The sequence below is a fragment of the Lissotriton vulgaris genome, chromosome 5 (genome assembly GCF_964263255.1).
Source record: "Lissotriton vulgaris chromosome 5, aLisVul1.2, whole genome shotgun sequence".
NCBI classification, from domain to species: Eukaryota; Metazoa; Chordata; class Amphibia; order Caudata; family Salamandridae; genus Lissotriton; species Lissotriton vulgaris.
This window is the reverse complement of record NC_141693.1, coordinates 61,437,186-61,581,364: the sequence shown is the minus strand read 5'-3', so window position 1 is coordinate 61,581,364 and position 144,179 is coordinate 61,437,186. Positions and strand designations below refer to the sequence as shown.

The following is a 144,179-nucleotide window of genomic DNA, read 5'->3' as shown; positions in this document are numbered from 1 at the left end:
TTTAAACAGAATCCGAAAAGGTATTGGCTATCCGGATCAATGGGGACACTAAAGAAGGCGTTCTTCAGATCAATTACAGTAAAGAACGTGGCTTCAGAATCAATTGCAGTCAATAAAGACGATATGTCTGGGACCACAGGATACTGTGGTACAATACATTTATTCAATTCGCGTAAATCGATAACTAATCGATAAACTGGAGGTGCACTCGGATCAGTGCGTTTAAGAATCGGAATGATAGGGGAATTACAGGTATTGGAGTCGGTTTCTACAACCACTCCTTGTACAATGAGCTCGTCAATGATTGTCAGTAAAGCCATTACAGCATCAGGCGGTAACTTGTATTGTCGGATTTGTGGTAAAACAACACCTTGCTTGAGTGTAACACGATATGGTGTAATGTGCATACAACCTACATCTGTGGGGCCTTGTGCCCATAACTGTGCAGGAACATTCTGTAACCTGGGATCAATATCTCTCAACACATAGTGACCTTTAAAGTCACGTAAAAATAATCTAACTCCTTCCGGAGAACAACATATGACTGCTCCTAGAGCCTTCAGTGTCTTGATACCTAACAAGTTTTCTGGACATGATTTCGTAAGCAATAAGTCTGTAGTTCGTGATAACGCACCAACTGCTAGAGGAACTGTTTTCGATACTTCATTAACAATAGGTTTTCCTGAAAAACCAAGGGAAACATTCTGTGAGCCTGAGAGGGGTGCCCTTGGAACCTCGTCGTGACTTATCGTTGTTCTGCTTGCCCCTGTATCAATCAAAAACTTTCTATCTTCCCCTAATACCTGACTATGTACATAAGGACCCTCTTGATCTACAGGAATCTCAATGAGAGGCAAGCCAACTTCCCTCTCTAGGCTGTTTCATGTGTATCGCTGATACTCGGGATAGTCAGTTTGTGCATACTGGTACATCTGCTGAGTTGCATGTTGTGTTGAGGCAATTGGCTGTGGCTGAGGTACCGCTACGGTCTGTACTGTCTGTTGTGGAGCATGCATAGGCTGTACATTCTGTGGTACGTGTTGCTGGACCTGATCCTGTCTAGGAGGACGCGGTCTCTCCTTAGTTTTGCCTGTTGCTATATTGTATTTTAAAACAGTGCATTCATTTATATAATGGCCTGGCTGTTTGCAGTAGTTGCATGTCCCTTTAACGGGAACTGCTGAATTATTGGACTGTGTCATGCTCTTTTTCTGACTGTCAGCTGGAACTGACTGAGCAACTAACATTTTCATTTTCGTGTCTTTCATACGTCTTTGTTCGTGATCATGTTCTTCCCTAATTCTGTTCTGGTGGTACTGTAACATTTGTAACATCTGGGAAGGCGTGTTTGCTTGCCATGTGCTCTCGACTTTTAATACACGATTCTTAACTTGAGGCAAGGAATTCTCAACTAGTTTCGTTACAAAAAGATGTGGGTATGACTCGCTACTTGGTTTCAGGCCACTATTAATAATAAAACATTTCTCAAATCTAGAATAAAAATCACTAGTGTCTTCATCGGGTTTCTGTTTGCAGGCTGAGATTGCACCCCAGTCTTCCTTTTTAGTTGACAATAATCTTGGCAAAACCTGTACTAACAATCCTGGTAATGCTTTAGTTTTGTCCCCAAGCCCTAGACCTGGGGTTCGAGTCGTTTCTTCATTCTCTAATGCAGCCCAATCTATCTTTTGCTCTCCCACCTCCCAGTCTTTTTCTTTGAGTTTCTCGTAAATACCGGCAGGCAGTAATACTTTCAATATTTTCATAATGTCGGGATAGGTATAGTCTCCCATAAGTAACATGTCTTTTATTTCACGGTGAAAACCTGCTGGATCTTTATCATGACTAGGTACTATTTTCTTCATTTCCAATAATTCCATTTTAGATAACGGTGTGTATACGAATACACGTCTAAGGGTGTCATCGGCATTCTGGACTGGATGTACTTCTCGTAAGGGATTCTGTCTGTCGAAGTAAAACATTTTCCTTTCTGGGGGTGGGGCTGAAACAAACTGTGGATTCAAGAAAGCACTATATCTGTGTCGCTGTTCTAGAATTACTTTAATTAAGTCGGTACCTAGACCTCTCCATTTATTCATGAGTAGTTCTATTAGTACATCAGATAAGGGACCTGGATCGGAACGTTGGCAATTATACAACAAAAGAAGGTGTTGTATCATGTACATACCAGCCAGTCGCTGTTCGTCTGGGGACAGATTCAAAAAGGTTCGCGCTACTGTATCATCATTATACATACTAGAATTATCAGCCCACTGTACTGCTGACCTGGCTAATTCTTGTTCATCCATAGAATTGAGTACATGGTACCCCATCCGATGTTGAAGTACTTTATCGGTAGCCTGAAATAGATGTTCAGGCGTTTTCGGATTTGACATAGCAGAGTGAAAAAGTCGCTTGCTTTCTGGGCGTAACGTTTTATCAAAGGATCTACCCTTACCTACATAGGCTATCGTGTCTTGACTTATTAGCTGCGATGTTTCTACTGTTTTCTCTGATTCATCCTCCTCCTGGGAGGAGGCTAGATCGTCTGATTCGAGTGGCTCATCTGTTTCTCGACGAGCATGTATATCTATGATTTCTTTACGGATCTTTCTAACCATAGTATGTATACTTTTCTCTCTATCATGTTTACCCTCAGCCATGTTCTGACTCCATCTGTTCAATCTATCCATCTCACTTTGTGGAAATCCTGCCTGATCTTGTTCTCTTATCAAACAATTAACCAAAAATCGCATAATTAAACCTTTGTTCTCAACTTTCTGACGTGACATGGCGTCACCAACACTCTCGGGTCCTTCTCCTGTTCTAATAAAGTGATACATTTTGTCTAGATGTTCTGGCATTTCTGGTAACATTATCAGATAATCTGTAACTCGTCTTAAGCGTAAGGACGCTAACAACATGGGTCCTGACGTACCAGGCACAGTGTCGTATCTACAATCTGTAAGCTGTTGTCTAAGCTGTTCTGCTGTGGCACCTTTAGGTGTCCGTGCCATTGCGAAATCTCTCATTGTCACTCGATGTAACTGCGGCGGGGTTCGAAAACCTCCTGATGCGCCTCCTGAGCCGGAGGCTTGACCATAACCTGGCTGCGTTGGGACCTGAACTAGGCCAATCCCAAAAGGATTAAGCGTATTTATAGGGGGTGCAGGATTCGGGACAGGAGGGACCTGCTGTTGCGGACCCGAGGGCTGCTGATTATGGGGTGCAGGTACATGTGGGACGGGTACATGGGCAGGTGCATGAGTATAAGCTGGAGCTGCATCATCCAAATAGGAAGAAAGAAAAATCTCTGCTGCGGTTTTGTGGCGTAATTTAGTCGGAACCAATGGAGAGGGCAGATTCTTCGGTACTTCCGGGGTCGCCTTGGGCAGGCCCTCGGCCCGAACTGGATACATGCCATTATTAAGCGTATTTAGTTGTCGGTCTACTTGTTCTGTTCGAACTCGTATACCTTCCTCGACTAATTCGTTTTCTCGAGTCTTTTCTGAATCTTCTCTATGTTTCTCTGCTTTTCTGAATTCTTTTTCTGTACGTCTATGTGATTCTTTACGCCATAATTCTATGGCGTCTTTCTGTGACTGTCGGGCTTTCTTTTTCAATAATGCTTCCTCTACTCTCATGATGCACTCGGCATCCCATGTTCCTGAAGCAGGCCATCTATATTTCTCTTCTAAGTGTTTGGTATAATCGACGCACAAGTCTAAGTACAGTATGGCATCTAAGCCATGCTTGTGGTACATAAAGTGCCCTGGAGTGTCCCTAGGTGGAACAGGCACTGCTTCTTTTAGAATCCCCTTTCTAGTTCCTATCTGTCGTAACTTACGGAACAGCGGCATTTTTGAACCTTGATACTTGATACTTACTCGAACTTTGAACACCATAAATACAATATACACAGTAATGCAGATCAAACAATCACTCATACCACAACATTAAAACACATTTAAACATTTCGAACAGAAAACCACATATTAACTAGTAACATTTACTTGATGTACTGCTAAACAGCACAGATACACTGCTAAACAGTGCAGACCGGGTCTGTGTACCCAAACCCGTCTTGACCGGGGCAAACTAATACACCCGTCTAGATGCGTCCCCAGCAACGGTACTCACCGGGAAGCACGGAACAGAAGGCCTCGGAAAACTCGACACTGGACTGGACCCTGGACCGGACTCGACTCGACTCGTGACGTAGGTACTTCGGAACTTCGGAACTGGTGGGCCTCAAGACACCTCGGACCTTGCACTCTCGGCTGGACTCGGGTCGGGATCCTCCGCTCTCCTCACCGCCTCGTCTGGGTGTCGATCGCAGTCTCAGTCACCTCCGTTGGCCTGAGGGAGATACAGGAAATCCTGCGGATGCGCATGAGTGTCCGTCCGGCTGTGGCAGGGGACTAGGCCTGCAACGCACCGCCGGCGCGTAAGGTGGGGGAGGGTCCCATCTGGGGTGCCAATTTATGTGGTAAATAAAATTACCTGGTACTTAATTTCTATGCGGTAAAGTTCAATAAAATAGCTCAATCAAAATAAGAGACACAGAGTCCGTGGCATCTGAGTTTTAAGGGGTTTTATTCCATAAAATGGAATTGGTCCGAACCAGGTAGCATTATCCATCACCACGAGGGTTCAGGAAGGGAATCATGGACATGTACAATGATTTATTAACAGTACACAGTATATATAGTATCATTACAGTGGTGATGGGTTCAGAAGGCGTAACAGCTGAAAGAAACAAGATAAGAAACATGTGCGTAACAATATGTAATCAGAAGGCGTGCACAAGGGTGTACACGGAGGTGGGTGCCAGAAACGTCACATAGAAGAAAAAACATTTCAGCATTTCAGTCATAGAAGTGACGCAAGTGGGTGGATCCCTAGAAGAATCCTGCAGTGTCAGCAGAAATATATGGCAGAGATGCGCGCGCAGCAGCATGACGTGTGACTGACGTGGAACTGGAGGGTGAAGGGGACTTGACATTTAGCGCTAGGATTAGAGACAGAAGTCTGGTGGGTCAGATCGACTTGTTCCTAAATCATATCTGGTATTTTGTGTTTGGAGAACTGTATGATCTAGAAGGAAAGGTCTCTCGGGCAGAGGCTATTCTATACTGACTGCTAATGCATGCATATGTGTCTACGTGTAATGCGAGGGGCCATGGGCCTACCATGGTAACAGGAGCTATGAATTACTTACATGGAGACAGAAAGGCCGGGCCCTTTACTCTGCAGCTGGGGGGATGTTTACCTAAACTACTGGACAAGAATGTATTTTCGAGGAGCGGAGCAGATAACTTGAAGGCTGAATACAGTTTTGGCAGGCAGGCAGGGCCGGGCACCACTTGCCGCGCAGGGAGTAAGTCAAAGTTCAGGGATGCAGATGCAGGTCCAGGCTGCAGCTTTCAGAGGCAGAAGTCAGGAAAAGGCTCGATGGCAGAAATCAGGGCCTTCGCCAGAGCCATGAAAACATGAAAGTGCACCATGTAAAGACGGTGGCACGGCATACTTAGGAACTGAATTATTGATTCATTCATGGCGGATCTGAAAGACGACATGTTAACGTTGGACGCAAATGTATTTGCGTCTTCATAGCGGGTTGTGGAGGGAACTTACATGCACTTTAAGTACGTACATGGAGCCGTTGGGGTATGTAGTAGGGGACATAATTGAGCATAAAAATTCATATTACCTCACTTTCCAAAAGTACATTTGGTTAGTCTGAAAACAGTTGTTTAAGCCTTTCTTTGGATTCAATGTAAATATTCCAAGGACTATCACCAGAAGGTCTAGGAAAAGGCGGTAAGTTGTCAAACAAAATATGTGCAGCTACTCCCAAATGATTGTAGAGAAGAGCGTTTGCCTTGCAGGAGAAAATTCTGTTCCATCAATTGCGATGAGGTAATTTTCAAAAATATGAATCCATTGTCTCCATTCTATTTCAGGTTTGCCTGGTTTTTAGGTTGAGGTAATATCCGGTCTGCCGAAGGCAGAACCGGAAGTACCGAGATTTAATGATTCTTAGTACGGACTATTTGTCCCGCCTCTGTTTTTGCCTCTCTCCCATTGGCTAGCTTCCTAAACGGAGGCCAGCCATTGAAAGAGAGAGCTGTCCCTCCAAATAGGCTCCGTCCTTTTCGGATTTGGAGGTGTGTTCGGTGTTCTTCTTTCCACTTTTAGGCCACGCCCATTCTGAGAACACCGAACACGGCCCCAATCCGAAAAATCTTGAACGTTGTGTCCGCCATTATTTGTTTTGTCTTCCCATGAGGATCGTCTCACTGTTCGTGACTCCCGCCCCCTCCCGCTGTTCGTGGCTCCCGCTGTCCCCCCTCCCGCCCCCTCCCACTGTTCGTGGCTCCCGCTGAAAACCCCCTCCCGCAGTTTGTGGCTCCCGCTGTCCCCCCTCGGTGTGCCCTCGACGGCTACGGCCGCCTCGTCTCCCTCGGTCCTCCAGTCATTCTGGCTGCCACCTTCTCCCGTTTCTCCGTAACTCGTGCTTTTCTTTCCCCCGTCTGTTGTTGTGGTCGGGTCTCCTCCCTCCGTATTTCAGCCTGCCGAAGCCGCCTCCCTCGCTTCGGTTGCTCTGTTTCCCCTGCAAGCCGCTTCCTCAGTGCGGCTGCCTCCGCCTCCCGCTGCCTCGGCCCGGCTGGTGCTGTTGCTCGTCCCCTCTCCCTGCTCTCGGCTCCCTCGGTGCTCCTGTGTCCGGCTGCTGCTCTGGTCTCCTCCCCCTGTCCTCTCCGGCTGGCGCTGTTCGCTCTCTTCCTCCTGCTCGGGCGGGCTCCCCTGATACTGCCGCTCGCTCCCTCTCCTCGGGCTGCGGTGGCTGCCTCCTCCTCCCCCCTGCTTGTCGGGCGCTTTCCTCCCCTGCAGCCCGCGCGGCGCGGCTGCTCCCCTCCCCCTGCTGCAGCAAGCGCTGCCGGAGCCTCCCTGTTCCGCTGCCTGCGTCCTCCGCCTGCGCTACTGCTTTCCTTCCCAGTACTGTGCAAGATTCCCCTTCTTAATTCTGTGCTAGACACCCGTAACTTTACCCCGCTACTGGTCTCCCCAGTTATGTACTGGATCACCCTTCGCAATACCGTGCTGGTTCTCGCTTGTTCTCAATCTAAATTTTCCCTTAGCTCTGTTACGGGGGAATCTCAATTCTCTTTACCTTCGGCGCCCACTCACATTTTTTTTTCCTTTAGCTGCCCTGGATGATCTATTCTTACTCATACTTGCACTGCTTTTACTAAACCTTTTAACCTTCGCGATGTTTCTCCCTTTTTACCTCCGGTGCTTGATATATCGTTCTCCCCTTTTTAACTCGGTTCTGCGAGGTCTCCGTTTATTTATCCTCTTGCTAGCTCCCCTTTTCTTTACCCCGCCCGGTTCCGGAGGATCTCCTCTGCCATAGCCTGGTGCTGGATCTGTCCTCGTTAGCCCGGTGCTGTAATTGCCACGCTCCCCCTTAGCCCTGTGCTGGATCGCCCTTCTCTTATTTACTTCGCTGTTGAATTCACCACTCTTCGTCAGCTCAGTGCCGGGTTTTCCTTCGCCTAGTTAGCACGGTGCTAGTTCGCCCATGTTTCTCCGTCGGGCGCTGGATCGCCCCTTTTCTCTCTGTGCTGGATCTCCTCGCTTCGGTCTTCGCTCGCCCTCCCTTCCCCCTTCCTGTGGCTGCTTTGTCTGCTCTCCAGCTCTGCGGGCTCACTGCTGCCCCGGGCGTGGACTGGGTCCAGTCCCCGCAGAGAGCGGCTCTTCCCCCGCCCCTCCATCCCGCTCTCTCTGCTCTGCCTCCCCCTCTCTTCCAATCAGCCAGCGGGCTCCAGCCTGCGCCGACCCCACAGCAGAGCAGCAGAGCCAGGCGGACGGGGAGGGATGGCTGTGCTGTTGCCTGCCTCAGAGCAGGGGGCACTGCTGTCTGTGCCTGCTCCTCACGATCTGGAGAGGAGACAAGCACGAAGGGTTTGCTGTTCGGATCAGGGAGCCAAACCTGGTGGTTGTCCTGGAATAGAGCGCCAGGCACAAGGGGGAGCTACCAGTGCTGCCTGCCTTAGACAGAGAAGGAGGGCTTCACACAATATTGCAGAACTCTGTGCCTGCCCACACCAATGACAAGCGAATCCCTCAGATGTCTTGCATAACATCAAGTATGGGCTGTTTGTTACTTGTCACTGTTGTCTGTCGTTGGCAGCGAGCTCCTACCAGCAGAAAGAGTCATGACCACTGGTGCCAGGACATCCCGTGCCACAGAACACCCGTAATCAAAGCCCTGTTTCTAATGCTTGCTTCTGGGCTCTCACAGACATTACTATTTCTACCCCCGCTATTTAACAGGATCCCACACATCAGTTGCCCGACCGTGCTAATCCTGACTGCACGAATAAAAGCCAGCACAGGTAAACACACCCCGTTCTCCTACTGTAACTTCTATATACTCGCAGGCTCGCCACCTCACCCAAACGTGCTCCCCCAAACAACGTGGCCTGCCACGGAAGGACATCAAACCTGGTTGCTGGTGGTCCCTACAGCTGCTTGGACCAGGTCCCGAGCTACAAATACCTCTCCCTAAATAATCTTGACTTCCCCTGCCATCCCGCAGGCAGACTAAACTCTGCCCCGCCGAGCTGGCATTCTCTGCTTTCCCCACAGCTTTTCTGGATGCCACCTTGTCCCGGCATTACACGATCCGCCTCTATGGCCTGGCACCGCTTCTCACACTTTCTCAGCGCGAGCAGGTAAAGGCCCCGCTCAGTCCCCTCTCCCTTGTTCACTTTTGCCCCTCCCCTCCCAGGTGTCCACCTGACAAACAAAAAAACTCGCACCGCCCGTGCCGGATCCTGCCATCCAGTGCCCGTATGTTGTAACACTTGCTAACTTAAGCTCGCCCAGCGCGTAGTTTGGGGAGGCGAGGTATATGAGAACAGGTCAGCGCCACCTGGTCTCACCCTCTTCTTGATAACCTGCCCCTAGATCGACACAATCTATTTCTAGCTCTGCTGCTATTTAAAAATGTCCATGTCTGCCCAATTTAAACTGACACTAGCAGTGAAGGAGGAGATGTGACGTTTGCCTCCCTCTTTCCACGTACACTTTATTTTTTTTATTAGATTTTTCTCCAACTCCACCTTTGTTGTCAGGGGCGTCATCTTCTGCTATCCAATCCCTGACTGGAATACGCCTGCTGAAACGGAAGATAGGCCCAATGAGATCTTAACAAGGTAAGGCAATTGGGTGCAATGCAGAAGTGTCTAATATGTCCTTCCCCGCCTTCAAATAAACAAGCTGAGAGATTCTCCAAATACCATGGCGTTTAATTTGGTTGCGAATTCTGTCTGTCTGCACCCCGCATCCAGCGTGGACGGGAAGTGGATAGGGACACGCTCCCTGTTCCTGTACGTATTTATTTTAAGGTCTGCTGTGTTCGTTCGGAGCACTTGGCACTTGTTTGCCGGTGCATAGATGTCACTGCATTATGTCTGCAGCGCATCCTAATACGTCCAAGCGGCTATTTATTCCTGTTCGGTACAACACACAATTGTTTTGTTGTCGTTGACTAGATACACATTCAAATTACGCCGATGTAGTGCTGCTGTCAAGCCTACAACAGGTCGTTCCTCTTTCCCTGATCAGTCCTTAGCAAATCTAGTCTCCACCCTCAGTAGCTTCTCATTAGGTAAAGTTATCGCTTGTGTGTGTTTCGGGTGAGGGGCTGTTAGCAGTGTGTGTGTGGTGTGTGTGTTTTGGCTGAGGGAGAGGACAAACATCCTGGGATCATTTACATTGCGACCGACATCGGTATACTAATTTGTCAATGATTTCTACTGTCACTGGAGAACAGACACCGGCACTGATAGCTTTGAGATGCAGTCTATGTATATGCACAAGTCCCATGCGCACTTCAGTATATATACATACATACAGTGACTGCCATTTTCACTTGGGCGCGCGGGCACAAACTCCATCCCTCTTAATCAGACACGTTATACGCCAGAGCTCGTAGCCAATACAGATCCGTTTTTCAAGATTCACCATTCGCAGACAATGTAGCACAAACCCTCTTTATCAAGCAAAGAATACACAAGCGGACATTGTATTGAGTATTTACTACTAGTGTTCTGCGGAATTCAAAGTCAGCAATGCCCCAAAAGGTTACTCCCTTCCATTTTTAGGTCGAGGTAATATCCGGTCTGCCGAAGGCAGAACCGGAAGTACCGAGATTTAATGATTCTTAGTATGGACTATTTGTCCCGCCTCTGTTTTTGCCTCTCTCCCATTGGCTGGCTTCCTAAACAGAGGCCAGCCATTGGAAGAGAGAGCTGTCCCTCCGAATAGGCTCCGTCCTTTTCGGATTTGGAGGTGTGTTCGGTGTTCTTCTTTCCACTTTTAGGCCACGCCCATTCTGAGAACACCGAACACGCCCCCAATCCGAATAATCTTGAACGTTGTGTCCGCCATTATTTGTTTTGTCTTCCCATGAGGATTGTCTCGCTGTTCGTGGCTCCCGCCCTCTCCTGCTGTTTGTGGCTCCCGCTGTCCCCCCTCCCGCCCCCTCCCGCTGTTCGTGGCTCCCGCTGTCCCCCCTCCCGCCCCCTCCCGCTGTTCGTGGCTCCCGCTGCCCCCCTCCCGCCCCCTCGATGCTGTTCATGGCTCCCGTTGTCCTCCATCCCGCCCCCTCCCGCTGTTCCCGCCCCCTCCCGCTGTTCATGTCTGTCCGTGTCCTCTGTGACTCTGGCTGCCTCGTGAGTTGCACTGTGGGGGCGGCGGCAGCAGCTGAAGGGGGAGGCTGAGACCCACATGAAGCATTCCAGGCCGGGGCTCAGGGACGGAAGCAAGCATGGACCACTACGACACCCAGACCAACGACTACATGCACCCGGAGGACGACTGGGACCGGGACCTCCTGCTGGACCCCGCCTGGGAGAAGCAGCAGCGGAAGGTGAGCTCAGGTGGGGGCTGCGGTGTGTGGGGCCGGGGAGTGCACTCACAGCTGGCCTCGCAGACCTCCGCCTTTCATCATTGCGCCTCTCGGGTAGGAGTGGGTCTATTTTCCACGTTGGCTGCGAGGGCGGGGTAGAGCGCTGCTAATGCAGAGAAAGTATTTCCTTTTTTGTCCCTTCCTTGTCCCCCGCAGGTCGGTGTGGCAAGAGCAGCAGTGAGTGAGTCAATCGCCGCTTCCTTTTCGCTGGTTGTGCGCTCTGGACAGCGTGTGGATTTTTTGTTTTTCTCAATAAGATTCCCTAGGAGTTACAGGAATGCCCGGACACAGGTCATGTAGCTCCAAGTACCATAGATCTTAAGCTGCTCTTTGCTGATGAGCGCCAACAGAGTCAAAACTAGTCTGGGTCTTTTGTGCTTCCATTCACATCAAACGAAGCCTACCTGTTCATGCTGGACAATTCCTACTAAAGAAAGGTGAAGGATGATTTGTACAGTCTGTCATTGTCTTTGGTGGTACAGGAAGCAAAAAGAAATATCCCTGAATGCAGTCCAGAGTAAATTCCACTATCTGATATTCATTGAAACATTTCATCCATCATTGTTTTTTTGCCTTTGTTTCTAATGACATTTGTAAACTTTTTCAGTGGATTTTATACTTTTCGTAATGACAGTTCATGTCACCTACCCAGAAGAAGAAACCCACGAGCACAGATGTGTGCTTTGCTTAGCCTCCATCCAACAAGAACAGGACACAGGACACCTACCATCACCCAGAAGCTATGCAACTATAATGTGCCTTTTGTCATTTGCAGCATCTGTGGGGACAGTGTACTGTCTTTCACTATATTCTGCACCCAAAACCTGTGTCCCAGAACCCACAGATCAGTAGGCTCTGAGCATAGGGTACATCCGATGGCAATGCTGTGTGCCCAGCACTTGGAGCTCCCACGTTTCAGCATAATCAGAGTTTCCTTTTTGTGTTTTTAAAGGCTTTGGAAAGGATCTAGAGAACCAGAATGGAGGCTGCTCCCTTTTAGAATCATAGGCCCCAGAGTTTTTTTTTTCTGGGATCACGGATCAGAATTGAAACTTTGGCTTTCGCAACATATTGAAAGGGTTTTAACAGTTGTTTAACCCAATGTTCTAGAATTAACATTTGGGCCTATTTCTGGATACAGAATATGGGCTTCGCCTATCCTCTATGGTGAAAAAAAAGTTTTATTAAAAATGTTTAAGCTAGAATCTGTTCCTCCATAATAACCCAGCATCATCCCTTAGGTCAGGGATGCACCTCCATTACCATTATTTTTTCCAACTTGTTCTGCCATTAAGGATTTGTGAATAGTCCCGAATCCCACAACTTGTTTTTGGTGGCCACAATACACTGGTTCAGTTACAGTAGCCAGTCAGATTGATCAGATAATTTGCAAATTTAAGATCAAAACATATGTAAAACTAACCAATCGAAGCCCAGCCACACAATCTATAATGGAAATACTCCAAAAATGTCTAAATTGACTTACACCAATTTAAAAAAGGGTTTATTCTTTGTTTAAAGTTCTACCAGGTTTGGTATAAATCTGTTCCGCAGTTTTTGTTTTAATAACGAGGAAAACATCCTAAGGAATCTGAAACGTAAAATATTACTTTTTTACTTCACCCCGAATAATTTAGCCCTCCTGTGATCGATCTATATGATATTTGAAATGAAGAAACCAAACTGGACATGTCAAGCAAAAGCAGAATTCCACGTCGAGTTATCAAAAGGCACCCAAGGTATATTTACAAAGCCATTTCCCATCAAAAATGCATCTTAATGTTTAATGTTAAATAAAAAGTCACTATCATAAACTCTGTAGCAACAATTATACATATGCATGTTTACATAAGGGTATGTAGAATATTTGACAACTTCACTCTCTCTTTCTAAATTACTAATTCACTCTCACAACCTCACTCTCAAATACACTAAGTCACTTACACTCTCTCTTTCACTACCTCACTATCTCACTACATCACTCTGTTTCTATCTTAATACCTCACAACATCACTAACACTCACTACTTCACTCTCTCTTTCAATACATCAATCTTTCTCTATCTCACTACCTCACAACATCACTCTCCATCACTACCTCAATTTCTATCTACCTCACTCTCTCACTACATCACTCACTCTCTATTTCAATACCTCTCTATCTCGCTACCTCACTCTCTCTCTGCTAATGCAATATGTCTAATGCAATATGTAACACATATGTAAACACTTAAGCTATTGACAATAGAAATGACAATAACATTTACTTAGGGATAAAAAAATAATAAGCAATGCCAATAGCTCTACCTATAATATTGCAGAGACCATTGCATTGTAAATGATTGTTGTAGAAAGGGAGCAGGGTGTAAAGCGCTGTCTGTAGAAGACAGAGGCCCACATGCATCAAGCACTTTTTCATTCGCAAACGGTGCGATTCCTTAAAATCGGCCGTTTGCGAATGCAAAAGTGCTTTTTGGGATGCATGAAGAAATTTTAGAATTCGTAACATGTTTGCGAATTCTAAAATTGCGGGTGCTTTTAAGAAGTCGCAGATGTGCGATTTCTTAAAAGCAATGCATCATTATTTTAAAAAGTGAAAATTCGCAAATAGGGTGCCAAATTTACCGAGTGGTTGAACCACTCGGTAAATTTGGAAAAAGGGTTTAAAATGTTGAAAATGCTTTTTTTTCAACATTCATGTTACGGACACACATGTCCTTAGGACATGTGTGTGTGCAACATGATGCGAAAAATACATTTCAGGGGTGCATGGGGGGGTCCTTTGGACCCCCCCCTGCACCCATGAAATTTTCTAAGTGCCACTCGCAATTTGCATTGACTCCTATGGGCCTTTTGGCCCATAGGAATCAATGGGAATTGAGAAAATTAACTTAAGAATTCGGTATTTCTTTGGGATTCGGTAAAAATTGCGATTTTTACCGAATCACAAAGAAATACCGAAAAAAATGATGCATAGCATTTTGCACTTCTTAATTTGCGATTCCTTATTTTTCGCAAATTAAGAAATGCAAAATGACACAATGATGCATGTGGGCCATAGTTCCTCCAAAATGAAATAAATATCTATATATGAGAGTCACTGGTTAAAATGTATAAAACTTATAAAACTTTGGCTAAAACAGAATTTCAAAGTATTATAATGTTCAAAAGGAGGTCTGTTCTGGCTGAAATTGAATCAAAAATACTTGTGGAATGGCAGAACGTAGAGATAAAGAGCCAGTGAGAGTCAAAACAGGAATGCTGAAGTGTAGAATGTTAAAACACCATAAATTGTCTTGAGAAGAATCTTGTAAAAATTCTGGAACTTGTACCTTTCCTCAACGGGAACGAGCGAGATACCACTCCATTCACTTTCACTTTCACTCTTGCCCTTGGGTCTTGGTATAACAGCTTTACCCATGAACAGAACTTCGGCCCAATGCCCAATCTGTATGAAGTTTTAAAAATATAGTGCCATTCGATGCTATTGAATGCCATTTGCACATCCAGGGAGAGAAGCACTGCATCTTCGGTGTATTCCGTTTTGGTCCAATGGAGCACTCGATATAATCTTCTCAAATTAAGTCTTGTGGCCCTAAGCGGCATAAACCCCGACTGGTCTGGTTGGACCAGAGTGGAGATAACTGTCTGTAGCCTAGTCTCTAAAGCCCTCGCCAACACCGTCGCCTCAATGTTTAGCAACAATATCTGTCTATAGGATCCACAGTCATTCTCAGGATTTCTTTCTTAGGTATTACCACTATCGTTGCTGTACGGATGTACTCGGGCAGTTCCCCTTTCTCTCTCGATTCCTGATACATATTTAGCAGATTCTGTGCTATTTTACTCGATACACTTTCATACATTTCCGCTGGCAGACCTTTGGGGCCCGCTGCCTTCCCTGATTGGAGATCCCCGAGGGCACCTGCAACCACTGTGAAATCCTGGTCGAGTGACTCCCTATCCCCCTCTCCCAGTGCCGGAAGATTGATGCGTAATCAGCAGCCGTTCGCTTGGTGGAAGAGGCATATAGCTCCTCATAGTGTGCCTACCGGGTGCAAGTCGCCCCCCCCCCTTTTCACCCATAAAAGACATGAGGCAGATTGTTGTCGTTCACCGCGTAGTCTTTTATTACATCTTTAAGCAGTGTCATTTCTTTAATGCTTTATTCATCTTGATTAAGGTAGATCTTTAGATCTTTAAATACTTCGCTTATCCACATCACAGGATTCATTATAAATCTCAAAGTTATAAATTGTCATTATATTTGCAACCCGCTTTCCAAGGGGCCTTCTTCTTTACCTTCGGGCTGTGCCAGCAGGCCCCAACCAAGATAGCCTGCTCTCCTTAAGTTGACCGCCCTCCGGTCAACAGAGCCGCAGGTAAATCAAATCTGCCACCACTTGTGACAACCATACCGGGGTATACCCGCTCCAATGATTATAAATCTACGCACCGGCCTCTTGGGGTAGGGCAGGAACAGCCAGGACCACCAGCAGGTCAGTCCCCGCTCCCGCCAGCCCAGAGCCCATCAATGAATGCTTGCCCTTTCCATGGGCAGCCAATCCATACCAAAGGAAGTCCACACCCTTTTCTTGGCTGGGACCCCGCCATTCTCCTCCTTGTTGCAGGGATGGGTGGGTGGGTAATTCTTCGCTGGTCTGCTGCCGCCGGAGCTGTTGGAAGAGGACAAAGAGGGTTAGTTCCGCCTCCCCCGAGGCTTTTGTACCCTCAGGGGAGGGAAGGTCGACCCTACCTCCTCTGATGACGTGTCTCCCTCCCCTATCCTATTACCTCAAGGCTGTCTCTGCCGGCTCCTGCCCCCTGGTCCCACTAAGAGCGCCACGCCCCTAGGTGCGGGTGGCGCTGTTCATAGTGTGCCTACCGGGTGCAAGTCGCCCCCCCCCTTTCACCCATAAAAGACATGAATAAGATTGTTGTCGTTCACCGCGTAGTCTTTTATTACAGCTTTAAGCAGTGTCATTTCTTTAATGCTTTATTCATCTTGATTAAGGTAGATCTTTAGATCTTTAAATACTTCGCTTATCCACATCACAGGATTCATTATAAATCTCAAAGTTATAAATTGTCATTATATTTGCAACCCGCTTTCCAAGGGGCCTTCTTCTTTACCTTCGGGCTGTGCCAGCAGGCCCCAACCAAGATAGCCTGCTCTCCTTAAGTTGACCGCCCTCCGGTCAACAGAGCCGCAGGTAAATCAAATCTGCCACCACTTGTGACAACCATACCGGGGTATACCCCCTCCAATGATTATAAATCTACGCACCGGCCTCTTGGGGTAGGGCAGGAACAGCCAGGACCACCAGCAGGTCAGTCCCCGCTCCCGCCAGCCCAGAGCCCATCAATGAATGCTTGCCCTTTCCATGGGCAGCCAATCCATACCAAAGGAAGTCCACACCCTTTTCTTGGCTGGGACCCCGCCACAGGGCGAGTAGCTTACTGGCGGGCTCGCCCTCCCCCCGCCCTACCCGCCTCAATTTCTGGGAGCCACTTCACACCACTCCCTGTTCATGTATGAAATCACGGCTGATGGCATGCAGGGGCCTCCCTTCGATAACGTCGAAGGTGGACAGTTAATAAAGTAACTTCAGGCTGGCTGCAACTTCTTGCAGTGACATGCCTTCCTTGCCAAGCTACCTGGCAGTACTGATCTTCCGATATAGACATAGATGATTGCAAACTTGGTCCACCTCCAGGAATTCCATGTTCTGGGAGGTAACTTTAATCCCTAGTCGAATATGATGCCCAAGGAAAGATGATGCTGGGAATGAATAATGTGACGCATAACCCGCGGCTGCGGAGCCTAATCTTGGCCAATGGGGTATTGCAGTAACTGCAACATCTGCCACTTAGTGACTGCGGGTGATCATCATAAAGGACCTCATATCTTATTAAGACTAAGGTAACGGAAATAACTGTGCTATGCAGCGCAGAGTATTTTTTAGAAATTTGTGTGCTCAGCGGAGCGAGGAGTGCAGAGAACTCTGCAAACTAAGTGAACGGAGCGAAGTTCACCACCCAGGTCTACTTTAGGATGCATTCCCTTATCATCTATTTTTTGTTTCCAGAGGAGTCAACTTTAATACCTTTCATATAAACTTCTACATCTAAGTATAGAATTCATGCAATAAATGCATGCTGTAATAAGATTTTCTTAAGTTAGGCTCGTTTGTTTATGCCGGAGGTGCCAACATTCTACCATGTTCGGCTTTTCCGATGAACTGGGATGGAAGCTAATACGTATTTTCGATTAATCCAGGCCTTCCGTCCATGACTGATGCTGCTTAACTAGGGCATAGATCACAGACAAGGAAGCCCAGTACTCCATTGTCTTCCTTAATTTGTAAACTCTTTAATATATTGAGTACCACTTAAGAAACATCACGTATCCAAATACTTACACATAAATGCGTAATCATCCTATTGTAGTGCCCGCACTCCCAGGGAGCAGAGTCGTAGGTAAAATAATCAATAACTGCCACCACCTGTGGCCTCAACGGCTACCCAGGTATGGGTAAGGAGTCCCGGACCACCAGCAGGTCAGCCCCAAATCTCCCGCCATCCCGGAGCCCTGATGACTTTTAATAAGATAGGCGTATACTGCCTGGGTGAAGTTATGTTGATGCAAACATTACATGCCTTTGACCATACTCAGGCATAAAACTCCTGCTTCTGAATTCGAAATTCTATTCTTTTGCCTCTATTACCATAGAAATTAATTGTTTCCATTTCAACATGCTGGCATATATGAAATATTGCATTCTGGCGCCTGACAGGAAGCCATAAGCCATGATTCCTTTGCAAACTCCACCCACGAATACCACCCTTACTCTGAAAATTTATGCATTTTGGGCAATCAGTTTCACATATATCTCCTTTTTTTAGAAACTACTCACGCCGTTAACTCAAAAAGGGGAACTGAAAAGACTGTAGAGCAGTCTCTGTTTCGCCAGTAGCTCTTTAAAAGCAGTTCTTTAGGGAACAGTTGCTCGACAGGGAGATTGGCAATTGTCTTCGAACTGTGTTTAATAGCAAATACAACCCTTTATTATTCCACCCTTTCATGTATTATGTTCCAAACAGGGCAATAGATGCCCCATGACTGTCATGTCCCTGCTACCTTTTGTCTTTGAATCTTGAAAGCAGGACCACAAGCGTAAGAAGGCAGGACCACAAATGTAAGAGGTTTTTAAATTCATGCTTACTTTCTGTAGTTTCTGCTCTGCCATTGTGCAAATGTCCCAATAAGGTGAAAGAAGAGGAACATCATATGTAGGAATGACGAAAATAGCAATGCAATGGCGGCCCGAATTATGCGGCAGAGTTAAACAAATTACGTACTAATAAAAGCACATTATGCAGGGTACTGTGGCTTGTTTCGTGGAAGAATTACATAACCCTTCTGCCCTTTTCAAGACCTACATATTCTGTCTGGCCCAATGTTTAACCCCATTAGTAGGAGCACGACCTGGGGGAGGGGGAGGGGGTAGGGGGGACCGGGACGAAGGAGAGCTGTGGGCGGGGGGGGGGGGGCGAAGGAGAGCTGTGGGCGGGGGGGGGGGGGGGGGGGGGGGGCGAAGGAGAGCTGCGGAGGGAGGGGGGACGAGCAGAGCAGCTCTGTAAATCACCCTGCACTGCAAGAATGCAGCGGCTCACGTGAGGGGAAGAGTCCATCAGATTTCTTGTAAAGCGCCACTCCTCACCCGTACGGGGCTCAAGGCGCTGGAGACCCTTACGGTTGGTTGCAAGAACAGTCTTCTCTCTCGGGCAGGATGGGTGTGGTGGAGGGTGACCCCTCTGAGGGCTACAGGGAGGGGGGAGCAACCGTATCAGAGCGGCAAGTGCCCACCTCCGAGATGGGGGCCAAGTCAAGGGCCGCTCGAGCAGACTGGAAACTAAGGCAGAAATGTAAAGCGCCTCAAAGGCGTGAGTGTGCACTTTAGTGCGCAACAGTGTGCATGCTGGGAGTTGTAGTTTCACACTCTCCGAAAGAAGTAGAGGCGCTAGTATCCTCGGAACACGAGCTCTAGCCGCTTTGGAGTGGGAGCCGGGCCATCCCCCGGTAGGCTGCCAGGGGTGGGTTTGCTGCTGGGTGGGGGCCGATTTTTTGTACAGTCAGTACATTAGTCACTAGCACTTGCTCACTAGTGAGCTGTCCTGTTCCTTCTCACTGTCTCCTCGCTCCGTGCGTGGGGGGAATCAATGCTTGCTAAATAATGTAGAAGCAGGAGCACGCTCAGCCTCTCACTTTAGGGGGGGGGGGGACGAGGCCTGCTCAGCCTCTCACCTTAGGGCGGTGGGGTGGGCGTGCGCGACCAGCTCAGCCTCTCACCTTAGGGCGGCGGGATGGGCGTGCGCGACCTGCTCAGCCTCTCACCTTAGGCCGGTGGGCGTGCGCGACCTGCTCAGCCTCTCACCTTAGGCCGGTGGGGGTGGGCATGCACGACCTGCTCAGGGGGGTGGGCGTTTACTTGCTATCGGCTGACGTCCAACATGCTGATTTACACTCTAAATTCATGATAATTTAATGTCATGGGACAGAACATTTATAGTTCCTTGCTTTCCTTCTCGAAGGTGTTCTTTTCAAGTGTATTCACTCACAATTCTAATTCGAACGGAATTAAGAATAAAACTCTTGGCTGCACTAATTTTGTTAAATGACCTTTCAGGACTGGGAACGAGGTGCTTTGAAGAGTTGTCCTAAACTCCCCAGCGTGACAAAGGTGTTTTACTGGCAGCTGAGATGGAGCTGTGTGACTCGGCTGCCATCGAAAACAGGACAAGGAAAAGAACGACGCTCGAGCTGCGGGCGGGCGGAGGGAGGGAGGGGGGGGACCGGGACGAAGGAGAGCTGCGGGCGGAGGGAGGGGGTGGGAGAGGGACCGGGACGAAGAAGGGTACATCTGAGCTTGCTTTCCCTCTGGAGTCAGATACAGAGGTGGGCTAGTGAGAGGGTCTGTTGGATTTGCTGGGGGAGGGGGGAGCGGGACTGGGACGAAGGAGAGCTGCGGGCGGAGGGAGGGGGGGGAGGTACCGGGACGAAGGAGAGCTGCGGAGGGGGGGAGGTACCGGGACGAAGGAGAGCTGCGGAGGGGGGGGGGGAGGGGCGAGACGAAGGAGAGCTGCGGAGGGAGGGGGGACGAGCAGAGCAGCTCTGTAAATCACCACCGTCTTTCTCCGAGGCAAAGCAGAAATGCCTCGGAGAAAGCATGGTCATTTTCGCATTTGGGGGCGTGTGTTTTGCTGTTCTGAGTGACGGGCAACGTCACTGTCTAAAGAACAGCAAAACTTACGCCCCCAAATCCGAAAAGGACGGGGCTACATCGGAGTGATGGATCTCTCCTCCAATGGCTGGCCTCCATTTAGGAAGCCAGCCAATGGAGGTGAGAGGACGAGGGAGGCGGGTTTAAACTGCCACACTAAGAGACAATAATTCTCGGACATCCGGTCTGCCGACCGGATATTACCGAGACCTAAAAAGGACTGAGGAATCATCAGAGAGCATTGCCTGTCTGTGAAGCATCGGGTTTTGGAGGGCTGATGGAGCACTCTTCGACCAACAATTGTCAACGCTAATTTCCATCTATGTACATCTATGTTCGACTGCCCTTTGCCGACCCTACAAAACTTATTCAACTTCCCTGAAAACTCTATAGCCCACTCAGCACAAACCTCCTGTGAATCGGAATCGGGTCTTTAGCTCCCGAGTCTGCGCCTTAATCCGCTGCGCTGCACTAAATCGGAGCCACAACCCGTGCAAAGGCTCAACAAAGATACTTAGCCACGGCGATATTTTGAAGTATAAATTGTAAAAAATAATGTGGCACAATGAAAGGAAACGATAATTGCAAAAACGCTAGGGAAAGAAAACGATAGCTGTGAAAAAGCGCACATGCATTGTTCACAAATAACATAAGGCACCCGCACTGTTTAAAACTTAATTGCAAATGTCCTTGCCTTCAATACCTGGCCGGAAATGACCGGTTACTCACCGGTAATATACATTACTCCGAGTCGTAGCCCTCCCCGTCCCAGTCCTTACTAATGAGCATAGCTCCTCCCACCAGAAACTCCCAAGCAACTAAAAACCCATCCCTTCCCTCCAGGCCACACCCACACCCGAAGGCATATAACCATGTGACCCGCCCATCCACATCCTGTACTACCAAGCACAAGAAGCCGAACAGGGAGGGAGGGATGGGAACCAGGACTGGGACGGGGAGGGCTACGACTCGGAGTAATGAATATTACCGGTGAGTAACCGGTCATTACCTCCTCGTCAGCCCTCCCCGTCCCAGTCCTTACTAATGAGCAGATACCAAAGCAAGAATCGGCTTCACATAGCAGAAAAACAGACTCAAGCCGCACAAGCAGAAAGTCACACAACCCGAGCAGAACGCAAGCCAGCGTTCCCAAACCCAGGAGACACAGTCCCACATATCACTCAACGACAACAGGACATAACAGCACGAGGAGAACACCCAGCAGCATCCACACAGAACACGGCCAGGGAGCCCCAACCCGGAAGCAAGCCCAACGAGCAGCTACCCCAGAGGCGAGGAACCTCGAACCGACCCAGGCGTCAACACACCACAAGCCCAACAGCAGGCCGCACAGCCAACACCGCCACTGACGGAGAGCAGCCACAGAAGGCCCCAGAACACGACCAGCCAGCCTAAAGGCAACAAAAAGGGAACAACCAGGTAGTCAAGGCCCCCCAACCCCACGATCCCGCTAAAGCAGGGACTCGAAAGTACATGAAAAAATAAAAACAGGTACATCAGGGGAACAAACGGCCGCCCAGCAGGCCGTTTCACACTCACCCGAAAGGAGGCACCGGTCCAGCACCTCCCCACAACGAAGTTGCCAGGAAATGAATTCCGCAGAAAAAACAAACAGGATGTGGATGGGCGGGTCACATGGTTATATGCCTTCGGGTGTGGGTGTGGCCTGGAGGGAAGGGATGGGTTTTTAGTTGCTTGGGAGTTTCTGGTGGGAGGAGCTATGCTCATTAGTAAGGACTGGGACGGGGAGGGCTGACGAGGAGGTAATGCCCGATTACCATACCATACCCCTTGTGCACGAACCATGCGGCGTCCGCCATTGTCTGCCACGCTGAGGATTTGCCAGCGCTCCCTGCTTACATCATAGGTTAGGCTTCCGCTCCGGATCTTGGAAAAAATCTCTGCGACTGCGTTCCTTCAATGGCGCTTTCCCTCGAGAAAAGGAAAATTGGAAGCATTGTTAGGCTGGAATCTCGGACTACCGCGACATGTAGCCCTACTTGAGCTCGGTGAGCACTCAACCTTGCTCGGCACAGACATCTCTTACACTCACCCTAGATGACTACGCTGCGAGGCCCTCTCCTTTCCTCCACGTGCAGTAAACCAGCCGCTGTTGTAATTCTTCGCTGGTCTGCTGCCGCCGGAGCTGTTGGAAGAGGACAAAGAGGGTTAGTTCCGCCTCCCCCGAGGCTTTTGTACCCTCGGGGGAGGGAAGGTCGACCCTACCTCCTCTGATGACGTGTCTCCCTCCCCTATCCTATTACCTCAAGGCTGTCTCTGCCGGCTCCTGCCCCCTGGTCCCACTAAGAGCGCCACGCCCCTAGGTGCGGGTGGCGCTGTTCATTATACTGTGCGAACACCTCTGCTATCGCCTCTCCCGTCTGATGTGTTGTCCCCTTTAGAGTATTTATCTCAAGGACCCAACTCCGTTCCGTGTCTCTTTCTTTTAACCATGCAATTATTTTGTTCGCTTTTTCGCCTATGTCTGCTGAGTCGCCAGTGCCTGTGCTCTTGCTTTTTGCTCCTCTAGATTTCTCAGTTCCTTTTGCTTGTGTTATAGGCAACGCTTTAAGGACTCGTCCGAGTCTCTCCCTTCCCAAACTTGATTATCCAATTGCCTCACCTCTTTCCCAAGCTCTACCGTCTCTCTAATCTGTTCTTTTTTGATAATACTTATTTGTGCTTGGATTTATCCCCTTATCACAGGTTTGTATGCCTCCCATAGGGTGGATACCCTCTCGACTGACCCTTCATTTTCTTGAAAATATTGCTCTGTTCGCTGCTGCACTTTTGTTGTGCATTCTTTGTTTTTGAAGTACCATGGCTCCAGTCCTGGGGCCAGGGCATGATTTTTAGCAGGAGCCTGTATCTTCACTTCTATTGGGGAATGGTCCAAAATACCTCTTCCTCGTTGGGACGTATTATGAAATTGTCCCACCTGACTTTTCATTGTGAACAAGTAATCTATTCTAGAATGGCTGTTGTATCTGGCTGAAGTGTGTGTATATTGACGTCTTATTGGGTTGTGTGTACACCACAGGTCTATCATTCCCATCGCTGTTATGAATCTTTCCAAGGATTCCCCTCCCTCCACCCTCGCTTTATTTGCCTACCCTCCCATGCACCTGTTAGGGCCACATATCTGCCTTAGTCATCACACCAGCTCCTACCTGGGATAAAGGGGATTGACAAAGGGGAAAGACAAGCTAATGGCAAGCATAATTATATAGAGTTATATCAGGACATTGTACAATAGATCAAACGACATAGTGTTTTGATTATTATCAAAAAAGATTTTTTTATTTTTTTAATATTATTTTATCATTTTATTCCTGTCTTCTTTTGAGTATCAAGCATACATAATTCTGTATGTTTTGTTATTGCAGTGTATCAACAACATCTAGTCATAGTGCATCAACAACACATAAGACATAATCACATACATTTAAAACAAACATGAGGCTAATAACGATTAATACAATAGTGTTTTCTTTTATATTTCCAATAAAATCCAATTCAACATGGACATAAAGGAGGGTGACGGTAGATAGGTCTACACGCGTTTCGGCAGATTGCCTTCCTCAGGACACCGTTTCAACTTCACTGCATTGGACACACAATAAGACATAATACGTTGATTGCATGCACTTATGCCAATTTGTCTTAACATTTTTAATGTCCTGTGATACATTTATAAATATATTTACAATAAAGTTGACTAGATTCTTAGAGATTCAATAGTGTTAGTTAGGGGATCTATGAGAGGTTAAAAACCGTACATTAAGGTACAGGGGCAGCCAAGTTCATGAGAAAGGAGAGATCCAGATATGGAATTTGAAAGGTGATTTTATGATAAGGCCAAAAGAGAGCTAACAGAGAGGGTGAAAAAGGTGAAGGGCTCCCCCCTATATATTTTGATAGTTTGCAGTTCTCCTGGTATCTGCTAACACCCAATTATAAAGAGGCTCTCTAGTTGGATATATACCTCCTCACATATCGTGGTCATTTGGTTGCCTAAAATAGTGCCATATTGGCATGCATAGATGAGGATGGTAAAGCGTTAAAAGGAATAGTATTGTAGTTACCTATTTAATGTAATTGGTCAGAAGAATCAAACCATTTTCCATGTTTATAGTTGATATAGTGGAGAAGTGTGGCTCACCGGTTAGAGGAGGCAGACCCAGAAGCAGAGGTCGGCCCGGGACCAGGGTTCAATTCCCGACGCGGCAGGGTTTGGAGCCCAAATGTCCACGGACCTGATAATTCTCGCTTCGGTGCCTACTTGAATCAGGGGTTCACGCTCTGCAACTCTGGGCAATAGCTTGCCCGTCTCCACTACGGCCCCCGCGGCGGGATGCCTGGCTTTCACCTTGGGGGTGCCCAGCTGGGCTATCCCACAGGGAAAAACCAGGACGGGTTCCCAAAGCAAGCGCCGAGATACCCTTTGTGGTGATACGTGCGCTATATAAGAAACTACATTACCATTTTTTTTTTTTATAAAACAGGCATAGAATCCCTAAGTCTATGGAGAGGGTACAAAACATATCTCTAGTGAAAGAGTTGTTTTGAAAATTCATTAACACTAAGATAAATTATGTAGGCATTATACGTTATCTTGTTTAATGGTTCGTGTGTATTCAGAACACTTTGATGTTTGAGTTAAGATTGGTGCACCCCAAGACTTATATTGCTAAAGTCTTAAAAGTTGTTGTATTAACAGGCATATAGCTCTAAGACCAAAAGACCAGAACAACATTTATTGGTAAAAACTCTTTCCTAAGGTCTATGTATAATCTCGGATTGACCTAGTGTAGAGCTTATGTATATGAAGAAATTACAAATACCTGTGCATGGTCCCTATAGGGTCAAGGGCTCTATCCGAGTTATGTTCAATAGGCTCAGAGAGTCTGTGAAAAAAGCATGGAATCCTATGCTATCTCTTTAATTCCTCAAACCAGGAATGTGATTATTTTTATTATTAAAAGAACGTTATAGGGGAAGGCAGTGATTACGCGGGTAGCAATGCCAATCATGTATTACGTGAAGGCAACCAGGATTGGACGGTAACGGTTGCGAGTAGCAATAACATATGGTGTACAGGGAGCGACAAAAGGGAGGTGGAGACATACAAGATAATCCCTATCGTCACCCTGTACTGCGGTCCTAATGTGGTAGCGTGCAGGTACCCAGCGGGGAGATCAAACTGAATGCCTCGTTTTTAAACAGTGGTGCCTCCTTACTGTGAGTGTTATCCGGATTGGGTGCCTAAGGCATGTGACTAAACGTACACAGCGCACTGTAACGTGACGCGGTGTATTCGAATAATGGATACAAGGAAATGGAAGGAGGACTGTGCGAATATGCTATATAGATCGGCCATCGAGTGAACATCCCGCGCCATGTTGGTGTGTCCTCACAACGTGAATTCAAAGAAATAGAATGGGTTATATGCGAATGTGCTCAATAAATCGGCTACTTGGTGAATGCCCCGCGCTATGTTGGTCCTATGCGCAATTTATGTAAAATAATAACTGTGACTGCTACGTTGTTTTAGGATCGCCATCGGACCCCTGCCCACACCACATCTTCAACAGAGCTGAAACTGCCATCGCCCCCCAAATACGGAAGCTCATCAACATCTCCCTGGAGACAGCCACTTTTCCAGAGAGCTGGAAGCACGCCGAAATCAACGCCCTCCTGAAGAAACCCAAGACGGATCCCAAATACCTCAAGAACTTCCGGCCCATCTCCCTGCTCCCGTTCCCGGCAAAGGTCATCGAGAAAGTCATCAACACGCAGCTGACCCACTACCTCGAGGACAACAACATCCTAGACCCGTCCCAGTCCGGATTCCGAAGAAGAAGCCACACCACCGAGACAGCCCTCATCGCAGCCACAGACGACATCAGGACTCAACTATACAACGGAGAAACATCGGCCCACATCCTCCTGGACCTATCAGCCGCCTTCGACACAGTCTGCCACCGCACATTAAAGGCTCGCCTCCAAGAAGCCGGAATCCAAGAAAAGGCCCTGGACTGGATCACATCCTTCCTCGTCGGCAGAACCCAAAGCGTGCGCCTCCCCCACTTCCGCTCCGAAGCCACCAACATCATCTGCGGCATACCCCAGGGATCATCCCTCAGCTCGACGCTGTTCAACGTCTACATGGCTCCCCTCGCACAAGTCGTCCATCAACACAACCTCAACATTTTCTCATACGCCGATGACACCCAGCTGATCCTCTCCGTCACCAAGGACCCAAACACTGCCAAAACCAACCTCCAGGAAGGATTGAAAGCCGTCGCGAAATGGATGAGGAACAGCCGACTGAAGCTGAACTCGGACAAGACGGAGTTCCGCATCCTCGGATCCACTCCCTCAGCCTGGGACAACTCCTGGTGGCTGTCCATGCTAGGAACAGCACCTACTCCCACCAACCACGCACACAACCTGGGAATCATCCTCGACTCCTCCCTCACCATGTCAAAACAGGTCAACGCCATCTCCTCCTCCTGCTACAACACCCTTCGCATGCTCCGCAGGATCTACAAGTGGATCCCCACCGGAACAAGAAGAACTGTGACCCAGGCCCTCATTAGTAGCAGGCTAGACTACGGCAACGCACTCTACGCAGGCATCCCGGCAAAACACCTGCAACGACTGTAACGCATTCAAAACGCCTCAGCCCGACTGATCCTCAACATCCCTCGCAGCAACCACATCACCCCCCACCTGCGAGATCTTCACTGGCTCCCCGTTGAGAAGACGATCACTTTCAAGCTCCTCACCCACGCACACAAGGCCCTCCACAACACTGGACCAGCCTACCTCAACGACCGACTCAGCTTCTACACCCCCACCCGCCTGCTCCGCTCCGCCAACCTCGCCCTCGCCGCAGTCCCCCGCATCCAACGTGTGACCTCCGGTGGCAGATCATTCTCCTTCCTAGCCGCCAAGACCTGGAACACCCTCCCCACCCACCTACGGCAGTTAAGACTCCTCAAGACCTGACTCTTCGAGCAGTAGCAGGCCCCCCTTCCCTCAGCACCTTGAGACCCTCACAGGTAATTAGCGTGCTTTATAAGTATATTGATTGATTGATTGGAGTATGTCTATCTAACGCGCAACATATGTGGATGCCCAAGTCGTGATGAAAGTGTTATTTGACATTTTTCATCCACTATATGTAATTAAATACATGTTGGCTGGACAATGACAATCTTATTGTTGTATTTGATTGCCTACTCCCAAGGCATATCTTGATTTAATCCATTTTTAGGTCTGGATTCGAAGCTATAGTCCTCGCCTCAGCTTCCAACGAGCAAAAGTGGAGACAAGAGATGGGCACGCGCAGCAGGATTTGGTCGCGCGCTTGAACACGCGCTTTGCTGTGCCCATCTCCCGTTTTCACTTTTGCTTGTAGGAAGCCTTCAGTTGCTTGCGCCACTAAGACCGCCTCCCCAGCCTTCCCCTGCTTTCTCTCACGCACGCGCACACAGACACACACAGAGAGCCACACGCGCACACACACAAGCGCACCTACACGCACGCACACACACGAGCGCACACATACAGACACACACCACACCTCCCCCCCCCCCGCCGCTCGTTCTACATTTTGATGGGAGCGCCCGTGTTCGCTGTCAGCATGCCTGGGTCCCGGTTGCCCCTCTTGATGCTCTGCGCTTTCTGCCTCCGGGCCGGCCTCGCCGCGCCTCCGGAGCTGGTGGAAGAAAGTCGACAGGAGGAGGCCTCTCGTTGTTGCTTTTGGCTTTGGGGTAAATTAAGTCTTTCTTTCTCGGCCGGACCTCATGATCACTTGTGATGGTGACAGTTGTACAGGATGTAGGGTGCCAGCTAAGACTTAACATCTGCCACGGGGGTTCAAAGCGGCAGCCATGTTTTAATATGTATCTATCGTTCAAATCTATTTATGTGACACTGAAACGCATGTTAGATTATTAAGTATACCTTGGCGTCAGAAGGAGTGGCGCCTAAACCCGCCCATGATTACTCTGAAGAGAGGGAGTGAAGGGACGTTTGGATAGGAATGCTATTTTTAAATGCTGCGCCGCAAATCAAATTTGTGCGGTCAGTTATTTCCGAGAGGCTTCTAGGTCCAGGCGTCTGTTTTGAAGGTGACTTTTGCCACTGCTGCTCTGTGGGTGCCCGCTGGGGCCACCGGGTGATAACTTGCACCATCACTAGGCCCCGAGTAACTCCTCACGCAAGCCTCGCACAGTTTACAGCTGCACAGCAAACTCACACTGCTTAGTAAATAACCCATAGATATTTAGTATCATCAAAATACATACACCTTATAGAAAGAAGGAAGGCAGCTACCTGGCAGTGTTTCTTTAATATTTCTTTATTGATTTTAATAAGGATTGCATTCCCAAACGTATCTATTATGACAGAAATTATTCAGAGTTGTACAGAATAAAACAGTAGCTTTTACACAGTAACATATAAAAGGAAGAATGAAACGCACACTCGTCCTACCCTCGTCCCATTCCTCCCACTCCTGAACGAACAGTGAGCCTGCAATTACAAGATGACATGATTTGTATTTGATCGACATCATGTTTTGCTGCCATGACCCCTCTCCTCCATGTTTTCGCTCATGCTGTTTGTTCGCTATACAGGTGGAAAATCCAGGCAAATTTGAGTCTGCCAATGCGCATATTTCCTAAAACATGGAACAGATAATCCCATCCCGAAGCTGAAATCCAAGAAAGCTCGACACCCGCAGGTGCTGTATGAAAGCAAACGGTGGGGTTCGTATCCCTTGTATCTGGTAGGAGCTACCCCCAGTGCCTACATCTTTGTATGGCCTTGGCGCCCTTGTGTATTGCGCTCTGTGTATTAGACCGAAAACTGACATGAAAAACTATTTATGCTTAACATATAATCTGAATCGACCCAGTCCTTTGCGTTTTAATTAACTGACACGGCTACCATCTGGATTCCTAAGGTGTGTCCAAATACACAGAACTTTTGATGGGGGTGCTTTTCCTTATACACAAACCCTTTTAACCCACAGTATCTACTTTACAGAAAAGAACCCACGACTGAAGTAGAAAATGTAGAATCGTTTCATTCTCCATTGTACCAGTCTGAGATTGGTGGGTGTCTTTTCTTCAGGGTCTGGTGGTGTCCGAGTATGCAAGAGTTTCACCCTCCATGCAGTGCGTCAAATAAAATGACAAAATCTCAAGTCCCAATTACGATACAAATTAAATTAGCAAGGAGCATCTCAGCAGGGCCTCAGTCTGCATGTTATAAATATCTACGTAAGCTGTGTCAGACCTGACGTTGAAGCAGCGCATTAAGATTCCGTGTAAGCGCCTCTTGCCGTTTCCCGCCCCTCCCCCTGTCGTTCTCTTTCAATTTAGCACCTAATGGCACCTGTCCTGACGTCAGACCCTATTGTTGTCACACGATCTAGCATTGGTGTAATCTAAACTTTTCTCTTCCTCTGAGGATTGAGCACACCTGAGGACTGTGTACTGACTGAATGCATTTACCACCTACGATATGAGGGATTTTGCATTTGTACTACTAACGTGGAGAAATAAATTGTACTTTCCTTCTAAATTCGACCATATGGCTTCTTTAGGCAGACTTAATTCGGTAAATGTACAGAGCGATGCAGAAAAAGTAACAAATCTGCTTCTGCTTGACACCCCTCCCTTCCAAGGAGTTGGGCAGCTCTCAGAGGCAACATGCTGATTTTTGCTGATAAAATGGGTAAGCAACAGCTAACCATTCACAAACAATGTTTATATACCAATTGCAAATAAAAAAAAAATAATTAATGCAAAGCATTGTCATTTACAATGCCAGTAACTCAAACTTTAATGCTGCGAGACCTATTGCATTGTAAATGCTTGTTAAAGGTGTCAAGGGAAAAGATCCAGAAGACTTCACGTCTTTTTCTTATATTTTCTGTGGTTTGACCTTCCCTATTTTCTATTCTTTCTGAGATAAACCATTTAATTTCGTCTACTTGATGATTCATCTCCATATAGTGTTGCACCACGGGTGCTGTGGTCTTATGGTTACGGATTGCAGATTTATGTTCCGTAAGCCGTACATTCATGGTGCCTGCCGTTTCTCCCACATAACCTTTACTGCATGGAAAAATTAATGAGTATATCAAATCTTTTGTTTTGCAGTTTGTCATGCCATTTGACATGATTGTACGTCAATTATATTGAATGGATCTGGCTTCTATGGCTTGAGGGCAAATCTTGCATACGCCACATTTGAAGTTACCTTGTACAGGTTGGGTTCCCACAATACTTCTCTGTATTGGTTTTTTCATTGGGGACATCCGCGACCTTACAACATGATCTTTTAAATTCTTACTTTCGCGATAATTAAACAATGGTTTTGGAATTTTATCTACGCTATTTTTATTGGCATTTAAAATGTGCCAATTGTTACACACAATGCGTCGCATTTATTAGTTTAGCATAGAATGTCGTGTGACGAACACTAGTTCTAGACTGGTCTTTTCTTTTTTGTGTGTTAACAGATGTTGTCTGTCAAAACACCTAGCTCTTTTGTAGGAATTTCTCACCAACTTATGGAGATATCTTCGTGCTAGGAATTTATCCTTCCTGATTGTTGCCTTTTCATCAAAATCTTTGAGACTAGTACAATTCCGACATACTCTTAGAAATTGTCCAACGGGAATACTATTTTTTTGTACAGATGGGTGGTAACTGTCGTAATGTTGATGTCGATGGGTGCAGTCTCTCTGGCTCCTTTAGATGTTTCCCATTGTTTCAGGGCCCCGTGGGCTCCAGTCATGGGTCAGGTGGGTCTCCCCTTGAGGCATATATGTTTTCACCCCGTGCCTGGTTGGATTAAGGGACGGATGTTAGGGCTAACGTTTCAGACAAGCAGGAGCTTCACAACAATGAGGCCATTGCAGGCGGCTCTGCAATGAACAGAATGTGGTCCAATCAGAGTAGTTTTCATGTAGGTTTATTTAAGAAGTAAGTTGTGCAATGTAGGAGCCCTGCCAGGAGCAGCCTCTATGCTGCTCAGCCCGTCACCAACTGACTCAAGCACTCCAACATTCCACACGCCAACATTCTCACACATAGTCATCCAGGCTGAGCTTCATACTACAACATTTCCCTCTTTTACAATGGAAAGGAAGGAACTCTCCGGAGGCATAATAAAAGTAGAAAGAAACAAATGAGGCGAAAGCATCTTGAAACATGGCATGAAAAGTTAATACTGAAACATGGCATAAGAATTGAAGGTGGGAAAGTAGGAAATGCAGATAGAAAAGGACTAAGTGGATAGGAAGTAACAAGAAAAGACATCAGCGGGCAGGAACTGGCACATTTACAGTTGTGGGCAACCAATAGCAGGGTCACTGGTGGGTCTCTCAGGGGAGCCAGTATGCTTTAAGTGCGTAGCTGTAGTTTTAGGAAGTCCTTTACCTTGGAGTTTCTTTAGGCAGCAACATTTCAGTAATCAGTCCATAAGGTGGCACACACGCAGGTTCTTCTCCAGATCGTCGCCAAATGTAATGAACAGAAGATGTTCCGATCAAAGTAGTTTTCATGTAGGTTTATTTAAGTAGTAAGTTGTACAATGTATGAGCCTCACCAGGAACAGCCTCCATGCTGCTCAGCCCGTCACCAACTGACTCAAGCACTCCAACATTACACACGCCAACATTCACACACAGTCATCCAGGCTGAGCATCAGACTACAGGCTCCAAGCCACGACCCCCCCCCCCCAAGAGGCTACTTTAGTGAGTGGCATAACGAGTGCTTCAGCCCACTAGTAGCATTTAGTTTACAGGCCCTGGCTAGAGGTAGTACCATTTACTAGGGACTTGCAAGTAAATTAAATGTACCAATCGGGTGTATAACAATGTCAATATGTTTTTAAGGATGAATCAGTGGAAACTGGGTGGCTCTGACGGCACAATCCATGGAGATAAAGCCCAATGGATTGCACCCCACATTTGACCCATTAAAGTTTATCCGATGGATGCGATTTAGGTGTGACATAACCCCAGCCTGGGATTGAATAAAGGGCTTTGGATGCACATCCTCCTCACGTGGGGACTTCCATTGCACAGTGGGGTTCTTATTTAACACATCTCGTTCTACACAACTGTATTCATAAAGAAGGAGTCCAGACGGTGATATTATATTCAAGGCACATGAGCTGCAGATAGTACACTTTGCAGAGATTGCCATCTGCTGTTGGGCTCAGATGCTTGAACCTTGTTGTTGTCTTGGAAGAAGTCTTTTGTAGTGATGAGATAGGTGACTCCTCCTTTTGACGATAGTCGGCATGGGCATCGATTCCATCCTCAGATTGTTTTTATCCGCCATCAGGTTTGGATGTAACTTCTGCGCTCTGCACCATATTCTCCAAACCTTTTTGATGGTCAAACTATCATAAACTCAACGGTTTTGTTTTCGATCGTGTGATCTTCGACGTGCTCCTCAAATATTTCATTCCGGCGTCGATGCGGGCCGCTAGGCCTTTCGAGACCATTCGGGCCTACGGCTCATGGAAAGGACTCCATTTAAAAAATGCCACCACTGTGGAGCTAAAGTTCCACACAGTGATCACCACAAGGTTTGTAACCTGTGTCTCTCCCCCGAGCACAACTAGAATAATTGCCAGGTCTGCACCTGCTTTGGATCCAAAAATCCGTGATCGCCGGGCCAGACGACACATCATGGCGCAACAGTCCGCTCCGGTATCGGTGAACATCTTCGATGAAGGCCCCGATGTCCTGGAAGAGGATTCTGAGGATCTGGAAATCGTGTCCGAAGTTGACGACTCCGACCACCCCATCACTCTAGGTCGAGTGAGTACAACTGCCCCTACCCCAATCCCTCCTCCAAAAAAGAAGGCCCTGGTTAAGTCTTCGCCTGCTGGCCCTATTCGCAACAAAAAACAAGCTTCAGAAGCCCCGCCCCCGGGCTCGGCTCCGAAGATAAAGGACAAGCCTTCCGGTAGCTCTAGACCGAGCAAGCCGCATATCAGTGCCCCACAGGCACCATCGGCACCGAAGCAGGGAGCACAACCTACTCCCAAAAACACCTTTGGCACCGACCACCCCCGTGCCAAAGGAAAAGTCATCGGATCCAAAACAGAAACATTCGGAACCGAAAAAGATTTCCGACTCCACATGAAGCCAAAAGACCCAAAACCACCTTCCAATGCTCTGGAGCAGAAGTCCAAACCTCGCTTGGACCCGAAAAAATAGGTGCCGAAAGTATCTACCGAACAGGAAGAACTGTTTCGACCGGATCCTATCAATCCGAAACAAAAAACACTCCACATAGACCCTAAAACAGGACATGTGTCTACTGTTCTACACAAGAAAAGAAAATTGGACACCCCAGGCATTCCTGTAAAGAAGGACTGTGCTACTTCACCTTTACAACCCTCTTCTTCTGTTCTTACTACTAACCCTGTCTCTCCTCCTATACTTCCACCAAACTCACCACTACCACAGGGTGATGATGATTTAGGGTTTGCGGGACACAACACTGACCGTTTTACTGACCCTGATAATGATACAAACATATCACAGGATGATTGGGACGATTATGATGACCCAGTAGATCCTCCAGACCTCCCTAATCCTCTTACATACCCAACAAACCCTTCTCCCCCAGATGACAATATTGGTTTTAATATTGGTTGTAATCAGCTTGTAAATAGGGCTGCTCAGTACCATGGTGTCCCAATGCATTCAGCCCCCGCAGAGGAGGATTTTCTACTAGACACCTTTTAACAGTCACTAAAGACTGTACAAACCCTTCCAATGTTAAAAGGTGTCATTAAACATGCCCCAGACATATTCAAGGACCCAGTTAGGACTTGAATTCTTAATCCAAGAATTGACAGAAAATATAAAACCACTCCCAGTGATCCCGCCTACATCAGAGGTCAACTCCCTTCTGATTCCCTAGTGGTAACTGACGCTAGAACGTGCCAACTCTCAAACCTCTGATGATGCGCCACCTCCGGACAAAGAGTCTAAATTATTAGATACTTCTGGTAAACGAGTTGCTGCCCAAGCAGCTAATAACTGGCGGATAGCTAACACACAAGCATTACTTGCTAGGTATGATAGGGCTCACTATGACCAACTAGAAACCCTATTGCAACATTTACCTGATCAATATAAGACCAAGGCCAATGATTTGATTCAAGAGGGGAACTTAATAACTAATGCATCAATCAAATGTGCCCTTGATGCAGCAGACACTGCCTCTAGGGCCATTAACATTAGCGTATTACTCAGATGATATGCCTGGTTGCGCATCTCTGGCTTCAAACAGGAGATACAAACATCTATCCTCAATCAGCCGTTCAATCAGCAACAACTTTCTTGACCGGCTATAGACACCACTCTAGAAAAAATGAAAAAGGACACAGAGACTGTTAAATCCATGGGAGGATTGCAGTCTCCATCCCCACATGGTTCGTTTCAACGCTCCTTCTATAGAGGAGCATCCAAGAACATCAATGCAAACACTGCTTCCTCTTCCTACAAAACACCACACAAACATCCCCCAATGGGATATTTTAGATGTGGATATAGGGGAAATACCAGCAAAGGGAGAGATCGAGGTAACAACAACACTCGCACCTCCCCCATTAATAAGCAGTGACTTCCCTCCACTCCCTCCACACCATTCCACTCCCGTCGGAGGGAGATTATCACAGTTCCTACCTGTCTGGAACTCCATCACTACAGACAAGTGGGTAAGACAAATTATCCAGTATGGTTACTTCCTGGAACTTACTGCTACTCCACCCGACGTACCACCCAAACAGCGCTCAATGTCTGGGGAACATCTAATACTTCTCAAACAAGACGTTTTTTCATTGCTTCAAAAGCATGCAATAGAACCAGTTCCCCTACAACATCAAGGAACAGGGGTTTACTCCCTATATTTCCTAATCCCCAACAAAGACGGGACCCTAAGGCCATTACTGGACCTCAGACCTGTCAATTTGTACATACAATCAGATCATATTCACATGATCACTCTTCAGCAGGTTCTTCCACTGCTTCCACAAGGCGACTTCCTTGCCACACTAGATCTCAAAGACGTCTACTTCCACATTGTCATACACCCTGCTCACAGAAAATACCTAAGGTTCACAGTAGACGGCCAGCACTATCAGTTCAAGGTCATTCCATTTGGGGTGACCACAGCCACCCATGGTGTTCACAAAGTGCCTTTTAGTAGTAGCAGCACACTTGAGAAGACAGCAAATTCACGTATTTCCATACCTGGACGACTGGCTGATAGAAGCCAACTCATACAGCCAGTGTGTTCACCACATTTATCAAACAATTCAGCTGTTACACAACTTGGGGTTCACACTGAACTACACCAAGTCACACCTTCAACCCTCCTACATACATCAGTATCTAGGAGCCACAATAGACACTTGCAAAGCTCTTGCATACCCCAACCCACCCAGGATAGCCAGCATGCAACAGGTTTCAGCCCCAACACTTTCTCCCAGCACGAGTGTTTATGCAGCTAATTGGAATGATAGCCTCTTCCATTTTCATCGTACCTCACGCAAAACTTCAGATGCGTCCTTTACCAGAATGTTTAGCACATCAGTGGAACCAGGCTCAAGGACAACTTACAGATCTGGTGTTGGTGGACAGCCACACACATCACTCTCTGCAGTGGTGGAACACACAAAACCTGTCCAAAGGGCGGCCGTTCCTAGAGCCACTTCCACAGATAGTGCTAACAACAGACGCATCACTCACCGGATGGGGAGTGTTAGATTTGGGGGTCTCTAGTTGGCACAGGTAGGTACTTGTGACAAATAGGGACCCTTGCCTCTAGTTAGGATAAGGGGATTACACTCCTAAAATAAATCCTGCTCACCCCCTTGGTAGCTTGGCACGAGCAGACAGGCTTATCTCAGAGGCAGTGTGTAAAGCATTTGTGACCACTATACTTTATATAGATTTACCACAAGACCATAAACACAATACTGTTACTTTAAGATGGTAGATTTAGCTTAGTTTAGTTCAGCTCTTAGGATGCAACACTTTGCGTCAGTGTACCTTACGATGAGTTGCGCTTCAACGACAAGCAATGTCGCAGCGGGGGAAATGCGGCACAGTTCAGGTGCAAAGAAATTAAGACGTGAACATCTTCCAGATGCGGCACGCTTCTCCGGGGATGCGAGAAGTTCTCGATTCGATGCATGGACTGCAGCGGCGACACCCTTGTTCCTCGATGCGACGGCAACAGCTCCACCTGCGACACTCTTCTCCCATGATGCATGAAGCTTCCGCACGATGCGACAACTACAGCGGCGACATCCACGATGCGATGGCAGCAGCTCCGACGGCGGCACGCTTCCCGGGGCTGCAAGTCGCTTTTCTTCAATACAGTGCAGTGCGACAGTTCCAGTGGCGACACCCTTGCTCAGAAGTGCGACGGCAGGCACAGCAACGGCGACACACTTCGACCTCATTGCGAGACTCTTCTCTCGATGTGGTGCAATGTGACAGCTACAGCGGCGACACCCTCCTTCGGCGTTGCGACGGCAGCAGCAGCGACGGCGACACGTTTCCTCTTCGTTGCGAGATGCTTCTCTCAATGCGGTGCAATGCAACAGCAACAACGCCGACATTCACGATGCGACGTCAGCAGCAGCGACGGCGACACGCTTCTTCTTCGATGAGTAGCACTTCCAGCTCCTTGCGACACCCAGATCCTCAGAAGGCCCAAACAGCAGCAGGCAATTCCACAGGAACTCTGGGCAGCTGGGGTTTGAAGTCTGTTGTCCCTGAGACTTCAGCAGGAAGCAAGCTCTTTTCTAAGCCCTTGGAGATCCTTCACAAGTAGAAAGCAAAGTACACAACGTTTCTTTCTCCTTCCTTTGGCAGTAAGGCAACCACTGCAGGCCAATCCCCCAAGCAGCATTTCAGCTTGGGAATAGTCTCTCCTCAGTTTCTTCAGGTTCCTTTCCTCAGTAAAGGTTTCTTCTTGCAGTCCAAAAGTGATCTAATTTCATGGGATCAGGGTCCCAATATTTATACCCCAAAATCATTTGCTCTCTCAGGGGAGAGGGGCCTTTGCCCAGTCCAAACCAGTTCTGAAGCACTCTGTTTACCAGACTTCTCCTTTCCTTTCGAAGTGCAGGGCAGAAACATCAGACGCCCCACAGGAGGTGGAGCCAGCATTGTGGAAGGCAAGTACAGTCCTGGAGCACTTTGTTGACAGCACTCCTTCTCTTCTTTTAGTGTGCAGGGCAGAGACATCAGCCGCTCCCCAGGAGGTGGAGCCAGCATTGTGGAAGGCAGGCAGAGGCCTGTTCAAGGTTCAGGCGCAACTTCTCCCTCCCATCTAGATGCAGGTCTCTCTACTCAACACTGGACTGACTCATCCTGTCTCTTGGAATCCCCCAGCCCTGTCACTGACAAAACCAGACAAGGAATACACAACCTAGCATAGGCAGGCTTAAAATGTTAGACAAGCAAATACCTGCTTTCTAAAAGGGGTATTTGCAAACACAGAATGTTAAAACCAACTTCACTAAAAGATGTATTTTATCATTCTGAGCTCAGGCATACTAAACTCGAATTTCTACCATGTTCTCTGAGTCAGTTAGGAATATAAAATGTAATAATTCTAACAGCCCATTCTGGCCTATGGAGAACAGGTAGCCTTGCAATAGTGAAAAACGAAAATGGCTGTAATTCACTATTAGGACATGCCACACACACCAGGCCAGGTCCTACGTTATACTTACAATGCACCCTGCCATTGTGCCTTCCATAGGTGTGACTGATATGAAGAAAAGGGAAGGTTTAGGGACTGGCAAGTGGGTGCACTTGCCCAGTCAGCATGACAGGCTCTGCAATGGCAGACCTTAGACACATTTTACAAGGCTGCTTTTGTGGGTAGCACAACCAGTGCTTCAGGCCCACCAGCAGCATTTGGATTTACACACCCTGGGCACACTCAGTGCACTGTACTAGGGTCTGACAAGTAAATCAAATAGCCAAACATGGAACCACTGATTAATACATTAATTTACAATAGGGAGCACTTGCACTGTGGCACTGGACAGCAGTGACACAGTGCCCAAAGCATCGAACACCAGCAAAAAATACATGAGGCAACAGCAAAAATGGAAGGGAGACCCACGCCAATGGTGCCAGGTCTAACAGGGAGCCCATCTCTTAAACAATACAATTCAGGGCAACTGGACCACTCAACAAAAAGTGCTTCACATCAGTCATCTAGAACTACTGGCAATATTCCTAGCCTTAAAGTCATTCCAAGTACATCTCAACAAGACTGTCTTAGTCCGGATGGACAATATGACAGCAATTTATTACATACAAAAGCAAGGAGGAACACATTCTCTGCAGCTCTCTCGCCTAGCACAAAGTATATGGAGATGGGCCATTCCACAAAACATATCTCCTGGCGGAACATCTTCCTGGAGTAACCAATCAGATAGCAGATCTGTTAAGTCATCAGACTCAACAAATACACAAATGGGAACTTCATCCACAAGTTCTTCTACCTTTCTTCCAAATGTGGGGCCAACCAGACCTAGATCTGGTCGCCACACATGCAAACACAAAATGCCCAACCTTCGCCGCCAGGTTCCCACACCCGTTCTCCAAAGGTAATGTAATATAGTTGAGCTGGTCAGGCAGATTCCACCACTCCCACTCATTCCACTAGTAGTACGCAAGCTCAAACAACAGTCTCTCAAAATTATCCTAGTTGCTCCCACATGGGCATGGCAACCATGGTTCACAACACTACTCGAACTATCACTAGTCCCTCATCAAAAATGACGGCTCTCCCCAAAGCTGCTGACGCAGAACCATGGAGAAATAAGGCACCCAGATCCAGCACAACTGAATTTAGCGATCTGGCTCCTGAAGTCTTAAACTTCTGTTACCTGAACCTCCCACCGGACTGTATGAATATTATTAAGGAAGCCAGACTCCCCACTACTAGAGCTTGCTATGGAGCCAAATGGAAACGATTTGTTATTTACTGCAATAACAACAAAATTCTCCCATTAGATGCTTCAATACAAAACATTATTTGCTATTTGCTGCATCTACAAAGATGCATTCTTGCATACTCATCAATCAGATTACATCTGGCTGCCCTTGCCGCCTACTTACAAAACAAACAACATTTGTCGTTGTTTAGAGTACCTGCTATCAAAGCCTTCATGGAAGGCCTTAAAAGAATAATTCCACCCAGACTGCCACCAACTCCAGTGTGGAACATAAACATTGTTCTTACTAGACTCATGGGTCCCCTATTTGAGCCTTTACACAAATGCGAATTACAATTCCTTACATGGAAAGTAGCGTTCCTTGTCGCAATCACCTCTCTTAAGAGAGTAAGGGCGATCCAGGCTTTAACCATACAAGAACCATTTTTACAAATACATCAAAACAAAGTGGTTCTGTCGGGGACTGTCCGGGACTATGTGGGGAACACAGTCAGGGACTTGGACAAGGAGTGGGAACTAGGTAGAAGACGTACACAGAAAGGAGGAGTACAGTGTTGCCCAGAATCATACAGGGAGTCAGAGGAGAAAGAGGGATCCAAAGGGGAAGCCTGTACAAATGAACAAGATGGGTAAGACTCAGAAAGGAAGGGCACTCATAAGGAAATTTAGCATTCAGACTAACTACACCCAGGACGGACGTGCAAGACATATATATAATACAACATTAACAATAAAGGGGGGTGTGGGGTAAAGCACTCAGGAGCTCCACATGGTAAGATTGAAGCTCAGTACGTTTCTTACACTTCAATTGCTGTTACAGATACTGACTGCAAATACCCACATGTAGGATATGCATGCAAAGGCAGGGTCTGTGGAGCTTATACCTATAGTGATGTTATAAATGTAACTCCAAGACAAAACTCACAGTGAACAAGAAACACCACCTAGGTAGTCAGCTGAGCCCATGGATCCTGGCGATCAAACAGGAACGCGCGAGGCAGTAACAGCAAAGGGGTAGAACTAAACACAAGCACAATAGACAAGGAGCTAGCAAGGAGGAGTGCTTAACAGGAAAGGGAGGAAATGACAGGGCACATGTGGCAGAAAGCAGTTAACAAACATACAAGGCAACAGGAGTAAGACAACAGAATAGAAAGGCAGCAAACTAGAACTGGAACCAAGGAAATGGGAAGCAAGACAGGGACTGGAAACAGATATACAGAAGGGGAGGCTACAAAAGTATAATAGTGCAGGTTAAGGAATCGAGAAAACAAAGTAGCAGAGAAGGCAGTGCTGGGGCAGGAACAAGAATTGAGCTAAAGCTCAGAAGTCAAGGCAGCACTGCAGGCAGTGCTAGTTCAGGAACAGGGAAATTATTAGAGCTCGGGAGTCAAGGCAGCACTGCAGACAGTGCTGGTTCAGGAACAGGGAGCTACCAAAGCTTCAGGAGTCAAGGTAGCACTGCAGACAGTGCTGGTTCAGGAACAGGGAACTACCAAAGCTTCAGGAGTCAAGGTAGCACTGTAGGCAGTGCTGGTTCAGGAACAGGGAACTACCAAAGCTTCAGGAGTCAAGGTAGCACTGCAGACAGTGCTGGTTCAGGAACAGGGAACTACCAAAGCTTCAGGAGTCAAGGTAGCACTGTAGGCAGTGCTGGTTCAGGAACAGGGAACTACCAAAGCTTCAGGAGTCAAGGCAGCACTGCAGACAGTGCTGGTTCAGGAACAGGGAACTACCAAAGCTTCAGGAGTCAAGGTAGCACTGCAGACAGTGCTGGTTCAGGAACAGGGAACTACCAAAGCTTCAGGAGTCAAGGTAGCACTGTAGGCAGTGCTGGTTCAGGAACAGGGAACTACCAAAGCTTCAGGAGTCAAGGTAGCACTGCAGACAGTGCTGGTTCAGGAACAGGGAACTACCAAAGCTTCAGGAGTCAAGGTAGCACTGTAGGCAGTGCTGGTTCAGGAACAGGGAGCTACCAAAGCTTCAGGAGTCAAGGTAGCACTGCAGACAGTGCTGGTTCAGGAACAGGGAACTACCAAAGCTTCAGGAGTCAAGGTAGCACTGTAGGCAGTGCTGGTTCAGGAACAGGGAACTACCAAAGCTTCAGGAGTCAAGGCAGCACTGCAGACAGTGCTGGTTCAGGAACAGGGAACTACCAAAGCTTCAGGAGTCAAGGTAGCACTGTAGGCAGTGCTGGTTCAGGAACAGGGAACTACCAAAGCTTCAGGAGTCAAGGTAGCACTGCAGACAGTGCTGGTTCAGGAACAGGGAACTACCAAAGCTTCAGGAGTCAAGGTAGCACTGTAGGCAGTGCTGGTTCAGGAACAGGGAACTACCAAAGCTTCAGGAGTCAAGGCAGCACTGCAGACAGTGCTGGTTCAGGAACAGGGAACTACCAAAGCTTCAGGAGTCAAGGCAGCACTGCAGACAGTGCTGGTTCAGGAACAGGGAACTACCAAAGCTTCAGAAGTCAAGGTAGCACTGCAGACAGTGCTGGTTCAGGAACAGGGAACTACCAAAGCTTCAGGAGTCAAGGCAGCACTGCAGACAGTGCTGGTTCAGGAACAGGGAACTACCAAAGCTTCAGGAGTCAAGGCAGCACTGCAGACAGTGCTAGTTCAGGAACAGGGAACTACCAAAGCTTCAGGAGTCAAGGTAGCACTGCAGGCAGTACTAGTTCAGGAACAGGGAAATTACTAGAGCTTAGGAGTCAAGGTAGCACTGCAGGCAGTGCTAGTTCAGGAACAGGGAAATTACTAGAGCTCAGGAGTCAAGGTAGCACTACAGGCAATACAGGTTCAAGGAAACAGGACATAGCTACAGCTCGGGAAACAAGGAGTCAAGAGAGCACTGCAAGCAATGCAAATCAGGAACAAGAAATAGCTAAGCCCAGGAACAAAGAATAACTATAGCTCAGGAACTCAGGGAGCAAGGTAGCACTGCAGGCAGTGCTAATGCAGGTACAGGGAATAGCTATAGCTCAGGAACTCAGGAAACAAGATAGCACTGCAAGCAGTGCTAATTCAGGAGAAGGGAAACTGCTGCAGTTCAGGAACATGGAATACTAAGGCTCAGGGGTCAAGGTTGCACTGCAGGCAGTGCTAATTCAGGAACAGGGAAAACAGCAGCAGGTCAGGAACAAGGCATAATTAAAGCTCAGGAAACACTGGAAACAAGAATAGCAAAAGCTCGGAGAACTCTGGAACCAAGGATTGGCCTCACCAGTAAACAGCTACAATGACCAACCTTTGCCTGAAGGGAGCTGGGGCTTAAAATAGCTCACAGTAATCACATGCAGCTGGTGTGAATAGGCAAGCAGCAGCCAGCCCCAGGTGAGCTGAATTCCTCCACCCATCCTTGGCGCGCAGGGGTGGAGACAAAGCAGTGAGCAGGGAATTCTGGGTAATGGAGTTTCAGGCATGAGTAGGCTGGCTTCAAGTCTAAGCAGGTTGGCTTTCACAAAACCGGCATGGATTGGGAATGGATGTCAATTCCCAAATAGTGTCCAAATGGCTGGAAGTCAAGATATGCATGCAGGGGAGTGTCAGGAAGCATATTAGAACACTGGAGAGTCTCACAGTTCAGCCCCCTGGTGGTGGACACGAGAACATAGGGAGCAAATCGTGACAGGTTCTTAGGACAAATCCAAAGTTTCTTCCAAAGGTAATTTCTGCTTTCCATCTTAATCAGTCAGTAGACCTACCAGTGTTTTTCCAAAACTCTGATTCAGTAGCAGAGAGAGCTCTTCACAGGCTCGGTATCAAAAGAGCTTTACTTTATTACATAGACAGAACTAACCCCTTTAGGAAAACAAAACAGCTGTTTGTAGCTTTCTCTCCACTTTATAAAGGCAACCCCATCTCCAAAGCTGGAATTGCCAGGAGGATAGTCAAATGTATTCAAATATGCTATCAAAAAGCAAAACGCACTTTCACAATTCCCTCTAGAACGTATTCAACACTCAAACTAGGGGCTTCCATGGCATTCTTAGGGAACATCCCCCTAGAAGACATTTGCAAGGCAGCAACTTTGTCTACTACACACACCTTCACCAAACACTATTGTGTTGACGTGCAGGTTAAGCAACAAGCTTCTGTGGGCCAAGCTGTTCTTAAGACACTTTTTCAAACTACTGCAACACATACAGGTGAGCACCGCTAAGGGAGATGCTGCTGTACAGTCTGTGCAAAGTGTACTATCTGCAGCTCATATGACCCGAACGGAAAATGCTACTTACCAGTATGCATCTGTTCTTGGCATGTAGAGATGCAGAGTAGTACACACCCACCCACCTCCCCGGGACCTGTATCTGTTCCAGTTTTATCTTATTTAGATACACATACATGGACCTCTATTATATTTCTTACAAACTCCACCATTTCCCTTCATGGCAAAAAACAATCTGAAGATGGAGTCGATGCCTATGCACACTATTGTCCAAGAGAGGAGTCACCTATCTCGTGACTACAAAAGACTTCTTCCAAGACAACAACAAGGTGGAAGCATCTGAGCCCAACACCAGATGGAGATCTATGAAAAGCGTCCTTCTCTGCAGCTCTACATGCCAAGAACAGATGCATACTGGTAAGTAGCATTTTCCATATCAATAATAAAATGAATGCCCATAATGATCCTATGTATCCCCCATTGGAGAAATGCACAGATAAATCCTGATAGATCCTATGGATGCCACAGACAAGTTCAGCCAGAGATGAAGGAAAAACCCTGAGAAGTAACAGTGCCTCGAGGTTATATTTAATAGTGACATGAATTCTCCACTCTGCAGAGGTAGTATGGTGCGCTAATCCCATTGAAAGTTCTCGAACAGGGACAACGGGGTTTACTGTGGCAGCGATTGTGAGTTTATTGATCCAAGGTTCTAGAGCAACGATTAAGGGGTTTAAAGTTGTGGGTATTGCATGCTAATCCCACTAAGGTTCTAGAGCAGTGATGCGGTGATTACAGTGTTAGGGGTTGTGTGCTAATCCCACCAAGGTTCTAGAGCAGTGATGACTGTGATTACGGTGGTAGTGATTGTGTGCTTCTCTTCCTCTGTAATGAGGGTATGTGGGCAGAGAGCTCCCAAAGTGCTGCAGCTTTTGAGCATTCATCATTGCTGTTAATAAAATAGACATTTCCAACTTTGATGGTGGGCAGTGTAACAACTCGAGAAGGATGAAAGGGTGAGTTTGACTTGCTGGAATTCACAGTGTGCCTTACAGGTCAGACAGATTCCAGCAGTGACCACTTACCTCACTGAGCCCTCTTGTAAACTTGAGGATATATTTTTTGAGGGGTTTGCGCTCTAAAGTTCTAGTGCTGCAATGATGGAGTTTGCAGTAACAGAGGTTGTGTGCTAATCCTTCCAAAGTTGTAGAGGAATAGTTTGATTTTTTTGTCCTCATATAACCATCCAGTTAAATAAGCTGTGAGCCAAGACGCCTACACCCGGAGTGCCCAGCGTATATGCACGCTGAATATTTCTTATAGTTTTGCCCTTCTGTAGGAAGGAGAACTGCCCTTTTTTCTGCAAGATAGAGGTGTAATCATAGGGCATTGCGATTTACTTTGCCATATCACAAAGGGACGCCATCTTTTCTCTTCTGAGGCCCACTTGCGGTCCAAGTCCAGTCAACTGACATCTCTTACAGATCGGAGCCATTCTGATACCTTGGCGGGTCGGGAGTAATCCATTTATTACAGATTTCCTTTCTAGCTAGAAATATCAGAAAAAAATATCAGTGAGGCCTGATCTGAGTTTACCTCATCCCAGTAAGGGCACAAGTCCATTTCAAATAGGATAAGGCAGGGGCTTACCTTAATTTCGCAGCCAAACACCTGATTTACATAGCCCCAGAAGAAGGCAAATAACGGGCAGTCCACAAACATGCCATATAAACATGTGTATATCGTCCGCTTCTGTCTCACCGCACTTCTTATATTTTGATGGTTCCGGTGTGATCTTAGCCAACTGTACTTGTGACCAATAAGCTCTATGGAAAGTAAACACATGATTTATTTTAAGTGGAGATGGTTTGACCAGAGGGTATAACAGATTTAAAGATACTCGTCATAATTGCTCTGTTGCCAGCTCCGGAACATCCTTTTCCCAGTGCAGGTATGGAACTCCCGTTTTCTCATCTGCTGCGGAAATAAATATCCAAAACCACTGAGAAACCGCTGAATAAGGTTGTTGCTTAGCTCTCACCCAATTGAGAAAATCCTCCTGTACCGAACCGCTCACCTCCGACAACTTTTGGGATGAAAACCAAGAACATAGCTGCAGGAATTTAAATTTTGAAAGCCCCCCCTTTAAAAGGTCAGAGAGCTCTTTTAATGTGATGAGGGCATCACCCTTCCTGAAGTCTCCCCAGGTGGAAAAGTTGCTATGCTTGAGAGGGTAACTAAGTTTATCTTTGAGCCACTCAGGGGTTCCGGGAGACCCCAAAATTGGTGCCAGGTCTGCATAGTAGTCTATCCCAAGACTTTTGCTAAAGAATAACCACAGGGCTGTTAAGAGTGTCTTTAACCTACCTTGTTTAAAAACTTTGGGTCCCCAAACTTAAACAAAAAACCTATTGAGGCCTAAATGCTTCAACAAAGCCCTATACAATTGACCCATGTAAGAATTATCTAGCTCTCTAGAGATCCTGGCTCCCCTGGACGCCCATATAAAGCTGCTGACCCTCCCTTGCTTCAGTCTCCTCCAGAGCTTCTTTAATGGGATCCTGGCTCCCCTGGACACCCATATAAAGCTGCCGACCCTCCCTTGCTTCGGTCTCCTCCGGAGCTTCTTTAATGGGATCCTGGCTCCCCGGGATATCCATATAAAGCTGCCGACCCTCCCTTGCTTCAGTCTCCGGAGCTTCTTTCATGAGATCCTGGCTCCCCTAGACGCCCATATAAAGCTGCCGACCCTCCCTTGCTTCAGTCTCCTCCGGGGCTTCTTTCATGAGATCCTGGCTCCCCTGGACGCCCATATAAAGCTGCTGACCCTCCCTTGCTTCAGTCTCCTCCTTTCGTTAGATGCTGGCTCCCTTGGATGCCCATATAAAGCTGCCGACTTTCCCTTTCTTCAGTCTCCTCCGAGCTTCTTTCATTGAATCCTGGCTCCCGGGGATGCCCATATAAAGCTGCTGACCCTCCCTTTCTTCAGTCTCCTCTGAGCTTCTCTCATGGGATCCTGGCTCACCGGGATGCCCATATAAAGCTGCTGACCCTCCCTTGCTTCAGTCTCCTCCGGAGCTTCTTTCATGAGATCCTGGCTCCCCTGGGCGCTCATATAAAGCTACTGACCCTCCCTTGCTTCAGTCCCCTCCAGAGCTTCTTTCGTGAGATCCAGGCTCCCCTGGACCCTCATATAAAGCTGCTGACCCTCCCTTGCTTCAGTCTCCTCTGGAGATTCTTTCATGAGATCCTGGCTCCCCTGGATGCCCATATAAAATTGCCGCCCCTCCCTTGCTTCAGTCTCCTCCTTTCATTACATCCTGGCTCTCCTGGATGTCAATATACAGCTGCCGACCCTCCCTTGCTTCAGTCTCCTCCTTCTTTCATGAGATCCTGGCTCCCCTGGATGCTCATATAAAGCTGCCGACCCTTCCTTGCTTCAGTCTCCTGCTTCTATCATGAGATCCTGGCCCCCCTGGATGCCCATATAAAGCTGCAGCCCTCCCTTGCTTTAGTCTCCTCCTTTCATTAGATCCTGGATCCCCTGGATGTCCATATAAAGCTGCCAACCCTCCCTTGCTTCAGTCTTCTCTGGAGCTTCTTCCATGAGATCCTGGCTCCCCTGGACGCCAATGTAAAGCTGCTGACCCTCCCTTTCTTCAGTCTCCTCTGGAGCTTCTTTCATGAGATCCCGCCTCCCCTGGACGCCCATATAAAGCTTCCAACCGTCCCTTGCTTCAGTTTCCTCCCAAGCTTCTTTTAAGAGATCCCGGATCCCCTGGATGCCCATATAAAGCTGCTGACCCTCCCATGCTTCAGTCTGCTCCGGAGCTTCTTTCATGGGATACTGGCTCCCCAAGATACCCATATAAAGCTGCCAACACTCCTTTTCTTCAATCTCGTCTGGAGCTTCTTTCTTGAGATCCTGGCTCCTCTCCTCAGCAAAGGTTATTCTTCTTTCCCAGAAGTGATTAAAAGTTTTGGGGTCTAGGTCCCCCCCTTTCATACACCTATTCTCTTTGTTCTCTGAAGGCAAAGAGTGTCTGTACCTAGCCCAAACCAGTTCTGGCCAGTCCTGGAGCACTTTGTTTACAGGACTCCTTCCTTCCTTTGACAGTGTGGGCCAGGGACATTAGACACACCACAGGAGGTGGAGCCAGCATTGTGGAAGGCAAGCATAGACCTATTCAGATCCAGGTGCCACCCCTCCCATCACTCTCTATGCAGATAGCTCGATTCAGCCCTGTGCTGACTCACCCTGTCTCCTGGAATCACCCAAACCCTGTCACTCAAAAAACAGACAAGGAATACACAACCTAGCAGAGGCAGGCTTGGATAGTTAGGCAAGAAAATACCTACTTTCTAAAAGTGGTATTTTCACACACAGAATGTTAAAACCAACTTCACTAAAAGATGCATTTCATCATTCTGAGTTCATGCATACTAAACTCAAATTTCTACCTAGTTCCCTGAGTCAGTTATTATTGTAAGATGTTATAATCAAACTTCCCATTCTGGCCTATGGAGAACAAATAGCCTTGCAATAGTGAAAAATGAAGACTGCTGTAATTCACTATCAGGACATGCCACACACATCAGGGCATGTCGGATGTATGACGTTAAAACGCATACTTTTACATCGCATACCATTAAAATGCGATTTTTACAACGCAGGATCCTTTACAACGAATGCCTTTACAACGCAAGTCATTACATAGCAGATGCTATTACAACGCATGCCATTACAACGTAAGTATAGGTAAGTATATAATTTTTTTTTAATTATAAGTAATAAATATTTAATTAATTTAATTTATTTAAAGTAGTTTTTTTTAAAACTAAACCCTTAAAATACCCCTGTACCCATTAACCCAAACCTAGCCCTGAACCCAAAAACTACCCGAGCCCTGAAACCTAAAAATACCCCTGTACCCCAAAACCCAAACGTAGCCCTGAAACCTAAAAATACCCCTGTACCCCAAAACCCAAACCTAGCCCTGAAACCTAAAAATACCCCTGTACCCCAAAACCCAATCCTAGCCCTGAAACCTAAAAATACCCCTGTACCCCAAAACCCAAACCTAGCCCTGAAACCTAAAAATACCCCTGTACCCCAAAACCCAAACCTAGCCCTGAAACCTAAAAATACCCCTGTACCCCAAAACCCAAACCTAGCCCTGAAACCTAAAAATACCCCTGTACCCCATAACCCAAACCTAGCCCTGAAACCTAAAAATACCCCTGTACCCCAAAACCCAAACCTAGCCCTGAAACCTAAAAATACCCCTGTACCCCCAAACTCAAACCTAGCCCTGAAACCTAAAAATACCCCTGTACCCCAAAACCCAAATTAAATAAATGTTTTAAAAAAGATAAACTTACCTATACTTACGTTGTAATGACATGCGTTGTAATAGCATCTGCTAAGTAATGTCATGCTTTGTAAAGGCATTCGTTGTAAAGGATCCTGCGTTGTAGTGGTTGCGTTGTAAAAGTAGTGCGTTGTAACAGTTGCGTTTTAACTGTTGTTTCCCGGGCATGTCCTACCTTTTCCATACAATGCACCCTGCCCTTGGGCTACCATAGGGGTGACTAATATGCAGAAAAGGGAAGGTTTAGGGACTGGCAAGTGGGTGCACTTGCCCGGTCAACATGGCAGTACCAGACTGCACACAGGCTCTGCAATGGCAGGCCTGAGACACACTTTACAGGCTGCTTCTGTAGGTGGTACAACCAGTGCTGCAAGCCCACCCCCTTTTTTACCGCTTTTGGCCGCCATAAGTGTGGCAGTGTATGCTCAGACATGAGTCCCTTGCTCACTTTGCCACTGGATTCAAGCAAGCCGGGCTGAAGACGGCTGGAATGCCAGAAACCGGTCCTCGGAAGCTTGTTTCCGGTCCAGGGAAGGCATGGCTTGGCAGTTCGGGCTGGACTTTTCCCATGAGACACAGGGTCAGACTGATTTGCATATAGCCATGTCTGAACTGGGGTGGCAGAGTGGGCTAAAGAACGGTGATGGATTAAACCCAGATCTTTCGACTGGGTGTGAGTGTTTGATTGGTTCAGATGCTCCGTCCATTACCACCCCCTTTTGTACTGCTTTTGGCCGCCATAAGTGTGGCAGGGTATGCTCAGACGTGAGTCCCTTGCTCACTTTGCCACTGGATTCAAGCAAGCCGGGCTGAAGACGGCTGGAATGCCAGAAACCGGTCCTCAGGAGCTTGTTTTCGGTCCAGGGAAGGCATGGATTGGCAGTTCGGGCTGGACTGTTCCCATGAGGCACAGGGTCAGACTGATTTGCATATAGCCATGTCTGAACTGGGGTGGCAGAGTGGGCTAAAGAACGGTGATGGATTAAACCCAGATCTTTTGACTGGGTGTGAGTGTTTGATTGGTTCAGATGCTCCGTCGATTACCACCCCCTTTTGTACTGCTTTTGGCCGCCATAAGTGTGGCATGGTATGCTCAGACGTGAGTCCCTTGCTCACTTTGCCACTGGATTCAAGCAAGCCGGGCTGAAGACGGCTGGAATGCCAGAAACCGGTCCTCGGAAGCTTGTTTCCGGTCCAGGGAAGACATGGCTTGGCAGTTCGGGCAGGACTGTTCCCATGAGGCACAGGGTCAGACTGATTTGCATATAGCCATGTCTGAACTGGGGTGGCAGAGTGGGTTAAAGAACGGTGATGGATCAAACCCAGATCTTTTGACTGGGTGTGAGTGTTTGATTGATTCCGATGCTTCGTCCATCACCACCCCCTTTTGTACTGCTTTTGGCCGCCATAAGTGTGGCATGGTATGCTCAGACGTGAGTCCCTTGCTCACTTTGCCACTGGATTCAAGCAAGCCGGGCTGAAGACGGCTGGAATGCCAGAAACCGGTCCTCAGGAGCTTGTTTTCGGTCCAGGGAAGGCATGGATTGGCAGTTCGGGCTGGACTGTTCCCATGAGGCACAGGGTCAGACTGATTTGCATATAGCCATGTCGGAACTGGGGTGGCAGAGTGGGCTAAAGAACGGTGATGGATTAAACCCAGATCTTTTGACTGGGTGTGAGTGTTTGATTGGTTCAGATGCTCCGTCCATTACCACCCCCTTTTGTACTGCTTTTGGCCGCCATAAGTTGTAGTGAGGTGTTAAACTGCAGTAATGAGATTAAACATCTGCTCAGACAATGATTGTGTTACATAAAAGTGCACGATATTGAAATAATGCGGTCAGAGATTGTTGTTACGCCGCATAATTTGCCTCATCTCGATGTATAATTTACTCAACCCTGCGGCAGAAATTGCTCCTCCGATTGCGGGTGATGCCAGTGACCTGATTATGAATTATTACAGGTGAAGGATTGAGAAAGCAGTTATATTTCAGCCTTTGGAACATTAAGTGAAACAGCAAATGCAGAAAGAAATTGTTTCACAATTATTTTCCAGATGTCAGTACAGTTCTAAAACAAATATTATAAAAACCAGACGTAGAATTGAAACGTTCAAAACCACACAGAGGATTTTATAGAAATCCATATTTAGGAGACCGCTCCCGGCACTAACAGAATCTGAGAACAAAACCAAATTGCTGAGAAAGGAGGGAAACCTCGAGTGAGATCACAGGCAGCAGAGGAGTCAGTTCTCATCTCTGCTCTGTGACTGTAACATGAACGCGGAAGTCCCGGCGCAGCCACAGTGAGGGGCAGACGCACAGACACACCCACTGCACCCAGAGAAGGACAGACGCACAGACACACCCACTGCACAAAGAGAAAGTGAAACTTACCTTCACTTCCGGCATTTCTGCATCATGGCGGCAGCAGCTCAGCTCGGGAACCTCCAGGAAGAGGCCACGTGTTCCATCTGTCTGGAATATTTTAAGGATCCGGTGATGATTATTGATTGCGGACACAACTTCTGCCGCTCCTGCATCACCCAGAGCTGGGAGGGAAGAGATGAAAACTTCCCCTGTCCGCAGTGCAGGGAAATATCTCGTAGGAAAAAACTCCGACCCAACAGACAACTGGGGAACATGGTGGAAATTGCAAAACAGCTTCATCTGCCCCCCGTGAAGCCCCCGGAGGAAAATCAATGCGAGAAACATGATGAGAAGCTGAGGCTGTTTTGTGCAGAGGATCAGAGGATGATATGCTGGGTCTGCCGGGAGTCCAAGGAGCATAAAACTCACTCAGCAAGTCCTATAGAGGAGGCTGCAGAGGAGCACAAGGTACGTTTGTGGATGTTCAGGGATCACAAAGTCACTTCGTGAGCCACACCAGGGGCAGTCAAAGATCACACACTGTCTGTGTGGGTGTTCAGAGATCACAAGTCACCATTTCTATAGGGTGGCCAGAAGGCTCCATGTCACTGGGACAACACATTTCCATTCCTGGATTTTGCTTTTTACATATCATTATCATCTGGTGTGTTGAAGCAATAGGGTCCAGTAAAGTGAACCAAAACTACACCTCCCACAATGCACTGATCTGTTAAATCAAAAGCCCAGAAATGGAAAAAGTTGTGTCCCCGTGGCATGGAGTCATCTGGTCTCCCTCCCTGTTTATGCCATTGAGGAGGCTGCTGAAAAGCACAGGGTGTGTCTGTGGGTGTTTATGGATCATAATGCCCCCGCGGGGCCCAAAGAGAGGTCTGTGCAAGGAGTGTATGTGGGTGTTTACGATTCACAAGTGAAGACAGTGTAAGTTCTACAGAGGAAGAAGCTGCAGAGGAGCACAAGGCACGTCTGTGGACGATCACGATTCACAAATGAATACACTTGTTAATTCTTTAAGAGGATACAATGTAAATTTAGGGGTGTTATGTGTCCTTAGCGAAGGCTGCTGAAAATACAAGGTATGTTTGTTTGTGTTTAGGGATTGTAAGTGAATCCACTCCATAAGGGCTTTATAAGAACCCGTAAAGAGCACACAGTGTGTCTGTCAGAGCGCTGGGATCATAGGCTGTATACTGTGAGCCACAGAGGCGGCTGCAGAGGATCAGAAGGGGTGTGTGTGGGTGTTTTGGGACCTTGCACTAGATTCAAAGGATTCCGTGTGGCAGTGCGGTGTGAGTTGTTAGTGTCAGAAGACTTGACGCGACAATGCAGGGTGTGGCGCACCGGCTCACAGGAGCAGAGACACAGCAGAAGAGCTGCAGCAATGCAGGGTGAAGCACACATGTCCACATGGTCATGGAACCACAGCAGAAGAGGTGCAGCAATACAGGGTGAAGCACACATGTCCACATGGTCATGGAACCACAGCAGAAGAGCTGCAGCAATGCAGGGTGAAGCACACATGTCCACATGGTCATGGAACCACAGCAGAAGAGGTGCAGCAATACAGGGTGAAGCACACATGTCCACATGGTCATGGAACCACAGCAGAAGAGGTGCAGCAATACAGGGTGAAGCACACATGTCCACATGGTCATGGAACCATAGCAGAAGAGGTGGTGCAATGCAGGGTGAAGCACACATGTCCACATGGTCATGGAACCACAGCAGAAGAGCTGCAGCAATGCAGGGTGAAGCACACATGTCCACATGGTCATGGAACCACAGCAGAAGAGGTGCAGCAATACAGGGTGAAGCACACATGTCCACATGGTCATGGAACCACAGCAGAAGAGGTGCAGCAATACAGGGTGAAGCACACATGTCCACATGGTCATAGAACCACAGCAGAAGAGCTGCAGCAATACTGGGTGAAGCACACATGTCCACATGGTCATGGAACCACAGCAGAAGAGCTGCAGCAATACTGGGTGAAGCACACATGTCCACATGGTCATGGAACCACAGCAGAAGAGCTGCAGCAATGCAGGGTGAAGCACACATGTCCACATGGTCATGGAACCACAGCAGAAGAGCTGCAGCAATGCAGGGTGAAGCACACATGTCCACATGGTCATGGAACCACAGCAGAAGAGCTGCAGCAATGCAGGGTGAAGCACACATGTCCACATGGTCATGGAACCACAGCAGAAGAGCTGCAGCAATGCAGGGTGAAGCACACATGTCCACATGGTCATGGAACCACAGCAGAAGAGGTGGTGCAATGCAGGGTGTGGCACACATGTCCACATGGTCATGGAACCACAGCAGAAGAGCTGCAGCAATGCAGGGTGAAGCACACATGTCCACATGGTCATGGAACCACAGCAGAAGAGCTGCAGCAATGCAGGGTGAAGCACACATGTCCACATGGTCATGGAACCACAGCAGAAGAGCTGCAGCAATGCAGGGTGAAGCACACATGTCCACATGGTCATGGAACCACAGCAGAAGAGGTGGTGCAATACAGTGTGTGGCACACAGGCTCATATTTATTTATTTATTTATTTATTTTGAAGGTTTTATATAGCGCGGACAAGATCCTTGCAGATATCGGAGCGCTTTCCAATCAGCAAAGCTAGTTATACATAACAATGAAAGAAGGAAAAATCACGAATAGCATAACAAATGAAAAGGAAATTCAATGGAGGAAAGATCACGCATGACATGAACAGTTCGTGTACAGGGGAAAAAGCGTAGAGTACATAACAGGAGCATCACAGTTAATAGAAAGTCCTGGGCTGAAAAATGAAATTAGGATGTTTAGTTGGATCCTTAACGAAGAGAGGAAAATTAGCAAGGGAACTATTGAATCTCAGAATAACTTAGACTGTAATAAGTGAGTTGTGCCATGAGAATTGCTTTAACTCCCTTTTTGAAAGAGATGGTAGAGGCATTCATTCTGATTTCTGATGGAAGAGTATTCCAAGTCCGAAAAGGACCGTTTATATGATTTCTTTAGGTCTCGCACCTGGCGACGCAGCGCGAATCGCTGCCGCCAGCGAGATCTATAGTTGTCGACTCTCCTTTAGGGCTAAAAAGGAGACAGGAGATGGGCACGCGCAGCTTGCTGGAATCGGATCGGGAGGCACGCATTCACCACAGTTACGCGCAGTACCCATCTCCTGCCTCCCTTGCAAACCTCCTGCAGTTAAGACTCCACGGCCCGTCAATGCGCCCCGAAGTGCTCCCTTCTGCTAGCACAGCACACCAGCACAATTGAGAAGGGCTCACCCACCCCACCGCCCCCCAGCACCCAGATCTGTCCCATCCGCTGGAGTCGCAGCTCTCCTTACCTGTGTAGGTCTCGCAAGTCCAGTCCCGAGGATCGCAGCTCGCGCCCGCGCCATGGCTGCTGGCGGCAGCGGGAGGCGCCACTGCGCCTCGTCGTTCCACCCGTGCGTCTTCCTGAGGCTCCGGCTCCCTCTCGGCTGCCCGCATGCCCCCCGCACAACTCCTTGCTCCGTCCCCAAATCTTTGCCCTCGCGCCCCAGCAGCCTCCAAGCCCAGGCGGCCGTGCCGCTGACGTCAGCCGCGCCGCTGACGTCAGCCACGCTCGTGCTCACGCAACTCCTGCTTGTTTTTTTGCCATCAAAGCCTCCGTATACCAGGCAGCCGATGGCTTGAAGTGCATGCTGGTAATGATTTTCCAGGGAGCCAGGTTATCTAAGGCCTGATTAATACACGTCATTAGTTGCCCATGTGCATTCTGGGGACAGGAGGTGAGTGCTGGTTTTTCCTGCTTCAGTGCTGCTGTGAACGTATTCGGTGTGATATGGGACCATTTACGAGCACTGCACTTCTTTTGGAGGTTGGGCTACTGTCAGGGGAGGTTCATAAATATCAAAAGGTACCATGTAATGTTGCCCTTTCTCTTAGATTAATTGTGAATTACTTAGGGATTTTTATAGCAAAAAAACGGAGGGGAAAACAACTTGTCACTCGCATTGTTTTCTGTGTGCATATTAACTATGAAGATTTCAGTAGGCAGCGGCCCTTAAGATTCTAACTGGTGTCGAAATATAACTAGGGCAAGAGGTCACATGTTGTGCAGACTAATTAGTCTAAAATGCAAAAAATATTACAGTATGTTGAAATCGCATTACGCGCAACACTTTTTAAAAATAAAGTACGTCGTTGATTGATGGCAGAATCAGTAAATGACAGAAGTGAACATTTGCATTTTACCCCTTCCTAATAGCCTGCCAGAGTCATTGTTTTTTTTAGGTGATACCCAGTTAAAACAAGCATTTGCAATACAATAGGTCTCGCATTTACGTGAGTTAAAGCTTTTGTAAGTGACAAAGCCTTTTATTTATGTTTTCAAAAAATGAAACATAAATAAAAGGCATTGTCATTTACAATGCCAATAGCTCAAACTCTCGTAATTGCGAGACCTATTGCATTGCAAATGCTTGTCTTTTTGAATCTTTGAGGTTTCAGTAGATGGCAATCTGCACTCTTTGAGGACCTTGACCCACCAGAGATTGTCAAACACAGCACAAGAGGTGCAGCAATGCAGGGTGTCGCACACACGGTCACATGGGCACAGACACAGCAGAAGAGGTGCAGCAAGGCAGGGTGTGGCACACACGGTCACATGGGCACAAACACAGCAGAAGAGGTGCAGCAACGCAGGGTGTGGCACACGGGCTCACAAGGTCGTCGGACACAACAGAAGGTGCAGAAGAGCTGCAGCAATGCACTATGACGCGCACAGGGTCACAAGGGCATCTGTGCAGATGACTCCCCAGGAGTGCACGGTTCATCAGACACAGAGGGACACGCAGGGTCCAGGCGCCAAACTCGCATCATCATTGGGCACAGAGTGAAGATCTCCTGTAGCTTTGGCTGCTTGAAGCTCGCTGGCTTCGGGGACCCCTCACAGGATGAATGACCGTCAGGCTGGGCTGCGATCACAGGCTCCCGGTCTGGGGGAGCTTAGAGTCTTCGACCTCCTCACCTCAAGGTGCAGAGCACTGGACTGGGCTCGGGGTGATCAGGACAAGCCCCCCCTATCCGGCTCCCACCCTCCTCACAGGCAGTCCACCGGATGCGGAAAGTAAGCACAGCGCCGCTTGTGCTAGCCTTTTTTATACCAATACAGAGTGGACTTTTCTGGGCAGCCAGTGGGAACGCTTTTAAGCTCTTTTTAATTGTTGTGATTTCTAATGCTTTTAATCTCATTTTAATTGTGTGATCTCCTTGAGTCTTTTAAAAATCAATATATTTTGCACCGTGCACTTTACCTGCTTGTTGGATCAACTCTCTAGTCCACCCGGGTTCTTCCCGTTTGATGCAGAGAGAGTTGGTTCGTTTGGATCTCGTTTGAGCCACTTCCGGCTGACTGCCATTTTGTGAGGTAATGATATAGTCTATTGGAGCTCAGCAGGCTACTATAAAAGATGGGCTAAACCCGGGCACGCAGCGAGTGCGCCGCTGGCGCAGCGAAGGCAAGCCAGTCTGTGCCAGTCCGCGCTCGGAACGCGCTCAGCGCCAGCCATGCTGCCGGTTTTAGGCCAGATATCTCTACTTTGAAGCCTACTATAAGTGTAGCTTAGAAACTTTAATGAAGCTACAATGGTAAGGTAGGACAAGTTCTAGACCATGTATTGACCCTTACCTAGCGTGGGACTGTGGCCTAACTATCCAGCACATCTCACTATCTAGCCGCTGATCTCTGGGCCCTCAATCCCAGCCAGTGTGCCTTTAAAAATGCAATTAAAAAATGTGTGAGATCGATATCTCTCGCTACAGATAAAGCCCTCCTCACGAAACGCAGCCATTCTTGGGCAGTAGTAAACTCCTACAAACAAGTATCCGCAGCTAAGTATTTATCCACCACTTTTTCACTCCATTTAAAACGCTGCTTTATCGCCCTAAGAATGGGGGACTGGCGCTTTCTTCAAAATCTACCCATCTGGCGCCGCACAGAGGGGGACACAACCTGTAGAGGATGTGGGTTAGCGATAGAATCAATTATGCACGTGGTCTGTATCTGCCCCACCTTTAATTCCCAACGCAGGTGCATGCTCAGGTTAGAATGGAACAGGTTGGGGGTCCGGACCTGCAGGCATGCCATCATTGCCGCTTTGTGCACGGACAATACTGTTTTAAATATAAAAATTGCCAAATTTATTCAACAAGCGTATCGCTACCTTAACATCAAGAAAACTGCCACGGCATTGCCACCGGTCCCACTGACTAATTAATGTTCTGTAACAGAATTCCCACTGACCAGGGGGCTAATAACACCAATCGAAACTCTGTCGTACGTACCCCCTACGGTTTGATTTTGCAATTGAATACGATGGGAGATGTTTGGGACACACCAGGTCACCTTTTATAAAACAGCTTAAATTCTTATTCATTTAATTTATTATTTTTTTTTTTTTTTTTTTTTTTTAATTCTTTTTAATGCTATTTATGTCTGTACGGGTTTCCCCTTTAAATCTTTTTTCTCACAAAACTGTACATAATGTGATTTGGGAAAAACTTTCAAATAAAGACACTGGATGTTGAGCTGGCGGGAAAAGAGCTGGGAGCTAGGTGGATTTTAACATAGCCAGCTGAATTTTTTCTACTCTTTCAATCATTTTTTATTTTTAAAACTGTACACAATGTGATTTGTGCAATCTTTTAAAGATATGTTTTATATCTAAATAAAGGAATTATTATTATTATATTATTATTATTACTATCTACCCAAACCCACATTACCACTAAGGCATATCCCAGGGGGGTATCATGTGCACTCATTAATGTGAGGTCCTTAATAACAATGCTATTGCATTTCGAGAGATTTTAGAAATCAATCAGATAGAGAGAGCCTTTATTACAGAGACTTGAGCAGATGCCTCCTTAAACCCGGATCTACTTTTGGCCTTACCAGCAGGTTTTAAAATTCATAAAGTAGATAGGGTAGGTAAAAAAGGCGGGGGATTGCCCTTATTCTCAAATCTAGCTTTAAATCTTTTATTAAAGCGAACATGGACAATAAGGACTGCTAAGTATTTGACTTTAAAATTGAACTATAAGATCAACCCACTTTTAATGGAATTTCACTCCATCGTCCGCCCAAATCAAAGGTCACTTTTTTAGATAACTTATGCTGCTTTTTAGCTCGCAAAGCTGAATACTACAATTTTACAGTGCTTGGAGATTTTAACTTCCATCTGGAAGATGTCGCTGATCCACATACAAAAGCTCCCTTAGATCAGAAAGATAGCGCAGGGATGTGTCAACTTGTGAAGGGTTCGACTCCAAGCGCTGGACCCTGTTATGATGAGATTTTTTCAGACAACTCCCATCTAAGTTGGACTGGAGCTTTGCCTATGATCTGGTCGGATCATAAGGCAGTCCTATTTGATATATGATTGCCACAAAAAATCATTTTAAAGTTCCCAGAGAACCTTATGTTAGTCGCCCCTGGAAGAAAGTAGAAGCTAGACCTTTAAATCCTCTTCTTTTAGAAACTCTACCTCATTTGTCTACTGACTCTGATCAGGCCACAGCCCAATACCATTCCTGGCTTGATTCAGGTATGACACAATTAGCCCCCCTCAAACAGTGTCAACGTTCCAGCAGGACACCTTCAGACCCATGGTTTAATGACATGCTGAAAGCTCAGAAACAACTATGTCATAAACTAGAGAACAATGGAGACTTGAAGATAATGCAAGTACTCGAATGTAATATAAATTGTCTCTTCAAACCTACAAGAAACTTATCTTCCAATCCAGACAAAAGCCTACAGAATAATGTTTTCGCTCCCGTCCAACACATCGCCTGCCCAACTTAGGCTGGAATTTGTATTGCAAAAACAAGCTCTTGCGAGACAGGGAGCTTATATCATTTGCTGCCATAAACTTCACTCGGCCACTACCAGCACTCTAAATTCGTTGCTATGGCAAGATATTCAAGGCAGGGACATATCTCAGGCATGATCTTACCTGAAGGCAGCCCTGGGGGCCACCAATCTAACTGCGATCTGGGACATGCAACTTGGGCACAACCCATTAAAAAAACGAGACTGGAAAACTATCAAATCTCTATCCTTACTTGAGGATAAGGCCACATTCGCCAAGAGAAACCATGCATGGATGACACTAAACTCGTATAAATTGCTGACACCACAATCATACTTCAGTCAGGGTTATCCTAAGGCCACAAAACTGAAGCTCTTGAAATACAGACTAGGGGTTTTGTCCAGTAGAGAGCATCTTCCACCATGGCTCAGGAGCAACGGCAACAAACTTTGTCCGTTTTGCAACACAGACAAGGGCGATATACTTCACATGACCTGTCTTTGCGAAGAGCTACGGCCAGCTCGCCAACAGCTCTTAAAGGACCAGTTCAAGCAGCTAGGGACTCGCACTAGAAGTCAAGCGGTGCTCGCCTACCTGAATCCTTCGAATACGATACTGAACTGTAGATATGTTAAGTTCCTTGCAATGATCGAGCAAAAACTGTCCAAAAAAAACCTCTCGATCGTTGACATAGGCAACAAGTAGGTGGTCAACAGGACTCAAGGGAATATGCTGCCCGCCTTAAGATAAATGCTCCTGGACAATCAGACTGGGTCTTTTAGTGTAAGCTTTTTTAATGATGATTATAATGAACAAACTTTTATGATATTTAAAACTTCTTTTGTAAAATGTTTTGCACTGGTTTTAACTAACTATGCATAATAAACTTAAACTTAAATCCTACAAGAAACTTATCCTCAGGGAAAAGGCCTCATACTTCTCTGAGAAAATTATAGCGGGCGACAGTTACCCTAAAGCTTTGTTTACTACGGTAAAGAAACTGACAAAGCTGCCAGCTGCTCCCGATATCAGTCAGGAATTCTGCAACCTCTTAGCAGAGTTCTTCCAGCACAAGGTCAAGTCTGTTTTTGGCTCATTTGTGCTGCAGGATAAGCGCCTGGCTCAGACTCCGGCCGAACTCAATAAGATTCAATCTATATCTCATGATAAGACACAAGATACATTTGAATTAGCTACCCCTCTCTTTACTACTATGACAATTGAACATACTTCTAAACTCATTGCTGTAACTAAATCTGGCTCCCCATCAGATCCATTCCCCCCTAAAATGTTGCATACTTCTCCTGAAGTTATAGCTATTCCATTAATAGTGATTTTTAATACAATGTTCACAACGGGGTACTTCCCAATGGAATGGAAGAAAGCCTCCATACTTTCTTTACTAAAGAAACCCAACTTGAACGCTAAGAAGACTCTCAATTATAGACAGTGTCGAGACTTCTGTTTCCTGCTAAAGTCATCGAGAAGGCGATAAATGTTGAACTATCTTCATTTATCAATGATAATGCTATTCTGGATCCCTTCTTATTAGGATTCCGTGCTTACCATAGCACAGAGCTGGCTCTAATCACTGCTTCGGAGGAACTCAGGCAGATTTTAGACAGTGATGGAGCGCAGCTCTGATCCTCCTGGACCTGTCAGCGGCCTTCGATACTGTCAATCATGGGCAGCTGTGGGACCGGTTGACCTCCATCGGGATCAGGGATAAGGCAATGTCCCTACCGTGCTCCTTCCTGTCTGAACGGTCTCAAGAAGTGGCATTGGGGAACGTTGTCTCACCCTCCTTCAGGCTGCCCTGAGGAGATCCTCAGGGTTCTCCTTTGAGTCCAACACTTTTTAACCTCGACGTCACCCCCATTGCCAGGCTGGTAAAAATGTATGGATTTTTCCTCGTGTCGACACTCATATTGTCGTCTCGCTGAGCAGTCCTTCCAGCCAGACGGCGATTAATTTTCACGACTGTATGAGCCCTATAGCTAATTGGATGACAGACGTTTATCTGAAGCTAAACTCACCCAAGACCGATGTTTTGGTGCTGGGGAACAATCCATCATTTTGGACAGATAGCTGGTGGCCGGTCCAACTTGGCTCCTTACCTAAACCACAGCTCAAAGCCAATCATTTAACACTCCTGATGTAAGGTCTTGTCAGGGGGCTCGTGGTACAGGCCTCCTGCACATGAAGATAATCCGGGCCAGGAAGCAGTTTGTCACAGGGATCCTGTGCCAAAACCTTTGACCCTACTGTTTACGCTCTCAATCTGACTGCTGACATCCTGCCATGCACCCTGCATGGGGTCGGTCCCACCTCTCCTGGTCTGGCTGTCTTTTCCTTGTTTCAGACTCTGCATCAGCATGCTGCCTGCTCTCTCGCTAATCCTGCCTTTTCCCAGTTGCAGCCCTGTATAAGGTTTGTGCCTGTTCCCTGTTGCAGATCCGGTAAAGGACTGGTGTCTTCTCTCTCGTTCTGGCAGCTTGCTTGTCACAGACCCCTGTGTGAGTGTGTTGCCTGTTTTCTATTGCAGACCCCGTAAGAGGCTGGCGTCTGATTCCTGCTTCTGAACTTGTAAAGGGCTGGAACCTGGTCTGACTCCTGTCATGGACCCTGAAAGGGCTTGATGTCTCCCCTCTGTCTCTCTGGCTGCCTCTTTCTTACCGTCTACTCTGTATGGTGCCTGCTGTGACCGGGTCTGGTGGCTCAGTGGACTAAAGCAGCCACTGCAGGGGCCTGTGTTTGACCTCCTGGTCACAGGTTCAAATCCCAGCGGGTCCACTCAGCCTTGAGACCCTCTGGGTAGGTAGTGCGCTATATAAATTCTCTGACTTGACTTGACTTGACTTTCATCCATCTGAAGATAAAATGAGTACCATTGAGTTGGGTAACAATAAACATCTGTTATTCAGCGCCAGGACACCTATGGGTAATCATGCGCTTTACAAATACACCTGTTATGTTATGTTATGCTGTCTGTTTTTTCTCACAGACCCTGTATAAGGCTGGCACCTGCTGTCTTGCTCTGCCTTTCTGTTCTCTGTCGGAGATCCTTTAGGAGTCTGGTACACGCTCTCTCAATATGTCTGTTCTCTGTCACCGACCCCATAGGAGGCTGGTACCCGCTACCTTCCTGTGACTGTTCGCTGCCACAGTTTGTGTCAACATTTGGTGCCCCCTTTCTCGTTTTGGTTGTGTGTTCTCTGTTGCAGACCCTTCCTGGGGTTTGGGCCTGCACTCTTCCTGTGTCTGTTTTCTGCCACAGACCCTGCCTGGGGTTGGTGCCTGCACTCTTCTTGTGTCTGTTTTCTGTCACAGACCCTGCCTGGGGTTGGGGCCTGCACTGTCCTGTGTCTGATTTCTGTCACAGACCCTGCCTAGGGTTGGGGCCTGCATTCTTCCTGTGTCTGTTTTCTGTCACAGACTGTAATCATTTATTTGGTTATCTGTTCTCTCACAGACCCTAAATGTGACTGGCACCTGTATAGGACAAGGTCTTAATATAGTTAATCAGCCGTGATGGTCTAGATGTAACATATTTAAGAAAAATTTGGATATGTGTGGCCAGAATTTATAATCTGAACATCTGTTACTGGATGCTGACAGTTTCAAAATATATTCTCAGTACTTACAGCCTGGATACAAAGCGCAAACTGAGGGGATGGCCCCTGGGAAGATACAGATGTTGGGGAAGGTCAAGGGTGGGCGGTCGGGTCAGGGATAATACTCATTGGAGAGATGGGTCTTCAACATTTTCCTAGCTTGGGGGAGGGTTGGAGCTTATTCCACTTTGATACGGATGCTGTTCCAGAACCTGGGAGCATAAACGGAGAAGGCTTGCCTTCTGGGTTTTTCTTCGTACAGGTTTTTGTCTTGAGTCTGGTGATATCCTCGCTCCTTGTCAGATGTCGTTCCTTGAACAAGTATAGTTTGTCTGCCAGCTAAGCTGGGGTCTTGTTATCGAGCACTTATGCGATGCAGCTGGCCATGAAGATGATCTGAGCTGGAAGGAACAGTTAGTATAGGTCTTTTTTTGTATTTTACACCCACGTGAGAATTCAAATACACCAATATTTAGTAAGCAAGAGCAGCAGAGCTGTACATCTATATCTATACTACTATTATAAAGAGAGAACTGGGAACCTTTGAGGCGGGTAAACTCTGGAACCACAGCGCCAATCCAAACACCCAATACATCATTGGAATTGTCAGGGTAAGCAGATGGACATAGGCTATATACCAAAAAAATATATATGTTAGAAGGGCAAAGTACATTCTTTGCCAAAGTAGTCCCTTGGAATTAGCGCCATCTCTGAGGTGGGCGTGTGCGCTAACGACGTTTGTGCTGACATCACGTGTCGGACATTTTGGTAAAGTAAACATGTCGGCCAGGAGCCAAGAGCGGCTAGGAGCGCGAGGAGGAGCGGCCAGGAGCGCGGAACCGACACCCTGCGAGGTCCGACATGCCCAGAGGTAGGAGCGGCCAGGAGCGCGGGGAGGAGCGGCCGGGAGCACGGAACCGACACCCTGCGAGGTCTGACATGCCCAGAGGTAGGAGCGGCCAGGAGCGCGAGGAGAAGCGGCCAGGAGCGCGGAACCGTCACCCGACATCTACATGCCCAGGGGTGCAAGAATGCTGCTAGAGTGCCCATGTCCGGGGTGCGCGATGCTGGTGAGCGGGGAGGAGCGGCCACGAGCATGGAACTGACACCCGACATCGAGATGCCCATAGGTGCAAGAATGCTGCTAAAGCAGGGGTGTAACACAAGCCCCCGCAGGGCCCCGCGCTCCTCACTAATACATTGATGTATGATTTTAAAATTATGGACGGTCCCGCCCCGGCCGGGGCCCGTGAGGCTGGCAGCAGGAATGGTGCGGGGCCCCTGCCGGGGCCCGTGAGGCTGGCAGCGGCTGAGGCTGAGCGGCTCTGAGTCTGACTGCTGCTCTGCCTCTTGAGCCTGCCTGACTGGAATGCAGTGTGTGTGGGGGGATGGGCTGGCAGCACTGCACAGGAATGGTGCGCGGGCAGCGTGAGGCTAGCAGCGGCTGAGGCTGAGCGGGACTACTGCTTGAGCTGCTCAGCTGCGCACTGAGGAATGGTGCGGCCGTGCGGGGCCCGTGAGTGAGGCTGGTCATGAATATGCACTTTGCAAGGCCCCTATTTGTGCAACAGACTCATAGCAAATTGAGTTTCAATTCAAAGGCATGTCGGTCGGTATGCAAACTGCACATAGTGGTTTGCAAAGGGGTCTTAGGAAATCGGTTCCAGTGTAAAGTTGGTACCCAGAGTATGTTCCGACTCGGGGAAAGAATAATGCATCATTGTCCGGGCCTGTTTGACTTCTACAAAATATAGCATCCTTCTTCACTGACCTCTAAATGGTGAAGAAGCCGAAAGAAGCTTAGAAGAGTTCTTCAGGAAGCTGGGCAGACGAAAGAGAGAAACATGCCCACACCCCACCCATGAACGAAATGAGTTCACCCAAGTTGGAAAAAAACAGTTATTGCCCAATTAATTCAGCAAAAAGACTCGAGTGATCAAGCTTAAAAATAAACACGATAAGGTTGATTTTGAGCGGGCAGCGTTATTCAGTGTAAACCAGGGAACAGAAGCGAACACCCGAGGCTGGTGCTGAACTTAACATTGGCAGTCGTTTGAGCCCCGCACTTCATGAACAGGATTGCTACAGGGCCAAATCGGCTGGCATCACTGCAGGAATGGTGCGGGGCCCCGGCCGGGGCCCGTGAGTGAGGCTGGCACTGCAGCAGCAGCACTGCAGGAATGGTGCGGGCCCCGGCCAGGGCCCGTGATGTGAGGCTGGCACTGCAGCAGCAGCACTGCAGGAATGGTGCGGGGCCCCGGCCGGGGCCCGTGAAGTGAGGCTGGCACTGCAACAGCAGCACATCAGGAATGGTGCGGGCCCCGGCCGGGGCCCATGAAGGGAGGCTGGCACTGCAGCAGCAGCACTGCAGGAATGGTGCGGGGCCCCGGCCGGGGCCCGTGAAGTGAGGCTGGCACTGCAACAGCAGCACATCAGGAATGGTGCGGGCCCCGGCCGGGGCCCATGAAGGGAGGCTGGCACTGCAGCAGCAGCACTGCAGGAATGGTGCGGGGCCCCTACCGGGGCCTGTGAAGTGAGGCTGGCACTGCTGCAGCAGCACTGCAGGAATGGTGCGGGCCCCAGCCGGGGCCCGTGAAGTGAGGCTGGCACTGCAGCAGCAGCACTGCAGGAATGGGGCGGGCCCCGGCTGGGGCCCGTGAAGTAAGGCTCGCACTGCTGCAGCAGCACTGCAGGAATGGTGCGGGGCTCGGTCAACGTCGGGACGGGCTGCTAGTCTGTAGGAATTTAAAAATATCCCTGTTTGGCAAGTAAGACATCTCCTGCAGTTCTGCGAATGAGCATAGCGGATTGTCATTAAATAGATCTCCTGTTGAATCAATACCCTTCGGTTTCCACCTTTCCATCACTGAGTCTTGAAAATTAGTAGATAATAAGGCGGCCACAGAGACTGGAGTGTAAAAGTTTATTTTAGGAATCACCAGTCGTTGTTTAGGCTGAGACCATATTTTCATTTTCATATTTCACATTTCCATATTTTCTTCATTATTGCTCCTGCAGACTTTAAAGTTGTAGTTTTTGTGAGACGTTAGCCTGGCATATGATGTCCACTAGTTCTAGTGGGCACCTTGCACCAGCCTAATCGACCCTTATTGATGGTGGTTGTAAAGTCAACCTTATAGAAAGCCATCCTAGTGGTAGCATGGACCAACAGTCATCAGGCTAAGACTTCACAGAGCGTATTAAGCAAGTTGTTTTATCAATTATAATCCCTTGAGTACCAAATGAAAGGACACCACACAAGGTAATATATGTATTTAATCTAAACTCAACTCTCTGCACTCTTTATGAGATCAGAGGTCAAAGTACATTACAAGAATCTCAATTAGCATACAATAAGTTGCACAAATACAGTTATGCCCTAGGGGCCTCTCAAACCATATACTAAAGTAGTGGTATAAGAACCACGTGAGGAATCAAAAGTAGGCCTGGGGCATGTGGAATCGCTGGGGCTACTCTAAGCAACCAAAGGTTAGGAAGTAGGAGGCCCACAGGAGACACGTGCAGTGTCTAAACACAGCCGTGGGTTACCATTGACTTTCTAAGGTGAACGAAGGAGTTACAAATATACAATTTAAGGACACTTCCGGATGGAGTTGGATAGAACCCTTTAAAACTAGGACACTTCGAGAGTCAAGACCCACGGGAGCGCCGGAGTACTCGTGTTACCTCACCCAGGGAAGCCGGGTGCATAGGTGCCTTTTCGTGTCGGGTTTCGTCGTCGTTTTAAATGGAGAGCTGCAAAGAAGTGCTGCAGGCGACCAGAGTAAAAGTGTCTGGGTGGATCCAAGGGTGGATCAAAGATCTGAAGAACCTGAAAGCAGAGGGGACAGAGTCTGGGTCACTAGCCAGTGACCAGGAAGGAACCAGGCGATGTCGGGTGCTTTCGGGTGCAGACGGTGAGCTTGTAGTAAATAAAGTGCAAAGTGACAATAAATAAGCACCTCTAATATTTTAAGGCAGACTTGACCATTGAGTTTCATCTAAACATTTTATTGAAATAAAAAAACATTGTGCAGAATATCCTGATACAAATTCAACCAGTAACTTCCATCTGAATACATCATTAAATAAATAAATAATTTAAATGTCATATGCAGTGCGGTAAAGCACTATGTGGCCATAAAAACATATTTAATAACCTTTAACAGGTTGAACCAATGGAAGACATATAATCTCCAATTAGGGCTCCCGGTTTTATGGTATTTATTTTTTTACCACTTCCGTCTGTATTTATCCATATTTATTTTTTGCTAATTTTATCTATATTTATTTTTGTTTTTGTGGAAAAAGTAAGCTGAAATTAGTATTTTTCCATATTTATTTAACCTATAAATGTGCATTCATGCTTGAATGTCGGTCAGGTTTCAGTGCTGTAAACACCAGAAGATAAATCAATGCACTTTTATGAAAATATGCAAATTTCAGTTTCAACCTTGTGCTTATTAACTGCTGTTAAAACCTCTTTACTAAAATTATTTTCTTTTCTAACTCCCCTATCTATCAATCTACACATCTATTGGCCTGGCAGTCATGGCAGACGGTATTTAGAATTACTCAAAATGCAACCCAATTTCCGTTTTTATCCACATTTAAAAATAAATACAGACAAGAAAATGAATGTTTTCTGTCTGTATTTATCTGTAAAAATCAGTAAAAACGGAAAACTGGGAGCCCTATCTATACTACTATTATAAAGAGAAAACTGGGAACCTTTAAGGCGGGTAAACTCGGGAACCACAGCGCCAATTCAAACACCCAGTACATCATTGGAATTGTCAGGGTAAGCAGATGGACATAGGCTATATACCAAAAAAATATATATGTTAGAAGGGCAAAGTACGTTCTTTGCCAAAGTAGTCCCTTGGAAGTAGCGCCATCTCTGAGGTGGGCGTGTGCGCTATCGACGTTCGTGCTGACATCAAGGGTCGGACATTTTGGTAAAGTAAACAGGTCGGCCAAGAGCGGCCAGGAGCGCGAGGAGGAGCTGCCAGGAGCGCGGAACCGACACCCTGCGAGGTCCGACATGCCCAGAGGTAGGAGCGGCCAGGAGCGCGGGGAGGAGCGGCCGGGAGCACGGAGCAGCACATCAGGAATGGTGTGGGGCCCCTGCAGGGGCCCGTGAAGTGAGGCCGGCACTGCAGCAGCAGCACTGCAGGAATGGTGCGGGGCCTGGGCCCGTGAGTGAGGCTGGCACTGCAGCAGCAGTACTGCAGGAATGGTGCGGGGCCCCGGCCGGGGCCCGTGAAGTGAGGCTGGCACTGCAACAGCAGCACATCAAGAATGGTGCGGGGCCCCGGCCGGGGCCCGTGAAGTGAGGCTGGCACTGCAGAAGCAGCACTGTAGGAATGGTGCGGGGACCCGGCCGGGGCCCGTGAAGTGAGGCTGGCACTGCAGGAATGGTGTGGGGCCCCGGCCGGGGCCTGTGAAGTGAGGTTGGCACTGCAGCAGCAGCACTGCAGGAATGGTGCGGGGCCCCGGCCGGAGCCCTTGAAGTGAGGTTGGCACTGCTGCAGCAGCACTGCAGGAATGGTGCGGGCCCCGGCCGGGGCCCGTGAAGTGAGGCTGGCACTGCTGCAGCAGCACTGCAGGAGTGGTGCGGGGCCCCGGATAGGGCCCGTGAAGTGAGGCTGGCACTGCTGCAGCAGCACTGCAGGAATGGTGCAGGGCCCCGGCCGGCGCCCGTGAGTGAGGCTGGCACTGCTGCAGCAGCACTGCAGGAGTGGTGCGGGGCCCCGGATAGGGCCCGTGAAGTGAGGCTGGCACTGCTGCAGCAGCACTGCAGGAATGGTGCAGGGCCCCGGCCGGCGCCCGTGAGTGAGGCTGGCACTGCAGCAGCAGCACTGCAGGAGTGGTGCGGGCCCCAGCCGGGGCCAGTGAGTGATGCTGGCACTGCAGCAGCAGCACTGCAGAAATGGTGCGAGGCCCCGGCAGGGGCCCGTGAGTGAGGCTGGCACTGCAGCAGCAACACTGCAGGAATGGTGCGGGGCCCGTGAAGTGAGGCTGGCACTGCAGCAGCAGCACTGCAGGAATGGTGCGGGCCCCGGCCGGGGCCCGTGAAGTGAGGCTGGCACTGCTGCAGCAGCACTGCAGGAATGGTGCGGGGCCCCGGATGGGGCCCGTGAAGTGAGGTTGGCACTGCAGCATCAGCACTGCAGGAATGGTGCGAGGCCCCGGCCGGGGCCCGTGAGGGAGGCTGGCACTGCAGCAGCAGCACTGCAGGAATGGTGCGGGCCCCGGCCGGGGCCCGTGAAGTGAGGCTGGCACTGCAGCAGCAGCACTGCAGGAATGGTGCGGGGCCCCGGCCGGGGCCCGTGAAGTGAGGTTGGCACTGCAGCAGCAGCACTGCAGGAATGGTGCGGGCCCCGGCCGGGGCCCGTGAAGTGAGGCTGGCACTGCAGCATCTGCACTGCAGGAATGGCGCGGGGCCCCGGACAACGTCGGGACGGGCTGCTAGTCTCCAATAAAGAGCTGGGCCAATAAACTTTCATCTAGGTAGACTAATATATAACGTTGGTGGCTGCCCCAATGATAGGGATCTTCTCTATTGCATTTAATTCATTTTTCATTTTTAATAAAAAATTCCTAATCTGTAGGAATTAAAAAATATCCCTGTTTGGCAAGTCAGACATCTCCTGCAGTTCTGCGAATGAGCATAGCGGATTGTCATTAAATAGATCTCCTGTTGAATCAATACCCTTCGGTTTCCACCTTTCCATCACTGAGTCTTGAAAATGAGTGGATAATAGGGAGGCCACAGAGACTGGAGTGTAAAAGTTTATTTTAGGAATCACCAGTCGTTGTTTAGGCTGAGACCATATTTTCATTTTCATATTTCACATTTCCATATTTTCTTCATTATTGCTCCTGCAGACTTTAAAGTTGTAGTTTTTGTGAGAAGTTAGCCTGGCATATGATGTCCACTAGTTCTAGTGGGCACCTTGCACCAGCCTAATCGACCCTTATTGATGGTGGTTGTAAAGTCAACCTTATAGAAAGCCATCCTAGTGGTAGCATGGACCAACAGTCATCAGGCTAAGACTTCAGAGAGCGTATTAAGCAAGTTGTTTTATCAATTATAATCCCTTGAGTACCAAATGAAAGGACACCACACAAGGTAATATATGTATTTAATCTAAACTCAACTCTCTGCACTCTTTATGAGATCAGAAGTCAAAGTACATTACAATAATCTCAATTAGCACACGATAAGTTGCACAAATACAGTTATGCCCTAGGGGCCTCTCAAACCATATACTAAAGTAGTGGTATAAGAACCATGTGAGGAATCGAAAGCAGGCCTGGGGCCTGTGGAATCGTTGGGGCTACTCTAAACAACCAAAGGTTAGGAAGTATGAGGCCAACGGGAGACGCGTGCAGTGTCTAAACACAGCCGCGGGTTACCATTGACTTTCTAAGGTGAACGAAGGAGTTACAAATGTACAATTTAAGGACACTTCCGGATGGAGTTGGATGGAACCCTTTAAAACTAGGACACTTCGAGAGTCAAGACCCACGGGAGCACCGAAGTACTCGTTTTACCTTACCCAGGGAAGCCGGTGCATAAGTGCCTTTTCGTGTCGGGTTTCGTTGTCAATTTCAATGGAGAGCTGCAAAGAAGTGCTGCAGGCGACCAGAGGAATAGTGTCCGGGTGGATCCAAGGGTGGATCGAAAATCTGAAGAACCTGAAAGATGAGGGGACAGAGTCTGGGTCACTAGCCAGTGACCAGGAAGGTACCAGGAAGGAACCAGGCGATGTTGGGTGCTTTCGGGTGAAGACAGTGAGCTTGTCTCTTCAGACATGTGGTCCAGGAGGCATCGACGATGACCAGGCACTGGATTCGAGCTGTCCCACGATGGATCTAGTTGTCTGCGGTGTCGGTATCCGGATTGGACCCAACAAGCCTTGGTAACCGCAACACACTCAGAATGTTGAGATGAGCTCTGTTGCAGACCAGCAAGGTCTGTGGGGCTTCTCCTTTGTAGGGAAGCTGGAGCAACCAGGAAAGCAAGTTTACTTCAAAAGAAAGTCTTCCAGGGGCTCACTAGCCAATGGACTCGCGGGGCCCACGGAACACTCGTGGAGTGTGGGGGCCTGTGCTTCGGTGCAAATGGTGCTCGGGGCTGGGGCTTCAAGTACCCCAATGCACAACTGCGAGAAACCTCGGGAGTCGATGCAATTAGCAAAATGCAGAATGTCCTGGAGTTCCGGTCCCACGTCTCTCGTGACCGCCATGTATCACAGCTTTGCTGTAAGCGAAGGTCGGGGTCAGAGATGTCTGGAATTCCATGTCCAGAGTCGCAGTCTCTTCGGGATCGGGCGGGAGCCTCAAAACTGCAGACCAGCAAAGTTGCTGTTGGTGCCTGTTTGAACAGGGTGGTCACTTCTTGACCACAAGGGAGATGTCTTCCGTCTTCAAGTCGAAATGGAACGTCGAAGGTCCAGGATTCGTATCAAAGTTTTGTCCAGGGTAACCTAAAGTCCTAGGGACCCAGCTCCTATACTTATACTAAGTTTGGGTGCTGGACTACCTGAAAGGTTCCTCCTATGGGTAGACCAGAGAAGATAGTGGTTACACCCCCTTCCCTTCGTCCAGTCCAGTTTCGCGCCAGAGCTGGGGTTGAGCGCCCCAGCAACCGGTTTGGACTGGACGATGCATGGAGCACCTTGTGTGCCCCACGCAGTGTCTGAAAAAGCATTCCCTGAATGCAACCCTCCCTGCCCCAATACACTAACTCTGTCTGGAGAGGTGCTGGTACCTCCCCTGACAGGAAACCTATTGTCCAGGCCTCCCCTGCTGGAGTTTCGTCCAGCAGCGGGAGGTCAGACTCGTGTCTGTGGCAGTGGCATCCATTTTGTGATGCCAGGGCTCTGTTTAACTTCAACCAGGTAAACCAGTAACTACATGTCTTCTCCCTCTAGAAGGGTGGAATGCTACCCCCGCCGCCAGGACTGGCGTGGGGGTAGTATTCCAAAGTGTTTGACACCTTACACAACATGTTTCGATAAATCCAAACCAAAGTTAGCATTAACCGTGAGGATTATAATGCACTTAAGAGTATATGGTATGGCTATATCAAAGAACAGCTATAAGGAGATGGTTACGAAAGCTGCAGAGGGGATCAGCTTATGCTAGGGCACCCTCTCACATAAAACCAAGCACTCTGCCTCCAGGATTGTCAAGGCTGCCATAGGAGTGTTTTATAGGTGTATATGTGTCTATATAGGTATATGGATATTGGTATACTATATCGTAGTAAGGGGTGATTACACCACCTTACCCAGGCTGTGCGAACAGACCTGTAGTGTTAGTTTGGAGGGCCAGCCAGGGGTGGCATAATGCATGCTGCAGCCCCTGTTAGGCCTTGGATGCACCTATGCAGTGGGTACCTATGGTGCGCTGTAAAGGGGCTCACAAAGGTGACCCAATACCCAATCTGGTATGTACCTAAAGTACATGGAGTCAATTTTATAGTGAAAGCAGATAGACTGGGGCTGTGATTAGCAGAGTCCCAGTCCAACTAAATTGAAAACCAGAAAACACCAGGCAAAAAGGGGGGGCAACCATATGGTCAGATTTCCACCTTTCTACAGTTTTTTTTCCCAGCGCCAGAGTTCCCAGGTGACTCTCCTCCATCCTCCCCTAGCTTTCTTGCAGCACTCTGGCTCTGCAGTCCTGTATCCACAGCGGGTGCTCGTCTGGTGCCTCAACCCCACCTGGGTTTTAGCGGATTTCGGCAGCATCTTTGATGTACACTGTCTCAGCGAGGGGCGTCCCGCTTTCAGAGAAACCCCGCGCACAGCTCCACGAACAAGCAACCAGGCAGCGCGGTGAGACGGTGTAACACATCTCGATGTTTGTCTGTCTGTGACCCGCGGAAGAGCAGCAATAGAGGACACAGCAGCAAGCCTCCCGGCATGCTCCGACTCGAGTCCAGGACAGTCAGTCGCGAGGAGCGTTGATCGTCCATGATCACACGGCCGATATCTTCCCCCTGTTATCGGCTCTAGTGTAGGTCTTTTAATGTGGAGGTGATATGATTTCTTCAAGCCCTTGATGAGCTGCGCCGCTTCATGTATGCTGCCTTTCAGGGGTGCCTAGGGTGATGTTAAGAAGACCATTGACCAGGGCCTTGTCCCCACCCCCATGGGAGAGGCCTTATACGTTTGTTCTGATTTTAAGTCATCTTCCAGGAGAAACAACTTCTTCAAGATACGACATTGGAATCAAGCTTTCTTGGCATTCTTTGTCATTCATTCAGTGTGTTGCTTGAATGAGAGGTCTGTGTCGAGGGGGGGGGGGGCGGAGGGGGTGAGGGGGGGGGGGAAACCAATAGGTTTACGTTGGAGACCCAGGCTTAAGTCTGTAGCTGTTCTGAGCTGGTGGCAGACAGGAAGAGTTCAGTCTTTTTGGGGTTTAACTTTAATACATTAGTTGACATCCAAGACTGGATGAGATCAGGGCAGATTTGAGGATGTCGTTGGGTGAGGATATTTAAGGTAGAGTTGAGCATCATCTGCATATTGATGGATCTTGATGCTGCTGTCTGTAAGGATCAGAGAGATCCCTTGTAGAGGTTAAAGATGAAGAGAGAAAGGATGGCGCCCTGAGGTACTCTGCAGGAGACACACAGTTTATGTGATCGTGTGGAACCTATTTGCATGAACTGGTGTCAGCTGGTGAGGTAGGATGTGAAACCGTGTCTTAAAATCCCCTCATGTTTTTTGTGTGTTGATCGGGGCCAGCTGGTCGCCTGTGTCGAAGGCTGCAGAGATCCAGGAGGTCAGGGGTCGTTCTTGTCGTTGAGGAGGAGGGTGTTGACGACTTTTTGGAGTGTGGCTGTGTCAGGGCTCCATACACAGTTATTGTGTTATTAAAACTTGTTAGCTTTGATATTTTCCCTTGGTTGTGTGTTGTTTTGGAATGTTTGATAATGTCTCTAGGACAATGTTTCTTCTTTAGTGTCAAGTCCATCTGTTTCCATGCTTTAGGCATAAAGTGTGCACAATGTCAGGTAGCAGTAAGTGCCAGTGATGAAGCTTGTTTCCATGGACCAGGGATTCTGATCCTTCTAGGCAAGAACCGGTACAACAAGCATTACAATGCAATAGGTCTCGCAGTTACATTATTTGAGCTATTGACATTGTAAATTACATAGTTTTTTTATTTTGTTTATCTTCTGTAAAGCATAAAAGGCATTTGCTATTGACTATTAACATTGCAAATGACAATGCCTTTTATTTTTGTTTTTAAAACATAAGTAAAGCTTAAACTCGCGTAACTGCGAGACCTATAACATTGCAAATGCTTCTTTTAGAGAAGTGCAAGGCAAAATTAGAGGGGTTTGGGGGCACCAGTATTTCGATTGCATAAAGGCTATGTGGTTAAGATAATCGATCAAGAGGGGTGCTTTCCAACGATCAACTAAGGTGAATGAGGGGGTATAGGTTACTGGTGACATTCACAAAAGAGCACAGAGCACCAATCACTCAGATTCCTGGGATGGATTTATGATTGAATGCGTTTTGAATTATGTGAAGTACCTGAATATATTTTCCGGATTAGAAGTGTTGTGTAACCTGAGGGATAGCTCTGCTGTGAGACTAAGGCAGGAGAGGGGAGCTGGGCCAGGGGCATGTCTGCTCCACTAGATGAAATGAGAACGCGTAACCTGAGAGATAGCTCTGCTGTCGGAGCCAGCAAGACTGGAGGAAAGAGGCTGTGTAGCCTGAGGGATAGCTCTGCTGTGAGACTAAGACTGGAGGAAGAGGCTGTGTAACCCTAGGGATAGCTATACTGTGAGACTAGGGCAGGAGAGGGGAGCTGGGCCAGGGGCATGCCTGCTCCACTAGATGAAATGAGGATGAGTAACATGAGCGATAGCTCTGCTGTCGGTGCCTGCAAGAGTGGAGGAAAGAGGCTGTGTAACCTGAGGGATAGCTCTGCTGTGAGACTAAGACTGGAGGAAGAAGCTAGGTAACCTGAGAGATAGATCTTCTGTGAGCCTGTAAGACTGGAGGAAGAGGCTGTGTAGCCTGAGGGATAGCTCTGCTGTGAGACTAAGACTGGAGGACGAGGCTGTGTAACCCGAGGGATAGCTCTGCTGTGAGCCTGTAAGACTGGAGGAAGAGGCTGTGTAACCCGGGAGATAGCTCTGCTGTGAGACTAAGACTGGAGGAAGAAGCTAGGTAACCTGAGAGATAGCTCTACTGTGAGCCTGTAAGACTGGAGGAAGAGGCTGTGTAGCCTGAGGGATAGCTCTGCTGTGAGACTAAGACTGCAGGAAGAGGCTGTTTGACCTGAGGGATAGCTCTGCTGTGAGACTAAGGCAGGAGAGGGGAGCTGGGCCAGGGGCATGTCTGCTCCACTAGATGAAATGAGAACGCGTAACCTGAGAGATAGCTCTGCTGTCGGAGCCAGCAAGACTGGAGGAAAGAGGCTGTGTAGCCTGAGGGATACCTCTGCTGTGAGCCTGTAAGACTGGAGGACGAGGCTGTGTAACCCGAGGGATAGCTCTGCTGTGAGCCTGTAAGAAGAGGCTGTGTAACCTGAGGGATAGCTCTGCTGTGAGAGCCTGTAAGAAGAGGCTGTGTAACATGAGAGATAGGTCTGCTGGGGGAGCCTGTAAGAAGAGGCTGTGTAAACTGAGGGATAGCTCTGCTGTGGGAGCCTGTAAGAAGAGGCTGTGTAACCTGAGAGATAGCTCTGCTGTGGGAGCCTGTAAGACGAGGCTTTGTAACCTGAGAGATAGCTCTGCTGTGGGATCCTGTAAGAAGAGGCTGTGTAACTGAGGGATAGTTCTGCTGTGAGCCTGTAAGACTGGAGGAAGAGGCTGTGTAACCGGAGGGATAGCTCTGCTGTGGGAGCCTGTAAGAAGAGGCTGTGTAACCTGAGGGATAGCTCCGCTGTGGGAGCCTGCAAGACTGGAGGAAGAGGCTGTATAACCTGAGGGATAGTTCTGCTGTGGGAGCACGTAGGAAGAGGCTGTGTATCCTGACGGATAGCTCTGCTGTGAGCCTGTAAGACTGGAGGAAGAGGCTGTATAACCAGAGAGATACCTCTGCTGTGAGCCTGTAAGACTGGAGGACGAAGCTGTGTAACCCGAGGGATAGCTCTGCTGTGAGCCTGTAAGACTAGAGGAAGAGGCTGTGTAACCCAAGGGATATCTCTGCTGTGAGCCTGTAAGACTGGAGGAAGAGGCTGCGTAACCCGAGGGGTAGCTCTGCTGTGAGCCTGTAAGACTGGAGGAAGAGGCTGCGTAACCCGAGGGGTAGCTCTGCTGTGAGCCTGTAGGACCGGAGGAAGAGGCTGTGTAACCCAAGAGCTAGCTCTGCTGTGAGACTGTTAAGACTGGAGGAAGAGGCTGTGTAACCTGAGAGATAGATCTTCTGTGAGCCTGTAAGACTGGAGGAAGAGGTTGTCTAAACTGAGGGATAGCTCTGCTGTGAGCCTGTAAGACTGGAGGAAGAGGCTGTGTAACCTGAGAGAGAGCTCTGCTGTGAGCCTGTAAGACTGGAGGAAGAGGCTGTGTAACCCGAAGGATAGCTCTGCTTTGAGCCTGTAAGACTGGAGGAAGAGGCTGTGTAACCTGAGAGATAGCTCTGCAGTGAGCCTGTAAGACTGGAGAAAGAGGCTGTGTAACCCGAGGGATATCTCTGCTTTGAGCCTGTAAGACTGGAGGAAGAGGCTGTGTAACCTGAGGGATAGCTCTGCTTTGAGCCTGTAAGACTGGAGGAAGAGGCTGTGTAACCCTAGGGATAGCTCTGCTGTGAGCCTGTAAGACTGGAGGAAGAGGCTGTGTAACCCGAGGGATAGATCTGCTTTGAGCCTGTAAGACTGGAGGAAGAGGCTGTGTAACCTGAGAGATAGCTCTGCTGTGAGCCTGTAAGACTGGAGGAAGAGGCTGTGTAACCCGAGGGATAGCTCTGCTTTGAGCCTGTAAGACTGGAGGAAGAGGCTGTGTAACCTGAGGGATATCTCTGCTTTGAGCCTGTAAGACTGGAGGAAGAGGCTGTGTAACCTGAGAGATAGCTCTGCTGTGAGCCTGTAAGACTGGAGGAAGAGGCTGTGTAACCCTAGGGATAGCTCTGCTGTGAGACTAAGACTGGAGGAAGAGGCTGTGTAACCCATGAGATAGCTCTGCTGTGAGCCTGTAAGACTGGAGGAAGAGGCTGTGTAACCCGGGAGATGGCTCTGCTGTGAGCCTGTAAGACTGGAGGAAGAGGCTGTGTAACCCGAGAGATAGCTCTGCTGTGGGAGCCTGCAAGACTGGAGGAAGAGGCTGTGTAACCCGAGGGATAGCTCTGGTGTGAGTCTGTAAGACTGGAGGAAGAGGCTGTGTAAACTGAGAGATAGCTCTGCTGTGAGCCTGTAATACTGGAGGAAGAGGCTGTGTAACCTGAGAGAGAGCTCTGCTGTGAGCCTGTAATATTGGAGGAAGAGGCTGTGTAACATGAGAGATAGGTCTGCTGGGGGAGCCTGTAAGAAGAGGCTGTGTAAACTGAGGGATAGCTCTGCTGTGGGAGCCTGTAAGAAGAGGCTGTGTAAACTGAGGGATAGCTCTGCTGTGGGAGCCTGTAAGAAGAGGCTGTGTAACCTGAGGGATAGCTCTGCTGTGGGAGTCTGTAAGAAGAGGCTGTGTAACCTGAGGGATTGCTCTGCTGTGGAAGCCTGTAAGAAGAGGCTGTGTAACCTGAGGGATAGCTCTGCTGTGAGAGCCTGTAAGAAGAGGCTGTGTAACCTGAGAGATAGCTCTACTGTGGGAGCCTATAAGAAAAGGCTGTGTAAACTGAGAGATAGCGCCGCTGTGGGAGCCTGCAAGACTGGAGGAAGAGGCTGTATAACCAGAGAGATACCTCTGCTGTGAGCCTGTAAGACTGGAGGACGAGGCTCTGTAACCCGAGGGATAGCTCTGCTGTGAGCCTGTAAGACTGGAGGACGAGGCTCTGTAACCCGAGGGATAGCTCTGCTGTGAGCCTGTAAGACTGGAGGAAGAGGCTGTGTAACTCAAGGGATATCTCTGCTGTGAGCCTGTAAGACTGGAGGAAGAGGCTGCGTAACCCGAGGGGTAGCTCTGCTGTGAGCCTGTAAGACTGGAGGAAGAGGCTGTGTAACCCGAGGGGTAGCTCTGCTGTGAGCCTGTAAGACTGGAGGAAGAGGCTGTGTAACCCGAGGGATAGCTCTGCTTTGAGACTGTAAGACTGGAGGAAGAGGCTGCGTAACCCGAGGGGTAGCTCTTCTGTGAGCCTGTAAGACTGGAGGAAGAGGCTGTGTAACCCGAGAGCTAGCTCTGCTGTGAGACTGTAAGACTGGAGGAAGAGGCTGCGTAACCCGAGGGGTAGCTCTTCTGTGAGCCTGTAAGACTGGAGGAAGAGGCTGTGTAACCCGAGAGCTAGCTCTGCTGTGAGACTGTAAGACTGGAGGAAGAGGCTGTGTAACCCGCGAGCTAGCTCTTCTGTGAGCCTGTAAGACTGGAGGAAGAGGCTGTGTAACCCAAGGGATAGCACTGCTGTGAGCCTGTAAGACTGGAGGAAGAGGCTGTGTAACCCAAAGGCTAGCTGCTTCTCCCTGGTGATAATGGAGGGGTGGAAGTACCTGGGAATGCGCCTACACCTGATAATACCGTCCGTGTGTCCGGCAGCTGAGCATGAGGGAGAGGACAGCACAGACCAGAGGGAAAGAGCATATTATCTCAGAGGATGGAAGGCAGCATACACCAGAGAGGGCAACCAGGGCACGAAAGAAAGCATGGACCAGAGGACAGTAGAGAGCACAGATGCGAAGTCAATGTTCACAAGAGGGGATTAAGAGCCATAGATAGTGAAGGGAATAAACGACAAGAAAAGGAAGCATTAACAACTGAAAAGGCTGACGGTGGGAGGGCGGGGGAGATACTCTCCCCTGCTACAGTGTCTGTGGCAGACGCTGGGAGGGAGAGCCCTGCCCTGGGGAGAGCTGCACTCCCTGTGCCCCGTGGGCCTCCGCTCTCTGTGCCTAAAAGAATGTTCTTATTTACTTGTTAAATAAACAAGCAGATAAAAATACTCTTTTACCCCTGCCACAAAACAGGCTACATTGTCCGGAGGGGCAGTGAGAAAAGCGGACAGGGTGGCACCCAAAACCCCTCTTTTCCAATGGGAAGCCAGCGTTTACCATGAACGCTGACGCTACCCAATGGAAAAGTGGGCGGGGCTGACAGTACACTTTTTAGAAACAATATCTCTCGAAGAGGCGATGCCTCTGCCCACGCCTCTCCGAGACCTAAAAAAGGGATGTCATTGTCTGTGATACTTGGGGCTGGTGCTCACAAAGCTGAAATACGTATTTTTAAAATTATGATCAGTCGCCTGCAATATGGACAGGGGCTTTAGTTTACAGACCCTCAGGCCAAAAAGCTAATTTTGTAAACCTTGTACTGGAACTCATTGCGCCTTATGTTCTAGGCGCAAATAATTTCATTCTCATTGGAGATTTTAATTATCATGCGGATTTATCACAGGAGTTCGATACTGACCAATTGGTAACTTCACTACAGACATTAGGACTGGAGCAATTGGTAGTAGGTCCTACCCATCAGGACAGACATACCTTGGATTTACTGTTCACCAACTCCACTAAACTCACAGTTGAGCAACCCCTACTTCGGTCGGATTAACATCTGCTAAAATGTGGCTTTCATTTGGATGCTCCAATAACTAGCCAGGATAATAACTGTGCCTTAATTAGGCCCACGCGAAAAGTCACCCCTACATCCTTTTCTACCCACTTTAATGCGTAAGCCTTACTACATACAGATAATGTAGATCAAGCAACAACGGCCTTTGAAGAGGCCATAACTCTTGCTTTGAACACAGTAGCACCCATGTCAAGGGTCAAGACTAAAGGCAAAGCATCTCCATGGTTTACATTTGCATTAAAAACCGAGAAATTGTCCAGTAGAACTGCCGAACGGCACTGAAGGAAAACCAAAACTACTATAGATCGAACCAAATATAAAGAAATCCATCGTACCTATTTAAATAATATTAAGAAAGGCTAAAAAGTCTTATTTAACAGAGAGGATTAATAATGCTGCTAATTCCAGCAAAGAGCTGTATAAAATTCTGATGGAGTTTACCACTCCTCAGGCCAACCAGCGCACCCTTCCCCCCACACAAGAATGAGTCGATAGAGTATCCTTCTTTTTCGACGAAAAGGTTAAAGCTATTTATTGATCTTTCCCCCAGGACAATGCCTACAATATTGATGTACACTCAGCTGCGAAGAGTCAACCATTGTTGCCTCTGCTGGTGGAATTTAAAACTGTGACCTGCGAACATGTATCGGAAGCTATTGCTAAGTTCAAATCAGGCTCCCCAGCCGATCCTCTTTACCCTCACTTTTTCATGCAATTAGCACCCCTGTCGATAACAAAATTGACAGAGATTTTTAATATGTCATTAGACCAAGCGATGGTGCAGATAAGATGGAAAACAGCTCACATCAGACCTATCCTGAAGAAGCCCACCCTAGATTCCAGGGAACCAGGCAATTACCGTCCCATCTCGCTGCTGCCTTATTTCGGGAAGGCGCTTGAATCCTTGGTAAACAAACAACTTACTATCCGTTTGGAAAGTCCTGGACTTCTCGGCCCATCGCAATCAGGATTCCGGTTGGCGCATAGCTCCGAAACGGCAGTAGTAGAGATGGTTAATAACATCAGCTGGCTTTGGATAAAAGAGAATCAGCTATGCTGGTTCTCTTGGACCCGTCAGCCCCCTTCGACACCATCTCCCATGACATTTTAGAACAACGGCTCTGGGAGATGGGGGTCCGAGGGAAAGCTCCGGACTGGTTTAAAAATTATCTAAAGGACCGTTCTACGACTGTGCTTTTAGGTTCCCTGGCCTCATGCAGCAGACCAGTAAGCATTGGAGTTCCCCAGGGGTCACTCCTGATCCCCATGCTTTTTAATCTTTGTGTAACACTGCTGGCCAGGATAATCAGGTCTTATGGATTCGAGATAGTGTCATATGCTGATGACACTCAGCTGTTGATCACATTTGGTCCTGACCCTACAAATACATTGTTACGGTTCAAAAACTGTCCGACCTACATTAACAGCTGGATGGGCAACAACAAATTACAGCTAAATAGCAGTAAAACAGAGATTATTCTGTTTGGCAGGGCCGAAGAGTATTGGTCTAGCAGCTGCTGGCATTGGGCCCATGCCAGTCCCCAAAACAAGCAGTCTGCAACCTTGGAATAACGATTGACAACAAGCTATCCATGAAAAATCATGTCAATGTTGTGCTGGGTACTTGTTACAGGTCCTGCGGAAGCTACATAAGATCTTTAAATGGCTACTTATTGAAGCCAGGAAGCCACTGGTCCAGGGCTTAATTGTAAGCAGCATGGATTACGGGAATGCCTTATTAGCCTCCCTAAATGAAGACCTCTTTTCTAAACTGCAAATCTTGCAGAATACTGCGGCCAGATTGATCCTAAATCTACCTCCAAGATCTCCCTACCTCCAAGATCTCCCTCAGTCCCTAGTCTGAGGTTTCTCCACTGGCTTCCAGTTAGAAAAAGAGGTCATTTTAAAATCTTATGCCTAACTCATAGGAGTATCTATGGCACTGGGCCTGGTTATTTAGCGAAATAACTCAAAAGATATCAGCCAAAAAGAACACTAAAGTCCAGTTCAAAATCTCTTCTTACCCCACTAGGAGTCCGGACCGTACGCAATGGGGGTCGATCTTTTTCTTTTCTTGCCCCTCACCTCTAGAACAAGCTGCTGTTTCATCTTCTGTCTTTTGCGGATAACCAGCGTTTCCGCAGAAATAATAGAATTGGTTATGACCCTCAGTCACGGGGGGCGTGTCTAGCAGGCCATGATGGCGGTCGGAGGTTGTTAGAGCTCCCGTGCCGCCGGGAAGTCGCCATCCTGCGACGGCCTCCACAGGGTCAAATACCGCCTAGGAGGGGACAATCCTGGATGCGCTGACCTCTCTGATGACTCAGGTCGAATCTGGAGTTTGGGGCGGCCGTAGAAGCGGAGCGACGAGACCCGATACTGCTGCGGCCTAGTCCCCTGAAGGAAGCCGGGACCTCAAGTTGACGGCCGGATGGGCCTGCCCGCCCTCTGATGCGACCTCTTCAGGTCGGATCGAAGCCCCGCGGCGGCCGGACTTGACGGTGAGGGCCTCGACCTCTCTGGGGGCCCCTGGTGCGGTTGGGGGCCACGAGGATTGGCTGGCGGAGCCCGGCGCGGCCGCGGCCTTTTCTCCCTGTGGACGCCGGGGACTCGAGTTTGAGGCGCGCACACCAGCGTAGCGCCGGCGCTGCCCCGGGCTGGACCGCAGGAGACCTGCCCTCCCCGGCGGTGCTGCGGGGGAGAAGTAATGATGGAGGAACAGGCGATTCCCCCCCCCCCCCACCCCCCCTCCCGGACTCACTGCCTGAAGCGGCCCCGTCCGTGGACCCGGGCTGCACTGATCGAGGAGCTGCTGAGGGGGGTGCTGAAACGAGGACCCTTGCAACCCTGCTCGACTGACCGGTAAGGGGCTCGGGGGCAAGGGGGAGCTACCGTCGGAGGCAGACTCCTGTTAGCGGGCCCGGATTCTGCCTGCTCCTCTCCCCCGTGCAACAGAGTTCATGGAGCAGTGGTTCCGCGATCACATTGCCCTGGAGGACCTGTCGCCGTTTTTCTGTGTGAAGTGGGCGCACCGGATTCCTACGGGGAGGCCTAGGGCAGTCAGCCGCCGCCACCACTGATCGCCAAGATTCTGAACTACTGCGATCGGGATATGCTCCTTCAGAAAGCCCGGGAGAAGTCGGTCATCGAATATGAAAACCAGCGAATCTCACTATACCCGGACTATACCTCTCAAGTGCAAAGACAGAGGTCCTCCTACTTTGCGGTAAAATAAAAGCTCCAGAAGGCAAATCTGCGGTACGCCCTATTATTCCCGGCTCGCCTCAAGGTAATTCATGACAAGTCCCACTTCTTCGAGAGTCCCACTGACGTGAAGGAATGGTCGGAGGTGATGGGTATTGAGTCGACGCAGGGGGAGGCCTCAGGTGGCTCAGCGAGCGGCTCGGAGCGTAGAGGACGAACTTCCCCCACCTCGTCCGCGCAGCCCAGACGACGCAAGCCATCTGTTGCACAACAGAAGGAGGACCAGATGACGGCGGTCAACATGGTGGGCTCCTTTCGAGATGAACAAGAAATAATCAACACAGACACAGAAGATAGTACACTACATTCTGACTCGGAACACAGCGTGATTCTGTTCCCGACTGTGACGCTGAGAGCGGCGGATGAACTACTAGATAATGGACAGGAGTAACGGCGCAACTTGGAGTGCCCTATGACTTTGTCTCATACTGATATCCGTTTGATGGTGATTTACGCTGGGGTGGGGGTACAGGGAGGGAGATGCGGACACTGTGTTTATCTGGGAGGTACTTTATTCTGGTACACTTAGAGGTTGAGCCCACACTGCGATAGTGGGGGCTCGGCCCCTGCTGGATGTACTTTATTGCATAGTTATGTTGGGCCTTCCCAAGTGAAGCATCTTGATTGATATAAACAGAATGGAATCCACTCAGATAGTGGTAGTGATCCCTACAATGGTGTGGAGCACACAGTGTTGTTTTGAATACCCCCCACACACCAACCGGCCCCTTGGTGTCATGCTTCATCATTGGGGTCTTCGCACCCCTCTACGGGATGCGGAGTGCTACGACTCACGACTACGTAGGAGTTCTTAGTTTAAAGCGTGGCTAGTGAGCCCTCAAGTCATCGCAGCTGGCCCCATGGGATGGAGTCATTAAGTCCGCTGGTATCCGTGTAGAATACACTTTTACATCTACACTACATGTGAGTAAGGTGAGGCGAGTTGTGCATATCCTCGTCCTGAAGAAGGAGTTTTTACACTTTCTGAGGTTGATGTACCTTAAAACACAGTAACAACCTCACTCTGCACCCCTTTTAACGATACCAGCCGAGGGCCTAATACATTTTATTTTTCACCCTACGAGCCAGGTATCTTTTAACCATCACGTTTCACCACCCCACCACTCACATTTATTTTCCTACACACACTAACACATAGTACACTTTAAGTGCTCCTACGTAGTCGTGAGTCGTAGCACCCTGCATCCCGTAGAGGGGTGCGAAGACCCCAATGATGAAGCATGACACCAAGTGGGCTGTTGGTGTGTGAGGGGTATTCAAAACAACACTGTGTGCTCCCCACCATTGTAGGGATCACTACCACTATCTGAGTGGATTCCATTCTGTTTATGTAAATTGCCAGGGGAGACCGAATCCACTTTCCCTCTCCCTCCCTCCTTTGTTAGAAATTAATGCATCCTGATTGATGACAGAGTGAACGGGGAGCGCATGCGGCCCCCCGCCTCTCCCTCCCCCCTCTCCTCTCATCCTTCCCCACCCCCCTCCCCTTCCTCCCCCTCCCCTTTCCCCCCCACCCTCCTTATCGGGGGTCGCTGAGAGACTTAAAGATTATGCACAGACTTCCTCGGCGGCGCCGTGGAGCCGACAACGTAGACCTGAAGGACTAGGTGAACAAGGTCCATGCTATGCCAACCCCCCAATGGCGAATGCACCAATGTTTGGTTTGTTATGGTTTCTGTTTCATGGTTCGGCACAGCAATGTTCTCTAGCTGCGCCAAAAGAGTTCGAATATGGGGTGGGCAGAAGTACGTCTCCTGGTTATTACTAATAATACTTGTGCTGCGGCAGAGGGCAATGTTTCTTATGACACTTATCACCAAGCATGGCTGACAAGATAGGGAAGTATAGGCTGGTTACCTGGAACGTACGGGGACTTGGTGCCATACAAAAGAGACACAGAGTGCATGCCTTCTTGCTCCGACAGCATGCCCACATTGTGTTCCTACAGGAGTCCCACCTAACACACTCCGAGACACTCACACTTCGGAAGAAGTGGCGAGGAATCATATTCTCTACCATATATTCCGCTTTTTTCAGAGGGGCTACCATCTGGGTGAGACACGGTATCCCTTTGTAGAACTGGAAAGGAGAGTTGATGACCAGGGTAGGTATATGCTAGTGAAAGGCACACTAGACGGCACACTTGTGGTTCTAGGCAGTATATACGCCCCGAACTTTGACCAAGATACATTCCTTGCGAGAGTGGGACGAACACTAGCTGATGGGGGAGACATCCTTTGCATTCTAGGGGGAGACTGGAATATGGTTTTAGATGTAGACTTGGATAGGTCGCACCCACCCCTCCAGACGACAGGTATTCACAGTCTGGCGGACTCATTTGGGACATGGATGCAAGGCTGGGGTCTCACAGATACATGGCGATCACTCCACCCGACGCACAGAGAGTACTCATATTATTCCCTGGTGCATGCCTTACATACCCGATTAGATAGATTTCTGTGCACTAACTCCTTGATATCTAAATGTACGTCCACAGACTACCTGGCCAAAACCTTCTCCGATCACAGACCTCCGACTCTTGACTTGCATTGGGGACGGGTACCATCTCCGGTGCCGACCTGGAGACTTAATCCGCTATTGTTGGAGGACGGCCCCTTCCGTGAATCCTTGTTGGTCGCCTTAGTCAATTACTTTCGGGAGAACTGGGATTCAGTGTCCTCTAACTTAATGGTATGGGACGCTATGAAGGCCGTGATAAGGGGGGCAGCCATTGGTCAGGTGGTGGGTGCTAGACAGGAGATCCACAGGAAACTGTGTGACGTGGAGACTCGCCTACAGGCCCTAGAGTCGGTAGTGGGTGAGAACCCCGAACGTAAGGGGGAGTTACGATTGAGTAATATAGAACACGCCGAACTCTTAGAAACTCTAAGAGTTATTGACCACAAAGACTATTTGCGACGACAACAGGCTGAATCTGACAGATCAGGTGCTTTACTGGCTAGGCTGGTACGAGATAGACCCGGGATCCCAGTGATTACACAGATCCGGGACACCACGGGAGGACTGGTAACTACACAATTGGCTATAAATGACGCTTTCAGAACTCACCTCAGTACGTTATATGCCTCCCCCCCCACCCCCATGGAGAACCATGAGGAGATGATAAACTTCCTGAGACCTGCCTCTCCCAGCCCTGTCCCGAGCAGAGCGGGATGAGATGGACGGACCCATCACGCAGCAGGAAATTAAAATAGCTATTCGATCGCTTAACCGGGGTAAGACTCCTGGCCAGGACGGACTGCCGGCAGAGTTTTATCAGACTTACTCCACGACCCTAGTCCCCATCTTGGAGAATATCTATAAGGAATTGTATGAGACTGGTCACTGCCCAGCACGACGATGCAAGCCTCCGTTATTTCGATCCCTAAACCCGGTCGGGACACCCTAGATCTCGCCAATTATAGACCCCTCTCGATGCTCTCTACGGAGTATAAGATACTCAGTAAAGCCATAGCTCTGCGATTACAGCCTCATCTCCCGGCCCTAATTCACCCGGACCAGTGTGGTTTCCTACCGGGGAGGAGCACGTCCCAAAACATGAGGAGACTCCACGCCCTTATGGCCACGATGCCACCGACTCTCCCTCAGGCAGGCTGTGTCGCACTGGATCTCCGACAAGCTTTTGACTCCCTGTCCTGGGCATTTATGTTTGAGGTCTTGAAACGCTTTGGCCTCCCCGACTCCCCAATACGATGGATCCGGCTGTTGTACACAAACCCAACGGCTAGGGCGCGCACGGGTCGACACGTTTCCTCTAGCTATAACATATACTGCGGCACCCGACTGGGCTGCCCGCTATCGCCCCTGTTGTTTGTCTTGACCCTTGAACCCCTGGCGATCGCCCTCCGGACTGGGATGGCTGAGAAGGCCATCCCCATCGGAGGAATACCCAATTTGTATATCAATTTACGCCGATGATATCCTTTTGTATTTCCGGAACCTGGAAGAGAATCATTCGGCCCTGCGACCATCTTTGACCGGTTCGCAAATGTGTCCGGCTTGGAGATCAACCCGGCAAAATCGGTGGGGTTCTATTTCCATGATGGACGACGGCCAGCCCACATACAATTTGGCGCCTCCCAAATCCTGATAGCGCAGACTATGTTTAAGTATTTAGGCATAAATGTCTATAGACGTTCGGAAGACCAGATTAAAGGCAATATTCGGCGGGCCATTACGGGCCTCCGTGGTAGTGTTAAATTCTGGACATCTCTGCCACTGTCCGTCATGGGGAGGATAGCCGTCTCCAAGATGGTCATGCTCCCCCGCAAGCTTTATTATTTTGTAAACCTGACGGTTCTCCTCCCGCAAAGTATTTTTAATACATTGAATACACTCTTGATCACCCTCATCTGGGGTCCTGGCCGGCGTAGAGTAAGTCTTAAGAAACTTCAATTGGGAACCCGACGGGGAGGCCTGGGCGCACCAGACTTTCGCGGTTATTACTACGCAAGTCAATTACAATGGCTGTCCAGATGGGCGGCGGGTAGGCATTTGCATGAAATCGGTTTCACAAGTGATCGGATTGCACGCGGAGAACTACACTCCCTATTGCTCCCCAAGGCCAAGGTACCCCGGGAATGCCACCCTCTCTTACACACCGCCCTGATATGCTGGCGAAAAGCTCTAGCATATACGTCAACGACCCTGCCTTACGCTGATAACATCCCCCTGCTGGGAGTCCCGACGCCACAGGGTCGACTGACGCACCGTAGGTTACAACCCTGGATGGATGCGGGGGTAGACAGAGTTGGTGACTTGTTTGGAGATGACACACTGTTGGACACGCCTCTTTTGTGCAAGCCACAGGAGCCCCACCACGATTATACCTCCTACATGCCGCGGTGACACACTACATCCGTGCTGCATGGGCCCTACAGCGTAGCAAACCAGAGCAACACGAGCTAGTACACCTACTCCACCACATGGGAACCGGGGGACATTTAGTACGGTGGTTATACACTGGCATTAGGGAACACGCGGCTACACCTCTTAATTCCCTCAGAAACACTTGGACGTTGGACACAGGGGAGGCTGTGACAGATGGGGAATGGCAGGTTATTCTGGAACACCCTCGAAGGGTGTCCAGAAATGTGAAGTTCAAATTTATACAAGCCATGTTACCACACCGGGCATATCTTACCCCCCAGAGACTGCACCGGATGTTCCCTGCCTCTTCCCACTGATGTCCCCAGTGTCAAGCGGAGGAGGCTGGCCTTCTCCACATGCTGTGGTCCTGCCCACGTATAGACGGCTATTGGGGACAGGTCAGACCCATACTCTACACTACCACGGGGATGCGGATACCAGAGGGGGCGCTCCCTTGCCTGCTCGGACTTAGGAAACGACCCAAGGGACATAAGGCTTCACTGAAATTCCTGGACTTAGCATTGTTATTAGCGGTCTGGGCACTGACTATGAGATGGAAATCTGCACGACCCCCAACTGTAGAGACCTGGCGATCCGAAGTATTGAAGTGGGGTGGGGCTAAAGGGGCGATCCTCCGGAGAGAGGAGGAGAGGGGGCTACGGAAACACCCGATCGCACAGGATTGGGAACGGATGCTGTTGGAGTTGGAAGAAATAGATTTGACGCCCTCCCAGACGGGGACTGCATAGCAGTCGTAGATGGATGAGGGGCGATGTGGCTACGAGTGGAGTCCTGTCCAAGGTGTGTACAGGTTTGCCAGTAATGGAGGATCACACTTATTTAGATGGGTTGGCCCTTTGCGATTACTGAGCCCAAGAGTGCAGCACAGCCAATGCTAAGATATTAGGAGACGTACGACACTGGGTGGGAGGTTGGGAGGGATGGGGATTGACGATGTTCTAAACTGTGGGCCCACAGATGTATACACATTGAGAAATGGTTGGGTGTTGGCAGTTTGCATTTATTTGTATAATGCTATTAATATTGTACAGAATTGTCCGCACCGCCACAGACGGACTGTAGGGGCACCCCCATGATGATTGATGAGAAGGATGCCCAAAGTTTATGTGGGAAAAAACAGAAAAGACTGTATAAGATTTGTGATGCCTGTATGTAAAATGATATATCTGATTGCAGTCGCAAATTAAAAAAAAGTTTAAAAAAAATGACCCTCAGTCACTGGAATCTCCGCAAGCGCCTCGAGACCTACCGGTGATATGTGCGCTATATAAGATTCTCTGACTTGACTTGACTTGACAATCCTGATATGTGTGGCTGGTACTAGCAATACTAATGCATGAGTGGTAAGTACAGTCTGGGCACGTGTGGCAGGCACTGTAGTGACTCTTTTTTTGTAATTAAGACCACACTCTACAGATCTACACTTATTTGTTGCACTCTCATCCCTACAGGTGAAACTTCAAGAGTGGCTGCTTGTCCTGAAGAAAGAGGAGGTATATTTTCTGGAGTCTAAACTCAAGGAGGAGGAACAATATAAAACCATGAGGGTGAGTGGTTGCTGTGTTTGTATATGTATATGTTTGTGCCCAGTCCTTTGTGTGGCCTCTTAAAGTTCAATACACACAGAGGCTGATGAGTCGCCCTACAAACTCCCACCAAATAAATATACCGACCGGAGTCATTGCACCTGGATATTGGGGCTGAAATCGGACAAGTGCTCGTCCTAAAAAAACATAAAATCAAGTATTACTCTTCTGACCTTAAGGTAGTACTTGCATACTCACATGGTGTGTTTTAGAGTATGTGTGCAGTGGTGTGGCAATATCTGTCTGTGAGTATGTGAGCATGTTCACGCTTAGGTGTACGTGTCTAAGTATGTGTTCATGTATGGATGATCCTGGAGTTATCTTTGGGAGAACATGCATGTTTGCGCGTCCCTATATCTGTCTGTTTATTCTGCATGGACTACTGCATGTGTGTGTGTCTGCATATTCATATCTAGATTTTGAGCCAGAGAGTATACAAATACATGTCCTTATCTTCATGCATGTGTGTTTGAGGGTTGTGTTTGCTTTAGTCTGGATTTATTGGCTGTGAGTTTGTACCTACATATGTGTATGCCTGCCTATGGGCTTGTATATCACAAGGTCTGGTGGCATTTGTGAGTGTGTAAATACATGTGTGCATAAGTCTGGAGTTATACATCCGTGAGATTTGATATGCATCTGTGTGTCAGTATATATGTATGGATGTGTGTCTTGCATGGACTGAAGATATCCATCTGTGAGTTTGTACAAGGTTTGTGTGTGAGTCTCCAAATCAATGTGTGCATCTGTATGAGTGTGTACCTCTGTGGATGTGTGTACGTATGGATCTGGAGTTATCTTTCCATCAGACTGAACAAGCCTGGTGTAAGCCCCTTCCTAAACAAAGGTTTTAGCGATGTAATCCTGCTACGGTATTGTATATACATCATCAAACCACAGAACATCCAACCGAGTTCATCTAAGTGATAAATCGAGCATAAAAGCTCCACATTGTGTAGATGAGTTTTAACCCACGAATAGTTAATCTAAACCAAATGCCCTCTAATCTTTACACGTTTCAGAGCATGTACATTCCCTTCTTCAGGACATATGCATTTCCAATTCTAGAGATTACATGGGCCCAGCTCCGCTTCAGCCACTGACCTTGGACATTCTCTGTTCTGCTCAAGCCTCGTTGCAAGGTTTCCCTGCAACAATCTCATTAATCATCAATGACTAGTGCACTTTTTTGTTTTAATATTTATTGATTTTTCAGAGGTTTGTACATAGATCCTTGACAATAGTGAGTGTACATAATATCTTTCAAACAGGTACATATAGAACATAGATGGGGTACAAGGATATAATAACAGCATTACACATACTATAGAATTGTGGTTCGTTGTCAATGTCCCAGCGGGAACTCAAGATCATATTAATTGTGCAAATATATCACCATAAGTATTGTTAACATTAACAAAAACAACTGTCCGTAATTTACCATTTATCTTTGACGATTATCTATCTTGTGCGCAGGTCTGATCATGATCGGGTGTGTATGCGTACCTAGCGATATGAGGTTTAGGTTATGTCTGCAGTGTGTGCGCCACAGTGTGCGACCTCCTGAGGTGGGCCTGGAGATTCCTATTACCACACATGTGCAGCACATCCACCAAACCTACATGTCCTGGGCATGCACATGGAGGGTTAGTGCAAGGGTCTGGCGCTCCCACCAAAGCAGTACAGTAGACTGCACTCTCATCGGACACAGGAAAGAGGTCGGGTCATAACTAATGTTCCACACAACTTTGTACGCTGCCACCACCACTTTAAGTGGCTAACTCAGGACATGGGAAGTAGTGTCTTCTCTGTTATCAGGGCACGCTTGGTACGCCACTGCAAGTCACCAAACAGGTACTGTTCTGGGCTTCAGGGAGCTATAACATTGCAGTTTTGCACATCACAGGAACACATTCCTTATTAAGACTGGTGATACAAGGACACAAACCTCTACCAAGGAGAGAGCTAAGATGTGCAACCCTCTGCCGGGACTAGCGACACAATACAAGAGCACATCACTACCAGGACTTGTGTCACATCACAGGAGCACAACGCTTTATCTGTACACTAGTGACACATACAGTAGCACAACCCTCTACCAGCAGTGGAGGCATACCCGACTCCACAAAATGTCTGACCCAGAAAATGTCTGACTCCAGACATTTTTGGTGACGCAAGAGAAACGCACCTCCCTCCACTGCTGAAACCTCCTATTCCTACTGGGACGAGACATGCCTTGCCTGATAACACACAGGATCCTGCTCTAAGCTAAAGTTTGACATACCTCACCTGATAACACACAGGCTCCTGATCTAAGCCAGAATGTGACATACCTCACCTGATAACACACAGGCTCCTGTTCTAAGGTACAGTGTGACATACCTCACTTGATAACACACAGGCTCCTGCTCTAAGCCACAGTGTGACATACCTTACCTGATAACACACAGGCTCCTGCTCTAAGCCACGGTGTGACATACCTCGCATGATAACACACAGGCTCATGCTCTAAGCCACAGTGTGACACACTCTCACCTGGTAACACACAGGCTCCTGCTCTAAGCTACAGTGTGACGTACCTCACTTGATAATTCACAGGCTCTGGCTCCAGGCCACAGTGTGACATACTTCACCTGATAACACACAGGCTCCTGCTCTAAGCCACAGTGTGACATACCTCACCCGATAACACACAGGCTCCTGCTCTAAGCCACAGTGTGACATACCTCACCCGATAACACACAGGCTCCTGCTCTAAGCCACAGTGTGACATACCTCACCTGATAACACACAGGCTCCTGCTCTAAGCCACAGTGTGACATACCTCACCTGATAACACACAGGCTCCTGCTCTAAGCCACAGTGTGACATACCTCACCTGATAACACACAGGCTCCCGCTCTAAGCCACAGTGTGACATACCTCGCATGATAACACACAGGCTCATGCTCTAAGGTACAGTTTGACATACCTCACCTGAAAACACACAGGCTCCTGCTCTAAGCCACAGTGTGACATACCTCACCTGATAACACACAGGATCCTGCTCTAAGCTACAGTATGACATACCTCACCTGATAACACACAGGCTCCTGCTCTAAGCTACAGTGTGACATACCTCACCTGATAACACACAGGCTCCTGCTCTAAGGTACAGTGTGACATACCTCACCTGATAACACACAGGCTCCTGCTCTAAGCCACGGTGTGACATACCTCACCTGATAACACACAGGCTCCTGCTCTAAGCCACAGTGTGACATACCTCACCTGATAACACACAGGCTCCTGCTCTAAGCTACAGTATGACATACCTCACCTGATAACACACAGGCTCCCGCTCTAAGCCACAGTGTGACATACCTCACCTGATAACACACAGGCTCCCGCTCGAAGCCACAGTGTGACATACCTCGCATGATAACACACAGGCTCATGCTCTAAGGTACAGTTTGACATACCTCACCTGATAACACCCAGGCTCCTGCTCTAAGCCGCAGTGTGACATACCTCACCTGATAACACACAGGCTCCCGCTCTAAGCCGCAGTGTGACATACCTCACCTGATAACACACAGGCTCCCGCTCTAAGCCGCAGTGTGACATACCTCACCTGATAACACACAGGCTCCCGCTCTAAGCCACAGTGTGACATACCTCGCATGATAACACACAGGCTCCTGCTGTAAGCTACAGTGTGACAGACCTCACCTGATAACACACAGGCTCTTATCTTAGGATAAGACAAGATGTCTGACCAATCTCCTCACTCATCTTTTACAGAAATGCCTGAATTACCTTCAGAAACATTGATTTATCTGGTAATTTTGCATTTTGTAACAAAATGCACATACATTATTAATGCCTTTGAACGTAAAATTCCCACATCAGTGATTCTCCTTCACTCTGAATGAGGGCCATTGTAGGACACCCCCGCAGCGCCTCCTTCTGGGCAAACACATCCATTGTGCTGGCAGGACAGGGGCAGCCCGCACTCCCCAAATCTTATGTCTTCCATCCAAATGGGATGAAACTTCCTGGCACCACTTCTTTTACATCATCTTCTGACTTCAGCCGTGTCTGGGTCTTTGAGTGTCTCTGCCTGTGGTGGGTTCTCTTCCTTCTACTCGCTCCATGGATCGAGCGTCTCTGCCTGCAGTGTGTTTTCTTCCTTGCACTCGCTCCATGGATCGAGCGTCCCTGCCTGCAGTGGGTTCTCTTCCTTGCACTCGCTCCATGGATTGAGCGTCCCTGCCTGCAGTGGGTTCTCTTCCTTGCACTCGCTCCATGGATCGAGCATCCCAGCCTGCAGTGGGTTCTCTTCCTTGCACTCGCTCCATGGACCGAGCATCCCAGCCTGCGGTGGGTTCACCTCCTTGCACTCGCTCCATGGATCGAGCGTCCCTGCCTGCAGTGGGTTCACCTCCTTGCACTCGCTCCATGGATCGAGCGTCCCTGCCTGCAGTGGGTTCTCTTCCTTGCACTCGCTCCATGGATCGAGCATCCCAGCCTGCAGTGGGTTCTCTTCCTTGCACTCGCTCCATGGATCGAGCATCCCAGCCTGCGGTGGGTTCACCTCCTTGCACTCGCTCCATGGATCGAGCGTCCCTGCCTGCAGTGGGTTCTCTTCCTTGCACTCGCTCCATGGATCGAGCGTCCCTGCCTGCAGTGGGTTCTCTTCCTTGCACTCGCTCCATGGATCGAGCGTCCCTGCCTGCAGTGGGTTCTCTTCCTTGCACTCGCTCCATGGATCGAGCATCCCAGCCTGCAGTGGGTTCTCTTCCTTGCACTCGCTCCATGGATCGAGCATCCCAGCCTGCGGTGGGTTCACCTCCTTGCACTCGCTCCATGGATCGAGCGTCCCTGCCTGCAGTGGGTTCTCATCCTTGCACTCGCTCCATGGATCGAGCGTCCCTGCCTGCAGTGGGTTCTCTTCCTTGCACTCGCTCCATGGATCGAGCGTCCCTGCCTGCAGTGGGTTCTCTTCCTTGCACTCGCTCCATGGATCGAGCGTCCCTGCCTGCAGTGGGTTCTCTTCCTTGCACTCGCTCCATGGATCGAGCGTCCCTGCCTGCAGTGGGTTCTCTTCCTTGCACTCGCTCCATGGATCGAGCGCCTCTGCCTGCAGTGGGTTTTCTTCCTTGCACTCTCCATGGAACGAGCTTCTCAGCAGCTTCACAAACTCTGACCTCTCTACAGTTCATGAGGTGCCTCAGGGAAGGGGGAGGGCAGGAATGTTCGAAGGACAGAAGATGGTAGAAGGGAAGGTAGTAAGAGGCTGCAGTTCAGAAATTAGGAAAAGCACATTAGTGGTCTGATTTTTGAAGGATCTATCAACCCCACCACATTCCTCCTGAACTCCGACTCTAAAGATGGCTTTTAGAAAGCTTTTTATTATCTAACCAGCTTTTCTTTGCTTCTGACAGAACAAGCTAAGAACTGAGAAGAATAAAATTGAATCTGAGTTTGAAAAGCTGCGGCAGCTTCTAAAAGAAAATGAGCAAATACTGCACAGAAGACTGGAGGAGATGGAGAAGAAAATGACCATGATAGAAAATTCAAATATCACCAAACTATGCAATCAAATCACCGCTCTCAAGGCCCTGATAACGGAGATAGAAAAGAAGTCTGAGGCGCCAGCGTGGGAACTCCTGAAGGTGAGATGGTGTTTGGGAAATAAAACAGAAGAAGAAAGTGACATTCATATTTTGTGTGCATTATTAAATGTATGAGTGGAACACATATGATCTCCTGGCTGGGTCAATGCACAGTGACTCCACGCACTCTGAAAGCCGCACACAATATACAGACATGGATAATTTACATTGTCCCACTTTATACTGTGAGCCCAACTCCATATACAAACTGTGAAATGTACAGGGACCGGTTACAGCGTGATATAGCGTCATACGATGGCGCTCATAATGCTGGACCTCAGTGCTGCGTTTGACACTGTAGCTCATTCTATCCTGCTACAGTGTCTAAACCAGGCTGGGATCACCAGGGCGGCATTGGGATGGCTTAAATCCTTCCTCATAGACCGAAGCTTCCAGGTTCAGAGAGGCAATTCCCTCTCAGACAGCATTGCCCTAGAACAGGGGGTGCCTCAGGGCTCTGCCCTGAGCCCCACCCTGTTTAACCTTTATATGGCCCCGCTGGCGGAGGTGGTTCAATCGTACGGCATAAAATTAGTATCTTATGCCGACGATACCCAACTCCTCATCTCCCTATCCCAGGCACCCACCTTGGCTGCTGCTAATTTCAAAACGTGCATGCAGGAGCTTGCAGGCTGGATGAACCAACACTGCCTGAAGCTCAATGGCTCAAAAACAGAGGTGCTTGTGATAGGGGGTAACTCGGCTAGTTGGACCCTGGACTGGTGGCCTCCTTGCTTAGGTCCTATGCCTTCTCCGTGCAAGGAAGCAAAGAATCTGGGTGTATGGGTTGATCCCAGACTCTCCTTTGACAGCCACGTCCAGAAGCTAGCAGGGAAATGCTTTGGTGTATTGAAGACCTTAAATCGCACCCTGGACCTCCTTCCTTTAGAGGCCAGACGCACGATGACCCAAGCTTTAGTCACCTCCCGTATTGATTACGGTAATGTTCTACTCTTAGGGACTACTGAGAAGAACATTAAAAAAGTACAGGTTCTCCAGAACACGGCGGCCCGATTGGTCCTTAGGCTTCCCAGAAGAGCTGCCTCCAAGCCCACACTGGAGGCCCTTCACTGGCTCCCTATAAAAAAGAGGATCTTGTTCAAAGCGCTCCTAATATGCTACAGGATTACCTCTCAGGTAGCCCCTGAATACCTGAAGGATCTTGCGATCCCTTACATGCCCAACAGAGAATTGCGCTCCAAGGGTACCGGGCTTCTGAGTGCCCCCCGGATAAACAAAGCCAGAATGGGAGGGCGCTCCTTTCGTGCGCTGGCGGCCAAAAATTGGAACCTTCTTCCTCTGCACATTAGATTGGCAGAGACAGAGACCTTATTTAGGAGACTTTTAAAAACCCACCTTTTTACCCTTTAGGTCGCTCACTTTCTCCTGCTACTCTCTCCACAGCGCGGGGACACGCCGAGATGGCGTCACCAGGCGCTTTATAAAATCCTTTATTATTATTATTATTATACAAGTTAATAACCCATCTATATACAAAATATTTATGCATTTTATCTATTCAGGTGAATGCATTACACCAAGCAATTGAACTGACAGTAAATAATATATGAAGACCAAGGAGCAAAATGTGTTAAAAGTTAGATAGAAATGGAAAGCTTAATGAGACAACACCTGAGAGAATTGGAAAGAAATCAAATTTCTCCTTTTCTAAGAAATTAGAAAACTTTTCTGTTCTAATGCGGTTACTTTTCTCCTGATGTAGGCGGTCACCAAACCTCTTGTTTGGATGAACAGCTTTATAACTAGGAATTTGGAATAGGTAATGGCAGCTCACTGTTTGTTTGTCACCCCAGGTAAAGATAGAGATTGCCATAGGAAACTATTTAGTTTGAAGACTAGTGACACTTTAATATGATGGGTAACCTTTGGTTATATTAAAGAGTGTGCAAAATGAATGTCCGCAAATTGCTGCCCAGCAGCAAAATAAATTTGATTTATGACTGTATTATATTGACACCCTGAACAGCAACCAAATTCCTCACCAATTTGGTTTAGAGTGGGATTGGAGGTATAAACCTCCTTATTGTGGTCATACGCTGTCACTTTAACAGTGATGGTCTGCTCAAATAGGTTGATTAGTTTACAGCCAAGAAGCTTCCCAAGAAGTAGCTCCATGTAACTGGCACTAGATGGTGGTGACAGAGAACATACAGGACATCCCTCCCAGCGTGACAGAGAGCATCCCTCCCAAGGTGACAGAGAGCATCCCTCCCAGGGTGGAAGAGAGCATCCCTCCCAGGGTGGAAGAGAGCATCCCTCCCAGGGTGGAAGAGAGCATCCCTCCCAGGGTGGAAGAGAGCATCCCTCCCAGGGTGGAAGAGAGCATCCCTCCCAGGGTGGAAGAGAGCATCCCTCCCAGGGTGGAAGAGAGCATCCCTCCCAGGGTGGAAGAGAGCATCCCTCCCAGGGTGGAAGAGAGCATCCCTCCCAGGGTGGAAGAGAGCATCCCTCCGAGGGTGGAAGAGAGCATCCCTCAGAGGGTGGAAGCGAGCATCCCTCAAATGGTGGAAGAGAGCATCCCTCGGAGGGCGAAAGAGAGTATCCCTTGGAGAGTGACAGCATCCCTCCAAGTGTAATAGAGAGCATTACTCTTTGTGTGACAGGGAGTATCCCTCTGAGTGTGACAGGGAGCATCCCTCCGAGGGTGACAGAGCGCATCCCTCGGAGGGTGACAGAGCGCATCCCTCGGAGGGTGACGGAGCGCATCCCTCGGAGGGTGACAGAGCGCATCCCTCGGAGGGTGACAGAGCGCATCCCTCGGAGGGTGACAGAGCGCATCCCTCGGAGGGTGACGGAGCGCATCCCTCGGAGGGTGACAGAGCGCATCCCTCGGAGGGTGACAGAGCGCATCCCTCGGCGGGTGACAGAGCGCATCCCTCGGCGGGTGACAGAGCGCATCCCTCGGCGGGTGACAGAGCGCATCCCTCGGCGGGTGACAGAGCGCATCCCTCGGCGGGTGGCAGGGAGCATCCCTCCGAGGGTGACAGGGAGCATCCCTCCGAGGGTGACAGGGAGCATCCCTCCGAGGGTGACAAGGAGCATCCCTCCGAGGGTGACAGGGAGCATCCCTCCGAGGGTGACTGGGAGCACCCTCCGAGTGTGACAGGGAGCATCCCTCCGAGGGCGACAGAGAGCATCCCTCCGAGTGTGACAGGGAGCATCCCTCCGAGGGCGACAGAGAGCATCCCTGTGAGGGCGACAGAGAGCATTCCTCGGAGTGGGCAGGGAGCATCCCTCGGAGTGTGGCAGGGAGCATCCCTCAGAGTGTGGCAGGGAGCATCCCTCGGAGTGTGGCAGGGAGCATCCCTCGGAGTGTGGCAGGGAGCATCCCTCGGAGTGTGGCAGGGAGCTAGCATCCCTCGGAGTGTGGCAGGGAGCTAGCATCCCTCGGAGTGTGGCAGGGAGCTAGCATCCCTCGGAGTGTGGCAGGGAGCTAGCATCCCTCGGAGTGTGGCAGGGAGCTAGCATCCCTCAGAGTGTGGCAGGGAGCTAGCATCCCTCAGAGTGTGGCAGGGAGCTAGCATCCCTCGGAGTGTGGCAGGGAGCTAGCATCCCTCGGAGTGTGGCAGGGAGCTAGCATCCCTCGGAGTGTGGCAGGGAGCTAGCATCCCTCGGAGTGTGGCAGGGAGCTAGCATCCCTCGGAGTGTGGCAGGGAGCTAGCATCCCTCGGAGTGTGGCAGGGAGCTAGCATCCCTCGGAGTGTGGCAGGGAGCTAGCATCCCTCGGAGTGTGGCAGGGAGCATCCCTCGGAGTGTGGCAGGGAGCATCCCTCGGAGTGTGGCAGGGAGCATCCCTCGGAGTGTGGCAGGGAGCATCGCTCGGAGTGTGGCAGGGAGCATCGCTCCGATGGTGACAGAGAGCATCCCTCCAAGTGTGGCAGGGAGCATCCCTCCGATGGTGACAGAGCATCTCTGTGAGGGCGACAGGGAGCATCCCTCCGATGGTGACAGAGAGCATCCCTCTCTGGTTCGTACAAACGTGTAATTTGGCAGTCAGTCTAAACACATGGTCAAATGCCATTTCTGCTTCTAGGAAAATTATAGATAGTAAACCTATGTTTCCCTGGGGACCAATTTGGGAATCAAGCCCACCACCAATGCAGATAAAGTTTGGCCCACAGTTTTGTGTCAGTGAAGAGATATGAAATGGGACTCGTAAGACCCACAGTCCAGGGGAGGCTCATCCTTCTTACAAGAGAGGACCACTCTTGCCTCCTGCTAGGATGATGGACCCGGACCCGTTGATATGACCTTGCGACTCATTTTAGGATGCTCTCTGGAATGGAATGGAAATACATTTGTAAAGCGCATGGTTACCTGGAGGCGTCCCAGCGCTATAGAGCAGCGATTACTGGGGAAGGAATGCTGAGTTAAGGGCCTGAGGGGAAGAGAAAGGAATTAAGAAGCTTACGAAACCGCAGGTAGCTGGGTTCAGTGCGCAACAAGAGAGGGAGTGAGTTCCACAAAATCGCTGCGTTAACAGAGAAGCGACGGCCTCCTGTTCGCGCCCTCTTCACTCTGGGGACTTTGGCCAGACACCCGTAATCAGAGCGAAGGGTCCTATTGGCCTTTTAGGGACACACTAAGCTCCTCAGAATAGGCGGTCCCTTACCCTGTAGGAATTTATGGACAATACACAGGGATTGGAACTTTATCCTCTCTCAAATGGGCAGCCAATGGAGAGATCTAAGGGCAGGTCTGGCCGAGGAACGAGACGATGAACCTGAAAGCAGTCTAGCTGCCGAGTTTTGGATCCGTTGTAGATTGTTAATAGTGGCTTCTGGGGCGACTAAATAGAGGGCGTTGCTGTAATCCAGCCTTGAAAGGATTAGTGCTTGAATAAGAAGTTTCCTTGATTGGGGAGGAAGAAGGGGGAGGACTTTACGGGCTGAACGAAGAAGGCCAAAGCATATGCCAGACGTTTTTTTTGTCTTGAGCTCCAAATGAAAGGTCCTGTTCAAGCCAAACCCCCAAGCTTTTAATTTCATTTTTAAGGGGGGGAAAAGCCCCCAGGCAGGCAGGCCAAATGGAGTCGTAAGAAAATGTCGACTTATGTTCCTAGGACCATAAGCTCGGTTTTGGCTCCATTTAATTTCAACAGGGATTTACTCATCCAGGCATGTATATTGGACAAACAGCAGAGAAGGTTTCCAGAGCAATGGTCCGGTTGAGTGAGCGAGACAACAAGTTGTGTGTCATCCGCGTAGGTAACTACTTTAATCCCAAACGGAGCAACCACGTCTTCCAGTGGGGACATGTATACGTTGAACAGAGTAGGGCTCAACGAGGAGCCCTGCTGAACACCACACTGGAGGGGGATTGAGTTGGACCGTGCGTTGCCTTCCCAAACCTGAAAGGACCGATTGTTTAAGAAAGATGTTAACCATGACAGGGCTGAGCCCGAGACTCCCATATTAGAGAGGCGCTGAATTAGTTTTTGACCTTTTGGAGTACCTCTCTTGTAATGACAGGAAGGTGAATCCTGACCTTTTGATAAACCTCTTGTGTCAGTCAAGGACGATGGCCCATGACCTGTTGATGACCTTCAAAGAGTCCTATACGTTTGGGTTATCTGATCATAGTGGCCCTCTGCTTGCATCACCCACTGAGGCAGTTACTCTACTGACGTCTGATTGCAATAGACCCGGCTTCTCCAACGAGTAGCCTGTGAGATACTGGTATCTCTCCAGATACCTGCAATTAGCTGTCCTGTGTTTAGCCCAGTCTACTAAATTAGACGTTTTTCCTTGGTTGAATTAATATATGTGTACTAAAATTCTGAAGCGTGTATGTGAAATGAATATTTATTTAGTTTCAGAACTCATGAACTGACCTTTTGAGGAAAAATGGATTTCCAAAATATATTTAAAGCTGTTATTTGAGTGATAAATCATGCAGCTTTGGAGAGACGTATTATTAATATTATTACCATGGGCCGTGGGCATTGCACCTGTGGCGTCATGTAGTACTCGTGCAGCTTTGGAGAGACGTATTATTAATATTATTACCATGGGCCAGGGGCATTGCACCTATGGGCGTCCTGTATTACTCATGCAGCTTTGGAGAGACGTATTATTAATATTACCCTGGGCTGGAGGTATTGCACCCGTGGCTCTCATGTATTACTCATGCAGCTTTGGAGAGACGTATTATTAATATTATTACCATGGGCCGGGGGCATTGCACCTATGGCCGTCATGTATTACTCATGCAGCTTTGGTGAGACGTATTACTAATATTATTACCCTTGGCCGGGGGCATTGCACCTGTGGCCGTCATGTATTACTCATGCAGCTTTAAGGAGACGTATTATTAATATTATTACCCTTGGCCAGGGGCATTGCACCTGTGGCCGTCATGTATTACTCATGCAGCTTTGGAGAGACTTATTATTAATATTATTACCATGGGCCGGGGGCATTGCACCTATGGCCGTCATGTATTACTCATGCAGCTTTGGAGAGACGTATTATTAATATTATTACCATGGGCCGGGGGCATTGCACCTATGGCCGTCATGTATTACTCATGCAGCTTTGGTGAGACGTATTACTAATATTATTACCCTTGGCCGGGGGCATTGCACCTGTGGCCGTCATGTATTACTCATGCAGCCTCTGAGAGACATATTATTAATATTATTACCATGGGCCGGGGGCATTGCACCTATGGCGTCATGTATTACTCATGCAGCTTTGGAGAGACGTATTATTAATATTATTACCATGGGCCGGGGGCATTGCACCTATGGCCGTCATGTATTACTCATGCAGCTTTGGAGAGACGTATTATTAATAATAACACCATGGGACGGGGGCATTGCACCTGTGGCCGTCATGTATTACTCATGCAGCTTTGGAGAGACGTATTATTAATATTATTTCCATGGGCCGGGGGCCGGGGGCATTGCACCTATGGCCGTCATGTATTACTCATGCAGCTTTGTTCACGGATGTCGCAGAGTATTATATCACAAATGCTGGTCCTCTGAGAGTGTCATCAATGTAAATCATTTGCTGTAAATCAATATAGCTGCTACAGCCAACAAGTGTTTCACGATTGGAAACATTGGACCCAAAATCCTTGCTAATTCTTTCTTTAATAGTTTACATTCTCTCTTAGAGTTATTCTCTATTTCTAATGAGGACACTTTCCATTCTCCAGCTGTGAACCTGGTGTCACCCTCTAAGCAGTAGATTTGAGTCCTTACACTGACATGAACTAATAAAGCCACGCTGCATGCAACTCATAGACAACTTGTCATAAAGATTCCAATATTCCAAATCCTTTACTCTTGCCCGGTTCTTCCATAAAAGTTTTGTAGAGGGTCTTTCATCTCAGCTCCTTCAATCCACCAGCTCACCCCATGCTGGGATGAATTAATCCAGTAACTGGCGGGAGCTTCACACAAGCAGATCCTGCAAAAGTCCAGAATAGCACAAGAGGTGCTCACGGGTCTTTGTCCTTCCTGGGCAGCTGTGATCTCATTTCATAGATGGCTGCCACTTACACAGACTCCTCTAGTACTCCTTCTGCCTGTACCTCCTTCCCCTACAGGGCACCTTCTAGCCTCCCTTCTACTCATACCTCCTCCTGCTGGGCGCTCTTCAAGTACCCCTTCCTTGTACCTCCTCCTGCAGGGCCCTCTTCTAGTACCCCTTCCTTGTACCTCCTCCTGCAGGGCGCTCTTCTAGTACCCAACTACTTGAACCTCGTCCTGCAGGGGATTCTTCTAGTACCCCTTCCTTGTACCTCCTCTTGTGGGGCACTCTTCTAGTACCCCTTCTTCTTGTGCCTCCTCCTGCAGGGCACCCTTCTAGGACCCCTTCTTCTTGTATGTCCTCCTGCGGGGCACTCTTGTAGTACCCTTTCTTCTTGTAACTCCTCCTGCAGGGCACTCTTCTAGTAACCCTTCCTTATACCTCCTCTTGCGGGGCACTCTTCTGGTACCCCATCTCCTTGTACCTCCTCCAGGAGGGGATTCTTCTAGTACCCCTTCCTTGTATCTCCTCCTGAAGGGCACTCTACTAGTACCCCTTCCTTGTACCTCCTCCTGCAGGGCACTCTTCTAGTACCCCTTTCTTGTACCTCCTCCTGCAGGGCACTCTTCTAGTACCCCTTCCTTGTACCTCCTCCTGCTGGCCACTCTTCTAGTACCCCTTCCTTGTACCTCTTCCTGCACGGCACTCTACTAGAACCCCTTCCTTGTAACTCCTCCTGCGAGGTACTCTTCTAGTACCCCTTCCTTGTACCTCCTCCTGCAGGGCACTCTTCTAGTACCCCTTCCTTGTACCTCCTCCTGCTGGCCACTCTTCTAGTACCCCTTCCTTGTACCTCTTCCTGCACGGCACTCTACTAGAACCCCTTCTTCTCGTACCTCCTCCTGCAGGGCACTCTTCTAGTACCCCTTCCTTGTACCTCCTCCTGCGGGGCACTCTTATAGTACCCCTTCCTTGTACCTCCTCCTGCAGGGCACTCTTCTAGTACCCCTTCCTTGTACCTCCTCTTGTGGGGCACTCTTCTAGTACCCCTACCTTGTATCTCCTCCTGCAGGGCACCCTTCTAGGACCCCTTCTTCTTGTACCTCCTCCTGCAGGGCACCCTTCTAGGACCCCTTCTTCTTGTACATCCTCCTGTGGGGCACTCTTCTAGTACCCTTTCTTCTTGTACCTCCTCCTGCAGGGCACTCTTCTAGTACCCCTTCCTTGTACCTCCTCCTGCGGGGCACTCTTCTAGTACCCCTTCCTTGTACCTCTTCCTGCAGGGCACTCTTCTAGTACCCCTTCCTTGTACCTCCTCCTGCGAGGTACTCTTCTAGTACCCCTTCTTCTCGTACCTCCTCCTGCAGGGCACTCTTCTAGTACCCCTTCCTTGTACCTCCTCCTGCAGGGGATTCTTCTAGTACCCCTACCTTGTATCTCCCCCTGCAGGGCACCCTTCTAGGACCCCTTCTTAGTACCCCTACCTTGTATCTCCTCCTGCAGGGCACCCTTCTAGGACCCCTTCTTCTTGTACCTCCTCCTGCGGGGCACTCTTCTGGTACCCCATCTTCTTGTACCTCCTCCTGCAGGGGATTCTTCTAGTACCCCTTCCTTGTATCTCCTCCTGCGGAGCACTCTTCTATTACCCCTTTTGCTCATACCTCCTCATGCAGGACACTCTTCTAGTACTCCTTCTGCTTGTACCTCCTCCTGCAGGGACCTCTTCTAGAACCCCTTCTGTTTGTACCTCCTCTTGCAGGGCACTCTTCTAGTACCCCGTCCTTCTGGCTGAACCTCCCCCTCAAGGGGCTCTTATAGTACCCCTTCTTCTTGTATCTCCTCCTGCAGGGCACTTTCTAGTACCTCTTCCTTTTTCCTCCTCCTGCAGGGCACTCTTCTAGCCCCCGTACCTCCTCCTGTAGGGCACTCTTCTAGTACCCCTTCCTTGTACCTCCTCCTGCGGGGTACTCTTCTAGCCCCCCCTTCTGGCTGCACCTCATCGTGCAGGGCACTCTTCTAGTACCCCTACCTTGTATCTCCTCCTGCAGGGCACTCTTCTAGTACCCCTTCTTCTTGTACCTCCTCCTGCAGGGCACTCTTCTAGTACCCCTTCTTCTTGTACCTCCTCCTGCAGGGCACTCTTCTAGTACCCCTTCTTCTTGTACCTCCTCCTGCAGGGCACTGTTCTACCCCTTTGGCTCTTAACTACTCCTTCATGACACTCTTTTAGTAATGCTTCTGTTTGATTGATTCTTCAGAAGAGTAAGGTACAATCAATCAATCAATACATTTATAGCGCGCGCTACTCACCCGTGAGGGTCTCAAGGCGCTGGAGGGAGGGGGGGAGGGGTGTTGTCGCTACTGCTCGAAAAGCCAGTTCTTGAGGTGTTTCCTGAAGGTGAGATGGTCCTCGGTCAGTCGTAGGAGTGTGGGGAGGGACTTCCATGTTTTGGCTTCCAGGTAGGAGAACGATCTTCCTCCGGTGTTGGTTCTGCGGATCCGTGGGACGGTGGCGAGGGCGAGGCTGGCAGAGCTTAGCTGGCAGGTGGGGGTGAGAACGAGAGGCGGTTGTTGAGGTATTCGGGGCCATTGTTGTGGAGCGCTTTGTGTGCGTGGGTGAGGAGCCTAAACGTGATCCTCTTGCTGACGGGGAGCCAGTGCAGGTTTCTCAGGTGGGCGGATATGTGGCTGTGACGGGGGATGTCGAGGATGAGTCGTGCGAAGGCGTTCTGTATGCGCTGGAGTAGTTTCTGAAGTTTGGCTGTGGTTCCTGCGTATAGGGCGTTTCCGTAGTACAGTCGGCTGGTGACGAGGGCCTGGGTGACGGTTTTTCTGGTTTCGGTGGGGATCCACCGAAAGATCTTACGGAGCATGTGCAGGGTTTTGAAGCAAGACGATGAGACGGCGTAGACTTGCTTGGTCATTGTGAGGGAGGAGTCTAGGATGAATCCCAGGTTGCGTGTGTGGTCTGTGGGTTTTGGTGGGGAGCCCAGTGCTGTGAGCCACCAGGAGTCGTCCCAGGCGGAAGGGGATTGTCCGAGGATGAGGACCTCCGTCTTGTCTGAGTTCAATTTCAGGCGACTGAGTTTCATCCATTCTGCGACGTCTTTCATTCCTTCCTGGAGGTTGGTTTTGGCGGTGGCTGGGTCTTTGGTGAGGGAGAGTATCAGTTGGGTGTCGTCGGCGTATGAGATGATGTTGATGTTGTGTTTGTGTGCGATGGCGGCGAGGGGACTCATTTAGATATTGAAGAGGGTTGTGCTGAGCGAGGAGCCTTGGGGTACGCCGCATGATCTCGGTGGCCGCTGAACGGAAAGGAGGTAGGCGGACTCTCTGGGTTCTGTCGGAGAGGAACGAGGTGATCCAGTCCAGGGCCTTTCCTTGGATCCCTGTGTTGAAGAGGCGGGTTATCAGGGTGCGGTGGCATACGGTGTCGAAGGCAGCCGAGAGGTCTAGGAGGATGAGAGTGGTTGTTTCTCCGTTGTCCAGCAGGGTCCGGATGTCGACGGTGGCTGCGATGAGGGCGGTCTCGGTGCTGTGGTTGGCTCGAAATCCGGACTGGTACGGGTTGAGCCAGTTGTTTGCCTCGAGGAAAGCAGTCAGCTGTTTATTGACGGTCTTCTCGATGACTTTAGCCAGGAAGGGGAGGAGAGAGATGGGGCGAAAGTTCTTAGGGTCCTTGGGGTCTGCTGTGGGTTTCTTCAGAAGGGCGTTTATTTCTGTGTGCTTCCAGCTCTCAGGGAAGGTGGCTGACGTGAAGGAGTTGTTTATGATGTTCTGGAGGTGGGGTGCAATGATGATGTCGGGTTTGTAGAAGATGTGGTGGGGGCAAGGGTCAGAGGGGGAGCCAGAGTGGATGGTTTTCATGGCGTGGGTGGTGTTTTCAGTGCTGATGGGGGTACAGGTGCTGAGGATGGTGGTGGGGGTCGATGTTTCAGTAGCTGGAAGCGGAGTCTGGGGTCCGAAGCTGTCGTGTATGTCTGTGATTTTGCGGTGGAAGTACGTGGCGAGGGAGTTGCAGAGGTTTTGTGATGGTGTGACGTTGTTGTTGCTGACACTGGGTTTGGAGAGCTCTTTGACGATGCTGAAGAGTTCCTTGCTGTTGTGGGTGTTGCTGTCTAGCCGCTCTTTGAACGATGCCCTTTTGGTGGTGCGGATCAGCTGGTGGTGTTCGCGAGTGGCATTCTTGGAGGCATTCATGTTTTCGGTAGTCTGATCGTGGCGCCAGGTTTTTTCGAGGGTTCGGCATGATTTCTTTGAGTTTTTGAGGGCGTCTGTGAACCATGGGGATTTCCTGTTGCTGGACTTGCCTGGGGGGGTTCTTCAGTGGAGCGAGGTCGTCGGCGCAATTGGTGATCCACTGTGTGAGGTTGCGGGCTGCGTTGTTGGTGTCCGCGGTGTCGGCTGGCGGGTTCTGGCTTAGTGATGCGAGGAGCTGGTCTGTGGTGATTTTGCTTCAGCATCTGCGAGGGATTTGTTGCGAGCGTAGGTGGGATGTAGTCTTTTTAAAGGTGAAGTGGATGCATCTGTGGTCGGTCCAGTGTAGCCCAGTGGAGTGGCTGACGGAGACGTGGTTGCTAGCGGAGAAGATGGGGAGCAATCTTTGAGTATCCCTGCTGTTCATACTTCCTTCTGCAACGCCTGTTACCTGTAATACTATTAGTATAATAAAACATGGCACTGTTATTGTAATAAAAAAAGTGGCAGAAAAAGAAGGTGGAGCTTAACTCTTATAAGGGCGAGCTGCCTCTGTCTTCTTGGCACTGATTTTACTACCTCTGAAGCCACAAGTCAACAAGCAGTGCCAGGGATCACAAGGGGCAATCCAGGAGTCGCAGCTGCGACCCATGTCGATCCCTAAATGATGTCCATGCATGAGACCCTGTTGAGAACATCATACAATGTGTCAAGTGACTCCATTCAGAATATCAGACTGTGCTGTGTTTTGTGACTCCATTCAGAATGACACTGTGCGATGTCATTACCATTCAGAATATCAGTTTCTGCTATGTGATTTGACGTCATTCTGAATGTCACATTCTGTGCTGGGTCATGCAATGCCACAGAATGTGCCGTGTCGTGTGACCCCAGCCACTGTTTTCTAATCGTAGATAGATCGAAGTGTTTCACTCCTAAAAAGACTGCCATAACTTTAACATCTTCCCTAGAAACTGATTTCACTGTGATTGTTTCTCTGTTTTGCAGGATGTCAGAAGCACCCTGAGCAGGTAAGGCTGGTTTATTATCCTCCTCTCAGTGTGTAAGGAGCAGGTCTCATTACTGCAGTGTGTAAATTTCACTACTAAGCTCACACAAAGTGCTAGGAAGCTTTCAGATCCTCATAAAATCACTTTGTTTCCTCAAAGAAACCTTAAGTCCTCAGAAAATACCTTTGATTCCTCTGAAAACTTAAGTCCTCTGGAAACTCCCTTGCGTCATCAGGAAATGCTCTTAAATTTTCCTAAATCCCTGCGAGTCATCAGAAAACTCATTTGAGTCTTGAAATAATTGCTACAGAAATGAGCTGCTGTCCTCACAAAACATATTTTTATCTATAAATCCTGCCTGAAGTCCTTAGAAGAGTTCCCTGAACACACAGAAAACTAATGCACAGTCTGGAAACTTCCCCTCTGGTTTCCTCAATCAAGAGTTGTGGAAAAACTAATTCAAAGTTTCCTAACTATGATGCCATTCTTCAAAACATCCCTTCAGTGCTTCCAAACAGCATTGAAATGTAATTAAAGCCATGTTCAGACCTCATTCTTTAGAAAATTCCCTCCAATCAGAAGAGGTCTCGTCCATTTCTCATAAACTTCACTGTAAGCCTCGGATCTGCTCCTCATCCTAAGAAATCTCTCTCCAGTCTGCAGTGACCTCCCTCCAGTCCGTGGCATCCTCTTGAGGCTTTAGAAGCCTCATTTCAATCCTCAAACCTCTGCCCAGGTCACTGACCACTCATTCCAGACACCACATCCTTCTTCAAGTCCTCCGAGACTTCCTTGTGTGTCTTCTGAAGCCTCATTTCAATCATCCTTTTCTTTTACAGTCTTTCTGTATAATTTTTGGTAGCTATACAGATTCAAACAGTAAACATCAGCGGCTCAGCGTCCTGTCGTATTTCATTGAAAATATGAGGTGTGGTCCTGGGGCATCAGATCATTGTCATTTTTCATTTCAGAAATAAGATAAAGAGACATTTGTTTACAACTATTGCACCGTGGGCACACCATTGGCGAGGCCGTCTGTCCACACACGTCTCTGTTCCTGTTGGATGAGGGGGGAGGCTGACCCTATCCCTCTCAGTCACCTTCCCTCGCCTGCAGAGACTGCCCCCACATCTTAATTTTCTGTGGAGTGTCTCCATTCCGGAGGGATCCTTCCACAGGCCTCATGTCAATCCTTTAACCTGTAAATAAGTTTCCATACCTTCACCATGAGGTGACACACACATATGTGCTGCTTGTTTACTGTCTTGTCTTGCTAACTCATTATTAGCAGAGCTTTATGAGACATTGTACTTCTCAATTATATATTCTGTTGTGTAGCTAACAATGCAGTCTCCTCAAAGCCTGTACGGATACACGCCCGTTGGATCACTTAACGAAACAATTAAAGATGGTGGTGGACCACATAAAATATTTGCACATGTTTCCAACACTGAGGTACCAGTCAGTTTAACGAGGGACGTGCAGCCTTGGCAGTTTGTCTGTTGTGTCCCAAAAAGGTGCAAGGTAAGGAAGTTCAAGTGGCGTGTGATAAATAAACTGGCTCGTAGGTGCAGGGGGAGGTAGTTTCAGGTCTTGGCTGACATATGGGAAAACGAGCAGACGCCCCTGTTAGTCCGGCGGATACGACAGGTGGCAGCTAGGGATCCGGATCTGAGTTTCCTGGTGGGCTGGTGAAAGGTCATGCGCTGGTTGAGGAACGCAGCCCCTTCATTGTGTCGTGCCTTGTATGACTTGTATTGTACTGGGATCTCTTCATGACTGGGGGCCAGTGGGGTTTCCTGAGGTGAGGGGTTATGTGCGTCCGTCTGGGGAGGTAGAGGATGAGCCTGGCCGCTGTGTTCTTGATCGTCTAGAGTTTCCTCATGAGTTGGACTGTTATTTAGAGCTACAATAACGTATAGTGAGTTATAAATTAAACAAATGCAGTGCTCTGTCAGAGTCCTTCCAGTTCTGACACATTGGGCTTATGAACAGATGAATCCAGAATAAACGAGAACAACAACAAACAATGACCTGTCCGTGGTAACTTCTCTCTCCATCTTCGGGCATTATTATTATTATTATTGTGTCTTTTATAAAGCGCGCAGCTACCCCAACGGGGTGACCCGGCGCTAATTGATTTAACAGAGAAATCTCTTAAAGCTAAGAATTACAGACCGAATAGGAAGGTTTTTAGAGCACGACGGAATTCAGGTTCCGTCTTGCTCATGCGCAAGTCAAGCGGCAATTTGTTCCATCTTTGGGCAGCCCGTAGTTCAAAAGTTTTGCCTCCTGAACGAGCTTTTTTGAATCTGGGGGTAGCCAATAAAGATTTGGTGTTAGAGCGAAGGGCTCTCGCATTGCAGTAGGGGCAAAGAATGGATCTAAGGTGAGCAGACCCGTTGCCCTGCGTGGTTCGATACACTAGTGTCATTGCTTTAAACTCGATGCGTTTGCTCACGGGTAGACAGTGCAATTTACATAGATAAGGGGAGATGTGCATCCTGCGTGGGAGGCCCCCAATCAAGCGAGCAGCGGCGTTTTGTACCCTTTGGAGTTTGTGGCAAAGGCCAGTGGATAAACCTAGGTAAAGTCCATTGGCATAGTCCAGGTGAGAGATTATTAACGCATGGACTATCGTTTTCCTGTTGGCGGAGGGCAAGTAGTTTATGAGTTTTTTCAGGATTTTAATCTTAGAGAAACATGCTGCTGAAACTGATTGGACCTGACACTCAAATGATAATTGATGGTTCCAACGGACTCCGAGATTTCTAACGGAGTCTTTGGGGGTAGGGGCTTGGCTCAGATCTTGTGGCCACCATAGATTAGAATTTAGTGGGGAAGGCTGGTTGAAAAAAAGCACTTCAGTTTTGCCTGCATTCAGTTTAAAAAAATTAAGATCCATCCATTTGGCGATCTCTCTGAGGCAGGTTTTAAGGGGATCAAAAGTAAAAAGGGAAGGCTCCTCAAAAGTGAAGAGCAACTGAATATCATCGGCATAAGACGTTGTTTTAATGCCTGACCGAGAAATCATATCCGCTAGAGGAGAAAAATACACATTAAATAAAAGGGGGCTTAACGAGGAGCCTTGAGGGACACCCCATTTCAATGGCCTAGCTGTAGAATCAAAGGGAGGGGTGTGGACCTGTTGCTGACGGTTTGACAAAAATGAACTGATCCATTTAAGGACCCTACCCTGAATTCCTATAGCCCTCAGTCTTTCCAGCAGTATGGGATGAGAGACGGTGTTGAATGCTGCTGATAAATCCAGCAGCACCAACACCGCCCTAGAGCCCCGATCCAGTGTCCAACGGACTGAGTCCGCCATCTCAATAAGGGCTGACTCTGTGCTGTAGCCTCGACGAAAACCATGTTGGGAATCATGATAGAGCCCATGGTCTTCAATGAAACTGGCAATTTGCTGGTGGGCAAATTTCTCCAGAATCTTGGCCGGAGCAGGTAGAAGTGATATCGGCCTATAATTGGCCGGATTTTCTGGGTCTGCATTGGGCTTTTTTAGGATGGGGGCTAAAAAGGCATGTTTCCATGCTTCCGGGTAGACACCTGTTCTTAAAGAAGAGTTCCATATGGGGTTGAGAAATGGATTGAGGAAAGATGCTAACGCTTTGTATTGCTTTGCAGACCAGGGGTCACCCGGAGATCCTGACCTGCATTTTAGTAATTCCCGAAGAGAAGAGTCTTCCGAAATTACTATAAATTCTGAAAGAACTGGGCCTTGATAGTTGAATTCCATCTGCACCATAGGGGAATCATTGTTGTCAGTGGTGGGAAAGGAAGCGTAAATTTGGGCGATCTTATCCTCAAAGAATTCGGAGAGCTGAGTGCAAAGTTCTTGGGACACAGGCTGCTGTCTGATCAAAGCTTGGGGATCTGTAAATGATCTGACAATTGAAAAGATTTCTCGTGGAGCATTACTGGCTTGATCAATCTTCTCAGCTAAAAAACCTCTTTTGTATTTGACAATCAGATTCCGGTACTCTTTAAGAGCTTTACGATAAACTAATTTACTCTCCATAGAGTACCCAGATCTCCAGCGTCTTTCCAGGGTTTTAGAGGCGGATTTCTGTTGTCATAGTTCATCAGAATACCATGGGGCTGCGGGTGATGCCCTAAAGTTTTTTATCGGTTTAAGAGGAGCCAGTGAGTCAATTGCCTTGTTGACCCACTCATTGAGGTTAGAGATTCGGGAGTCCAAATCTTCAGCAAGAGTGGGACAACTATCTTTAAGATAGTCCTCAAGAGAAGTCTGGGAAATATTACTCCAATTTCTGCCTGATTTCCTTGGGACCGAGGAAGGTCTATCAATACGAGTCAGGAGGATAGAAAAGGGGATAAGAAAATGGTCCGGCCATATAACAGGTATAGGGTCGTCAATCAAGATGTCAGGAAGGTTGGAGCAGATCAGATCTAGTGTGTGTCCAGCTCTATGGGTGGAATAAGCGACTAGCTGGGGTAGTTTACCAGCAGCCAGAGTGGATATGAAATTTGTGCTGATCGGACATTCAGGATCCTCAACATGTAGGTTACAGTCCCCGAGGGCATGTTTGCGTAATGTTTCATTGCTGCTATGTTACTTAACGTCCCCTCTGCATAGAGTCCACGCTTATTCACATTCTTAAGTGGTCTGCATACACCCATGGAATATCATGGTACGCCCATTAGCGCTATGTACGGTTCGCTACATCTATTCGCCCACGTCTCGACCAGGCGAATCCTCAGGGTCACCGCCCTCTATCTGTTGCAGCTCATTTAAGAGGTTGTCCCAAAATGCTGCTATGGGTTCTCGACGCAGTCCTAACTCTTCTTCACGCTTGATGGAGAAGCTTTCTGCCTTGGCCCATGCTAACAATAAGTGAGGCCATGCCCGTACATGTGGTGGGTCCACCACTTTCCACCGTCTAGTTAGGAGCCTTTTAGCTACTTTTATCCCCAAGTTTAGGAACCTAGACACTACTTTGGTGGCAGGCGTCCTCCTGAATTGATGCAGGAGGTATACGGGCCATTCAAAAGTAGTGCCCGACCTGTGCATGTGTGAAATATCCTGTTTATGGTATTCCAGTACACTCGTAATCGGGGGCAGCTCCATAACAAGTGTACTAGTTCAGCTCCTGTTGGGTGTTGTGTTTGTTTCTTGGGGTTGGTGGGATTCCTCCGGGTGACTTCACCCGCCCGTGCTGTGATAGTTAGTGAAGTTGTCCACTGCTTATTCCGTGTTCAGGTGGAGGTGGGTAGGTGAAAGTTGAGGGTGTTGATCCACCGTTGTTCTGATGCTTTGCACCGGCTTTGGCATGTTTCGCTGGCAGTGGAGGTGGAGGTTTGAGGGGCTCTGAGAGGATGAATAGGACGCAGTGGGGGTCGGTCCCAGTGAGCTCTTCAGTGTGGGTGTAAAGATAGGGTGAAGCGTGTCTCCTGCGATGTGAGTGGGGTCGGTAACCAATTGTTCGAGGTTAGCCATACTTTCTAGGATGTCAGCCATGTTGGTGTCATCATTGTTATCAAGTTAAAAGTTGATGTCTCATAAGAAGATAGTTTCACCTCAATGGTGAAAGAAGCGATGAAGTCAAAGATGGAGTTGCAGAAGGGAGGTGCGGAGTCCCGGAGATCTGTAGGCGAGGGTGTATCCTATTGTGGTTTTGCTGTTCGTTTGGAGTTGGAAGTTGCGGTGCTCCATGAAGGGGGTGGTGTTGTCTGTGGTGGTTGCGCATTTGAGAGTCTCTTCGTGGATTATGGCTGTGATGCTGCTGTTTCTATTGGTCCGGTCTCTGTGCGTGATCTTGCATCCGTCTGGTATGGCTGTGGCAATACTGGGTGTTGATGCGGGGTTCAGCCAGGTCTCTGTGATGAAGATGGTGTCTGGGGTGGTAATGGTTTTCCAGATTTCTGTGGCGTCTTTTCCAAGAGAGCGTGCGTTTTTCAGCAGGCAGTTGATGTCTCTGAAGGGGTTGGCCACAGCCCTGCTGTTGATTGTGAGTGACTTGTTGTGGCTGATGAACGTGTTGTCAGTTGTTTCTCTTGTGATGCAGGTACATCGGCAGATCTGGCAGGAGAAAGGGCCATTGGTGGTCCTGGGTGAGGCCAGGGCGCAGAAGGTGTTCTGGCATCAGGAGTCCAGGGCTCTAAGTGCGTCTGAACTGAAGCACAGGCAGTCCGTGGTGGGTGGAGACCTAGTGCAGAGCGACGTCCATGCACGACATACCCACTGTGCGCGTCTGCTGCGTGGGTGCGCTGTGGTCTCCATGCCAGAGGACTGCGTTACTGGCAGGAGGGTGCCCATAGGGCCGTGATTCCCAAACTTTGCGCCGCTGCACCCCGGTGCGCTGTAATGAGTAGGCAGGGGCGCCGCGCACAACGTGGCAACACACAGGGAAGTTAGAAATGCCACTTTCTTCATCCTGCAACATGGTGAGCGACGTGCATTTCGAGGCGTAGTCTCTGCCATTACTGGCATACGGCCATATGCTGTTCTGAGCGTTTGAGACCTGTGTGTGCTGTCTGCCCGCCGTGCCTCCTGGAACCCTCTTCTCAACCCAAGGAAACAGTTAAGTGAAGTCCGCCGCCCTAATCGCACAACTAAATTAAACTAAAATGCACAAAAGAGTCACTTACGAGCTTTGTTCCCTGTAGCATGCGCGGGCACCCACACTACTTGGTACCAGTGCACACATATTCTCCCAAAGTGCATGCACTTCACTACCACATGCAGAAGACTGTTCAACAGCCACTAAAACTTAAATTGGCACTGAAAAATGCGAGGAGCAGTGGCAGACAGTTTACAAGGCCTTTAGTCTGAACAGGTTTTTTTTTAGCACGTGTCTCCGAGTTTGGAGCAGGCAGCTGTTACACATGCTGCTTGCTCTATTAGTGTCCGTACATGGGCCTGCAAGGAATTAGCAGCAGTAGTGACGTCCGAGAGACCGATATAGAAATATATTGATTGTTGGCAGTGGCACTGAAAAAAATAATATACAGTTTCTGTTGGATGCACCTGACTAGTGAAGTAATCAGGGAAGCAGATCTTGAAGTAGAAGTAATTTATTCATAGGAGATAACAGCTTATACAACCACCAAGATAGGGAAGCCAGAGAGATCTGGGCAACTCCCACATACAGAATGTAGAACACACAAGAAAACATAACAATTCCAATGAAGCAATCTAAAAGGGATACTACACACCTTCCCCACTAAAAAAACCACAAACATACCATATAAAAAAATCAATGAATAAAATCACGCAATTTAACACGAGTATGTTTAACACGAGAACTTTTCCTTAAGGGAACATCGCTAGATTGTACTTTCAACCTGTCAGCACTGCTGTTTACATCAATACTACTAGGAATACATTCTTGAGCAACATTATCACACACAACATCAGAACTTAATGACTCTTGCCCAAAAGTGTCTAGCAAGTTTGAAAAAACCTCATCGTTATTCCTAGTTGAACTTTGTAAATTACCACCAAACGTGTCCAACAAAGCCGGATAAGAATCATTATTAGAGTTAGATGAAGTCGGTTGTGGACTTGTTTTAGAGTCAGATGCTCTACATAAAGAAACCCTCCTGAAGTTCCACACTTTACCACCATCAACCCTAACAGCTTTGCTGAAAACTTCTATAACTCTGCAAGGATCAGACCATTTATTCCACCTAAAACCAGAAGTTCTTCCAAACTTGACTCTCACAAAGTCACCAAGTTTAATCCTTGAACTATGATCACTCAAACGACCAGAGGAACTTCTCATCTTTTCCTGATATTTCAAAACCTTATCTCTAATCTTGGAAGGATCAAAAGAAGACTCACAAGGAATCTTCATCTTCATCCACCAAGGTAAAAGTTTCGAACCAGGTTTCCTACCTTTGAAAACAATTCAAACGGAGATATACCTGAGGGTTGTAATTAGATACTCTTTTGTGTACTACACCACACCTATCAAGAAAAGAAGAAAACTCACTGCTAATAAATTGTGGACCATTATCAGATACTAACTCAGCCGGAATGCCCTCTCTACAAAATATTTCATCAAGGAACTCAACTACCTGAGAAGAACCAACCTTGTCCACCCCTTTCAACTCAGGCCATTTAGAGAAATAGTCAATCAACACCAAGATAAAAACAGCCTTATTATCTGATAAATCAAGAGGACCGATAATATCAATCCCTAATTTCTTCCAAGGACACCTAGTAAACTCAATAGGAGAAATATCCATTTTCCCAGCTAATGGTTTAACAGACTTGTCACTGTTGGCACAAGGAGAACATGAACTGACCCATTTGTCGACCATTCTATCAACACCAGGTCACCATTAGAATTTGCGGATTCTTCTTTTAGTGCTTGGCATGCCCATGTGACCTTTGTGTGCCATAAGAATTATTTTTTTTCTCAAATCACAAGGAGGAACTATCTTCTCTCCTCTAGTTACAAAACCATGATCAAACATGAGTTCCTCTTTTACTTTACTCAAAGCCAACACGTCACCCGAAAGTTTTCTTTCTTCAGGCCACCCTTGTTGCAAAAAATTCACTACATTAGATAAACTAACGTCCTTGCACATAGCATCTCTCCAATCCGTTTCTGAGATAACACTAGACAACATGTTACATTTTACACCATTAACGTCGTCAATAGTTAATGCGACATCAAAATCCGGACAAATATTGGCAATCTCACATAAATCAACACAAGGCAATCTAGACATGCAGTCCGCATGAACATTTAGACGGCCAGGCACATATTCCACTATGCACTGAAATTCCTGTAATTTGGCAGCTAAGCGTGCTAAACGTGCCGTCAACGTACGACCACCACCAGCAGCTAACATGTTTATCAAAGGCTTATGGTCAGTTCGCAAACGAAATTTCGTGCCCCAAAGAAACAGCCTAAAATGTTCGACCGCCCAAGTGCAAGCTAAAAGTTCCTTCTCGATGGTGGAATAGTTGAATTCTGCACCACGAAGAGTCCGAGAGGCATAGGAAACTACATATTCCTCACCCATATTCTTTTGCATTAGCACAGAACCGAGACCAACATTACTTGCATCAACACAAACAATGCATTCTTTACCCAAATCAAAAGGTCTTAAAAAAGGAGCATTAACAATTTCTTTTTTGAGTAATTCTAAAGCAAACTGTTGTTCATTGTTCCAAACAAATTTTGCATCTTTTTTTAACAGTAACCTTAGAGAATGAACTTTTGAAGAGTAATCTTGCACAAATTTGCTATAAAATTCAGTAAGACCCAAAAATGACACCAGTTTTTCTTTACTACTAGGTGCCGGTGCCTTAGCTATGCTCTGGATATGATTATGTTTGGGTTTAATACCATGAGCAGAAATCTCATGTCCCTAATATTCTACCTTGCTCTGTCTGAATTTACATTTGGAAAATTTCAAAATCAAACCTTTTTCTTGAACAGATTTTAATACTTTATCTAAGTTCTTGTCATGATCCTCAAAATTCCTCCCATAGATTAAAATATCATCTTGGAAAGCAATAGCATTCGCTCGACCATCCAAAACATCTTTCATAAGTCTTTGAAATACAGACGCCGCACTGGCTAAGCCAAATGGCATGCGTTGAAATTGAAACATGCCCTCTGGTGTAATAAATAGGGTAAGTAACTTGGAATCCTCATGTAGTAGCACTTGGTGATAGGCACTAGCCAAGTCTAAGGTTGAAAAGACACAAGCACCATAGAGTGTTGAAATTAGCTCGTGAATATGGGTTAAAGGATGCCTATCAACCCAAATTTCACTATTCAAACTGTGGAGATCAACACATAGACGAAGCTCACCATTGCTCTTAAGAGATAAAACTATTGGAGAAACCCAGGGAGAGGACTCAGTTGGTTCTATAATTCCTCTAGTCACTAAATCCGACAAGATTGCTTTCAATTTGTCCCGGTATGCTAAAGGTACATTCCTAACTTTATGTCGAACTGGTGTTGCACCTTCCTTTAATATAATTTTATGTTTGAAATTTACAAATTCCCCAAGAGTATCAGAAAAAATGTTAGGAAATTTGCTTTTGCTTTGGACTGTAAACTCATAATCAACAGGAGGTACTAAGTACACTGGTGGGGAAGCATTGGGGTCCAACTTAATTCCCAATTCGTGTTGATGTGGCCAACCCAGGATAGAAGCACCTTTAGATGCAATGTAAATCTTGCCTTTAATGTTCCTATCTTTAAATTTTATGTCAGCCCACATAAAACCATCAAGATCAATTTTCTGACCAGTATATCCTCCTGGTTGTACATCTGGTGGTAACAAATTTGAAGAATTCCAGTACTTGTTAAAAAAATTTCTTCCAATTAAACTGTACCAGGCACACCAGTCTATAAGCATAGAAATTTCTATTCCATTTATCAAGATTTTATCTTTGGGAAAACCTTTGCATTTAGTGTCACCTACACATAATAAACTATTGATTTCCTGAACTTCCTCAGGATTTTCATACTCGGGATAAGTCAACAAGTTTACTTTTTGTGGAGATCTACACATTTTACTAAAATGACCCGGCTTCTTGCATTTTATACAAATTTTATTCCATGCTGGACAACCTCTGTAGTTACCTACATGATCATTTCCTCCACACCTGTAACAAATTACCTGAATTTTCTTGCCCATGAATTTGTTATCCCTTCCAAAATACTCTTTTTTAGTTTGAGTAAAGGGCAACTTTTTTTGATTGTAAACATCCTTTACTATAGCAACTTCAGGAATGATTACCTTGTTCTTAACATCTTGGCCTCTAATCTCACTAACAAAAAGTTCTGATTGTTCGATACCTTTACCGATATTCAATACAGCATTAAGAGTAGATTCTGTCTCCATCCATAAACGTTCCTGTATCTTTTTTCTCTTGGTCTTCATCATAATTTGATCCCTTAATACCTGTTCAAAATTTATTGTTTCAAAAGCACAAGAACCAGCTAAGTTACGTAATGCAGCCACATAGTTCTCAATAGACTCATCGTCTTTCTGTGCTCTGGAATAAAACTTAAATCTCTCCATTACTGTGCTGATTTTCCTACCAAACCTAGTAGCTAATTGTTTTACCACAACCTCAAAAATATTAAAATCACCTGCACCCTCAATAGGAGGTAAGTTTTCTAATTCCTTAAAAGAGCTAATTTTCTTTTGGGAGAACATCCATCTTCTTCCACTACATCCACATAGGCTAGAAATGTGGGATACCACAGGTCCCATTCCATCTTAGAATCCCCAGCAACAGGTAAAAAATGTGGAGGAGAGGCAATGTTATTCGACATTTCAAATAATTATCACAATGCAAAAACGTAAAGAGTTTTACAATAAAGAAGAGATAAAATAAGAAGTTAACAAAATAAAAGTAGTCACCGTAGTCAAATTCGTTTCTTCAACTAGATTCTAGAAGCTTGATGAGAAAATAGAAGTACAGCAGTTCGTTAAATGCAAATGTTCGTTTTATGCGGCAGTGCTGTGAGAGGAGAAGTGAAGTCTAATTGACTGTGACAGCGTAACGTAGCGTTCAGAGATAACAGAGAAAAAAAAAAAATAAACAAACAAAATGGGCGCTACATTACGTTCTAGCGTATGACGCTTTGACCTCTGCGTGACGCGTATGACGCTTTGACCTCTGCGTTACGCGTATGACGCTTTGACCTACGTCGTGCAGAATGTTGGCAAAGAGAATTCGCTCCGAAGCTCGTTCATCAATCAACGATGGAACTCCTGGAGAAGTTCAAAAGATGCACAGAGTCTTAAGGTATGAAAAATAAAGACATCAGAAAACTTACAAAATAAGCCCTTGCCTTGCTTTTCGAGGAAACGATACACGAGTTGTGGTTCGTTTTATGGAAATAACAGAGTTCGGTTTAGCAAAGGAATAAAATACGAGTTGGCACATGAAGAAAATGTCCTCAGTAAAAAAAAAATAACTTAGACGGTAGAAGTACACTCCTGTAGGTGCAATCAAAGCACACAATTAGTCACTGCCGCTGGTGCAATCATTTTACACAGAATGAAGTAAAAATATTTAAAAAAATACCTTTGAAATACGTGAACGCTGTATCCCGAGTTAAAAAAATAAATACTTCAGAAGATGGGTCCTTCTTCATGACATCCCGATCGTCGCCAAATTATGAAGTAATCAGGGAAGCAAATCTTGAAGTAGAAGTAATTTATTCATAGGAGATAACAGCTTATACAACCACCAAGATAGGGAAGCCAGAGAGATCTGGGCAACTCCCACATACAGAATGTAGAACACACAAGAAAACATAACAATTCCAATGAAGCAATCTAAAAGGGATACTACAACTAGGCCTCAAATTGTCCAGTGCCCCTGAGCCACCAGTTTGCTCCAGATCAGATTCAGTGAGAGGCCTAGCAACTCTGGTACACACGGCGTCATAAGCCCAGCCTCATTAGCAGTTCACTGTGTGCTAGCCAGCCTAGAAAGCATCGGCATCATTGACTGGCACCAGGAAGTTTTTTATTTTAATTTAAAATCCTGCCAACTCGGGGACCCTGTGTGGTGAAAGAGGAGTGTGCTGCCTGAGAGACAGTCTGAGACGTCATGGCCAGACAACGGAAGCACTACAAATCTGTAGCATTTGTGCCTGCACTTGATTGATGGCGTACAACTTTTAAATCTAAATACCAGCATAATGCAATAATACCATGTCACACTCTAAATGGCAAATAGGATGTATGCCTCATCTGTATACCAAAGAAAGGGCCAAATGAAGCATGACTGAATCATATATAAATGCTGATAGGGACGATGAAGTCCATGGTGAGTCTCTGCTACCACTTCCTGGAATAAGACAAAGCAACACATTACGAGGCAAGTTGTTTCTTAATGAAAATAAACGCTAAGCACCGAAGCAGAGACGTTGAGCTGCAGCCACTGATAGACTACTGGGGCACCTCCAGCAAGTTCTCTTGCCCTCATGTCCAAGGTCAAAATAAGCTCTCTAGCACTGCAGGGAAGACTTACTTCTGGTAGCAAAGTGAGACCATCAAGAGAACACTTGCTGATCTGTGCAATGGGGGCTTTGTCTGTGAGAGTGTGGGAGCTGGGCTAAGATACTTTTAGAACTTACTTTCTCAAGAGGATTTTATTTCTGATATTTATGAGTTTTTAATGCACTTCATTGCTTGCTTTACTCATGAGAAAGTGTTCAAGTGTCACACGTTGGGCAGTTGAACGTCACTTATAAGAGCTCTGAAACCGCACAAATGTCACATATGAGGCTTATTTGCAAGCAGTAAGGCCTCTCGCATCCCGTTTGGTACAGTCAGGTCTCACAGTGCCCTTCCATTTCTGGTGCCTTGCTGCAATTTGTAGATCTTCTTAGGGTTTCTTGTTGCTCAAATGTGTGTCATTTCTGATATTTATACGTTTCCCTCGTCTTCATTGCTTGCTTTTGCTTACGAGAAGGTGTTACTCATAATTGTTGAATGTCAGTCATAGTTACACTGACATTATGAAAATGTCACACATAAGCAGTCTGAAACCTTGGCAGCTATGCTTTGATATATCATGTCATCAGAGCCGGGGCAGGAACGTTTCTCAGTTCGTGTTTAAAACCTCACCCTTTTAATGAATACTTTTCAAATAAACTGATCTGCTTAGATCAAATGCTATGTCAACTGTTATCTTCTTATTTTGTTACAAATATGATTATAATACCTTCATTGCATACCAATTACTTTAAGGAAGACAACAGGAAGTACTCCCGAGGTCGGGCTTACATCTCGCCCATCGGTAAAAAAAAATGGTGGGGAGCCACGGCCAACTGACGATTAGGTCAAGGGAGCCACAGGTCAAAAAAGTTTGGGAACCACTGCCATAGGGGGAGACAGCAGGCACGACGGGAAGCGACGTGGGAGGCGAGGTGGAGGGAGCGGCAGGGCTGCAGACAGCGGAAAGGAGGTCCCGGGGGGCAAGGGATAGGTCGGGCAGGCAGGGAGAGAGGGAAGGAAGGGGAAGAAGCCAGACTGCAAGGTCAAGTGCAGCTGGCCCAGGCTACCAGGGTCAAGAGGGGTGCAGCTGGGCAGTACCTACTGGGAGTCTAGTGCAGGTTGGGCTGAGGAGAGAGCATGGGCACGGAGTCAGGGGGGACAAGGCCACAGAGCACTGTAAATAAAACTGGGCGTAAGAGGGGTGGCGTTTCTGACGAGCATGGACGGGCTCACCCTTTGTCTAGGCTTTGCTCGGGCACCGCCCGCACAGCTCCCGCGAGGCGGGAGCCGCAGAAGGAATTAATCTGCTGCGGAGGTGCGAAAACGGTCAGGCCCGCCTCCTGGAGGTTGCTGGGAACTTTAGTTCCCTGAGGCTGATGGGGATGCTGGCTCTGGCTCCCGAGTGGAGCAGGGAGAGTCGTGAGGCAGGAGTCCGGGGCCTGGAGAAGCTGGTGAGGGAGCGGCAGATACTGCGGTGCCCCATCCTTTGTCTGTTGAATCACTATCTACTCTCTATGACCATTGCTTGACATCAGTCTTTGTAAGTGCCTGGGTTAAATCCGTAAAGGCTGTCAAGCTCTTTGTGAACTTACCACTGTATGTCATCATGCATAGGAAAAGTCTTACTCCTGTCATTAAAGTTGGTATGAGGACAGATTTCTTGTCTTTGACTTTGTTAGGATTCGGAGTCACCATTTCTGCTGAAAATCTCGGTTTGAAGAAGCAGATGTGTTGCTTTAGAAAGTCACACTTGCAGGGTTCTAGTCGGAGGCCGCTTGAAGGCACTGTAGGACTTTCCGGAGGCAATTATGAATGTCGTGTGCCTACACCAAGATGTCATCACTGATGTTAATTATTCCAGTCAATCTGTATAGACCTTCTGGGATGGTGTTCTCAAAAACATCAGCGACACTGGAGATTCTGAAGTTTAATCTTGTGTATAGTCTCAGACCCAGGTGTGTGGAGAAGGTTGTGATATATCAAAAAGTGCGGTCGAGCATCAGCAGGTGATACCCTGACTTAAGATCTGTTTTGGAGAACAAGCTAGCTCCTTTGATCTCATTTATTAGTCCATCCTTTGTAGGCGTGATATGTTGTTGTCTTTGGCATGCCTGATTTAGGTGGTGCATGGCCGCACACAGCCACTCGTCTCCTGGCTGTTTGGGCTTCCGGGTGACAACAGTTGTGGAAACTCAGGGAGTGGACCCATAATCTCGCTCAATGATGTCCTCCTCTTCCAGCCTTCATTGCTCCTCTTCCACTTTTGCCTGAAGATGAATCGCCACTCAGTGATGTCAATAGATTGATCGATCTGCAGATGCACAGTCTTTCCTTTCAAACACCCAAGGCCATGAAACAGGCTGTTGCTTTCCAGGAGAAGATTGTCCAGCTCAGCAGTTTGGCAAACTGAATCAGCTGAAGGCTTGTGGCTGCCTGGCAGCTTCGGAGCATTCCTGCACTCTTTGGTAATGAGCACCTCTGCCTGCTTGCTTCTCGTGAGCGAGTTCCACTTTGAAGACTCCTGTTAAGGGTAGTGGATTTGGATGTTATTAGGAATAAATTTTTATCTCCATTGGTTTTAGTGTTGTCTCCTTCTTCCTCGCCTCCAAAACACTGGTGCCTGTGAAATACATTTCTATCCTGTCCAGCCGCACCTTCCATGTAGGTGCCTGGAAGAGGACGCCCAGGAGATCATGAGTGAACTTATGGCAAGGATGGAAGGCATCTTGGGTGGTCTGGATGTGTGCACGCAGAGTGGAGCAGGCGGGTAGTCAGAGTCACACCTCAAGGCTGGTGTCTACGGTGGCGATACTGCAGGGAGAACACGTCTGCAGCAGCCAGGAGTTGTGACCTGTGCTGCAGTGATGTCAAGAGCTGAGGCAGTTAGCGTTCATACCCCGTGATAGCTTGCACGCCTCCTGAAGGTCAGTTAATCATACCTGTGATGGTGGAGTTTGAGGTGGCAGCCTGAGTATGACGGGTGCCTGCATGTAATTAAACAAAAAGCATCCAAAATCAAAATGTCCCTTGTTGCCAAATAGATGGGGGTGCTTTAGTCCCCAAGGGGGCAGAAAGACTGTTGAGGTCACATTGCCGGTGGGGCTAGGCATGATGTGTGGGGGGTGAGCAGGCCACTCCCACACATTCTAGCAATACAAAAGCTCCCTGGTGTCTAGTGGGCTCTCTGCCCCTCCCACTGGAACACGTTGGGTTAAAGACCTCTCATCTGCCCCCCTGGGTTGGACAAAGATTGCTGCTGTTCATTTAAGGGGTTGGGTTAGGCCCAATGCCAAGGTCGGCCGATCCCACCCATTTCTCCCCAAACAAATCATCCCTGGTGTCTACAGCGGTGCCCCCGCCTTCCCGCAGGTAAACAAAAGAAATATAAAATTATAATAAACCCTTGTTTATTATGGTTTTATTTTGTGTCCTGGCGTCTGGGAGGTGGGGTCAGGGGGATAACGGGCACCCACGAGGAGTGCTATGACCTATTATCAGTGCCTGAGACCGGCCGTCTCAGGCTTGCCAAACCATCAAGCGCACTTTGCATGTTCTCCACGCAGGCTGCATTACAGCCTGGGTCGAGAACATGCCCATGCACACAGTCCATGGCTGAGCGCCGAACCACGGAACTCAGACCAATCACAACTTTTCACTGCAGCATTGTGATTGGCTCAGGGGAGTCTGAGTGCTTTCTGTTTCTGGCCGGAGCAGAGTATTGACGAGGAGGGACGACGAGAAGAGACGTGGTGGAAAGAAGGTAGATTTAATTTCTTTTTTTTACTACCCTGCTCCGTTCCCGCCGCCACTGGGTATCTAGTGGGTAAAAACCACCAATATGCCCCGACAGGATTAGAAAGACTTTTGGGCCTGTGGGTAGGGGGGTGCATTACCCATTGCCAGAGGGGTGCGCTCCCCCCTCCAAATATAATCCTTAGTGGTCTAATGGGCTTTCTGATATCTGCAGGGGGAAGAGTGGAGGAAAAGACCTCCTATCTACGACTGACCAATGGGTACAGGCTAAGCCCAGTGCCTCGGAGGGCAGCTCCTACGAATTTTGCCAGGAGCCCCACAATGTCTCGCGATTCCGAGAGATGCATCATTTGGCTAGTGGGATATCTGACCACTGCCCCATTTGGGCTGTATATATGGCGTTGATAAATGGGGCAAACACAAGGATGTGATGGACGGAGCGCTAAAACATTTCAGACACTCACACCCGATCAAAGATCTGGGTTAAACCCATCATCCTTCTTTAGCTCACTTCGCCACCTCAGTTCAGACCCAGCTTTATGCAAATAAGTCTTGACCCTGTGCCTCAAGGGAACAGTTCAGCCCGAATTGATAAGCCAGGTCTTCCCTGAACCAAAAACAAGCATCCTTCATCAGCAAGGCTAGCTTGAATTCAGTGGCAAAGTGAGCAAGGGACCCACGTCTGGGCATACCATTAAAAGTTCTAGAGCAGTGTATGTGGTGATTACAGTTGCAGGGATTGTATCATAATCCGTCCAAGGTTGTAGGAGAATTTCTTACATTTTTTTTCCTTATATCACCATCCAGCTAAGTGAGCTGTGAGCCAAGACACCTCCACCCGAAGTGTCCAGCGTACATGCATGCTGAATATTTCTTATAGTTTTGGCCTTTTGTAGGATGGAGAACTGCCATTTCTTAGCAAGACAGAGGTGTAATCATAGGACGTTATGATTTACTTTGCCATATCACAAAGGGACGCCATTGCTCCTCTACTGAGGCCGGCTTGCTGTCTAAGTCGAGTCTACTGACATCTCTTACAGATGTGAGCCATTCTGATAACTTTGGTGGGTCGGGCATAATCCATTTCTTACAGATTTCCTTTCTTGCTTTAAATTTCAGAAAGAATATCAGCGAGACCTGATCGGAGTTTAACTCGTCCCAGTAAGGGCACAAGTCGATTTCAAATAGGATAAGGCAGGGGGCTTACCTTAATTTCACAGCCAATAATTTCTTGAAACACCTGACTTACATATCCCCGGCAGAAGGCCAGTAGCGGGCAACCACAAACATGCCATGCGTATATCGTCTGCTTCTGTGTCACCGCACTTCTTATATTTTGATGGTTCCAACATGGTCTTTCTTAGCTAACTTTGCTGGTGACCAAAAAGCTTTATGGAGAGTCAATAAATGAATCTTTTTAAGTGGTGCTGGTTTGACCAGAGTGTATAACCGATTTAAAGATACTCGCTGTAATTGTTCTGTAGCCAGCTCTGGAAGATCCTTTTCCCAGTGCAGGGATGGAACTCCCATTTTCTCATCTGCTGCGGAAATAAATATCCAAAACCGATGGGAAACCTCTTTCTTAGGTTGTTGCTTAGCTCGCCTCCGACAACTTTAGGGATGGCCACCAAGATAATAGCTGCTCAGATATCAGATATCTCTTGTCATGTGATGAGGGCATCACCCTTCCTGAACTCTCCCCAGCTGGAAAAGTTGCCATGCTGGGGAGGATAACTAAGTTAATCTTTAAGCTACTCCGGGGTTCCAGGAGACCCTTACATTTGTGCCAGGTCCGTATAGTACTCTATTCCGAGAATTTTCCTAAAGAAGACCCACGCCCTCAGGGCTATTAAGAGTACCTTCAACTTGACTTGTTTAAAAACTTTGGGTCCCCAAACTTAAACAAAAAACGTATTCAGGCCTAAATGCTTCAACGTAGCTTCCTACAATTGATTCATGTAAGAATGATCTAGCTCTCCAGCCAAGAGCCGGGAATTCTTGAACTGGAGGCATAACAAAAGGCTTGAAAATCCGGCAGAGCCAGCCCCCCTCACTTCAGTCTCATCCAGATCTTGTTTCATGAGATCCCGGCTCCCTGGATGCCCATATAAAGCTTCCGACCCTCCCTTGCGATTTCTGCAAATGTTTTTGGGGAAAGGAAGTGATTTAGTTTTAAACAAGATGATTACCTTAGGAAGAACCAGCAGCTTTTCCCACCTTTGAAGGAGATTATCTATATACCGGTGTGGTTTGAACGAGAAAGATCGTTGAAAAATAGAGACAAGAGGCGTTTGGCAAAACAGGTTCAGTTAGTTTGATTAAACATAGCGGGCGGAAGAATAGTTACAGGCACAGGGTCAAATTTCGATCAGTCTGTAGCAGTCTTATAAGTTCATTATTGGCAGAATTTTTTTTCTGCCGATCCTTGTATGGTGAGGAATATATGTTGATGCCTCTAGAGTCATAAATTCGTTTTAATGGATAATACAGGTGGGCCTCGACCTTGCATGGACACAATGTGGCCAGTGGGTAACGTGTCCAGATGTCTGGCATGAAGAGCACGTGATTGCTGTGTTCTGATTGGCCATATGTTCCTAACTAATGTGGCATCTGACTTTATGGTGCTTTAGGAGCACACGTACCCCCTCCAGCCATGTGTGCCGCTTTATTGGGGCCAATCTCCGGCCATGCTTACTTTAATGGGGCCAATCTCCCTTGACCACTGTAGTATCGCTGTTCCTATCTGTGGGTTTGATCTACAGTTTCCTGTCCATGCATTTGTCTGCCGGGTACGTGCCACCCCACCTGTGGCCTGTGAATCAATAACCTCAGGCCTGGGTCTCAGTGCTTGCCTGACTACGTATTTGCGAGTCAGGTTGATGTGGAGTTCACAACGGGCAAATTCATTAAAAAGGACACAATTTTGTTCGCATAAATGAATGCATCGTTTCTCATATCAGCATTGATTTCTTTCCATATTCACAATGGCATACCTTAGTTAGGGTTACATCCGGTATTTCCTCCAAACTCTTGGTTACCATGATCTTTAGATACCTAATCTGGTTTCCAGTTTGATGTCCTACCATCTCGTTAGCCCATGTCATAATCCCTGTCTTTCCCTTATTGATTAGATATCCTGACAGACTCCCAAAATCTCTGGCATGCATCTCACCTGTGGAACAGAGACATTTGGGTTCAATGAATACAGAACTATGCCATCAACATACAGTGCTATTCTGGGTGGTAACCCTGCAGCTTCAAAGGGAAGAATGGTCTAATCCTGTCATCTAGGAATAAGGCTCAATATATAGACGAAACGAGTTGGCGACAAAGGACATCCCTGCCTGGTTCCCCTGGATACCTGAAAAGAAACTGTAAGTTTGCCATAAACCAAAATCTTGGTTGCCGGCACCTTATATTACATTTGTACAACTCCAGTAACATTGCTGCTGAACCCATAATTCCTCAATACCTCCCAAAGACCGACCCAATTAACCCTATCAAATGCTTTAGCAGCATTAATTCTTGTGATTGTTAACAGGTGATTAAAGGCCTCGACCATATAATTTGCATTGATAACTCAATGGGCTAATTCATACAGCCGTCTGTCAGGCACAATCCCCTTTCGGTCGAAATGGTTTGAATGATATCTGACAACCTCTTAGCCAAGATTCAAGTGATCATTTTGTAATCACAGTTCGACAACGAAATAGGTGTTTAGGAATCCGCTAACCTAGCATCTTTACCCGGCTTAAGGATCATAACTACAGTTGCCTCATACCAGGTGGGTGTAACGTAACAGCTCACCAGAGAGATCTTATTAAAATAAGATACCCAGAAAGGGACCAAAGTGTTTAACAATGTTTTACAGAATTCAGATGTGATCCTGTCTGGGCCTGTTGCTTTCCGATTACTGAGCCTCCAAACTGTTCCCTTATCTCTCCCTCTGTGATCCTTCCCCTACGGCCTAAAATCTGCTGTTCCGTAAGATAAGGAAAATCTTTGTTTTGCAACAAATCTTTCACTACTAAGGTTGTGGGTTCAAATCTGCCTTATATATCCCAGCAAGGCAACCCAACATCTTGGTTGTAGAGGATGGTGACAAGGTTTACACTGCCAGGGGTTGGGTGTGGCAGAGTTGTGTTGTGGGTGCCGGCAGGAATACGCGTGGACCTCAGTTAAGAAGGTATTTATCAATTATATACACAAAACTCTACCAGGAGCAGATGTAACCTGTGAGTCAGCCCCTCTCACTCAGCTAACGGCCACTCCTAGAAGACCCACGCCATAGCACTCCATAGCATCACACGACGCATGCTGGTCTCACTGAGCTATCTGCCTTAGAACACCCAGATCCTCTCACAAGATATTAAAGGTACTTTTAAACTTCGTTCAAGCTTTGACTGTTGTGTATGAACAGTAACTCACACTGAGCTCTAGTCCGCAGGCGCTGCTCTTAATACTGATTATTATTTTTAATACAAGTCTTATGTGATGTTCATCCTCTGTTTCTGTAGCTGTCATTGCTCTTTAATACAAAGATGATGTGTGTGTTATTACAGGTGTGATAATGTGAAGATTCAGAGCCCAGAGATGGTGGTGAAGAGTTATAAAGGTAAATATCATTGTGACGATTAGCTCTGTATGTTACTGTTCATGAATCGCGTGTGGTATGGATTGGTATGGTTTTGTGTGGTATGGTATGGAATGTTATGTTCGTATGGTATGGGATAGTGTGTATGGTATGGAATTGTATGGTTTGGAACGTTATGATTGGATGGGATGGTGTGGTGTGCTATGGGTTGGGATCATGGTATAATATGGTGTGGTGCGGTTTGGAATAGGATGGGATGTTATTAAATGGTAATTTGCATTCAATGGGATGGCATGGATTGGTCTGGTGTGGTGTGCTGTAATGGTATGGCATGGAATGTTCAGGTGGTATGGTATGGGGTAGGAAGGGATTAGATGCGATTGGATGGTGTGGTGTGCTATAATGGTATGGTATGGATTGTTCAGGTGGTATGGTATGGGGTGGGAAGGGATTAAATGCAATTGGATGGTGTGGTGTGGAATTTTATGGAATGGTATGTTATGGCGATATGGTATGGAATGTTATGATGGGAAGGTTTGATGTGATGTGGGGTGGGATTATAGTATAATATGGGATGGCATAGAATTGTACCTCAGAATTTGGTATTTACTGCATAACACATTCTGTGTTCCAGAGTTCAAGCTCCAACAGTGACTGAACAGATGCTTCTACAATGACCCAGCGCATACTGACCTAGGGCATGCACCTACACTTACCTAGGACATACACCTACCCTGACCCAGTGCATGCACCGACACTGACCCAGCGCATGCACCTACACTGACCTGGTGGATGGACCTACACTGACCTAGTGCATGCACCTACACTGACCCAGCGCATGCACCTACACTGACCTAATGCATGCGCCTACCCTGACCCGGCGCATGCCCCTACACTGACCTAGTGCACACACCTACATTTACCTAGGGCACGCACATACACTGACCCAGGGCATGCACCTACACTGACCTAGTGGATTCATCTACATTGTCCCAGCGCATGTACCTGCACTGACCTAGCACATGCACCTACACTAACCCAGCGCATTTATCTACACTGATGTAGTGCATCCATCTACAATGCAGTGTAGTATAGTTCTAGTAGCTCTCTCGCTCTGTATCATTTAATATAGAGTACTAACTAGTACAGCATGTCTTGGATTAATTCTGTTTTCTGTACCATCTAATGCAGTGTACTGGGTATTACTGTACTCCTTGGAGTGGCTCTGTAGCTCTGTACCATCTAGTGCAGTGTACTGAGTAGTACTGTATACCTTGGTGTAGTTTGCCATCTATTGCGGATTACTGGCTTCAACTTTATACCTTTGGAGTAGCTCTGTCACTCGTCATCATCTAATGCTGTGTTCTTACTAGTACAGTATACCTACTAGTAGCTATCTTACTCTTAGCTATTCAATGTAGTGTACTTACTAGTGCTGTATACCTTCTAATAACTCTTACTCTGTACCATCAAATGCATTGTACTGACTAATACTGTATACCTTATAGTAGCTCTCCTTCTCTGTATAACTTTGAAATAGCTCTGTCACTCTGTGACTTCTAATAGAGTGTACTGACTAGTACAGTACTCTTCTAGTACCTCTGAGATGCACCCCCCTTGCAGAACAGTCGCCTCAAGATTTCTCCTTTGTTGCCTGAAGGACAGCCGTAGAAGCCTGATTTCTTTTTGAGAAACAGCTTCACCTCTTGTGAGCCTTTTTTCCCTCCTAGTTTTTGCTTCTTCTCTAACTTTGCTGCTTTAAGACTCTTATCTTCCAAAAGTGGGGAAACTTCCAGTAGTAAGGTTGGATCTAATTGTAATAAGGGTTTGCTTATCATGTCACTATTTATTCAACTGTGGTCCGTTTTGATCGCTGTGAGTATCTGCCGCCTGCCTCAAGGCCCATAGGAATGAATGGCAATTACGGAATCGGTAAATACCGATTCTGTAATTACGGAATCTTAACAAATCGGTAATTTTTATCGATTTTTTTTATCTACATTGCAATTACCGATTCGAAAGAAAGAAATCGGTAAAATTCGGTATTTTCGAATCGGTAATTTGCAATTACCTACATCTAGCCCCAAATGTTATATAAATTACATTCGAGCACACCCAATCATTATTTCTATTATCCAATTATAGCATGTAATACATTTCACCAAGAGAATCCTTTCTCATTGTCATACAGATCTCAACAAGTCCTTAGTCCAATTTCCTAAGAATCCACTTCACTACGCGTAGAGACATACTGGGGTAGAGAAGTTTATGAATGTCAGGCAGCTCTTAATATACAGCGTTTGCCTTTGTTTCCCCCACATTCTTTTCTGCATAATAGGCGTTTGGACTTATCAAGGTCCGTAGAACGAGTGGGATACGCCCTTGGATCATATATGACTGCAGATAACGATAATTAAATACATACGAGACTTCGTTCAACCATGACAATATAAAGTCGCTTCCTTGTGGGGTAAAGTTGTGAAATATTCGAATACACCTATCACGAGGGGTTTAATATGTATGCTCACCTGATTATGACCGAATGACCTGCGCTTTAACTTGAGGTGTTTTGAAATAATGACCTCTGAGCTAATAACAGAACATGCTGAATCTAACAACCATGAGCAGGTTTTCATTACATAATGGTAGAGACAGGAGGTGCCAAAGCCCCAACATGTATATTTTTCCATATATAACAGATAATTGAATCTGTTTATTCTGTTCTTTTTAGAAACTGATATTTTTACCTGAAAATTGATCAACAATACATTGAATTATACAGGAGAATTACAAATCACAATCCTTGATATCAAACTCCATCATTTAGGTGAGAAGTAGAGATTATTCACCTAAAGTTTATTATGCATTGGGTGACGGGTATCTACATCTTTTCACACGATCACATAGGATGAAACTGTTTTCTTCTTTCTTTGTGGTTTTTATGTCCTCTGTGTTTTCACGTACAATAGTTGACGAGTGTTTCACAATGGGGGTGTTACACCTGGCTGATTTCCTGTGTGTGGCCTAGGGTTCACTTTACTAACAATACTCGGAACTTTTCGCATATGACGCATTGTTTGACAATAATTAAATCAAGCAATTATATGGCGATGATGTCAGCACAAAAACATCAAAAGTTGTCTATAATCATGTGTAGGTTGAATGCACGCATGAAGGGGTTGTTACGAATATAAATATGCGTTTGTAAAATAGACAGTGACACTGTGGACAATATCCCTAAGAAATGTACTGTATATGTATTTCTCTGCAGCCTTGAAAAAGCCCGGCGGGCGAAACGCACGTCGGCTGCTGTTCATGCCAACACTTTTATATTTGAAATAAAGTACACAGGACCTGATTGTGAAGTATGACTTGAGCCCTTTTTTTGAAGTGGATTCTCAGGAAATTGGACTAAGGACTCTGTTGAGATCTGTATGACAATGAGAAAGGATTCTCTTAGTGATATGTATTACATGCTATAATTGGATAATAGAAATACTGATTGGGTGTGCTCGGGTGTAGTGTATATAACATTTGGGGCTAGATCCTTTGGATCAATAGCTTGATTAACACTCCAGTGTGTGGGTGTAAAACACCATTGATAAGCACCCCTTAACAAGTGGAGTACAAGAAATTAATTGTGTTTCGGACTTTGAAGGTCAGTAGATGTGCGGGTCAATTGAAGCAAACCCACCTGTTCTGTGTTTATAAGATATAAAAGACATTACAGAGGAAGCAAGTACAGTGCATTCGGCAATGGTAGTGATGAGTAACAGATAGTGTAGGTGCACAATGAGTACAGATTATGGGGTTGGCGGATCGTCAGGGTAAAGTGTAATCGTGGGGGGGGGTACATATATGTCCTCTGTAGGCATTCCAGGCCTCCCACACCCTGGACCATTTCTTAGGGCATCCACGAGCTGTGAAGACTGTCTTTTCTCTGTACATGCACCAGTCTAGATCGTCTTTCCAAGTGTTTACTTCAGTTGCCTGCAGCGCCCCCCACTTTTGTGCTCTATTCCTTTTTGCCACCATAAGTCCAAGCATGGCCCATTGCGTATGACAAACATGTAGGTCGGTAGGCTCCCAAATATTTAAGCGGCATCGCCTTGCTTCAGGGTAAAGGACAATTGAGAGCACCGCACTCAGTACTTCGTGGATCTTGCACCAGTAAGTTTGGATATATTCACATTCCCATAGCATGTGGAAAAATTACTCTTCTCATCCACACCCCCTCCAACAATCACCCGAGTCGGATCTACCCATCCGGACTAGAGTAGGCGCTGTGATGTAGACTCTGTGTAGGATTTTCAGTTGTACTGGCCTAAGCCTCGCTGAAATGGCCACAACTCTAGGTGAGGACACCGCCTACTGCCAATCCTCGTTGTCTAATTCAAGGCCATCTCGCACCCATTTCTCCCAGATTTTTGTTCACCGTGGACCAGATGTGGACAGAGTGATTAGTTGGACCTGTAAGGGGGTATCGTTTAGGCTTGGAATATATTCCCTGATTGAAATTCCCACCCGGGAGAATCCATCTGTCCATGGCATAGCCAGGGTCATCAAATTGACCAAAGGTGCCCTGATTAATGGCTACGAGGTGTGCCGCCCCATAATATTTCTTAATATCTGGGAGGGTGATCCCCCCCCCCGTCATACCAGTTAAATGGGAGTTTAGTCAGAGCGATGCGAGGCTTCCCGTCACACAGCAGGTCTCTCTGCAGGCTCTCGACCTCTCTAAAATATCCCACTGGGACTGAATCCATGGCGTTCTGTAAGATGTAAAGGAAGCGGGCCAGTGACATCATCTTGAAAAGGGCCGCTTTGCCAAACAGTGACAGTGGGAGGGTTTTCCAAGTGTCTATGTGTCGCTTAAGCCTTTCCAAAGGCGGGAGACGGTTTTGGGTATAGCGAAGTTTGGGATCCAGTGTAATATAAATACCCAGATATTTAAAGCCCACAGTATTAACTGGAATCGGGCAATTGCCCGGCGTAAGAGGAGGGTCTCCCACTAGGACAAAACTATCAAACTAAGGTTACCCCCAATATACTTTGAGGTCTAGAGGAGGGGGAAGGAAGACATGCTAAATATACCAAAGAACCTCTAATCTGACCCTTCAAGATTTTTATCAGTGGATATGACTCAAAAATCTACTTTTTAGAGTTACTGCACACATATCAAAATTTCAACACAACGATTGGTTTTCATTTGAATTCTGTTTTCTTTATCATATTGATTTATTATTTTTTCATTTTTCATAAATTCAGAGGATTTTTTATATATTTATATATTTTTAGACTTATTTGTTAAAAGTAAGATGACAATAATTTACAATTAATTTTTTAATAACAGAGAAGAAAACTTTTCAGACAAAAGATTAAATACCCCCATAACACATTTATAAAGGTCTAAACAGTATCAACATAATCACTCACTCACTCAAACCTATCTCTCCATTCATGCTTTGCATACATACATACTCTCATACTGTGCAAGAAATACTAACAAGAGATATCAAACCATCTGAGAAACAAGTACCCTATATGTCAAACATGAATTATTTCACATGGCATCAATCCCAAATGTTTTTTTGTGTTAATCCTTATTCTGAAGGTCCTCTTTGGTGGAGTTCTCAGATGTTTGTAGAAGGCCTACGTACGTTTCGGTGACAACTAGATTCTACCACCTTCATCAGGGCCGACCAGTACAAACAAATACAAATTGTGGTTCTTCATATATTTGTTCTATCTTGGAATATTCTTAAGATTCTGTTGTCAAGGATGACCCATCTTGTATGTAATAACGGAAGTTTCAAATAGTTACCAAATGGTGTATGCCCTCTCTGAAGATTATTAGGACTTTTGCGTTTATTTTTCTTCTCTTATTGGGACGATTTAGTAGTTCTCTGTGGCTACTTTGTATTTTCAAATGGAGTATCTGATGCGGGTTCGTTGTAACCCGTCGGTCATCAAAAAAAGTAGTCCCAACAGCAATGCGTGCTTCCTTAGCGTTGTTCTGTATCGCCTCCAAACAGTGGGGTTCCTGGGCATCCAATCCACTGATAAAAATCTTGAAAGGTCAGATTGGAGGTTCTTTGGTATATTTAGCATGTCTCCCATTAGGACAGAAATAGGGAATTTTTTCCAGTTGATGGAAAATCCGGAATATCTACCAAATATTGCCATGATATCGAAGACACACACTAACGATTTCTTCGGAGAGGTAAGGTATAAAAGGATGTCATCGGCATAAAGAGAGATACGGTCCTCCCACCCAGGGGACCAGTGCAGGCCTCTAATCATTGGGTCTTGACGAACCTATGCCACCAGTGGTTCAATGGCCAGGGCAAAGAGGAGGGGAGAGAGGGGGCACCCCTGCCGAGTATCCCGGCTTAGTAGGCATGGGGCTGATTTCTTGTTGTTGACCACAACCTGTGCGTTGGGTTCTGAATACAAGATCTGCACCCAACAAATAAATTCGGGGCCAAAACCTAGTTCTGTGAGTACAGCAAACAGGTAAGGCCACTCAATGGTGTCAAATGCCATGGTGGCGTCTAGTGACATCACAAGGGCATCTTCGCGTATAGTGGCTACTCCGCCCAGAACACAATGTAGTCTGCGCAGGTTCAACGCGGTGTTGTCGTGCGGCTTAAAACCTTACTGATCAGGATGGACAGGTCCCCCAATCACCTTGATCAGTGGGTTTGCCAGGAGTCTGGCCAGGATTTTAGGTTCAGCATTTAGCAGGGAGATTGGTCTGTATGAGGTGCAAACTGTTTTGGGTCGACCCTCTTTAGGGAGAATGACTAATGTGGCTATCCTCCGGTCTTGCAGTAGCATTCCCAACTCTTTACTTTCATCGAACATGGCTTTTAGATATAGAGCTAATTTGTCTGTTTTAAGTTTGTAGAGCTCGATTGGCAGACCATTTGGGCACAGGGCTTCCCAGGAGTGCAAAGCTCGAATGGCCTGTGCAATTTCTTCCTTAGTTAAGGCACTGTCTAGGAAGTGGCGGTCATCTGTGGACAGGGTTGGAAGTCTAATGTCTCACAGCAGGTTCTGCGCTTCTTCCTCTGTGTGGGATGAGCTGGAGGCGTAGACCTGGTAATGGGTGGCAAATTGATTTGTGATGGCTTGAGGGTCGGTAATGGATTTTGCATCAGCACCTATGAGTTCGGGCACCAGTCCTTCTGCCAACTCCTTCCTGCCAAGCCAAGCGATCAGTTTCCCTGCCTTGTCTCCCAGTTCGTATATTCTTCACAGTTTTTACCTCCCGAAGCACTTGTCTGTCTCTAGAGCTTTATATTCATCTTGTTTGGGATGCAGTGTGTGAAGTTTTGCCGGTGTGACCTCGTCCTCTAAGTCGGTTTTTTAACCTGCCTAGTTCTTCCTCAGGTCAACAATCTCCTTCTGTCTCTCTTTTTTGGCGCCAGATATGAGTGATTGCGCTTGACCCCGAATCACGGATTTGAAGGCTTCACAAAGGGTCTGAGAAGAATCTACTGTTCCATCATTTTCAAGGAAGTAGAGTCGATCGCTAGTGACAGTGCTTTTCGAATTTTAGGGTTTCGAAGATGCCATGGGTTAATGGGGGCAATGCCTCCCAAGAACAACAAACAATTTAAGATGTTCAAAGGGGATTTTAAAGACCAAACTCTGATACGACCCCTGCATATACTGAAAGACAAAAAGTATCAGAGGGTCTAGAGTAACCAGGACAAGAACGCCGGATATGCACCTACAAGGGACTCTATTACAATGCCATGTGTATATTATAGAGATATAGGTCACCCTTACATTAAACCCACCAAGTGGTCAGATAAGGATGCCCATCAGTCACCACACAGAACCGCCCTTCATCATTTGGGTTCCCTTTAAGACCACCATTGGTGTTATCTATTATCTTTCACATGGAGGGCTTAGATTGTTAAAAGACCCTCACATGATCAGACAGATTTTCCTTGGTCGTACTTCTCAATTAAGAGGATGTTGGAGTGTTAAAGGGGGGAACTGATGTCGCAGTGCAAAAATTAGTGAAAAAAACAAAGGAGAAAATGTGTATAATAAAATTGGATGAGGGGGTACTGAACGTGAATTTTATTCTGATGCTACCCTCTCTACCAATGCTAAAAAGTGACAGTGACAGTCAGTGACAACCACAATTTTCTTGGATCGTCTAGATGTATTCTAGGGTCAACATGTTTCAGCAATTTATGACGCAGATTGTCATTGCTTTCATCAGGACCACAATAAACTGATTGCTACTATGGAGAAGTGATATTGAAACAAAAATTGTGCTCAAAACCATAAATTTCAATTTTTGTTTCAATATCCCCGGAAGCTTGCTTCCTTCCCAGTAAAAGAATTGGCTTTGTAGTTTGGTCTGTCTTGTTCCCATGATGCACTGGGGAAGGCACAGACTAATTTGCATGTAGCCAGGTTCTGAGCTGGGATGGTGCAGTGAGCTAAAAAACGGTGATGGATCAAACCCTGATCTGTTGACTGGGTAGGAGTGTTCTGCTTAATTCAGATACTCTGTCCATCACCACCCTCCTTTTCTGAACCTTTAGTGTAGTGAGCAGTCTAGCTCTGTGCGCTTTAGTGTAGTGAGCAGTCTAGTGCTGCACACTTTAGTGTAGTGATCCATCTAGTGCCTCGCGCTTTAGTGTAGTGAGCGGTCTAGTGCTGCGCGCTCTGTAGCGCCGTGTGCTCCTTCCATATGTGGTGTAATTAATCATATTTAAATCAGAAGCAGTAATTACAGCCTTTCTTTGTGTCATTAAATCACTAATTGTGAATCTCTTCTTTGCAGTGATGGTGACTCTGGATCCTGACACGGCTCATCCTGAGCTCCTCCTGTCCGAAGGGGGGAGACGTGTGAGATGGACGGACACAGCACAGACCCTGCCGGCCACCACCAAGAGATTCACTTACTGCCCCTGTGTGCTGGGGAGCGAGGGGTTCACCTCCGGCAGACATTACTGGGAGGTGCAGCTGCTGCAGGAGGGGGGAGGGTGGCGTGTGGGGGTCGCAGCAGAGTCTGTGGACAGGAAGGGAGCCTTCACATGGTCACCTATGGGGGGACTCTGGGCTGTGCAGGGGTGGGGGGGTCAGTACAGGGCTTTCACCTCCCCTCTGACCTCTCTGTCCCCTCGTGAGGAGCCCCTGAAGCTGGGGGTGTATCTGGACTACGAGGGGGGGCGGCTGTCCCTGTACAATGCTGACTCCATGGAGCTTCTCTACTCCTACCCGCAGGCCCCCTTCACACAGAGGCTCTTCCCGCTTTTCTGGCTCTGTGGAGCGGAGCTGAGGCTGGTGTGAGAGTGACCCCCCCCCCCTCAACTGTCATCTACAGTTCAAACACCAACATTCCAAAGAATCTTCTTCACAACGACCCTCCCACATGTTGCCATGACAACCAGAAGCCTCACGTGAAACTGACTGCTACGTATCTCTTTTCCTTGTACATTTTTTAAAACAAGGGCAGGAAATGTGTGTGAATCATGCACCAGACATCATGTAACACATGATAAAGTCTCTGTAAAATACAATAAAGTGTATTTCTTTCACACGTAGAGCTTTGACTTTAATATGCTTATTATAGCGCTGCACTGTGAAGTACTTATTGACAGTGATTGTTTTTAAACATGACCCTAGAAACCAGTCCTGCCCCGCCCAACGACAGGGATATTATTAATGACCTCAGACGCAAGACAGTTGTCACATGATCCCTGTATGCAACCCAGATTCAGGGCGGCTTTAGGACTGTGCGACTGGTGCAGCTGCACCTGGGCTGACCTGGGAGAGGCTCTGTGTGCAGAAATAACTTTAGGCTTTAAAAGCATCTGCTGCTTCCTTGTGTGTCCAGCAGGTTTCAGGCAACAATAAAAATGTCAAGATGACACAGGTGAATAATGTTTCTGCTGGAGAGAGATCGAAGTTTTGTCTTGTCACAGTTTCAACTCATCCTTAAGTAGCGCAGAGGGTTAATATGTCGGCTGCAAAGAACGTGTACATGCAGATCACAGAACGGTAATCCTCATTGGTTTGTGTAACATTTCCTATAGACTGATTTACACATTTAAGATTCATTGCCTCTGTTAATTTGTGTTTGTTGTAAAGTGCTCTGACACCTATGAGTTGGCATGAGTAGCGCCATAAAACAAAAGACATGCGTATGAGAGAGGGACTGTACAGAGATGGGTGCCACTGTTGGAAGGTGGGGGTGAGGGAATATTTGGAAATGGCGGTCATGGGCGGAGGGGCACAAATAAATATTGTCACACCTGGCGCCCCTAACTCTAAAGCCGGCTCTGCCCAGATTCTTTTAGATCCATTAATTCAAACGCAATAGGTTTTTGTTGCGCTGCTATTCTAAACACACGGTTTTGAAGGTGCTTTGATACGGGATAAGGAAGAAAATGGATCATCAGTGAAATCAAATATTTTTCTAGGATCACAAAATTTGGTTACGCTGTGAAGCCGCAATTAATCCAGGTGTTCTAGTTTCCCTTCGGACAAATTACCTACTAAATGGGTATCTATTTGTCTCTCCTTTTTACCTTAAATGTTAATGCTTTTGTGATCCATCACCTGTGAATTAAGCTGATATTTCTTTGCAAGGGTTTAAAACTTCTTTCTGATGACAGTGTTTTTGTAACGTGAGCATGACGAGGCCAGTGAAGATATAGCACAATACAGAACTATTTTTAAATATTGCAGTTCCTAAACTGCAAAGATTCCATCACATTTACAGACCATCGTGTATAAGTTGTTTTCTTGTGAAACATCTGCCCTACTGCTCAAGCCACTATTATAATTTATGAAATGTGTATTGTGCAAACATATGCAGATACTTTGAACAATGTGCAATAATGTTATATTTCAGCAGCACTAATACAACACAATAGCCTCCTGCGGGGCTTTCATGACTCCACAAACATTCCAGGTCCTGCAAACATATTAGGTAGAATTAACTTGTCTGCAACATTTTTTCCAGATGTTATTGTGTATATACAGGCCATCCTGTATTAAAAGTAGAATCTCTTTTTGTCATGAAACTTAAAGAATATCAGCTAGATGTGTGACACTGAGAAGCAAATCTGCCTCTCAAGCCGACGCCAGTGCATGCTGGGACTGAGATAACGAGGATCTTAATAGAAAACATCAAACTACAAGTCCCAAAATGCAAAGTGCTGTTGATACAAAATGTCAGAGGTTGGAGGGGTCACTTAGAGTGAGATTTTGACACCAGGTCAAGCAAAGCAAAATGATTTTGCTATGAGTTATAAATGCTGCTTCCTGGACGACAGGAATATTGTGTAATACCCGTCACCTCTTCATCCTTTTAGGGGTTTCTGCTTCTTAATATCCTCGTCTTTGCTTCATGGAGATTGGATGTAATTCTTTATTCTTGAGTAAGACGTGGGCTGAGTATGTTCTCTTTCAGCGTTAGTGTCATGACGTCCTTTTATAAGGTAGCTCAGTAGGTTGAGGCACATCTGCGAGACCCATGATCTAGACGTCACAGGTTAGACTTCTGTCAGGGGCTTCTCTGACTTTCTAATGATTTCACTGTATTGTATCATCTATATAAACCTTCATGCTGCCACCAATGGCTGCAGCTGACGTCACTGAGAAATGGTCCTCCAAGCCCTAGACATTCATTTAAGATCCTTATGAATTCTGAGGTTGTAGTTTTAATTTACTTAAATACAAATATTAACAATATCAGATTAAAAATAATTTTTACTGGTGTTAAATTAATATTACCAGCAAAACATTTACAAAAACATACTAAACAGATCAATTTTCAATGCTTGCAATTATCGAACTTTTCTTCAGGAGCTCTGTGTCAATCTGGGGTAACTGGACTCAAACTATAACAAAGAGAGCCTGTTACCACTGGTGTCCGGGGGCTTCACCTTACTGTGGGGTCCAAGACTGAGCTCCAAGTGAACCCCTCACCCCTTGACTCTCAGAGGAGTGAAGTCGAGCTGTCCAAGGTTTACTCAAGGAGAAGGTGCGAGGTTAGAAACCAAGAACTCTCTAAAGCAGAATACAGTTAAATGATTGTCCAGCCAGTGCTTTTACTCGAAAAATGAAAGGTGCTTTAATCACAAACATACAACTCAGGACTGTACACCAAAAATAGAGGGGACAGACAGATGCACCTAGTGATACTCTGGAGGTTGGGGGTGGTCCATAGGGACACTCATGTAGACAGTCCTGTCCCCCAGTGGATGAAGATAGAACAACATTTGTACTTAGTGCGTAGAAAGCCCTTGTACATGATGTTTGAGGCATCGTGTTAATGTTGTTTGAAGCTAGATGTGTAAACAAAGCAGTTTCAGAGAAACTAGTCCAACATTGCCGTGCACGCAAATATGTGCAGAAGGTCAGGCAGAAATGTTTGTGAAAAAAAGGACAATGTAAGAAACGAGCAGCTTCGCTACATGGGCCTCATCCAGGCATATAACAGTATTGTGCTTGCGCATTGAAGGTGCTATAGGACAGTTGTGAATGATGACAGTTATGCAGTAGGACAGTTATACAATATGACAGAAGGTTGACTAGGACTTGGTCCTCAGGCTCTCACCGCTCTCTCTGGGTCTGTAGTTAACCCCCCTTTCCTTCTGGAATGGGCTGTGCCAGTTATGGACTGTAATGGTGCCAATGTCTGTGGTGGTCGCTTCCTGCAGGGTCTCAGTTCACACTGTACCTTAATTCTAGTTCACTAGAGGGTGTTTTCACTGGACTCGTCAGGGGGCGCCCCTCCAATAGTGAACGCGCTCACACACAGCTCCTGGGGCAGCCAGGCTGACTCTGCCTCTGCCCTACCGTGAGCACTTATCCCCAGATCGAGAAGGGTAAGAGAGACAGGAGGAGGAGGTAGAGAGTGGAGAAAGAATGGGATAGAGAAAGAGGGTGGGTGGTGGGAAACAGAGAGAGACTGCCAGCAGTCAGTCTACAAGACGAGTGTCTGCTCAGATGAAGGAGCTGCACGTCTGAGGGTTGTCCGGCTCCCACCGCCTGTGATGGACTGAAGTGACCCGGGCCCTTGGGATCTGCATTAAGAGGACACCATGCTTCTGACCTGACCAGCGAGACCCTATGGAAGAACAGGTGTGTAATCTAGCGCCAAGGTTCCCCGGCCTGAGGATCATGGTAGCCCAGTTAAAATGCCCCAGATGAGAGAAGCTGTCCCCTCCACACACCCCCAAGGACACAGCAGCAAAGCTGAGGCTGGTGTAGGAACTCTACCCCACCTCCACCCTACTGCAGTAATGAAAATGTAACAAGGGGCACAAGCAGAGATGCTGCCACCAGGGCCAGTCTCTTGCAGCAGAGTGAGAGGATGGTGATAGTTTTATCCAGGAGGGTTGCACTTTGGATGCCCCCCCCCCCCCCCCCCCACTCGGACCTTAACGATCTATGTGTCATGTCAATGCACGAGAGGCTGACAGTGAGTCAAAAAACCATCAGTGACTATCAGGGGGCATTCCTGTCCTAGCATCTTATCATTTTAAAAATATTAGGTACACACATCCCTCAACTTCCTTCACAACTGACCCGTAACACTCTTGCCCTCATGGACTAGGGATCTGAACATAACTCTGCCAATCCCCTCAATTTCAACTTGCAGAGACCTCTGTAAAACCAGCCCTGGCAGCTCTACCAGTGTATTAGAATCCTGACATGAAGTAATGCACCTAGACACGTGATCACTCCAGCACAAAAGCTGCTGATGGGGTGTTGCACATCTTTACCACGACCGGTGCCAGCGGCACTTGCATCAAGTGGTATGCCGATTCGATACCAGCCCTCGCTGGCTTGTCCCATCTGTGGGTGGTGAGAAGCTATGGAAGAGCACAGCCGGGGTCCCAAAAGTGGCATGTTACGGATTTAACTGTGGAATGTGCTTCCACCAGTTTTGCCGCTGTTGGTATGAATGTTGTGGCTGTGTGTGGAGACACCCGCTTACACAATGTTTAGGACTGTTGACTGTGGTGGAACAGAAGGAAGGGTCCCGGGCCGGGGGCAGCAGTCTGAGCCTTAAATGATCCAGAGAGGGAAGTGGCCGTCGGACTCAAAGGGGGTTCCAGTGGTGGTTTTACATGAAGCTATCAAGGCCCGCGACAACAGTGCTGGTCAGCTTCAGTCAGTGATGAAGGAGAAACCAAGGAAAGTAGTGGAGGAAGAAAGAATTGCAGGCCCAGGTTTGAGTGGTCATTGCCAGATTTGATGCTGCCTCTTTTGGGGGTCGTTCCAAAGAAAACCCTAGGAGAATATTGTTTCATTCACCATTTATCGTGGCCAGAGGGGGCATAAGTGAATGGATGCAAGACTCAGGAAGATGCAACAGAGCAGTGTGCTGCATTGGTTGATACTATTAGTATTGGGCAGAACAGGTAAAGTGTGACATTAAGTCGACAATTTACATAATGCCAGTTCATATAGTGGCAATATCTTTGCTGGAGATGTCATTTGAAGGGACAATATATGTAGACGGAGTTTTGTCCAGGGGTTGTGCAAATTCTTGTCCTCTTTTTGAATTTTTCTGCACCTTCTTATAATGTGGTCTGTCAAAAAGAACTGGTCATCGGCTAATTTTCATTGATGATTTCTTGTTTGTTGAGAAGGAGGTTCATTTAATTACAGAGAAGTGTTGGGCATTTTTCAGTACTTGGCAGAGGATTTTGGGGTGCCCTTAGCACCAGAAAGACAGAGGGCCTGAGTACTGTATTGATTTTTTTCAGAATTGTCACAAAGAAGATGCAGGCGAGATTGCCAGGAGACAAAGTGCAAGAGATTGTTTTATTGGTAGAAGAGGCGTGCAAAGAGCAGAAGTTTGCGCTCCATAAGGTTAAATGTTTGTTGGTGCCTCTCAGTTTTGCATGCAGAGTGGTCAGGGCTGGCAGAATGTTTTATACAAGGTTGGGCTTTGTCATGTCAGGGGTGGATTTACTGCACCATAGAGGGTGAATGGCAGTTGCTCCTCAGTCATATCTGCATGTATGCTAGCATGTTCTTGAGAATTTAAACAGAGTAAGCATGTTTTTGCAGAGGACGAGACAAATTGACATGTGCAGATTTTGTCTGATCAAGAGGCCCTTGGTTGTGGCTTGTTCTGGGATGGATGGCGGTGTGCAGAACAAAGACTTTTTCACTGGTGGTTGCTTTGGTGGTGTGTTGTGTGAAACTGATGAAAAGAAGAATAACGTTCAATGTGGATAACATATCAGGTGTTAAGTTCTTTAACAGAAGGCAAGGACTTGAGT

General features: G+C 47.6%; 1 protein-coding gene across 1 annotated transcript; it reads left to right on the top strand.

The window, feature by feature from the left end:
* Positions 1 to 51,227: 51,227 nt before the first annotated feature.
* Positions 51,228 to 138,472, top strand: LOC147710165 (E3 ubiquitin-protein ligase TRIM39-like). Its single transcript, XM_086920857.1, has 6 exons — positions 51,228 to 51,706; positions 89,079 to 89,174; positions 94,640 to 94,870; positions 107,578 to 107,600; positions 128,867 to 128,919; positions 137,711 to 138,472. Exons 1-6 carry the CDS (start codon positions 51,290 to 51,292, stop codon positions 138,217 to 138,219), a joined length of 1,329 nt encoding a protein of 442 aa, XP_086776983.1. The 5' UTR covers positions 51,228 to 51,289; the 3' UTR covers positions 138,220 to 138,472.
* Positions 138,473 to 144,179: the final 5,707 nt, after the last annotated feature.

Excerpts from the sequence above, each read along its gene's own strand:
- LOC147710165 (XM_086920857.1), top strand. The coding sequence starts at position 51,290 with ATGGCGGCAGCAGCTCAGCTCGGGAACCTCCAGGAAGAGGCCACGTGT. Across the intron at positions 94,871-107,577 it reads CAGCGTGGGAACTCCTGAAG|GATGTCAGAAGCACCCTGAG; the intron begins GTGAGATGGTGT and ends TCTGTTTTGCAG. Across the intron at positions 107,601-128,866 it reads GTCAGAAGCACCCTGAGCAG|GTGTGATAATGTGAAGATTC; the intron begins GTAAGGCTGGTT and ends GTGTTATTACAG.